General features: G+C 42.1%; 4 protein-coding genes and 1 long non-coding RNA gene across 8 annotated transcripts in view; 1 reads left to right on the forward strand and 4 right to left on the reverse strand.

Moving 5' to 3' along the window:
• nt5c2a (5'-nucleotidase, cytosolic IIa) overlaps positions 1 to 18,589 on the reverse strand; it is a 28,106-nt gene extending 9,517 nt beyond the window's left edge. The window contains exons 1-7 of one of the 2 annotated variants that reach the window (XM_038268540.1): positions 18,429 to 18,589; positions 10,937 to 11,058; positions 8,131 to 8,163; positions 5,147 to 5,220; positions 3,287 to 3,404; positions 3,109 to 3,204; positions 2,522 to 2,613 (exon numbers count right to left, since the gene is read on the reverse strand). In XM_038268540.1, the coding sequence (XP_038124468.1) occupies positions 2,522 to 2,613; positions 3,109 to 3,204; positions 3,287 to 3,404; positions 5,147 to 5,220; positions 8,131 to 8,163; positions 10,937 to 11,037 (514 nt within the window). In that variant the 5' untranslated portion in view covers positions 11,038 to 11,058; positions 18,429 to 18,589. The remainder of the gene's footprint in view (positions 1 to 2,521; positions 2,614 to 3,108; positions 3,205 to 3,286; positions 3,405 to 5,146; positions 5,221 to 8,130; positions 8,164 to 10,936; positions 11,059 to 18,428) is intronic. The other variant, XM_038268541.1, reaches the window with a different exon arrangement.
• A 1,822-nt stretch (positions 18,590 to 20,411) lies between these two features.
• Positions 20,412 to 21,320, forward strand: LOC119772202. Its single transcript, XR_005279229.1, has 3 exons — positions 20,412 to 20,538; positions 20,613 to 20,675; positions 20,922 to 21,320. It is a non-coding gene; the product is annotated as an uncharacterized LOC119772202 (long non-coding RNA).
• Positions 21,321 to 25,739: 4,419 nt separating this feature from the next.
• Positions 25,740 to 29,833, reverse strand: LOC119772203 (WW domain binding protein 1-like). 2 transcript variants are annotated; one of them, XM_038268542.1, is made up of 4 exons: positions 29,642 to 29,833; positions 28,211 to 28,316; positions 27,835 to 27,996; positions 25,740 to 26,919 (listed from the first exon to the last, which is right to left on the reverse strand). In XM_038268542.1, exons 1-4 carry the CDS (start codon positions 29,714 to 29,716, stop codon positions 26,564 to 26,566), a joined length of 699 nt encoding a protein of 232 aa, XP_038124470.1. In that variant the 5' UTR covers positions 29,717 to 29,833; the 3' UTR covers positions 25,740 to 26,563. The 2 variants fall into 2 exon arrangements, with proteins under 2 accessions (XP_038124470.1, XP_038124471.1); XM_038268543.1 differs by having other exon boundaries at positions 28,211 to 28,313; positions 29,642 to 29,831.
• Positions 29,834 to 49,544: 19,711 nt separating this feature from the next.
• On the reverse strand, positions 49,545 to 119,613 carry fbxw4 (F-box and WD repeat domain containing 4). Its single transcript, XM_038268533.1, has 9 exons — positions 119,385 to 119,613; positions 117,760 to 117,855; positions 117,462 to 117,644; positions 116,654 to 116,786; positions 116,349 to 116,434; positions 74,892 to 74,957; positions 59,914 to 60,054; positions 49,800 to 49,941; positions 49,545 to 49,726 (listed from the first exon to the last, which is right to left on the reverse strand). Exons 1-9 carry the CDS (start codon positions 119,567 to 119,569, stop codon positions 49,592 to 49,594), a joined length of 1,167 nt encoding a protein of 388 aa, XP_038124461.1. The 5' UTR covers positions 119,570 to 119,613; the 3' UTR covers positions 49,545 to 49,591.
• Positions 119,614 to 140,715: 21,102 nt separating this feature from the next.
• The window catches only part of fgf8a (fibroblast growth factor 8a), a 4,569-nt gene continuing 1,105 nt past the window's right edge, over positions 140,716 to 144,179 (reverse strand). The window contains exons 3-5 of one of the 2 annotated variants that reach the window (XM_038268537.1): positions 144,055 to 144,179; positions 142,825 to 142,931; positions 140,716 to 141,761 (exon numbers count right to left, since the gene is read on the reverse strand). The exon at positions 144,055 to 144,179 is cut by the window's right edge and continues 23 nt beyond it. In XM_038268537.1, the coding sequence (XP_038124465.1) occupies positions 141,477 to 141,761; positions 142,825 to 142,931; positions 144,055 to 144,179 (517 nt within the window). In that variant the 3' untranslated portion in view covers positions 140,716 to 141,476. The remainder of the gene's footprint in view (positions 141,762 to 142,824; positions 142,932 to 144,054) is intronic. The other variant, XM_038268536.1, reaches the window with a different exon arrangement.

The following is a 144,179-nucleotide window of genomic DNA, read 5'->3' on the forward strand; positions in this document are numbered from 1 at the left end:
GAGGTTGGATAGATTGGTTGAAAAAAACAACTAATCTAGTTGGTTAAAACTACTATGTTTAGATCAAACAATATAATAATCAGAATCTGATTATGCCACTGGTTTCAGTTGAATTATTATTCTGTAGTGTTTTCTTCCTTTTTTTTGAGTTTTTTACGGCACTAGTGGCTCATTTTTCTACAGTAGGCTGACAGGAAAGGGGGTATGGTTTATACCACATGTCGAATTGGAAACTGGGTCAGCCACGTCAAGGACTAAGGTCGCCGTACATGGGCTGTGCGTGCTAACCACTGTGCCACCTGCACACCCCGTAGTGTTCCTTTCTGAGGATGAGATAGTAGTGCAAGTAGTGTCTGCAGTAAGACATTGCCTAGCAATCCAAAGGTTGTGGCTTCGAGACTTGGTATAAGCTTTTGAAAATTGCTGTACTGCTTAACCACCATTTTGGCCAAAGTGACCATTTTTTATTTTACCAAAGGTGTAACTTTGTGGCTGATGGAGCTACAGTTATTCAAACAACGCGCTTTCATTAGGTTTTTGTATTGTCCAAAAATGAGCTCAAACATATATTTATTGAATGCTTTCCTATTGATGAAAAACACATGAGAACCACAATACACTGATATTTATACGAATAGGTAGTAAGAGAGATGCCTTTTAGGGCATTACATAGGTATGTATAAAAAATAACGAATAACAGCCGATTCCAATGCTAAAATCGATATATTATGCCTAAAGTACAATTTCAATTCCATCCAGAAAACTATGGATATGCTGCATTTTAAATATAGCATAGCCTATTTTCCTCTTGTAAACTTTCTGGTAAACATGGAGATATATTTTATTGCATGTTGCATATCCCAGTAAATCTGTTTACCCTTTAAATCTACAGCTCTCCCTACTTATATCTGCTTAAAAACATTTATGAAGCTCTTTGCTGATATTATGATGCCTGAAACTATATTTCAAGATATGCAGAAGCTCAGCAGTCTGATTCTGTCTGTACAATAAGAAAACATTTTAACCTGTAACTGGGAGTCATGGTCATCTGAGAAGCCAAGATTTTATAGTAAAGAATAACATTTAAACCATATTTTCTCAAGCTTCTTGCATTATAATACTAACTTGTATAATCTTATAATCTGTTGTTGTTTTTGCTGAAAAAGCTCTGTATGTCAAAAAAACTGATTTTTCGGTGGCATCTCTAATTTTTTAACCTCCTGTCTCCTAACTTTTGATTAAATATTGAAGTAGCTGCTCATGTAGCTTCTCTCCTTGCGCTGTGAAATGGGCCGCAAATCAGATGTCTCAAAGCGACAGATCCAATGATGTAACACCGAGAGGCGGGACACGGGAGCAGCATGAGAGAAAAAAACACTGACTCAAAACGCTCTGAACAGAGATAGCTGCACCCAACCTCTGTTACCTTTGGCTAAAGGAAATGAGCAGAAAGGGGGGAAAAGCAGAGATTATTGGTGGGGACTGAACACACCAGTCCTTCAGAAAGTTACACCTGTCATTTTTATCAACATAAATTGGGTAAAAAAGCTGCCAAATTAGATTTGCTGGTTTAGCAAAAAGATTGGTTGAACACATAACTCCCAACCAAAAACTGTGGAAAAAAATATTATTTTTGAATAGAAAAGACTAAAACCTTTCATTTTGCTCATCATTGCCTAATTTGCACAAAGACTTTCACCGTCTGCTTCAGCTCATTTAACTAAAATGGCAGAAAAACAATGATTTTTCTCTTCTAAGACGTTTTACATGTAAAAAAAACAAATAAAGAAAACAGAAGATTTTTTTATACACACCAATCATGGACAATTTCAAGGGGACTTAAATAATTATATTACTAACTGTAGTTCTGTACTCCACCAGTAGGTGGTGACATGTTCACATTAAGCTTCATGAACTGTGGGGATTGTTAAAGCAATTAGCCCAAATGGCACAATGAGGCTTCATCTCACCATCACTAGCTGTTAGAAAATTATAACTTCTGATTTTTTTTAATTTTATATACTCTAATAATCCCAGAGGGAAATTACTTCTCTGCATTTAACCCATCCCCTTGGGGAGCAGTGGGCTGCCATTGTGAGGCGCCCAGGTTAAGGGTCTTGCTCAGGGTCCCAGAGTGGCAGTCTGTGGGAGTGGGGGATCAAACTCACAATCTCAGGATTCAAAGCCCTATGCCCTAACCACTAGGCCGCCACTCCCCATTCCAAATATGTAATTTCCTGATGGGTTTTGTCAGGTGGAGTGATGGGTTTTCAATGGAACTTTCCAAGTTCTCCAATATAGGATCTATTCCAAGGACTTTCTTCCAATTTCTTCCACAACCCTGGGTGGCACTGATGCCACACTATGCTACCTTTACTGCCTTTGTGATGATTGGATTATCATTAGTACTTGGATGATTGCAGAGCTTTTCAGACTCAATAATGAATGATAGATTTAGAAATTATAAATAGATCCCAGAGTGATAATGTTTGCTTCCAGCGTCCGGGCGAAGCAAACTAACCTGGCAAGTTGAAGAGAGTGTTGAGGATGTAGAAACGGTCTGTATCTCCACGCTGGATGAACTTGTTAGGGTACATCTCTCTGATCTCTGGTCTGTTCACAGAAGGAAAAGGTCAGCTGATTCCACACACACGTTCTCTGTGAGTGTGGCTCTGAATGAGGGAGACACTCATAGTGAGAGGAACAATATTAAAGAAATGCAAAACTAGGTAATCACATTGGTCATCATGGCGCGAGGTTAACTGAAGCACAGCAATGAATGAACGAGATAGCGACAGCAAACGCAGACGGTGAGAGAATTGCCAATCAGCTGCCTCAAATAGCAGAAAACCGATTGGCCGAATTTAGGTGTTCAGGCTGAAGTATAACTAACTGGCCTGCATAAGATAACAAAAAAAAACAACACAGATTTTAAGACAGGATTTTTTTTTTAAATAGAAATTTTCTAAATTTTGGGACAATATCGTCTGATATACATTTATATCAGACGATATTGTACATTTATAAACATTTTAAGCCAGAATGATTTGACATTTAAATATGACTTCCTTAAGACTTTAAATAGGGATTTCAGAGTGTGAGGCTCACCCCCTCAGGAAATTAAAACCATGTGCGCACACCAGGATGTTCCCATAGGCGTCCACTTTGAGCAGGTTACCAAACATGGTGTCAAACACCAGACCTCTGAGATGAAGCAGAGGGCAGAGAAAACGTCAGAAAAGTCGATCATGCATCACAAGGAATCAGAAAACAGGCCAAGACCCACCTGGTGGGGAAGGAAGGATCGTAGACAAAGTTCAGCAGCTCCTGGGGATAACCAATAGAAACGAGGCGCTCCACTGTCAGGTCGAACCCCAGCGACTCGTACTCTGGAGATTTATACACTGGAACGCACAGAAAAGGAGACAGGATGACGAGAACCTCTATTCTGGTTAGTGAGAAACAGGGACTGCTAACGGCAGGCTTAACCCAAAACGGCTCTGTGTCAGCTGCTAACAATTCATACGGAGCAAAAAGGACCAATAATGTCCTTAACAAACCCTGATAATAAAAATAAATTATTCATTCTAGATCTGATATTTACTGGATAACACTGTGAGAGTTGACATTTAATTTCCTTCCAGAAACATGCCTTCTTATTAAAGTCGTAGGGAAACGGCCGTTTCAACAGTTTCTCCTTTATTCTCCCGAGTGGTGCGCGAATTTACAAGAGTGAATTAAGCGGATGTGATGGTTGATTATCAAGGGGACGGGATCGTTGTGGCGGAAGGTTTGCAAGCAAGTTTGATTGTGGCCGGTTTCTCGGAAGCATCTTAGTAACCAGTTAGCAACTTAGTGCTAGTAGGTTCCCAATGGGAAATTCCATTGGGACCAAGTAGCACTAAATTGGTGAGTTAGCAACGTCACTGTCAAGGAACGCTATGGACAGAGGAAACATGCAACAGGAGGAGAGTTTAGTGTCGGAGGTCGTGGATGAGTCTTCTCCGTCATCCATTTTTTATTTAGAGGAGGAAAACGGGGATGAAGATGTTGTGGAAGAGGACGCCAGGGCAGCAGAAGCTTGGTTTGGTGTAGAAGGCTTCCAGCCGTACATGTTTGAGCCCTTGCCTCGTAACGCTGCCAGTTCTGTTAGCTCTACGCCTGCTGAAGACACAGACGTCCATCCCTGTGAACACTGGGACAGAATTCAATAAGTTATTCTTATTTCAACCGTTGTGTATATTAGCTGCAACATATGAATCAAGATGCTATGACCAAAAAAACTTGATTGACACATGGCCGTTGATATGTGTGATTGACTGAATTCAGGTGTTCAAGCTGACGTATATCTTAAGTCCAATTTATGGTTCTGAAGCATAGCCTCTGCAACCGTCAAATCTGTCTCTGTGCATGACCACGCCCTCCGCACAGAGGTTCTGCAACTGTCATCACACACCTAAAAAAAAGCCTGACTACGCGTCGGATGGTCACAAACCCGCGCAGACGTCAAGCTGAAGTGTGCAGACTAAAAGCAGCTGTGATTGGTCCTTGGTATGCCTTTCTGGCTGCTTGTGTGGTCATCCTTCTTGATTCGGTGCCGGGGCGCGCCATTTTTAAAAACTGAGGAACAACTACAATGGACAACTACGACAAAAGGTTAATCGGTCTTTTTGCCAACTCCCTTAACAGAACCTGTTCTTCTTCGATCTCTAGCAACTCTAGATCCCTCTCCGTGACCGTGATATCTTGCAGACGCGCCATTGTTGTTTTGGAAGATAAACACTCCCGCCGATGCCGCCGAAGTTCTCTAATAGGCTCCCCCTAGTGCTTTGGTGGGAAACTGCTGTGCGTCCCAGATTTTAAGACAGGATTTTATAATAAGATAGAAATTTTCTACATTTTGGGACAATATTGTCTGATATAGAGTACATTTATATACATGTTTAAGCCAGAATGATTTGACATTTAAATATGATTTCCCTACGACTTTAAATAAAAAGAAAATATTCAAAAGCCAATTTGCATGAATAATTCTCAGCTTAAATTAATGTATTTAGATCTAATTCTACATTTCTAATAACAATCATGTTGTAGTTCTGCAGTGTTAGCGGGAATATTTCTCATTTGGAACAGTAACTGGACCTACCAGCTAGAGTGTAGTCCATATCGAACCCAAAGCACTTGATTTTCTCCATGGCAAGGCTCCGGTTAACAAACACCCTGCAAAAAAAGGAATCTGGTAACCATTACAGCCAGCAGAGCCCAGTTCGAACTGGGATTCAGGCTGAGACTCTATACTAAGGGTTTAAGGATGGTTTATACGATGCTTGATGTGTCACAGAAGAAACGTGAGTAAAAAAAGTGACATTTTTGTCAAAACTTCAAAGAGCAAAATAAAAAATACTCGCAAGGATATGAAATTACTTTCGAACATGAGTTCATCTAATGTTGCGCAGAAAAAGCCACCAGCACGAGGAACTGCAGCTTCTGGGGAGAAAATAGCTCTGCTGATTCCTAGCACACGCAGTGAGAATCTCACCACACATGTGCAAAAGCTGTTCTACTCGTGCACGGGTTTCTGTCCAGTGCCCTTACTCGCAGACGACTGCGCTCTCGAAGGTGCGGTTTTCACAGGTGGGGTGGAGATATTCCTCTTCTGTAGGCCTCTTCCTGATTGGCTCATGAAGACATGATCACAAAAAAGTAGTGTCTGGAAGGCTTGAACTGACAGCATTATCTTTGAGCGAAGACAATGGCTGAAGGTGGCACAGTGGCGAAGGTCTCTGCAATGTTCGCGGTACATAGGTTAAGTGGAATTCAGAGCAGTTCTTCCCAAAAAGGCACTAATATCCCCCAGTAAGTAGTGCTATACTTCCTGTTTCATTGTGAGCGCCTCCCTGGGTGCACATGGGAGGAACAGGTGCACCCGCGATGCTATTTTCTCCATGGAAGCTGCAGTTCCTCAAGCGTGTCAGATTATTTTTTGTGCCATGATTAAGGAACTCATGCACGAACGTAGTTTAACATATTCGTGATGTGATGCGATAGGAAAGGATTCTCCCACATCACAGAAGACATGCAGCAAACAGTCGCTTTAGGTTATTCTATCATGTGGCGACATTAGGGTGTTACTGGGATGATGAAGGGAAGCACATCAGAGGTAGTGAGAATTGTCCGCTTCGGACCTAAATGCTGCACAGTGGAAACAATGAACATAGCTGAATATGGCAAAGCGTAGCTGAACATGAGCTTAACATGGCTTTACAAACCTGAACATGACTAAGTGTAGCTGAACATGGATTAGCATAGCTGAACATGGCTTAGCATAGGTGAACATGGCTTAGCATAGCTGAACATGGCTTAGCATAGCTGAACATGGCTAAGTGTAGCTGAACATGGCTTAGCATAGCTGAATAAGGCTAAGTGTAGCTGAACATGGCTTAGCATAGCTGATATTGGCTTGCAATAGACCACAGGTGTCAAACTGGTTCCAGAAAGGGCTGTGTGACTGCAGGTTTCTTTCCAACCAAACAATAGCACAACAGACTCCATTCATATCATCAAGCCATCACATTCAGATTGGACTCCCTTTTATAAGTTGACTGGAGTCTGGTGTGCTATTGCTTGGTGGGAAAGAAAACCTGCAGTCACACGGCCCTTTCTGGAACCAGGTGGACATACCTGCCATAGATGTACATGGCTAAGCGTAGCTGAACATGGCTTAGCATAGCTGAACATGGCTTAGCATAGCTGAACATGGCTGAGTGTAGCTGTACATGGCTTAGAGTAAATGTACATGGCTTACCGTAGATGTATATGGCTAAGCATAACTGTACATGGCTAAGCATAGCTGAATATGGCTTACCATAGCTGAACATGGCTTACGATAGCTGAACATGACTAAGCATAACTGAACATAGCTAAGCGTAGCTGAACATGGCCTAGCATAGCTGAACGTGGTTTAGCATAGCTGAACATGGCTAAGCATACCTGAACATAGATTAGCGTAGCTAAACATGGCTAAGCATAGCTGAACATGGCTTAGCATAGCTGAACATGGCTAAGCGTAGCTGAACATGGCTTTGCATAGCTGAACGTGGTTTAGCATAGCTAAACATGGCTAAGCATAGCTGAACATAGATTAGCGTAGCTGAACATGGCTAAGCATAGCTAAACATGGCTAAGCATAGCTGAACATGGCTTAGTATAGCTGAACATGGCTTAGCATAGCTGAACATTGCTTAGCATAGTTGAACATGGCTTAGCATAGCCGAACATGGTTTAGTATAGCCGAACATGGCTTAGCGTAGCTGATCATGGCTTAGCATAGCCGAACATAGCTTAGTATAGCCGAACATGGTTTAGTATAGCCGAACATGGCTTAGCGTAGCTGAACATGGCTAAGCGTAGCTGAACATGGTTTAGTATAGCCGAACATGGCTTAGCGTAGCTGAACATGGCTTAGCATAGCCGAACATAGCTTAGTATAGCCGAACATGGTTTAGTATAGCCGAACATGGCTTAGCGTAGCTGAACATGGCTAAGCGTAGCTGAACATGGCTTAGCATAGCTGAACATGGCTAGGCATAGCCGAACATGGCTTAGCGTAGCCGAACATGGCTTAGCGTAGCTGAACATGGCTTAGCGTAGCTGGCATTCTGTTGTACCCTTCCTTTAAACTTTCCTTCTCTGTGTTATGGACTAAATCTGCTGCAGAGACACCAAGTCAGAACTTCTTCTCACCCAAGAACATGATGGATCTTGAAGAGCCTTTATTAGATAGACCAACACTAAGAAATATGTTCTTGAAGGGGAAGGAGGAACACAGCCTCCAGAGCCACAAGGTGCAGCTGAGATTTACCCTGATTTCAACTGCCTGAGACCCTGATTATACTGTAGGGTTAAATAATCTGTGGCAGCGGGATCATTTCCCAGCAGACTGGATGTAGATTGGTCAAATGAGAGATCATAGACATTATGGAGGAAGATTAGGAAAGCTACAGGAACAAAACACTCACATGGACCACCATCTGGAGGTCGTATCAGTACGGAAACAGGTTTATGGGAGAATGATGTAATTTCATGGAAACACTAATACCAGTTTTTTTCAACAACAGAAGGATTGCGTACCTCATTGCAGGATGAGCCAGATCCCTCGGAAAGCTTTGTAATAGAAAATAAATGGATTACGAGTGATCGCATAACTGCTGAGCCACAAATGATAACATCATACCAACATGTCCAATCTAATGTGACTAGATCTGCAGCCACAAGTGATCAATAAATAATTTCCTCAACAGACCTGGGTTAGTTTAGAGTATAACAAACATAAATACAAAATGATCACTTTAGAGGCAAACATACGGAAGCGTATTGCATTCACCAAAGAAAATAAATTCTGACGGCTTATCATAATTACGAGATCGGTATCTCGAAATTATGAGATCTTTTCTCATAATTACGAGACACGATCTCATAATTAAGAGATAAAATGTCATATGTAGGAGATCAGGAACTAGCTGTGGGTCTAGATACGGTTGAGACGGTGAGAAAGTAGGGAAGTGGGGTTTGTGAGACAACGGAGGGACATAAGGGCAAAAAAGAGCGGAGATACAGGTGGAAAAAGGGTGCCAGCATTCTAGCGCACCGCTCTCTTCTAGCTGGTCCAACTTCACCAGTCTTTTTACAGAATGGCGGTCAAACAAACAAAGCAACCCAGTAAGGTAGCAAACAGGAAATACGCATATTGTAGAGCGGATTTAGATTTGACCAATCAGAGGCCTCCTGTCTGCGATCACCTACAATTTTGGAGAGGTGCAGCAGAGTGTCTGTGGAAGGAGCGGGGACATATGTTCGTTAACTGTGACACACACGCAGACCACCTGGTCCTTAGGATTGTTTAGGCGAAAAAGCCCACTCTACTCTGACTCTGAAGTCGCACTGTTCCTGCAGGAGCAGTGAAACCAGCAGGGGATGCTTCATAAATGAATGCATCTGAAATGCATTCCAGCTGGCAGCTTCAGAAGTGTTTAAAACGACCGGGAAAAACTAAACTAAAAAAACTATGAAAAATTAAAACCAAACGGAATCTGTATTAATGGAGCTGTTGACGGATATTGGCATGTGGTAAGGCTGCATGCTTACTCCACAAGTAGTAATCCCAGGGCTATAAATGGGTACTTTATTGATGAAGTGGAAAAAAGGAGTGGAACTCCAACACGTGTCAGGTCAGACCTCGGCACAGAGAACTGTTGAGTGGAACGGATGCAGATATTCTTAAGAAGCAATAATGAAGACCAGTTTTCTGAGAGAAGTGACATTACTGGCTCAAACAATTATGACCAAATATATAGGAAAGATCTCGTGTTTATGAGATCTTTCCTCATAATTACAAGATAAGATGCCATAATTATGAGATCAGTAACTTGTAATTATGAGATCTAATCTTGGAATTATGAGATAAGCTGCTGTTTTTTTTCTTTGGTGAATGCAGTACGCTTCCGTACAAACATACAAGTTAGCTAAACATCACATACATTCAGTAACATGAGAGGTAAACAAGGACTTGGTGGTTCTGTTTAGAGAGAGGCTGCTGACTCTAATGCTACGTTCACACCTTAAGCAGCAGAGGCAGCAGGTGCAGCTAGTTTACATGCAGTCAATGGTTGACGCGCATCAAGGTGCAGCAAAAGGTCCTGCAGCGTGTTTTGAGCAGCAGGAGCAGCGTGTCATGAACTTCTGAGCATCTGATGCGCTGCAAACGCAGCAGCTGCTGGAGTTGGAAAAATTTTACTTCTACTGCTGGATGCGCCACATCAACCAATCAGAGAAGCTGATCTGGGAGCTGGCAGGGAGACAGACACAGCACTGCTGAAGCAGAGAACTATGATCACTCCTCTGAAACAGTTTATTAACGGCTAAATTAACTGAAAATGACGGGATCTGCCGGGAAAACATGTTTGATTTTATTATCCTGGTGCCTGCAGTTTGGATTACGTAGCGCAACCGCGGCAAACTGCCAAGGAACGACCGGGCTAGAGGCTGCTGTTGAATAGGATTCCTAGTGACAGCGCACCGCCGATATGTGGGGGTCTGAGCAGCTCTGACAACGAAACATTATTTGTAGGCAGGATGGTAATCTGGATGTACCAACTGCACAGATTAAGTTTTCAAGTGGACCTTCTCACTTGAAAAACATATTAAAACTACTTTTTACCCACTGATCACTGCAAATATAGCTTCCATTGTAACAGGCAAAGAAAGGATAGGGTAGCTCCGCCCACCGCCGACCATTGACTTTGCATGTAAACTAGCTGCTTCCGCTGCCTCTGCTGCTTGTGGCCTGAACGTAGCATTAGCGATCATTCACTGAGCTCAGGACTGACTGGAGGAGAAAGAAACTTTTTTTTGGTCCAACATAACCTTAGAGGCATTAATGCTGATACTGGCTCTTACATTTGTTAGTTTATAAACCTAAATATAATTGTTAACTAGGTTTATTAACTTTTAAACTTTTCAATTAGTTTTTTACCTTTTTTCTTGACTTTGTAACTTTTTTTCCAACTCAATTTACAGTAGGTAATATATCATTAAAGGGATCATCTAATCGTTGAAATGACAAAGTAAGATTTACAGCCATGTAGCAGCATCTTTGCTGAATGGCTGAATATAGATCTTGTGCTTTTAGACCTCACTGAGGGATGGGGGGTAACTTGCCCTATAAAGCAGGAGATCCCTGCTGTAGGAGCTCTATGTTCCCAGGAAGAGCTGCTCACGATCATAAGGGGCTTGAAAAAAGAGCACCCAGGGAAGCCCAACCAGGAAACAGGGAGGGAAGTTCATAAAAGAAAAATCAGGAACCTACAATAGAAACTAGCGTGGATATGATTGGTGTGCTGTCAGAGCTGGGTCTGCCAACAGACATGTGCGAATGTACCTGTGGTGAGCTTCACGCCGATATTTCTTCATAGCCATGCCGTCCATGTTAGCTGGTAGCTCAGCACAGTTCTGCAGGCGGTCACTCCATGAAGTCGTCATCTTTAACCGTTAAAAATGGTCCTGCAATGAATCAGAACCAGGCTGGTCACCTTCAGAGCAATGAAGAGACTGAGAAAGAAAGAAGGCTGTTGCACTTTTTCAGGCTGGATTCCCCTGGGAAACGTCTGAAAAATACAACAAAGGACTACTGCTCTACGGATACAATCATGTGCATTTGAACATCAAATCTAAACTTTTGTTAAAGATTCTCATGAGTCTGGTTGTTTTCTTGTCCTGTAGGTAACTATAAGATCTAAAGGATAAGAACACATGGCATACTATGCATCCTGTACCTTATTATGTCACGGTCTTGGTTCTGTTTAAGTTTTCAGTTTCACTTTGATCCATGTTTTCCTTTATTTTATTGGTTTCATTCCTATTTGGTGGTGTTTTCTGGATAGATTTGAGTTCTTAGGCATTGCTTGAATGTCTCCTTTTCCCTAGCTCCTTTCCAGAATGCTCTGTTAACACCTGCTCCCAATCAACTCATTAGATGTAGACTTAGATTTATTGTCATTTTGTATACACAAGTGTAAACAAAAAGAAATTTAGTTCAGGACGGCTCTATAGATGATCTCATTCTTCAAAGTGCAGCCTTGACAAGGCAAGCAGTAGTGATAAAAAAAACGCCAAAACATTGTGATATTAAGTCACTATATCTACAGTCATGGTCAAAAGTTTTGAGAATGATTCAAATGTTAATATTTACAAAGTCTACAGCTTCAGTTTTTATAACGGCAATTTGCATATACTCCAGAATGTTATAAAAAGTGATCAGCATAACAGCAATTAGTTGCAAAGTCAATATTTGCCTAGAAAATGAACTTTATCCCCCAAAACACATTTCAACGTCATTGCAGCCCTGCCTTAAAAGGACCAGCAAACATTGTTTCAGTGATTGCTCCATTAACACAGGTGTAGGTGGTGATGAGGACAGGGCTGGAGATCAATCTGTCATGTTTAAGTAAGAATGACACCACTGGACACTTTAAAAAGAGGCTGGTGCTTGACATCATTGTTTCTCTTCTGTGAACCATGGTTATCTCTAAAGAAACACGTGCAGTCATCATCGTAGCTAGAAAGATTGCACCTCAGTCAACAATCTATCGCATCATCAAGAACTTCAAAGAGAGAGGTTCCATTGTTGCCAAAAAGGCTCCGAGGCGCCCAAGAAAGACCAGTAAGCACCAGGACCGTCTCTTTAAAGTGTTTCAGCTGCGGGATGGGGCTACCAGCAGTGCAGAGCTTGCTCAGGAATGGTAGCAGGCGTGAGTGCATCTGCACGCACTGTGAGGCAGAGACTCTTGGAGCAAGGCCTGGTCTCAAGGAGGGCAGCAAAGAAGCCACTTCTCTCCAGGAAAAACATCAGGGACAGACTGATATTCTGCAAAAGGTAGAGGGAGGGGACTGCTGAGGACTGGGGTAATGTCATTTTCTCTGTTCAATCCCCTTTCGGATTGTTTGGGACATCTGGAAAACAGCTTATTCAGAGAAGACGAGGTGAGCGCTACCATCAGTCTTGTCTCATAACAACTGTAAAGCATCCTGAAACCATTCATCTGTGGGGTTGCTTCTCAGCCAAGGGAGTCGGCTCTCTCACAGTCTGACCTAAAAACACGGCCATGAATAAAGAATGGTAGCAGAATGTCCTCAGAGAGCAACTTCTCCCAACCGTCCAAGAGCAGTTTGGTGATGAACAATGCCTTTTCCAGCATGATGGAGCACCTTGCCATAAAGCAAAGGTGATATCTAACTGGCTCAGGGAACAAAACATAGAGATTTTGGGTCCATGGCCTGGAAACTCCCCTGATCTTAATCTCATTTAAAACTTGTGGTCAATCATCAAGAGACGGGTGAACAAACGAAAACCTAGGAATTCTGACAAAATGCAAGCATTGATTGTGCAAGAATGGACTGCTATCAGTCAGGATTTGGTCCAGAAGCTGATTGAGAGCATGCCAGGGAGAATTGCAGAGGTCCTGAAGAAGAGGGGTCAACACATCAAATATTGACTTGCTACATTAACTAATTCTAACTCATTAAACGCTTTGGTTACTCATAATATGATTGCAATTGTATTTTAGTATGTGATGACAATATCTGACATACACATGAAAACCAGAGGGCAGTAGATCATGTGAAAATATAATATTTGTGTCATTCTCAATACTTTTGGCCATGACTGTAGTTATGGAATGCACATCATTCATCTTTGCTTGGCAGCAGTGATGTCAGGTGGATATGGGTCGGATCTTAGCATTCAAATGGGATTTTTACCCTGGTGGAAGAGGACCTGATGCTGTAGCATTAGGGGCCTGTCTGCCTTTAACTGGATAATCACACAGCTGTCCGCCTTTATTACTGGATAATCAAACATCTGTCTGCCTTTATTACTGGATAATCAAACATCTGTCTGCCTTTATTACTGAATAATCAAACATCTGTCTGCCTTTATTACTGAATAATCACACAGCTGTCTGCCTTTATTACTGGATAATCAAACATCTGTCTGCCTTTATTACTGGATAATCAAACATCTGTCTGCCTTTATTACTGAATAATCACACAGCTGTTCGCCTTTATTACTGAATAATCACACAGCTGTCCACCTTTATTACTGAATAATCACGCAGCTGTCCGCCTTTATTACTGAATAATCACACAGCTGTCTGCCTTTATTACTGGATAATCAAACATCTGTCTGCCTTTATTACTGAATAATCACACAGCTGTCTGCCTTTATTACTGGATAATCAAACATCTGTCTGCCTTTATTACTGGATAATCACACAGCTGTCTGCCTTTATTACTGGATAATCAAACATCTGTCTGCCTTTATTACTGGATAATCAAACATCTGTCTGCCTTTATTACTGAATAATCACACAGCTGTCTGCCTTTATTACTGGATAATCAAACATCTGTCTGCCTTTATTACTGAATAATCACACAGCTGTCTGCCTTTATTACTGGATAATCAAACATCTGTCTGCCTTTATTACTGGATAATCAAACATCTGTCTGCCTTTATTACTGAATAATCACACAGCTGTCTGCCTTTATTACTGGATAATCAAACATCTGTCTGCCTTTATTACTGAATAATCACACAGCTGTCTGCCTTTATTACTGGATAATCAAACATCTGTCTGCCTTTATTACTGGATAATCAAACATCTGTCTGCCTTTATTACTGAATAATCACACAGCTGTCTGCCTTTATTACTGGATAATCAAACATCTGTCTGCCTTTATTACTGGATAATCAAACATCTGTCTGCCTTTATTACTGAATAATCACACAGCTGTTCGCCTTTATTACTGAATAATCACACAGCTGTCCACCTTTATTACTGAATAATCACGCAGCTGTCCGCCTTTATTACTGAATAATCACACAGCTGTCCGCCTTTATTACTGAATAATCACGCAGCTGTCCGCCGTTATTACTGAATAATCACACAGCTGTTCGCCTTTATTACTGAATAATCACGCAGCTGTCCGCCTTTATTACTGAATAATTACACAGCTGTCTGCCTTTATTACTGAATAATCACGCAGCTGTCTGCCTTTATTACTGAATAATCACACAGCTGTCCGCCTTTATTACTGAATAATCACGCAGCTGTCCGCCTTTATTACTGGATAATCACACAGCTGTCCGCCTTTATTACTAAATAATCACACAGCTGTCTGCCTTTATTACTGAATAATCACGCAGCTGTCCGCCTTTATTACTGAATAATCACGCAGCTGTCCGCCTTTATTACTGGATAATCACGCAGCTGTCCGCCTTTATTACTGGATAATCACACAGCTGTCTGCCTTTATTACTGAATAATCACGCAGCTGTCCGCCTTTATTACTGAATAATCACACAGCTGTCTGCCTTTCTTACTGAATAATCACACAGCTGTCCACCTTTATTACTGAATAATCACGCAGCTGTCCGCCTTTATTACTGAATAATCACACAGCTGTCTGCCTTTATTACTGAATAATCACGCAGCTGTCCGCCTTTATTACTGAATAATCACACAGCTGCCTGCCTTTATTACTGAATAATCACGCAGCTGTCCGCCTTTATTACTGAATAATCACTCAGCTGTCCGCCTTTATTACTGAATAATCACGCAGCTGTCCGCCTTTATTACTGAATAATCACGCAGCTGTCTGCCTTTATTACTGAATAATCACTCAGCTGTCCGCCTTTATTACTGAATAATCACGCAGCTGTCCGCCTTTATTACTGAATAATCACGCAGCTGTCCGCCTTTATTACTGAATAATCACACAGCTGTTCGCCTTTATTACTGAATAATCACGCAGCTGTCCGCCTTTATTACTGAATAATTACACAGCTGTCTGCCTTTATTACTGAATAATCACGCAGCTGTCCGCCTTTATTACTGAATAATCACGCAGCTGTCCGCCTTTATTACTGAACAATCACGCAGCTGTCCGCCTTTATTACTGAATAATCACGCAGCTGTCCGCCTTTATTACTGAATAATCACGCAGCTGTCCGCCTTTATTACTGAATAATCACGCAGCTGTCCGCCTTTATTACTGAATAATCACGCAGCTGTCTGCCTTTATTACTGAATAATCACTCAGCTGTCCGCCTTTATTACTGAATAATCACGCAGCTGTCTGCCTTTATTACTGAATAATCACGCAGCTGTCCGCCTTTATTACTGAATAATCACACAGCTGTCCGCCTTTATTACTGAATAATCACGCAGCTGTCCGCCTTTATTACTGAATAATCACACAGCTGTCTGCCTTTATTACTGAATAATCACGCAGCTGTCCGCCTTTATTACTGAATAATCACGCAGCTGTTCGCCTTTATTACTGAATAATCACGCAGCTGTCCGCCTTTATTACTGAATAATCACTCAGCTGTCCGCCTTTATTACTGAATAATCACGCAGCTGTCCGCCTTTATTACTGAATAATCACGCAGCTGTCTGCCTTTATTACTGAATAATCACTCAGCTGTCCGCCTTTATTACTGAATAATCACGCAGCTGTCCGCCTTTATTACTGAATAATCACGCAGCTGTCCGCCTTTATTACTGAATAATCACGCAGCTGTCCGCCTTTATTACTGAATAATCACGCAGCTGTCCGCCTTTATTACTGAATAATCACGCAGCTGTCCGCCTTTATTACTGAATAATCACACAGCTGTTCGCCTTTATTACTGAACAATCACGCAGCTGTCCGCCTTTATTACTGAATAATTACACAGCTGTCTGCCTTTATTACTGAATAATCACGCAGCTGTCCGCCTTTATTACTGAACAATCACGCAGCTGTCCGCCTTTATTACTGAATAATCACGCAGCTGTCCGCCTTTATTACTGAATAATCACGCAGCTGTCTGCCTTTATTACTGAATAATCACTCAGCTGTCCGCCTTTATTACTGAATAATCACGCAGCTGTCCGCCTTTATTACTGAATAATCACGCAGCTGTCTGCCTTTATTACTGAATAATCACGCAGCTGTCCGCCTTTATTACTGAATAATCACACAGCTGTTCGCCTTTATTACTGGATAATCACACAGCTGTCTGCCTTTATTACTGAATAATCACGCAGCTGTCCGCCTTTATTACTGAACAATCACGCAGCTGTCCGCCTTTATTACTGAATAATCACGCAGCTGTCCGCCTTTATTACTGAATAATCACGCAGCTGTCCGCCTTTATTACTGGATAATCACGCAGCTGTCCGCCTTTATTACTGAATAATCACGCAGCTGTCCGCCTTTATTACTGAATAATCACGCAGCTGTCTGCCTTTATTACTGAATAATCACGCAGCTGTCCGCCTTTATTACTGAATAATCACGCAGCTGTCCGCCTTTATTACTGGATAATCACACAGCTGTCCGCCTTTATTACTGAATAATCACGCAGCTGTCTGCCTTTATTACTGAATAATCACGCAGCTGTCCGCCTTTATTACTGAATAATCACGCAGCTGTCCGCCTTTATTACTGGATAATCACGCAGCTGTCCGCCTTTATTACTGAATAATCACGCAGCTGTCTGCCTTTATTACTGGATAATCACGCAGCTGTCCGCCTTTATTACTGAATAATCACGCAGCTGTCTGCCTTTATTACTGAATAATCACGCAGCTGTCCGCCTTTATTACTGAATAATCACGCAGCTGTCCGCCTTTATTACTGAATAATCACGCAGCTGTCTGCCTTTATTACTGAATAATCACGCAGCTGTATGCCTTTATTACTGAATAATCACGCAGCTGTCCGCCTTTATTACTGGATAATCAAACATATGTCTGTCTTTATTACTGAATAATCACACAGCTGTCCGCCGTTATTCCTGGATAATTACACATCTGCCTGCCATTATTACTGGATAATCAAACATCTGTCTGTCTTTATTACTGGATAATCACACATCTGCCTGCCTTTATTACTGGATAATCACACATCTGCCTGCCTTTATTACTGGATAATCAAACAACTGTCCGCCGTTATTCCTGGATAATCACACATCTGCCTGCCTTTATTACTGGATAATTACACATCTGCCTGCCATTATTACTGGATAATCAAACATCTATCTGCCATTATTACTGGATAATCACACATCTGCCTGCCTTTATTACTGGATAATCAAACAACTGTCTGCCTTTATTACTGGATAATCAAACATCTGTCTGTCTTTATTACTGGATAATCACACATCTGTCTGCCGTTATTACTGGATAATCAAACAACTGTCTGCCATTATTACTGGATAATCAAACATCTGTCTGTCTTTATTACTGGATAATCACACATCTGCCTGCCTTTATTACTGGATAATCACACAGCTGTCTGCCTTTATTACTGGATAATCAAACATCTGTCTGTCTTTATTACTGGATAATCACACATCTGCCTGCCTTTATTACTGGATAATCAAACAACTGTCTGCCATTATTACTGGATAATCAAACATCTATCTGCCGTTATTACTGGATAATCACACATCTGTCTGCCGTTATTACTGGATAGTCAAACAACTGTCTGCCTTTATTCCTAGATAATCAAGGGGCTGATCTTCAGCCCTGCAGCAGCAGGAAGGTCGCCTGCTGATCAGCAGCGGTTAATTTTACTGTGGTGTAAAACTTGACAGACAGACAGAAAGCTGCAGGAAACCCACGGACAGACAGAGAGACATCATGTTGTTTCTCAGAAATCGCAATGCGACACGGTGGTTGTAAGGCAGCTGGTTCTGGCAGAGCCAACAGAACCACACAGCAGAGATTATTAACAGACACAGGAGTTCTGACCCGAAACGACGAACATAGACTTTAAAAAACCCTCAAAACAACAAACAAATACTTTAACAGTGACACACTCACCGTCTTTACTGCCGGAGAAACTGGGTGGAGCATGCGCAGTAGGCAGCAGCTGCCAGTTAGCTTCACGGTTGGATGACCTGAAGGTCTGAGGGCGAAGAAAGAACCGATGCTGACCGCTTATTAGACTGCTGCTCCAACGGGTCTAAAGTAGGACCGACCTGCGCTTCCTGCTGCTGTCCGAGCACACTGCCCCCTGCTGGACGGGAGAGAGCACGACAGGACACTTCCAGGTGAGATTTTGAAATATCTTGGACAGGAAAGCCTGTCAGGGTTAAATGAGGATAGGTGGAGCTATAAGTTAGAATTTTTCAGAGGATTTAACTGAAACAAAATGGAAAAATCTGAAATTCTTATAGCACAGTAAATGTTACTGAGTAATAATAAGTGGTCTGTAGTTATGTGGAAAATATTTCTCACAGTATGCGTTATTTTATACATTCTGATTTGATTTTTAAGGAATTGAAGTAAAGCAGAATGGGCCCTACTAAAATATTTGAATCTTAAATATACTTTAAAGTAAGAATTTCACAACTTTGTTCATTAATTATTCTCTGCATTTCAAATAAATTAAACAATGGGGAACTAATTAGCTATTACTGTCACTGATACAGGAACCAGCACAGTCAAAACCTATGCAAACTACACTGTATAAATATTTGGTAATAGGCTAAGGATTAAAAAGGCTAAGGATTAAAAGCTTCAAGCTTAATAACTCCTAAATGCCAACAGGAGATTATTAAACTAGACTGAGCAATAATTATTTAACTTGTGAGCAAAACATGGACTAAAACAGGGACTAAAAAAAGCACCCGGTAAAGAAAAAACAAACCATTGGATGTGATCCTACACTCAGTCTCCATATCAATAATTTAAGCAAGCTGCTGTATTTTACTCATATTTACTCAAGTACTAGAATGCTTAAAATGTTTAATAGTTTACAAGAATTATCCTAGTGCAGATGAAATAAGATAAAAATTAAAATGACACACCTCATAACAACTGTGTGTAGACGCTGGTTTGATGGGTGAGTCTCACTCCCAATGGGTGAGAGGTGACAGCCCTGTTAGTGTTTTTGGAAAACAGGACAAGACCTAATTACCTTTGTAACATAAAAAATATATAGATATTTTGATGGTAAAAATGAATATCTATGTAATAACAAGAAACGCCAGCTTGCCCGAATATATAGAGAAAAATAACAAAAGTGATTCTATAAGAAATTAATGAAAAACACTCTGAGAGAGATAGAAACACATTTTTAACCTTAGAGGATTAATGCTCATACATACATTTATTAGTTTCTAAACCTGAATATAATTGTTAACTAGGCTTATTAACTTTTTAACTTTACTTTTTAACTTGTCTATTAACTTTTTACCTTTTTTCTGCTGAATGTACAGTAGGTAATATATCAATCAAGGGCTCATCTAATTGGTCTAATGCCAAAATAATATGTACATCCATGCAGCAGTATCTTTGCTTATGTAACCCAGGCAAAAACTGCCTGAATAATCACACCGCTGTCTGCCTTTATTACTGAATAATCACACCGCTGTCTGCCTTTATTACTGAATAATCACGCAGCTTTCCGACTTTATTACTGAATAATCACGCAGCAGTCTGCCTTTATTACTGAATAATCACGCAGCTGTTCGCCTTTATTACTGAATAATCACGCAGCTGTTCGCCTTTATTACTGAATAATCACGCAGCTGTCCGACTTTATTACTGAATAATCACGCAGCTGTCCGACTTTATTACTGAATAATCACGTTAATTCACTACAGTGTTTTTCATCCCTGTTCCTCAATGCACACTGACCTGAATGTTTTAGATGTTTCCAAGCTTTCACACACCTGTTATCAATTGATGGCAGATTATCAGGCTTTGCTGAACTGCAATCATCTGAATCAGGTGTGCTAAAGCTCAGAAACATCCAAAACATGCAGAGCAGTGTGCCTTGAGGACCAGGGTTGAAAAACACTGGGTTAGAGTGACAATTGATTACATGATGCATTCAGCCAATCAATGCATCTGAAGTGGTATTCAAGCCTGCTCCAGCTTTCCCAGTCAGGTGTGAAGGGGAGAGCTGGAGACAAAGGAGCTACAGGTTTGTGCTTTCAAACAAGTTATTTCTTTGTTTATTGTGCACTCTAAATACTCACAATATGAAAAAACATGTAGATCTTCATATCCAGTGAGTTTGGAGCCAAGAAGTTGTCGTTTACTGAGCCTAAAATGGAATTGGTGAGTAATGAATACAATTTTGTTTTGTTTGTTTAGCATGTTGGTGGTCTTAGCCAATGCTAATTGTTTTATCAACTGTCACACAGTTTAACATCTTAAATTTAAAAGATGTTTAAGATTATGATAAATGCTGATATCTATTTTGTCTGTACGAAAGGTGGATGTAATTGCATTTATTTTCTGAATATAAAAAATTCTAGTTAACTAGCAGCTGATAATTTACTGGTCCTGTACATTTCAATACAGGCCAGGTGATCCCTTTTTTGGGTTAAAGGATGGCGAGCTACTGAACACTGGTTGGGCCCAGGAAAACCTGAACTCCATACTGGTCTGGTAGGAGGCTGATGGTCTGTAGCGTTTCCCTTTCCATCTCATCATATTGACACACTTTTCATAATTCATCTCTTCTCCGTTGGACGCAATTTGCACTTGGACATTCCATCTCAAATAACTGGATAATCAAACTATGGACTTAAATGTGTGTCAGTCAGATGTTGTGCTGAGCCGTTGGGAAATGTAAGACTTTTGTGTGCATTCATTTGACATACTGCAGTACTGTATATATTGTTTTTGTATATCTTTTGGGTTCTTTGTATGGTTTATGTTTTGTAGTGTTTTACTTTTTTTTTCCATCTACAAAATTAAATGGCATTAAAATCAATTATTCCTTTGTGCTTATTATTAATTACTGACAACAGCTCCTGCAGACGAACTTAGCCTTTCTGATATTCTGCTTTTTTTTAGTCTTTATATAACTAAACTAGTGTTACACTTAATGGCTGGATATAGATCTTGTGCTTCTAGACCTCACTGAGGGACTGGGGGACACCATTTGTAAGGGGGATGCAAGTGATCAAAAACGCTAACTTGCCCTATAAAGGGTTAAAATACTCTACCAGTAAGAAAGGTTAAAACTTAAATTCCTCCTGATTCATTAATTCAATTTTAAACAAGTCAAAAAATAAACCTGTACCAATAATATTCACTTTATGGCTTAATAGAATATAATTCAACTTTATTATCATTACACTGTCAAAAGTATAAAGCAAACAAATTTATTAAATGTTTTAAAAAGTTTATAACCTAAATGCCTCCAATTTAACTAACTGCACCTTCTAAGAACTGATTACATTCATCCTGACAGAATCTAAGCAGTTTGATTCTTTTCTGTCCATACTGACATGACGTAGATGTTTCTGATTGGTGACCGATCTCGTACTTCACCACATCCCATCAGCTCTGATGAAGCTGCATCCGGTAGCATCTCCCAATTAACCGTTTAGAAGTGATCTGAAAAGTCAGCGGTGCGTTGCCCTGCGGATGATGGACAGGGCTCCAGGTAGACTGCGCAGAGAGCTCAGAGAGAGCCCGCAGCATGACCCCACCACCACCACCCGCCAGAACCACAGCAGCATGGATCCACAATGTTTACATGAATGAAACTTTCAGTGATGAACACTTTCTCTATTAAATGTGTTTGATGATAGAAATGATCAAAGTGAGACAAAGAAGTAAAGCGTTTTGTTTTCCAGTGCTGTCCAGTTTCCTCCTGCTGCTAGAAACTGGGAGGATTCCTGGAGTAAACTTAACAATAAAGACAAAAAAACAAGAGATCTGTACAACTTTAATCACAAAATTCAACAAAATACAAAAAAAAAGGCTCTGGATGAAGGTCTGTTCAGTTAAAGGTTTCCCAGCAACCTCCAGGCTGCAGCGTGTTGGATCTGAATAAAGGCAGCGCCTTACAGGAGGGTTGCTGATCAGTCCAAGAGGCCAGTGAGAATAGAACCAGGCAGGAAAGACCCAAAGCCTTCCCAGCTGCAGAAGGACCACGCAGACGGGTCAGCTCTGTGCTCCCTCAGCATGACACAGCCTGGGTATCTTCAGGATGCTTTCATAACAAACTTAAACGTCTCCAAACTGCTCTTTTCTGCTGCTATTAAACAGAACTTATTTTCTTATTTCAATGGATTAAAAACAAAATAAGACCACTGCGACCCAGAATGGAAGTTCTTCTGAGATGGAGACGACCATGAGAGGGACGTCTGGGTCATTCATGATGATAATTAATGTCATTAATCTGGTAAAACGGAGCATTGCTGCTGGATTACAGGAATACAGAGACAGCAGGGATCAGTTGGCTCTACTTCTCTGGATAAGGAGGATCGATGCCACCTTAAACGAGGCCGTTAATCTGACAGCAGACTGAAGTTCTGCCTTCTCCAGAGAAACCAGACCAATCAAAGCTCAGGAGGTAAAAACACGGCCTTGCTCTATAAGTAACCTTATATATCAGTATATATTGTTAAATGTGGTGGATTCTTCTACCTCCACCAAAGTTTGTGTAATTTCATCCTTCTGCAAATGCAGATCAGCTGGAGGTGGAAGCAGCCTGAAACAAACCACTTTCCCAAGAACTGAGGGGGGAATTTTATTTAAGTTTACTTTATTTTGTCACCTTAATATTCAATTAACTGTGCTAAGTTAAAGAGTTTTTTTTATTTATGTTTTAGTTTTGTATGGACTTTTTGATTGATTGCTTCTCTGTTATATTTTGCCTCCCTCATGTGGCAGGTTTAGGTTATTCCACCCCTTTTTAAGCAGCCTCTGTTCTTTATCAGTCGGTCAGTTTTTTTGTTCAAGTTTATTCCTGTTCAGTTGACCTCAGTTGAGTTGGGCCCAAATCCATGCTATTTATTATTTAAGCTATTTTGTATAGCTTTTTAGTCTTTAACTATTTTTGACACTATTAAATGAAAGCTTTTTTTCCCCCAATTTTTGAACACCTTTTGTCCTTATGTAAGTTTGGTCCCTCACAATGAACATGAGAAAATCCGAAATAAGTCGCATTAAAATAGGTTAGATTTAAATTTATTCAGTATAAAATTTTGCATAGGTTCTACTGGACCGCATGCAGACTTTTTAGAATAGGAATAATAAATAGTAATATCTGCTGGAAGTGTAAAAAAGAAACGGGTACTTTTTTTACATCCGAGTGTGCTTTGGTCAAACTATTTTGGGACAAAATACATAACTTCCTAGAGACATGGATTGACGTAACTCTCCCACAATGTCCTCGTCTATGTCTTCTTGGACACAAAACAGCAATACCCCAGCTAACAAAAGAGGTTCATTCAGTGTTGATAGTTGGGATAAACTCAGCTGCAAGAATTACACTAAGAGGCTGGAAGGCACCTGAACACCCTACATTCTAGGAATGGAAAGTTTTAATGACTGAACTGTATCATATGTAGGGGTGGAAATAATTTTTTCCCCCCTCCGGTCTATTTTTATCCATTTGCTCCAGGGCGTAATTCTGACTCCTGTGCTGCGGTGGCGCTGAACATATTTTGCCCTCCTAACTCGCTTCCTTTAGCCATTACTATCTTTCCGCTTGCAGTATTTTTTGCCTTTCAGAATCCATCCACACACAGAGGCATTATTATTTTTCAGTGAATGAGGTTTTCATAGGCCTAGGTGGAGTTAACAACTTTGCTGCTTCTGTTATTTGCTGTTTCTAAAATAAAATGCATAACAATATTACAGCTTTCATTTATTTTTTTCAAATTTGAAACATTGTCTAGCCTGTAAGGTAAAAAAAAAAAAATTAACCAATTAATCGAATTGTATTGTGGTGAATTCCTGAGTATCGAAAATAATCGTATTGTTGGGTCAGGAAATTGATGAATCGATTCGTCATGATGGGTGTGATTTACACTCCTAATCATATAAGGTCATGCTGACTAGGCTAAGAGGCAAAGGGCGGGTGTGGTTTGTTTCAAGTGAACCTGACTTCTCAGTTGTGGCTTTATTATAAAACTGACAGGAATGTGAGCATTACAGTTTTCAACCTTATTATAATATTTGTATGTTAAGATACGTGTGCATATTAGACGCATATATTTCAAATGCTGTTACATTTTTTCCCCTTCATCATCCATGAGCACCTTTTATTTTTAAATTTGTCTGACCGTGTGCTCCATGTAAGCTTTGTACCATATTTGTTTGATTGTTGAAATAAAAAAATAAAGAAAATAGGTTGGATTTATCCATGAAATCAGTAGAAACTCCACCAGAAACCAGTTCTGCTCACACTCTGAGATACAGATTTCACTGATTCATACCGGATCGTCGATCTGAGGAAACATCCGGTTCTTCACGCCGTCTGTGCAGAGGTTCCCTTTCCATGACATAAGAGTGAAAAAAGTGATTTTTTTGACAGCTGCTCATTTCAGCTGTGTGGCGCTTATTCCAACAGCTTAATCAGTTTCCATACAAATATTTAACTTTATAAGAAAAAGATGTCACAAACACTTTTAAAGCAGGACTTCAACTTTCAACCACTAGCCAAGATGTTCTTGTTACATTTTGCACCTAATCTAGAGTAATCTAATCCAGGTTTTAAGTACTGTAATTTTTAAATTTCAGGAGATTAGTGAAGCCTAAGCTGGTGAGACAACTAGCGGAATAGACCTGAAATTGTAGGACAACTTCAGCTTTGTGCATCTTTTATAGCAGAGGACTAGCGGAAGCATGCTAACCGATGCTAACGTCAGCCTTTCTGTGCTAATCAGAGGTGGATAATCCACACTAGGGCTGAACCAATTAATCAATCATTGAAATAATCCTCAACTAATTCAGTTATCGATTAGTATAGAGACTGTAAAACATGCCTTTAGCTGACAGAGCGACCCACTTAGAGCAGAAATTATACCAAGATTGTAAAAAAATATATATAAACATTTTGCATTAAAAAACAATCTTTTTTATCTGGCAATCAGTTCTATAATCCTACGACGGAGTATTGTGGCCAGGCTAGAGATTTCATTTCTTTTATTTCAAGTATAAAGTCGTAACATTACGAGAATAAAGCAGAAAAATATAAGAATAAAGTTGTAATGAGAACAGTCATACAATTATGAGAATAAAGACATTGTGAGAATAAAGTAATAAAATTACGAGAATAAAGTCGAAATAGTAAGAGAAAAAAGTCACGAGAATATTCATAAAATTACGAGAATAAAGTCATAAAATTACGAGAATAAAGTCATAACATTACGAGAATAAAGTCGCAACGAGAACAGTCATACAATTATGAGAATATACTCGTAACATTGTGAGAATAAAGTAATAAAATTAGGAGAATAAAGTCGTAATATTAAGAGGATAAAGTTCTAACATTACGAGAAACAAGTCTTTTTTTTTAAACTCCTTTCTTCCCTAAAATGAGGGATGTTGAGCATCATGTGAAGTTATACTTTGGCTCTGGTTTGACAAATAAGGAAATCTTTTAGCACCAGCATCAAATTGGGCAGGAAGTCAAGTGGACTGTGGTTGGTGGAGCTGGTCGGCCGTCATCTGCTGGTCAGAGCTCGAAGCATTCTCTCTGAAACGGGTTGTGGTGTGATGACTTCATTCTTATAATATTACCACTTTATTCTCGTAATGTCACGACTTTACTCTCAAAATAAAAAAATCTCTAACCTGGCCCTGATACTCCGTCGTAATAATCCAGAACTCTTCAAGTGAAAAGGTTTTAGTTTCACCCGGTCTGATTTCATAGAAAAGTCTTCTTTAAGGAACCTTTGGCTATCCGATTATTAATCGTAAAAAAGATGAATCTGTAAAATAATCGCTAGTGGTTTTCATACAAAGAACCGAAACAGACGTAAAGCTGACAGTCAAACCAAATGTCTCCTCCAACACATTTCAATTAGAAAAAAAAGACATTCCTTAGAAATGAACCCAGCATCTCATTAAAGGCTGCTGGTCTGGATCCACAGAATCTCTGCTAGAACCTGGGTGTTTGGGTCCCCCTCCCCCCCCCCCGGTTCCGGAGCTGTCCCTGTGAGGTAGATGTTCCTGTTACTCGCCAACCCCCGACATGGTCACCCAGGAGGCTTGGCCTGCGGACCGCCCCCCTCCTCTAACACCTCCTCTCTGTCCCACAAAGGATCCTGGCTGTCACACACTTCGATGCCAGAATCGCCCGTGAACCGCCGGTACCGGCCCGGTGTGGAGTCCTTGTCGGGGGTACTGGGGCCACTGGAGTAGATCTGCGTTGCCTCCTGGGGGTCGGCGTTATCGTCGTGCTCCGTGGAGGCACCCGAGCAGGAGCCGCAGACATCCTCTATGGGGTCAGAGCATGGTGGCGCCAACTGGAGGGGCGTGTAGGGGGGAGGGGGGGTTTGTGGTCGGTCGACTGCGTCCTCATAGGCTGGCAGCAGGTAGACTGGCAGGAACCCTGCAGAGAACAGATGGTGGGAACCGTTGGACCCAGAGAACCAAATGGAGACCGACCCTACCGGAGCAACGGGATGCTCAAACCTTCACTGCATCGTAAAACTGCGCCACCTGGCGCCTTATTGGATCAAAACATCTGTTGCTATGTGATGCACTGTTACTCTGCGGCCTGATCTACTAGTCAGTGACTTCCCTTTTGGGCTTAAAAGACTCTTTTTGCCATGAAAACACAGCAACAACCAGTCCTGACTTCATAGAGCTAACCGCTAGTTAAGCTAGCAGTTTACCCAGGTCCATATGAATTGTCCATGTAGGAATTTATGTATTGCTTCCAAACATTTACCTAAGAAGAAAGTCAAAAAAAAGTTTATGCCTTTAATAATTAAAGGACATCTATAGTTGAACCACTTTAAAGGTATAGAGGACGATCTATTATTTCATCTAAAAAAGTGGTCCTCCTAACTGTCAATCATTCTGGCGATATGTTTACATAAGGCCGTCCTACGTGCTCCCCCCGTTAGCTATCTTTTTCTGGCGTATGCTGTATCTGTGGTGAGCTATGGTTTCAGACGGTCAATGATGCTCATGTTTCTCACCGTGGTTCTTTGAAAATGGCCAAGGGTCGTAAGAGAAAAAGTGTCTACGAAGAGAAGAAAAGAAAGGCCTCAGAAGAGGCAGATATATCCCAGAATGCTTTGCGCAGAGAGCTCTCCTCAAGAAGCATTATGGGAATTGCTATCACAGCAGCATGCTGTCGCCATAGGCTGCCACTACCAGACAGCGGCGACTAATAAAGATGGCGCCACGCAGTGGAGGAGGTGTTACGTGACCAATGGAGGGAAAAGTAGTGATCAAGCTGCAGAAAACGTCAGTAAACCAAAAAACAGGCTGGAACGGAGTTCTGCAGGCGACTTACTGAGATAGAGTGGTAATTGCGAGTTGTTGTTGACCTCCCTGTAGGCGATGAGGTTGATCTCGTTCTGCCGCCGCTGCTGCTGGAAGCGCTGCTTGGCCCGCCAGTGGTGACAGATGCAAAAACCCGTCAGAATGATGATCAAAGCCCAGACCAGCCAGAACCCTGGAGACGGATCACCCACAGAACATGTTAACGCCATCAGAAACCTGACTGCTGCATGGGTCCAAAAAGCCACAGTAGAGAGAACAGGTACTCAAATTAATCCCTAAGTGTTTCTGAGGCAGTAGAACCTCGAAACATCAGCATCCAGATCCAGCTAAATGGACCAGATGTCCTGCTGCTTCCTGTTCAGGGAGGAAACAGGAAGGTAACTTACACCACAGCTCGTAGTAGTTAAGGCAGCATTCGGCGTCTCCACAGCAGCGGCCAGATGCACAGGTGTAGCTCTGGTTGTCCATCCCCACGCAAACCAGTCCGACCTGCTGACACAAAGTAGAGCCCAGTTAAACCATCAATTAATCAGATTCATCTGTTAAACAGCCTGTTTAGCAAAGTTAGTCTGCTCCTGGAGCATTTCTCTCCTGGATAAAGAGACCCAAGGGTTCCTCCTTTAGTTTAACATGGAAAGAACTCCTGGACTGGAGCTCCTATTTTCCTTCTCAGTGTTCCTTCCCATTAAAAGGAGCTTTTCCTCTCCACTGCTGCTGCAGACTCATTATGGAAAAGCAAATCCTCAGGAATCCCGTCAATCAGCCGTCATTCATGGATTGAAACCAATTTAAAAACTAAACTGAATCTGACTGGATTGGTTGACACCTGGAGTGGATTGAATGTGACTGGATGAATTACCTGTTCACATCTAAAAACTGTGAACATCCTGTTTGTTCTCATTGCTCTTTAAAGCATGTACCAATAAACAACCTTGCTGAAGCAATGAATGATTCAGGAGTCAGCTCTTTAGCTCCAACAAGTAAACACAAGGCCACCACTATAAACTACAGCAGCTAACTTTAAGAAACTAACTGCTTTAAGCATGCAAACCTTAGCTAACTGTTTTTAGCATCTAAACCAGAAGCTAACTGTTTTTAGCATCTACATCAGAAGCTACCTGTTTTTAGCATCTAAACCAGAGGCTAGCTGTTTTTAGCATCTAAACCATAGCTAACTGTTTTTAGCATCTAAACCAGAAGCTAACTGTTTTTAGCATCTAAAACATAGCTAAGTGTTTTTAACATCTAAGTCAGATGCTAACTGTTTTTAGCATCTAAACCATAGCTAACCGTTTTTAGCATTGAAGGCAGATGCTAACTGTTTTTAGCATCTAAACCAACAGAATAAATGCCTATAGCATCCAAACCAGCAGGCTAAATGCTTTTAGCATTAAAACCAGCAGGCTAACTCTTTTTAGCATCTAAATCAGCAGGCTAGCTGCTTTTAGCATCTAAATCAGTAGGCTAACTGTTTTAAGCATCTAAACCAGCAGAATAATTGCTGTTAGCATCCAACCCAGCAGGCTAAATACTTTTAGCATTTAAACCAGCAAGCTAACTGCTTTTAGCATCTAAATAAGCTGGCTAACTGGTTTAAGCATCTTAATCAGCAGGCTGACTGCTTTTAGCATCTAAATCAGCAGACTGACTGTTTTTAGCATTTTAATCAGCAAGCTAACTGCTTTTAGCATCTAAATCAGCAGGCTGACTGCCTTTAGCATCTAAATCAGCAGGCTAACTGCTTTTAGCATCTGGAGTAGCTGGATAACTGCTGTTAGCATCCAAACCAGCAGGCTAAACGTGAAGTTAGGTCTCACCTCCACAAAGGAGGTCGGCGTAGCAGAGTTTTGAAGTCCAGGATTCAACTTTGATGAAGTCATGTCCAAAATCATCCAGTTTAAAATGATTAAAAGAACATGGTTGAAGAACACAGTCACAGTACCCTAGCAAGCCACATCCCTGGGTCTGCTAAAAACATTATGCCGGAAGTACCGACTGTGACGTGATACACGCCGCTCCTCCTCCTCCTCCTCCTCCTCCTCTTCTTCTTCTTCTTTGGTTTATTGGTGGTCGGAAAGCAGCGGTTTTAAACATTACTGCCACTAAGTGGTGAAAGTTGTTAAAGATGACATTATCGTATTTAGAAACCGCAGTGGATTATGCTAACATTCTTCCGCCAAAGGTCAAAGCTAACATTTACATCAGTGAGATTTTTAGTTTCTACTGTCGTCATGTTGATCCGTTTGTCCACATAAACCAAATTAACATAAAATATATAATCATCACATGAATATAGAAACATTTAATCCCTAAATGTTTTGATGTTTTATTATTTCCACCTTTCTGTCTCTTTAAACTCTTTCTCTAGCTTAGAGAATATTGAAATATCTCATTTAATCCACTATGGTAGTGAGCAGTTTAGTGGGATATTTTCACACCAGGTCATAAACACTGAAGAATAAATGTCCTGTTACTATTTATTATCTGGAATCTGAGTTGAAATAAGGATAGCAGTCATTCTGAGGTTAGATTTATGGTGATGGCAGGTTCACTGATGATGACATCCACTTTTGGATAATCACCCCATACAGACTTGAATGAATAGGAATTTATTTCAGACAATTTGACAAACAACAATAAATCAATAATACACACAAAAGACACTAGTTAATTGATTGATTGACTTTATTGACCTCACAGTGGAACATTTTACTTGTTACATCGGCTCAATAGTGCATAGGGGGATATTAACAGTATATACGGTGCATCCACATATGACAGCTTGTTTTTAATAATAGGATTATTATACAGGGTTATTGCACAGGGTGTTTATATGGATATTTTTATATATATAGTTATTGCACAGGGTATTAAATGGTAATTGCACATCATACATTGCACAAGTTATTGCCGTTGTTGTGTCGCATTGTAAAGTCGTTGGACTACAGAGGAGCTACTCAGCTCCTCTATGGTCTGCTCAGTAGTGAACATCAGACCAAACACTAATTTCCAAACTAACTAAATTCACCTGAGCATGAATAGAAACAAACCCTCCACCAAATAAACCTGTCGCCATATAGAGCCAGAGAAATGACACTGATTAATGGAAATAGTCTGAAAAGGGGTATGAATGATAAGTTTTACTTCTTGATACCCCTTGTCAGACAATTTTCATTAATCAATGTCATTCTCTCCCTCTCACTCCTTTCAATTGCACTTAAATTAACTTAATGTCAAGTAACCTTCCTAATAAACTTGTTTTTTGTGCAATGTTCACGCACACACAAAAAAATATATACACTATATATATATATATATATATATATATATATATATATATATATATATATATGCTTTGATTACTGCTTTGCTCACTCTTTGCATTCTCTTGATGAGCTTTCAGAGGTCGTCACCTGAAATGATTTTCACTTCACAGGTGTCCCCTGTCAGATGTAATAAGTGGGAGTTCTTGCCTTATAAATGGGGTTGGGACCATCAGTTGTGTTGCATAGAAGTCAAGTGGCTGATAGCCCTACTGAATGGACTGTTACAATTTGTATTAAGGCAAGAAAAAAGCAGCTAAGTAAGAAAAACGAGTGGCCATCATTACTTTAAGAGTAATTTAGAAAAATCAAAATTAAGAGAAAGATAAAATTTAAGAGTCATGTTTTAGTTCAGCGGGAGGAAACTGGAGTTCCGGCCTGGACCGGGAATCAGACCTAGAACCTTCTTGCAGCAAGCTACAGTACAAACTGCTCCAACATGCAGCCCTACCTGCAAGTCACAGATGTTTTTTTATTCCACTGGCAGTGGTATTTGTAGAAAAGGAACATTTAAGATAAGTGTGATTTTATTTTGAACCAATGGGAGTGAAATGGAGAAACGAAGAGTCTTTAGATGCATGACTCACATAGTTAGGTTGTTCACAGCAATAGCTCTGAGCTAGTCTGAGCTCTTTTTTTTTTTTACCAACCATCTAATGAACAATACACAGTTATTAACATTGTAATTAAAAGCAAAACTGTCTGCTTTGCTATTGCTGTCATGTTTAAACTGCTCACCATCATGTTGAAATCTGCCATGTGTTGCGCTATAAATAAGGTTTGGTCAGTCAGTTCAGTGTCAGGGGGGTTTGAGAGGAATCTTTTGCACCATTTTGTCTGCAATCAGACGTCCTCATCTACAATTGCAAAGGGGTCCTACCTAGGAGCAGGGCTAGATAGCCACCCCAACCACTTATTTCCCTCTAATTAAGACAATAGCAGTAATACTCTCCAGTGGAATATTCAAAACATCTTAATTTTTCATATATTACCAATTACCTGACAACAAAAACCCTGTGGTTAATTATGCTCATCAATAAACTAACAGTAAACATGATAAATACAGAATTCATGAACTTTTATAACTAGATTTTTAGTTATATGGGGTAAAGAGAAAATAATGTGTCTCTGCAAGTCATCTAGGAGTGTTTAGTGAAATCATAAATAAATATTTTAATAAAAACATATCAAATAATCAATTCATGTAAATATTTGTACATGTAAGTATCAATTTTATGCATAATGATTATTGATAAAAGTAGGTAAGTAATGACAATGGAAAAGATTTTCACCCCAGAACTCAAACCTGAAAGAATTTTATTCACTATACCTTTAATTTAGAGACCATGGATGTTTAAATATATGCGTCTATTTGTTAGCAAAGGCTGTGGGAAAGTATAGTTAGTGTCTATTTTGAAAATATGGATGTTGTGCTCATTAATTTTCCTGTTGGAATAGTGTAGATTGACGCTGAGGTTCTGGTGCCTATCCGCTTTCGGCCACCCATCAGTGGACATTTGTTAGTGCCTGGCCACCCTTATAAAAATATTCTGGCTACGCCTCTGGGTCCCCAAGGGGGCAATAAGCAACTGCAGTCTCTGCTTACCGTATTTACACCATTGGCGCTGAGAAAGACAGAACAAAAACACTCAAGTTAAAATGAAAAAAATATTACAATTATTTCAAGCACAGGATAATTTGTGAAGACGCTAAAAAAGCTGCAGAGGAAGTTTAAAAGTTTAGGAGATGCACCACACACAAGTGACCACCAGAGGGAGACAAAGAAGGCACAGCCTTCTCAGTGCGAGCAGCTCAGTCCTGGAACACCATTCCAACTCATACAGGTGCTGGTCATAAAATTAGAATATCATGAAAAAGTTGATTGATTTCAGTAATTCCATTTAAAAAGTGAAACTTGTATATTATATTCATACATTACATACAAACTCATATATTTCAGATGTTTATTTTGTTTAATTTTGATGATTACAAATGACAACAAATGAAAATCTCAAATTCATCATATCAGAAAATTAGAATATTGTGAAAAGGTTCAAAATTGATGGCCCCTGGTGCCACACTCTAATCAGCTAATTAACTCAAACCACCTGCAAAAGCCTTTAAATGGTCTTTCAGTCTAGTTCTATAGGCTACACAATCATGGGGAAGACTGCTGACTTGACAGTTGTCCAAAAGACGACCATCGACACCCTGCACAAGGAGGGCAAGACACAAAAGGTCATCGCTAAAGAGGCTGGCTGTTCACAGAGCTCAGTGTCCAAGCACATTAATAGAGAGGCGAAGGGAAGGAAAAGATGTGGTCGAAAAAAGTGTACAAGCAAGAGAGATAACCGCACCCTGGAGAGGATTGTGAAACAAAACCCCTTCAAAAATGTGGGGGAGATTCACAAAGAGTGGACTGCAGCTGGAGTGAGTGCTTCAAGAACCACCACACACAGACGTATGAAAGACATGGGTTTCTGCTGTCGCATTCCTTGTGTCAAGCCACTCTTGAACCACAGACAGCGTCAGAAGCGTCTTGCCTGGGCTAAAGAGAAACAGGACTGGACTGCTGGTGAGTGGTCCAAAGTCATGTTCTCTGATGAAAGTAAATTTTGCATTTCCTTTGGAAATCAAGGTCCCAGAGTCTGGAGGAAAAGAAGAGAGGCACTTCATCCACGTTGCTTGAAGTCCAGTGTAAAGTTTCCACAGTCAGTGATGGTTTGGGGTGCCATGTCATCTGCTGGTGTTGGTCCATTGTGTTTTCTGAGGTCCAGGGTCAACGCAGCCACATACCAGGAAGTTTTAGAGCACTTCATGCTTCCTGCAGCTGACCAACTTTTTGGAGATGCAGATTTCATTTTCCAACAGGACTTGGCACCTGCACACAGTGCCAAAGCTACCAGTACCTGGTTGAAGGACCATGGTATCCCTGTTCTTAATTGGCCAGCAAACTCTCCTGACCTTAACCCCATAGAAAATCTATGGGGTATTGTGAAGAAGAAGATGCAATACACCAGACCCAACAATTCAGAAGAGCTAAAAGCCACTATTAGAGCAACCTGGGCTATCATAACACCTGAGCAGTGCCACAGACTGATCGACTCCATGCCACGCCGCATTGCTGCAGTAATACAGGCCAAAGGAGGCCCAACTAAATACTGAGTGCTGTACATGCTCATACTTTTCATGTTCATACTTTTCAGTTGGCCAACATTTCTATAAATCCTTTGTTTTTATTGGTCTTCAGTAATATTCTAATTTTCTGATATGATGAATTCGAGATTTTCATTTGTTGTCATTTGTAATCATCAAAATTAAACAAAATAAACATCTGAAATATATGAGTTTGTATGTAATGTATGAATATAATATACAAGTTTCACTTTTTAAATGGAATTACTGAAATCAATCTACTTTTTCATGATATTCTAATTTTATGACCAGCACCTGTATACGCAATGCAGACACATACAGAACTTTCAAAAACATGTTAGAAGCATGGTTACAGGAGAATCAAACCTGTAATCATAATCAATAACTTCTGTCTGCCTGTCTGATGCACTTTTATCAATGCTTTTTAAATCTTATATTTATAATAACGTCTTTGTTTTTTACAGATCAATGTCCAACTTTTATGTAGATTACTACCTATGTATTTTATTGTTTGCACTAATTTTTAATGTTGTTGTTTTTATTATGTTGGCATTTTAAACCTTGCCCAGGGACTACAGTTGAAAATTAGCTACTTAGCTAACACTGGCTCATTTACAGAAATGTTTATTAATGTGCACTGTCCCTGTTCAAATAAACACATAAATAAATAAAATAAATAAAACAAAGGGCATTAAAGAGAAGCTCCTCAGGCTTAAACTTGTAGGGAAATTATATTTCAATTTCAAATCATTCTGGTTTAAACATGTATATAAATATACTCTTTAACAGACCATATTGTGCCAAAAGTTGGAAAATTTTTATTAAAAAAATAATGATTTCTTAAAATCTGTGTTTTGTTTTCTTAGTTATCTTATGCAGGCCAGTTAATTATACGTCAGCTTGTACACCTACTTTCAGCCTCATATATCAGCGGTCATCTGTCAATAATTTTTTCCAGTCATAGCATCTTGATTCATATGTTGCAGCTAATATACGCAATGGTTGAAATCAGAATCATTTCCTTTCCCATTGAGTTCCGTCCCAGTGTTCACGGGGATGGACGTCTGTGTCTTCAGTAGGCGAAGAGCTAACAGAACTGGCAGCGTTGCGAGGCAAGGGCTCAAACATGTACGGCTGGAAGCCTTCTACACCAAACCAAGCTTCTGACGCCCTTTGGTTGGCTCATAAGGCCGTCCACAGTGAGTCAGAACCTGTTTCCCAGAAGCAGAAGAAAAGCTGAAGCACCAAACTGTGCTCAGCATGGGGGACATGTATGTGCATATGCGTTGCCCCAACAATTATTCAATATAGGTTCTGTTAATCATTCTGTTAAATGGGGTTGTTTTGACAAGTTTTCATGCTACAAATTGAAAACTAATTCAATATTTTCTTTGGCATCATGTTTCCTTTATTGATTGAAAACATATATGACCTAATAAAACTGTTGGGAGCTGGAGAAATACACCTTTTCTCCAGCAGAGTCCGCCCTGGATCCTCCCTGCTGAGCTGCTCTGCACACCTGCAGCTGATGATATCATCTGGAGGACCTGGATTACTTAAGCTGCCTTCAGACCTTGCCTCGACGCCGCAGTGTCTTAATCAGTTGGTTAGCACTTAAGCCATAGATCCCTAGTGAACCAGGTTTCCTTTGAGTCCAACCTGGATTCTAACCTTTTTGTCTCTGCTTCCAGGTTTCCTGTTTTTTCCTCCTGTGAAGCTCTGGAAGAGCTTAACCTGCCGAGCCAGCCCTCCGAGCCAAACCTGAAGACTCACTCTCTGGATTTCCTAGCAGCTCTGGATACCGAGCTGGAAACACAAGCCAAGGTCAAACCAGCCTTTAGAAGTAAGACGCTGAAACAGCTTAAGGACTCTGCCAAACCAAGCTTTCTCCGGACCCAACAGTTCCGCTCCCAAAGCCTCATCTACATTCATCAAGGTACAAATCTGAACACAATCAAGTCAAGTCTCTGCCAAGCCTTCGCTAACCAAACTGTCTCTCTCACAGACGCCAGTGAACCGGTCCCAGCCCAGAACCATTTATCAGTCTTTATTATATGTGTGAACTTGCAAATAAACTCTGTTAAACTTTCCATCCGTGTCGTCAGTGTTCTGCATATTGGGCCTCCCTGATGCCCATCATGACAGAACACTGCGGCCAAACACAAGGCCCAGCAGATCACCTCCTCCGTCGATTAGAGGAGCAAGAAGCTAAAATTCATGGACATGCTCTGGCTCTCCGTGAACTAAACACGCATATTGAGATGCAAAACCAGAGGCTCCAAAGCTACGCAAATTACGTGAGTAATGCTAATCCCGCTCCAGCAACCCAACCATTTCCGGGTCCAGTTCCGAATTTTCTATAAATTTCCGGGTTAAAGCAGCTGCTTCCGGATGGAACCAGGGTGCTTTAAAGAGTGCTTATTTCGAAGCATTAAACGAAAATATTAAGGATGAGTTGGCTACCCGCGATGAACCGGCTACACTCGAAGAACTAATCCAATTAACTATAAAACTGGACAACCGGATTCGGGCCAGAAACAGCCGCAAACATAAGAGTTTGGCGTTATTTTCCTCTGCCCCCGCCTCTAATAACGTGACTGTTGTTTCTGCCCCCACAGAACAGTTATCCAGACCAAAGCCAAAGAGCCAGCCTCTCCCTTTGCCTGTTCAGGCTACTCATCCTGGAGAAACTGAAATGGAGCTGATGCAGGTTGGACACACAAGGTTGTCTCCTGAGGAAAGGCAAAGGAGATTTTTGGGCAGACTTTGCATTTATTGTGGTGAGAGTGGACACTTCATTGCTTCCTGTCCAGAAAAATCAAAAGCCGGGGCCCGTCAGAGGTTTTGAGGAGTCTGACGGGCCATGAAGAAAATGAAAAACCTCCTCGTCTTTTGCTACCTGCCACGTTGTTTTTCCTCGACCAGAGCCTCTCTCTTTCAGCCTTCATTGATTCTGGATGTGAACGTAATTTAATAGACTCTGATCTCGTCCAACAGCTCCAAATTGCTACGGTTCCTTTAACCCAGCCTCTCAGAGTCTCTGCGATTGATGGGAAAAAACTTCATCAAGTCACCCACCAAACTCAACCCCTTGAACTTCTAATCTCAGGTAACCATCGAGAGTCCATAACCTTCTTTGTTTTTTCATCCGCATGTTCCCCACTGGTACTGGGTTATGAATGGCTGGAGAAGCATAATCCCCATATTAATTGGGCCGATCGTCATGTGGAGTCCTGGTCCACATTGTGTCACGAGACCTGCCTCCGTTCTGCAGCTCCCGCTGTGGGGTCCCCTAGAGGTGGGGGGGAGATGGACGTCCCTGACCTTACTCCGGTACCCCCTGATTACCATGATTTGGCTCCTGTTTTCAGTAAGGTCAGTGCTTCGTCCCTTCCACCACACAGACCATACGGCTGTGCCATCGAGTTATTACCCGGTGCTCCGTTACCCAGTAGTAGACTTTATAACATTTCCAAACCAGAACGCGAAACAATGGAAAAATACATTAACGAGTCGCTAGCTGCAGGAATAATTCGCCCTTCTTTATCCCCGTTGGGTGCAGGATTTTTCTTTGTTGGAAAAAAGGATGGTTCTTTGAGACCCTGTATAGATTATAGAGGCCTGAACCAAATCACTATCAAAAACAAATATCCTCTTCCTCTTCTCGCCTCAGCCTTTGAGCCTGTACAAGGAGCCACCGTTTTCACTAAGCTCGATTTAAGAAATGCCTATCATCTCCTTAGGATACGTGAAGGAGATGAATGGAAAACGGCATTTAAGACTCCTTTGGGCCAGTTCGAGTATTTGGTCATGCCTTTCGGCTTAACAAATGCCCCCGCATGTTTCCAGGCCCTAGTGAACGACGTCCTCAGAGACTTTCTCAATGTGTTTGTATTCGTATACATTGATGATATCCTGATCTACTCCAAGAATCTATCTGAACATAAGAGACATGTCCGCCTGGTTCTTCAGAGACTTCTAGAGAATAAACTTTTTGTAAAGGCTGAAAAATGTGAGTTTCACCAATCTTCAGTTACCTTTTTAGGGTTTGAGCTCGAGGGCGGGCAGGTTAAGCCTTCTGAAGAGAAGATAAAAGCTGTTTTAGAATGGCCCGTTCCAGAAAGCCGTAAGCAGCTACAAAGATTTTTGGGCTTCGCTAATTTCTACCGGAGGTTCATCAGAAATTACAGCCAAACCCCCCTCCCATTAACTGCATTAACTTCTTCCAAGAGAGTTTTTCGATGGTCCCCCGAGGCACAAGCAGCTTTTGACAAACTCAAAACCTTGTTTTCCAGAGCTCCAGTCCTAATCCAACCTGATCCATCTAAGCAATTTATCCTAGAGGTTGATGCTTCTGACTCCGGTGTAGGGGCAGTTTTGTCTCAGAAACTCGACTCTGATCAACGAATCCATCCCTGTGCCTTCTTTTCCCGTAAACTCACTCCCGCAGAACACAACTACGACGTTGGGGACCGAGAACTTTTGGCCATTAAGTTGGCTTTGGAAGAGTGGAGACACTGGCTCGAAGGAGCAGAGCATCCAGTCCTGGTGTGGACTGACCACAAGAATCTCGCCTACATCCAGTCCACTAAACAAGCTACTCCTCGACAGTCAAGGTGGTCTCTCTTCTTTTCACGTTTTAATCTCATTATCTCCTACAGACCTGGATCTAAGAACACCAAGCCCGATTCTCTCTCTCGTCTCTACGCTGTGGATCAACCTGAGTCACCCCAACCTGTCCTCCCTGCCTCATGTACCGTTGGAATGGTCACTTGGGAGATAACAGATTTAATCAACGCTGCCCTGGCCACAGAACCTGATCCAGGTAATGGACCACCTAACCGTACCTATGTTCCCTCGTCTGTTAGGTCTCGTCTCATTCATTGGATGCACTCGGCAAGATTCTCTGCTCATCCGGGAGTGAGCCGAACAGTTTCACTGATCTCAAGACGGTTTTGGTGGCCCACTTTGCATCGAGATGTAAAGGAATATGTGTCAGCCTGCTCCACCTGTGCACGGAACAAAGCCTCTCATCAGCCACCCTCCGGCTTGCTGCAACCGCTCCCTGTGCCCTCACGTCCTTGGTCCCATATTGCCATCGATTTCGTCACTGGTCTCCCAGAGTCTCGAGGTATGTCAACTATTTTAACCATCGTAGATCGTTTCTCCAAATCTTGTCATCTGATCCCTCTCAGAAAGCTTCCTACGGCCTATCAAACCGCCCAGTTGCTGATCAAGCACGTCTTTCGCCTCCATGGTATTCCCCAGGACATCCTCTCAGATCGTGGTCCCCAATTTGTCTCACAGGTTTGGAAGGCTTTCTGTTCTGCTCTAAATTGTAAAGTGTCACTAACTTCTGGCTATCATCCCCAGTCAAATGGTCAAACTGAGAGGATGAACCAACACCTCGAATCCACCCTCCGCTGTCTCACCTCCAATAATCCCACTGATTGGAGTCAATATCTCACCTGGATAGAATACGCCCATAACTCACTCAAGTCTGCATCTACCGGTCAGTCTCCCTTCCAAGTTAGCCTCGGCTACCAACCACCTCTCTTCCCTGCAGACGAGAGAGAGATATCGGTGAAGACTGTCAATCACCACATCCGTTGTTGCCAGCGTGTTTGGAGAGAGACCATCCAAGCACTCAACCGTTCCTCTGAGTCCTCTAAGAGGTTCACAGACCCCAAGAGACGTCCAGCCCCCGAGTACAAGGTCGGCCAGGAGGTCTGGCTGTCCACCCGGGACATCCCCCTCAAGGGGATGTCCCGCAAATTATCCTCGAGATTCATCGGCCCATACAAGATCACTCGAGTCATCAACCCCTCCGCCGTCCGTCTTAAACTTCCCCCGACACTCAGGATTCACCCTACGTTCCACGTCTCCCAGGTAAAACCAGTCATCTCTAGTCCCATTTGCCCTCCATCCGACTCCCCTCCACCCGCCCTGGAAGTCGATGGACATCCGGCCTTCACCGTTCGCCGGATCGTGGACTCCCGTCGGCGAGGTCGCGGTTGGCAGTACCTCGTCGACTGGGAGGGCTACGGTCCGGAGAACCGACAATGGGTTCCTGGTTCATACATCCTCGACCCTTCTCTCATTGAGGAGTATGAGCGTTCCCTCCCGTCTACCTCTTCCGCACCGCCAAGGGGCGGTCGTTGAGGGGGGGGTACTGTTGGGAGCTGGAGAAATACACCTTTTCTCCAGCAGAGTCCGCCCTGGATCCTCCCTGCTGAGCTGCTCTGCACACCTGCAGCTGATGATATCATCTGGAGGACCTGGACTACTTAAGCTGCCTTCAGACCTTGCCTCGACGCCTCAGTGTCTTAATCAGTTGGTTAGCACTTAAGCCGTAGATCCCTAGTGAACCAAGTTTCCTTTGAGTCCAACCTGGATTCTAACCTTTTTGTCTCTGCTTCCAGGTTTCCTGTTTTTTCCTCCTGTGAAGCTCTGGAAGAGCTTAACCTGCCGAGCCAGCCCTCCGAGCCAAACCTGAAGACTCACTCTCTGGATTTCCTAGCAGCTCTGGATACCGAGCTGGAAACACAAGCCAAGGTCAAACCAGCCTTTAGAAGTAAGACGCTGAAACAGCTTAAGGACTCTGCCAAACCAAGCTTTCTCCGGACCCAACAGTTCCGCTCCCAAAGCCTCATCTACATTCATCCAGGTACAAATCTGAACACAATCAAGTCAAGTCTCTGCCAAGCCTTCGCTAACCAAACTGTCTCTCTCACAGACGCCAGTGAACAGGAGTCGAGTGTGCAGGACTCGCAGCCAAACCCATTTACACAGAGACAGCTAAAACCTTTAGATAAGTCAAACATACCCGGCACATATCTGACTCAATAACCATTAAAACAACTATTTTCATTAATTTCAGACAGAACTGTTCACATACCTGTATTATTTTAAACTGCACTTCTAATATTAACCACTGTTTGGCGCCATTTCCCTTTTTCCTTTGAGCACGGAGCAACAGGCTTGCTTCGATACGCAATGAATTATGGGATACCTGAGGCTATGTAGGATATGGTGGACCCGTCCGTCAAATCGGGCAAAAAGAAGGCTGCCCTGTCACTACCCGATCCGTCCCGAAAGCACGATCCGTATTCATCAGTTCCGCATAACCAGGAGTCTTCCAGTCAGAACAGACCTCGGCACCGCGCTATGATGTAATCGGCCGACCAATTTGACCTTTGGAGGATGCAGCCTCTGAATTTGAACTTGGCACACATTTCCCTTTTTTATTTTTTTTTACTTAAAAAGTCACATTCTGCAATGAATTGTGGGAAATTCACTTCACTGCAGTCCACTTTGATGTGTGGATCAAGGGATCATAGGCGGCTGAGCCAGACGGCTCTGGAGGACTGGGAAACACTACGCCCCTGAATCCTCAGCGGGAATGTGCAGATGAAGAACACACCCCCTTCCACGCCGAGTGTCCAGCAGGTAGGAAACAAAACAAAAGGCAACAAAAAGTTTCTGCTGATAAAAAAAACTAATGGTCTGAACCCTCACCAGTAATGTCCAACATTTGGGCCTGCCAGGCCTGAGTGGAACCGACCAGAATGGAACAGTACCCAAGTAGAACCAACCTGAGTGTAACCGGACCAGCGTGCAACACGCCGGACTAGAACCTGGACCCGAGTGGAACCAGACCACTTTGTAACCGCCCCGATAAGAACCGCTCCAAGTGGAACCTGACCCGAGTGGAACAGGCTGGATTAGATCCGACCCAAATGGAAGTGGCCTGATTAGAGCCCGGACCCAAGTGGAACCTGATCAGAGTGGAACTGGACCACAGTAGGACAGGCCTGTTAGAACCAACTCGACTGAAACTGGCCTGGTTAGAACAGGCCCGATTACAACTGATCCTAGTGGAACCGATCCTAGTGGAACCGGACCTGGTATGAAATTATTTGTCTTTCAGAAGTAAAAATTGATTTTCTCTGCAGGTTCTGGTTTTACTGGTTCTGGTTTTTGACCCATTCCAAACCAACCCTCCTGGATTTATGACATTTATTGTGTTTTATGAAGAAATAGCTGATATTTGTAGAACTTTGGTTCAGTGTTTGTGGCTAAATTTGATCTGATCACTTTGGAGATATAACTTGGTGTAAAAACATCACGTTCACAAGGAAATGTGCCAAAGAAAACAGGAAAAACAAAAAACAAAAATGGACTTAGATTTAAATATTTTGCAGTGTGGAACCAGCAGCCACCAGCAATCACAGGTGGACGGATCAGCGGCAATAAAACAAGAAAATCAGCAGCTGAACGTGATCCAAATAAATCAACTTTATTTATAAAGCCTTTTAAAACAACCACAGCTGCTACAAAGTGCTGCACTTATCAGGTAAAATTAAATATTCTGTATAAAAACAACTTAGAAGTTTGAAGGAATAAAACAAACCTAGTAAAACAAATAGAATAATATAAAATAATAACAAAGAAACAAAGAAAACTCAAAACAGAACCAGAACCAAAACTTCAAGTAAGGAAGTTAAGAAAAATGAAACAGAACAGACTAATGACTAGCAAGAAAATACAAGAAAGTGAACTAATGTGATAAAACCAACAGCAAGGGAAACAAAAGGAAGAACATTTTAAAGTCAGATAGGAAAAGAAATAAGTCAGCAAACGATGCATCAGGAGACGTAAAAAACAAATGAAATGTTATAAAACGGATGGGTTATAAAAGCTGAGGATGGAGGAGGAGGTAATAAAGTCCTTTCTGGAAACATGTGGGGTAAAGTGTTCGAGGTTTAAAATGATTGTTTGGCAGCTTTAGCCGCCTCTGAGGAGGCGGCGTCTCCACGGTAACCCTGATGATGAATGGAGGCCTTTCACCTGTCCGTCCAGCGCCGCTGGATGGCTGTTCTCTGCAGTGCCTCTTTGAACCTTGAAAACCAGTTTGAGGGAACAAAAGCAAACAAATCACATTGTCAGCATTGTTCACTGTCTTTCATGACCTCCTATTTAGGAACCTTTTGCTTCTCCTCATTCATGGTCCTCCAAGAAAGTCAATGGTTCCTCACATCCTATCAGGGCAAATCAGGAGGATACATGCTAATCCCCTTAATCTGGCCTTTCTCCTGCGTGCAGCCAAAGGGAGAGAGGGACCACAAAGAGTAATCCTGTCAGGGAAACAATAGGATTAGGAGCCCAGCCCCACAAGTGACAATCAGGTATCCACTGACTGATCTGCCAAGCAGGAGCCCGGCCTGCAAAGCCCCGGTTCCCCCGTCTTTACTGTGACTTTATTTTTGTTTGGCAGGGCTGAGAGGGATGGGGCCGCAGCAGGAGGCCCCATCCTTTCAGGGACCGCTGGAGGTCTGACAAGGCTGAGGTCTTCAATGCATCAGGGGCTGAGGAATGACTGACATGTGGGAGGGGGACTGGGAAAGTACCAACTCTGGATGTCAGACCTTTGCTCAGGTGTTTGTGGACTATGAAATGATAGAGGCTCTATATCAGCCGAACAGAGGCTCCTGTGGAACAAAACTACCAGATTTAGTCCGTGAGGCAGACACCCTGTCTACTTTTAAAGGTCTTTAAACTTTCCTTTTTGATAAAGCTTATAGTTAGATTGGCTCAGGTTATCCTGAGTTATCTCTATAGTTATGCTGCTATAGGGTTAGACCGCTGGAGGACATAGGGACCCCTGTTTCATCATTCTGCTTCATTCTATCTCTTTTCTCCAACTATGCAATATCTGTTAGTTCAATCTCTAACGTTCTGCTCTCTCTGCTTTTTCTCATAGTAGCTTCATCTGGTCTGTTCCTGTTTGGCTGTGACTCCATCCTGGAGAGAAATATCAGCTGTGCTGCTGCCATCAACACCTTTGTTTATAGATGTTTGGAGATCAGCCTGTTTTTCAGTGTAGTCCTGTTTCTCTGACTGTGACTGGCTGGATGTGCTTTCTTCATCCTCAAACATGGAAGCTGGCTCAGAGCTTGTCTGCCTGGCTGTGTGTTTCCTGGACTGGGCCGCCTGTGGAGCTGGTTGACAGTTGCCTTTTTTTTTATCTATGCTTCTTTTTCTATGTCTGCTTCTGTCGCCTTGAACCCCAGTCGGCCTCAGCAGATGGCCGCTCACAAGGACCCTGGTTCTGCTGGAGGTTTCTTCCTGTCAAAAGGGAGTTTTTCCTCTCCACTGTCGCTACAAGCATGCTTAGTGTGAGGGATTGCTGAAGAGTCAATGAGTTGATGCAATCAGCAGGTTTTCCTTAGATAGAAAACTTTGAACTAATCTGACTGGATGATCTGGTTAAATTGTTTCTCTAAATTGACCTGAGATGACATGTGTTGTGAATTGGTGCTGAATAGCCATCCAGCCTCCTCATGTTGGCTCAGATGCTTTACGTTTTGTTTGTTCTGAGAGATTGACACTCACTAATCATCCTCTAATCCAGTGACTCCATCAAAGAACAAGAGCTCCAGCTGTGGTCTTCCTGCTCGTCAAAGACCAGGTGTACTGTATGTGGGCTTTCACCACCCGACAAAGGATCCCTCACACTAAGCATGCTTAGTCGTAGCTAAGTGAATTTGGGAGGTCAAAGACACCGATCCAACCCAGTGTGTGATCATCATGGAAGGGTCAGACCCACGTAAACACAAACGGAGTGTTTCCACAGTGATGCCAACAGTTTGCCATGAGGTCCACCTGCGTTAATCCCTTCAAAGGCTGCGTGTCAATCCAGACGACTCGTCTGAAGTGTTTTCCTGGAGGAACATGCAGGGTGGCAACACATGTGACCGTCTGTTTTTAGGTTGTGAGCTTTGGATTCACATCGCCTCAGGCTTGTGGATTTGGCCTTCGCTAGCAGGTTGCAGCATGTTTATCCTAAAATGTTCAACAATGCTTTCCTGTATATCTCCCAGATATCCATGCTGATTGGTCCATGTCAGCAGGGTGGGCTCATGTCGATGTTAGCGCTCAGGGTGTTGCAGATACTGAATTTGAGGCGTTTCCTAACATGGAATCATGGTCCAACAGCTCTACTTTTGGCCTGGTGGCGTGGCATGCCAATGAAGAATCCTTATTGTCTGAAAACAGGTACAATGTTGGTGATTCATTGGGCATGGTGGATGTGGCGCGGTTCAAACGTCTGATTTGCATCAGCTGAGTCCAAAGCGTCGGACGCCAGAGTTGTGAGATCTGAACTTTTGTAGCTTGATGTGGCGCCTTAGCCAATCAGATACCTGGATTTTCTCTCTTGTCTCTTTGACAGAAAACATATTCAGAGCTTAAAAACTTCCCAGACAGAATCTTTTTGTAACAAAGAAAGTGTTCATAGATTCTATGAACACTATTCATAGGTTCTATGTTCCTTTTCTATGTCTGCTTCTGTCTCCTTGAACCCCAGTCAGCTTCAGCAGATGGCCGCTCACACTGAGCCTGGTTCTGCTGGAGGTTCTTCTTGGTAAAAGGGTTTTTCCTCTCCACTGTCGCTACAAGCATGCTTAGTGTGAGGGATTGCTGAAGAGTCAATGAGTTGAAAACTTTAAATCAATCTGACTGGATGATCTGGTTGAGTTGTCTCTGTAAAGTGACCTGAGATCACATAATTTGAATTGGAGCTTTAGAAATAAACTGAATTGAAACTGTTAGGATTATTTTATTGATGATATGTGAGACTGTAAAAACTCTAACATTACCTGCCTGTTACTGTCAGATCTATTGTCTTCCCAAACAGTTTTTCTAATTAGGACAGTTCTTTTGTCAGAATACACAGATCAATTTGTAAATAACAGAGATTTGGGAATAAAATGATAGTATACATAGAGTGGATAACAGTGAGTTCTCTATGCTTTCATCATCACACTACATAATATTTTGATAAGGTTGGAGCCAGTGACATCTCATCTGCAAACGTGTATAGACTTTGACAGACTTTATTGTCATTTTGTACACACAGGGTTTATACAAAACTACATTTTGTTCAGTACAGCTCTTAAGACATTTCCATTTTTCAAAGTGCAGCAGTGATCAAATTTAAACATAGGACTGAGATATGATTTACAGTTTTTCCAACATTTAGCTTTTTTATTTATTTTTTTATTTTATTCAACAGTTCAGCAGTCTGATGGCAGTGGGGAAGAAACTGTTGCAGAATCTGTTGGTCTTGCAGTGAATGCTGCAAAGCCTCTTCCCAGAGGGCAGCAGTCCATGGTGGGGGGGTGGGGGGTCATTGATGATGTTACGGGCTTAGGACACGCAGCGCTGGGATGAAATGTCTTTAATGGAGGGAAGAGGAGCCCCCATGATCTTCTCTGCTGTTCTCACCACTCCTCTCACCTTCTTCCAGTCTGAGGCGCTGCAGCCTCCACACCACACAGTGAGACAGCTGGTCAGAACGCTCTCTATGGTGCTGCTGTAGAAGGTGGGGAGGATGGGTGGGGGAGGGTGGGCTCTCCTCATCCTCCATAGGAAGTACAAGCACTTCTGTGACCTTTTGACCAGTGAGGTGGTGTTTACATTCCAGGTGAGGGTGTCTGTGATGTGCACCCCCCGGGAATTTAATGCTGCTGACCACCTCTACAGCTCTTCTTCTCCACATTCAGGATCAGGCTGTTATCTTTCCACCAGTCCACCAGCTGCTCCACCTCCTCTCTGTAGTCCAGGTCATTATTGTCTCTGATGAGGCCCACCAGCGTGGGGTCGTCTCCAAACTTCACCATGTGATTGGTGGTGAACCTGTGTGTCATGATGTGATAATGCGTCAGACTGGAGCTGTGTAAAATGCTTCCTTAATTGTGATTCGTGCCACTTCATGAGATATGAACCCGGTTGGTAAGCAGCTGCCTTCTGTAACTCTAAGCAACTTCTCTGAACTGAGTAAGATTATAATTTCTATTAGAATCTGTTGTCCTGTCTCCTGGTTATTTACGGACGAGGACTAGGGCCACTGAAAAAATAAATACAAGTTAACTGATTTTTGAATTTTATTTCAGTTTAATATGGGAAGAAGTTCAGAATTCTGACTTTTTTCTCAAAATCCTGTGTTTAATCTCAAAATTCTGACTTTAATCTTAGAATTTTGGATCTTAATGTAGATGGGCACCATGAAGGAAGAGATGTGGGAGCACTCAGCTTCACTGACAAAGATGTTAGTTGTTTGGGAGGGCCAGTAACACTTTGGTGAGCAATTACAGAATTATTAGTTTTTGCGTGCCTAAGGGGTCGTGGTGATGCTATTTCATTAATAGAAGAGCAGAAGGTGATTCAAACAAGAGTACTAGTTAGTTTCTAGACAAGGCTATGGCTTGATCTTAACATGCGTGTTAGCTGTCAGAATTCAGTCAGAATTCTGTGAAAAAAAGTCAGAAATCTGACTTTTTTCCTTTATTAAACTGAAATATTAAAAAATCTGTTAACTTTTTTTATTTCTTCAGTGGCCCTAGTCCTCTTCTGCAATTATCTAATACGTAAACATTATGAAGTGTTATTTAAAGAGTTTGTCACAAATGATCATTGCTCAGGAAAAGAACCAGAGAGAGAAAGCTTCAAGATCTAAGCTCTGCCCAAAATTTTAAAGTAAAAAAAAAAAAAATTGATTAAGTTCCTTTTTTGTTTAGTTGTTTTTAAAATACAAAAATACAAGACTTTAATGTGTTTTTCAATCTGCTTTTAAATTTTGAATTTTTTTTTTAACAATGATCATTTCTTTTTACTACTAAATGTTTTTTTTTTTACCTTCTGTATAAAAATTATTTCGTTTTTGTGTTGTCTCTTTTGAAATCTTTTCGGTTTCAATTTTTTTTTCAATTTTAAGTTTAAAAAACATTTTTCAGTTTCATGTCTTTTTGTTTCCTGTTCCAAACCGACTTTTAAATATTTTCTAGGAAAGGCACAGATTTTGCTCCATACAATATTTTTTTTTCATAATTAGAAAAGAAGCAAAAAGCGACATAAAGGTAGAAAAATGAAACCCCTGATAAGAAGAGGAGCGTCACCGTCTTTAGGTGAACAGTTCTATGCTCTGCTATCAGGTTCCTGTTCTGGTCCAGATCCAGATTAGAGCCATTTATGCTAAAGCAAAACTATTTAAAGGTATAGAACATGATCTTTTATTTCCAGGTGGATCATCTAAATAAGTGATTCTCCTAACTGTCAATCATTCTGGTGATATGTTTACGTAAGGCAGTCCTACATTCTCACGCCGTTAGCAATCTTTTCTGCGCATGCTCACTTTCAGGCGTATATCTGTGGTGAGCTACGGTTTCAGACGGTCTTTGAAGGTCACCTTTCTTACAGCAGTTCTTTGAAAATGGCAGAGGGTCGTAAGAGAAAAAGTGTTTACGAAGTGCGTGAGAAAAAAAGGAAGGCCTCAGGTATATCCCCGAATTCTTGCGCTGTCAGGGTTCTGCCTTTTGTTTAAGTTTATTTTTATTTTGTATTTGCAGTTATTTTTTTAGCAATGTTTTGTTCTTGGGCTGCTCTCTGTTGCCCCCTTGTGTTTGTTTCCTTTTCCCTTGGATTTCTTCTCAATGCTTCCATCCACACCTGTTCCTTGTCATCTCATTAGTCCAGTCTTGGTTCTGTCTCCTATATAAACTCTCCCGGTGCAGTTCCTCAGTGCTGGTTCCTCGTCTTTTCCTGGCTCCTCATGTATGTTTTCCCTGATGTCTCCTAGATTCTGTTTTTTTCTGTATTCGTTATTTTGGATTTTTGGATTTCTGGCTCAGTTGCTTCATTAAATCTACAAAACTCACCTCTTCCTTCTCACCTCTGCATTTGGGTCCTCAAAAAGTTCAACCCAACAGTGACGGAGACTCTCCTCACAAAGCATTATTGGATTTACTGTTGCCACCTGACAGCGGCGACTAATAACAATCATGGCGCAGGCTCTGCGCAGAGGGGGAGGAGTTATGTGACCAATGGTGCAAAAAGTAGTGATCATCTGTCTGAACAGTCAGTTAACTTAGTTCACTATAAAGTCAACTATATAGTCCCCACTCTATAGAGTGATGGAGGGATTTAGGGGTTAGGGTTGACGTTCAGACACAGTTAGCTGGTATGAGCTATAAGAACAGAAATTTTAAACAGAGCGTGCATGAGGAGAAATGGGCTCCTGCACGCTCTCGCACACGCATTTGTTTTAAAATAAAATTTTTCACAATTTGGAGAGAATCTTCCACCATACCTTTAAACTCTGAAAGCCAAACCTTCATGAGGAAAGTTTAATTTCAGAGGTGTATTCCAGAGTTTGCAGGAAACATGAGGACCAGAGGCGTCACCATGTAGGAAATATATCTCTTTATTGGTTGAATGTCTCTGTGTGGGTCATGTGATGTGAGCCGGGTTCTGTCTGAAGTCCAAGCAGTGCAGGGCGGTGGCCAGAGCGGCGTACAGGTGGGAGCTGCTGAACCTCAGGCAGTAAACTGGGCTGCTCACAGAGTCTGAGCTTAGCTGGAAGAACTGAAAACAATGTTTCTGTTAAATTCCTCTGAAGGGGGAAGTTTTCCATCCCACTCTGAGAAGGAAGACCTACCTGCAAGCATCTAGCCTGTCGCTTGTCCCAAATCCGGACCACACCGTAGTACGAAGAGCCGCTGGCGATCATGTTATTCCCGTCGGTCTGGATGCAGTAGAGAGCGCTGTCATGAGGCTCCTCCCACTCCATCACGCACTTCCTGTTGGAGGAAAGCAGAGATTTGATTCCAGTGATACATGGAGCCGTGTTCCCCCATCAGATACTGTTCCCCCCTACATTAGACAGGGGCAACGGTATGTGAGGGGGTGTGGTCTATCTATCTCTCCCTATAGCCTAACATTTGATCGTTCAGCTTTCCCGTAAGGGGGGGTTACCATTAGGCAAAACTTGGCCCCAAGTTCCTGGGGCCCCATAAAACTCTGTTAACATGTATGGTTAATACAACTATTCCTTATTGGTGCACATTATGTTTTTGTTTTTGCTCCTAGCGTCAAATCCAGCGACTTTTTTCTGCTAGTGGAGACTTTGGAGACAACATCTAAAAGCAGCGAACTCTGCTCTCCAGAGCGAGTAGATTGGTAACCCCGCCTCCTGCTCTCCTCTATCTTGTCTGCTGTCATGATTCATGCAGCTATTATTTCATCCAAATGAAAAATGGAGAACAGAGAAGCAGATCATGGCTTGTCTACAGTGAAAAGAAGGACTGGGTTATTTGCTTTGGAAACAAAGGAAGGAGCAATCAGCTAAGTGAGCTTAGTGCTTGGAAAACATCTTTCATTCCTTTTGAGACAGCATGAAAAGTCAGCTGAGTACAAAACATAGAGAGGAAAAAAACAAGGAAATGAACAAGAAGAGAGGGACACAACCTAGAACAGATAATGGATGTCTATTCTATTAACATTTCTCTATCTGTATAAAGGGTCTAATTTATGTGTATTCTTCTCAATTTAGAGGGGCCCCTGCCTGTCTTTGCCCAGGGCCCCAAATTTCCTAAATGTGCCCCTGGTCAGCTGTTACGTGCCTTCAGCAAGCATTCCAGTTTTTTTGCCTTTTGGGCATTGCGGAGATGCAGAGGAAACCTCATCTGATGGGGGAACATGGCTCGATGTGACACCGCATCTTTCTGTGTTCAGACTTCTGACTGTTAACTGATCCATTATTGTTCCTTATAAGCTACCCAGGATTTTCCCACCCTAGTTTCCTTGGTAACGGTTTAACACACCTTATCGACATCAAAGACTTTCATTGTTCAGTAACCCTGTCCTGTTATTTGCTCATAATGTACCAGAGATCAGCACCAAGGTGTCGGTATTAACCTAAAAAGTTCCCTTCATCTGATTTTTCTCATTTTGATGTTTGTCCCAGTTTAACTGGCCCCAGTTATGTCAACTGGTTCCAATATGCTGGGAACCAGTAACTGGAGCAGGAGGGCATTTCCCTTACCAGTGTTTGATGTTTAATGTTTAAAGTCTAATAATATCTTTTCACTTTACTTTCACATCATTAAGTTATAAAATCCTGGATTTTAATCATCATGTTCTCAGTAAACTCTACATTTAATCAGCCATAGTGGAACCGACTGATACTACATACTGAAGGAAATACAACAGCATGTATTAGGAATAATACAAATGCCAGTAACTTCACCCTCATTCAATTTAATTCAGTTTATTTCTCTAAATCACATCATCTCACCTCAATGCTCTGTACAGAGACAATTCAGTCAGCCTGGTTAGAAGTTTGCGATCTAAAAAACAGTGATGGACGAAGTACTCAACAGTAGTACTTGAGTAAAAGTACTGATACTCGTAGTCAAATCTTATTCAAATTACTCTCTCAAACATCTACTGAAGTTAAAGAATTGATGTGCTCATGTTTATTGTTCTTTTTTTGAATTATTTTTTTATTTCAAAAAAAGTACTTACGTATTCAAAAGTAGATACATTTAAAAGTATTTCAGTATCCAAGAATACAAATTACATTTCCTAATATCAGAACATTTCTGTGTAATTTTCAGAGTAATTCTAAAGAAGCTGTAACTTTCAGATACCACCTGATGTATTGATGCATAGAACCACATGCTATAGATTCTGCACCACCTGGAAAGAACTTCAGCATAAAGATGAGGACAGATATTTTATTATTTCACTTTTAAAAGCAAACTGATTGTCCTCACTTTTTCTTTATAGAATAGAGGTTAAAGGTTGAATCTATGACCACAAAGAAACTATAACTCTGACCTGAGACTCATCCTACTGAACAACTTGGACACATGGCAACAACTAATAAAATTAGAAACTAATAATATCTGCTCTGAGTTCCTCACATCTGTGCAACGTCAGTAAATCTGTAAATCAGAAGGAACTAACAGCTTCTTAGAAATGGAGCGTTGTGCCACGATCATGGTTTTTGGACATTGAGAACCAGTGTCCATGTTTCATCTTGACATGATGACCGGAGAAGAAAATACAATTTTGACTCATAAACAGCTGTAAGACCTCTGCAACCGCCTCAAATCACTCTTTCATTTATTGTTCTAACACACAGTTAGTAGGGCGTGTGTTCATAAAAAATGTATAACAGCTGACATAATATCTGATTAAATAAGATATTTACCACAATAAACATCTTAAAGTATCAGAAATATAAACTCCCAGCTGGCTGGGAATTGAATATAACAGTTATTCACAACATTAATGTGGCATCCAACCTGCATGGGAATTGAATATATTAAAATCACAACAGGAGTGAAAGTTATAAGTACTCCCCAAAAAATGACTCAAGTAAAGATACTGAAAGAAAGTACTTAAGTACAGTAATCAGTACAGTTCATTTACTGTTTCTTTCACCACTGCTAAGGAAAACCAGGTGACTGCATCCAGTCATTGACTTGGAAGACATGCTCCTCCTAAATAACCTTTGCTTGCATTTTGTCATCGACTTTAAAGCAATCCCTGACACCAAGTATGCTTGTAGCGACAGTGGAGAGAAAAAACTCCCCTTTGAACAGGAAGAAACCTGCAGCAGAACTCATACAGACGTCAATACCAAAATAAACACTTTTACAGTGGAGGGTCAACAGATTTATAAACTCTTAGTAAAATAAAATGTGACATGAAAATGGCTGCATTTTTTGGGAATTCAAGTAAATTTCCTACATGTTGTTTGCTGCATTCTAATATAATGTTTGCAACCAAAAACATCCTTAAATGGCCTGACTGGGAAGCTTTCCTCATCTGACTCACGAGTTTTCCTTAAAACTATTGAGTTTTTTTTCCAGAAGGCTGAGTGGCGTGTTCTGTTGCTCTGAGGTAGGAGCAAATCAAAGGGAAATCAAAGTTTAACAAGCACTTAGTTCATGTAAAAAAGCGAGGGCAGGTTATATTGACAGCTCAGAACACAGTCGACAACAAGAGGCTAAAACTGGGAACGCATGAAAACTGGTTAAAGTTTGTCAACAGGTCAAATACAATCAGGGACTGAAAGAAAGAAACATTCAAAGTCGCTCCAAGTGACTGACGCCGAAGGTGTGTGCGCAGCAGGCAGAGAGGGAACGAGCACTTTCTCCCAGGAGACACCAATCCTCCATTAGAGCCGCTTCATCAATAAGTGATGGGGAGGCATCAGGAGCAGACAATGGGGCAGCACATGGATCCTATGCACAATGCACTCTCTAATTTTAGTTCACCTCCATGGGGGAGGTCAGCGACTGAATAGTCAGGGTAAAGGACACAAACGACACAAAACCAAACAGGGAAGCAGGTTTCAGATCGGTGAATTGTTGTGGTTGCTCCTCTCTGTGGGGTGGGGGGTGGTGGTGGGAGGATGCAGATAAAGAAAAACCATGAAGGTAGACTAAGAAGAAACTGCTGTTTCCTCCCATGAACCACACATTTATGAGATAAAGTCAAAACAGATGTCTGATAACGACTGATTTAAAGTCGTAGGGAAATTAAATTTAAATGTGAAATCATTGTGGCTTAAACATGTATATAAATATACTCTTTATAAGACAATATTGTTTCAAAATGTAGAAATTTCTGTCTTAAAATCTGTGTTTTCATTTTCGTTATCTTATGCAGGTCAGTTAGTTATACGTCATCTTGTACACCTAATTTCAGCCAATCATATGTCAAAGGTCATCTGTCAATCTAATTTTTTTATAGCATGTTGATTTATATGTCGCAGCTAATATACGCAGCGGTTGAAATAAGAATTATTTACTTTCCCATTGAGTTCCGTCCCAGTGTTCACGGGGATGGACGTCTGTGTCTTCAGCAGGCGTAGAGCTAACAGAACTGGCAGCGTTGCGAGGCAAGGGCTCAAACATGTACGGCTGGAAGCCTTCTACACCAAACCAAGCTTCTGCCGCCCTGGCGTCCTCTTCTACAACATCTTCATCCCCGCTTTCCTCCTCTAAATAAAAAATGTATGATGGAGGAGACTCATCCACGACCTCCGTCACTAAACTCTCCTCTTGCATGTTTCCTCTGTCCATAGCTTTCCTTAATAGTGTCATTTCTAAGTCACCAGTTTAGTGCTACTTGGTCCCAATATAATTTCCCATTGGGAACCTGCTAGCACTAAGTTGCTAACTGGTTAGCAAGATGCTTCCCAGAAACCGGCCACAATCAAACTTGCTTGTGAACCTTCCGCCACAACAATCGGTGGGATTGATAAACGACCAATCACATTCACTTTATTCACTTGTGTAAAGTCGTGCAGCACTTTGGAGAATTCGGGAGAAAGGTTGGAACAGCCCTTTTCCTATGACTGTGAACTAAGCTGGGCTCCGCTTTGATCCATATCAACTTTGTTTTCCATTCATATTTTAAAATGTTACAGAATTAGTTTAGAAACACCAATAAACTATTTTAAATAACTGAGATGTGAAAGATTGGATCCAAAAACACTGAAGCTCTGGGCTTTTGGTTTGGTCAAGACATTCAATCATATCACTAGCTCACTGCTACTCCAGCTGGTACTTTATGTATTTTTTATTTATTTTTTTACTGCTTGGAATGGGGGTCTTTTGGCCCCCATTCCAAAGGGGTGGACCCGTTCGTCCCCAATTTGCATGTTTTCTAAACCAAAACAAGGCTTTGTTTGGCTACTGTATAAAGCCTTCAACTCAACGCTATTTCTGACATTTTGAATTGAAAAAGCTTCCTGGATGAGAAGCGAAACTTCTTCAAACTTGGAAACAAAGTCCAGTGGATTTTTTTTTTAAACTTTGTTGGAATCTTTAAATAAAGTTTTCAACGTTTTTTTTCCTCCGCAACTACAAATCGTTAAATTCTGGGAAGAGTTGGACGCAATGGTGGAAAAAAAAACAGTCTCCATTGCTTCCAAATGCTTCCTTTTCATGTGTGGACTCAAATATTCCAAGTTATCAGGGAGCGGAGGCGGTGGCTGGCTGAGGCCAGACTCTGAGCTACAATTAAATTCAGTTTATTTCTATAGCACCAATTCACAACACATGTCATCTCAAGGCACTTTACAGTTCAACAGATCATCCAGTCAGATTGATTCAAAGTTTTCTATCTAAAGAAAACAAGTTGGTTGCATCGACTTATTGACTCAAATGCAATTCCTCACACTAAGCATGCTAGTAGCAACAGTGGAGAGGAAACACTCCCTTTGAACAGGAAGAAACCTCCAGCAGAACCAGGCTCAGTGTGAGCGGCCATCTGCTGAGGCCGACTGGGGTTTAAGGAGACAGAAGAGGACGAATGATTTAAAGGTCCTACTAAGGGCTGAAAAAAAGAGCTTTATTTAAAGCCACCAGCAAACTGCGAAGAGCCATAGCTCTATGTAAGTGCTTAGCAGGAATTACTTTATGGGTTCATCACACGTAGGGCTGAAACAATTAATGGGATTAATCGATTATTGAAATAATCATGGACTAATTTAGTAATCAAATAACCGTTAAATAGGGTATAGAGAATCTAAAACATGCCTTTAGCTGAAACAGAAACTCACTATTGAAAAAAAAAAAAAACAGGTAAATCCTTTGCATTTAAGATAAAAATATTTTTTCCTCTGTCATTCTGCTCTTTCCAGAACTCAAGAGGAAAACTTTTAGTTTCACCTGGTTTAATTCTGTAAAAAGAACTTCTTTAAATGGTAAATGGCCTGTACTTATATAGCGCTTTTTCAAGTCAGGAGACTTCAAAGCGCTTTACACTACATTCATTCACCCATTCACGCACACACTGATGGTGGCAAGTTACACTGTAGCCACAGCTGCCCTGGGGCTCACTGACAGAAGCGGGGCTGCCGTACACTGGCGCCACCGGGCCTTCTGACCAACATCAGTAGGCAATGCCGGTGAAATGTCTTGCCCAAGGACACAACGACACTGAAAGCCGGAGCCGGGGCTCGAACTGACAAGACTTCGATTTCAGGGCATTTTAAATTAATCAATTGGCAAAATAATTGCTAGTTGCAGCTCTAAGTTTAACTGAATCAGATAATCCAATGATCTGTTTCACTGCTGCTTCCAGCTTTAAAACAATATCATCAGACAGTTATACAGGCGGAGGGCTTTGATCATGGCTTATATGCTTTATGATTGTGTTTTTAGCTCTAAGCTAAATTAAAAATTAATTAAGGTTTAATATTTATTCTGATTTATTGCAGCTCTGTCACATAAGGCTCTTCATAGGAATACGTGGTTTCTTTATTCTTCTGGTTTATAGACCATTGCATATCTGTCTACTGAACAGGGGGGCTGGCCAATCGAGGGCGCTAGGGCGCCACTCCCCTCACGCAATGACCTTGATTAAGACATAAGAAACAAATAAAAATTAAATAAAAAAATAAACTATCCCAAAATATATTCATATATGTTTTAGATGTGCAAGATAAATATCTAATCTTTAATGACAAGTAAAGCTGTTTCATTTGTAGTCACAATGGTGACATATTACCGAAAATCTCCCCCTATAGACTCTGGTTAAAAGTTGTCCATAGGCAGCAGCTCCTCTTCAATGGTAAAGGTAGGAGCATCCTGCTGAAAGCAGCTTTATTTGCTCACCATCTCCCCCCACAGCGCGGATGTAACAGCCATCTGTTAGAAAGTGTGGCTGATTGACAGGTTTATAGAATTATTTAGCAACAAGGCTCGGCTAACTGCATGCAGCGAGGCTAAGGCTTTATTCTGCTTTCCCTGCCTCCTTTTTCAAACGTCTGGATCTGACCCAGCAAGGATAAATACAGCTAGGACTGATTTAAAGCACTTTGCAGAACATTTTAAAATGTTGTTTTTTGTTGTTGGCATTCATGTAAATATACTGGTGTGATACCTTAGTATTCATTTGATTGGTTTTTGGTATACGTCTATTTTGAAGTTATAGCATCCACTCTACACTATGCGTATTTCCTGTTTGGTACCTTACCGGCTTGTTTTGTTTGTATGACCGCCATTGTGGAAAACGACTTGTGAAGATTAACCAGCTAGAAGAGTGAGGTGCGCGAGAATGCTGGGACCCTTTTTCCACCTGGATCCCCGCTCTTTTTGGCCCTAATGTCCCTCCGTTGTCCCACAAACTTGCCCCCACTTCCTCACCGCCTTGGCTCTATCTAGACCCACAGCTAGTTCCTGATTGTCCCTCTTGCGTTGTGGCGTGGAATAATATAGCACAGAACACGCTTCAATATTGGGCATAAATCAAAAATATCTGCGACACTCTGCTGCGGGAGGATAACCAGGCCTTTAGGCACCTCCTATTCACCATCCCCATGCTCCCCCTGACCCAGATCTAAATAAACGACGAGTAGTTATCAACGTGGCGGACAACAGTCAGTTGTATGCTATGTCACCGGGGGACTGGGTAAAAGCAGAGAAACGCCACATCTATGAGGAGGACTCGTCAGGATGGGTCCCTGTTAGAGTGAAACTGTTGTTCAAACGCAGGACTTTAAATCTTCCAGGCCTGTTAATGCGGCTCATAACTGGAGTCTGACATGCAGCAGAAATCATGTTCTGCGTTTTTCCATTTATTTGTGGTTTATTTTCGGTTTAACCTCTAAACAGCAGCATTGTCCTGAATGACCCTGATAAGTTGTTTTTTTTGGTTGTATGAATTATTGATACCTAAAAGGGGACCCCTGTCTGCCAACCTCACCCCCCCATCCCAAGAGCGATCCGCCATTCACATCTGATTTGTTTTACTTCACTGATCCCCCAAAAAATCCTGCCTGAAACCTTTGAGCACCTGCTGTCCTAAATCAATGCTTTCTCCTGCAATATGTTGGGGCGCTGCTGAGAAATCCTGCATGTCAAGCATTTACATCGCCTCCGACACCACGGAGACGCCTGAGCGTGGAAATGAGGCAGAATGACTCACCACGACGCCGCCAGCGCTCCTTCTGGGAAATGACTGAAGCCGAGGGCACACAGTAGATTCCACTGGGTTAAATATGTAGTGTGAAAGTACATCGACCCTTTCAGAGTTATCACAACAACAACTGGAGTAGGATTTACACACTGCAAAAAATTAAAATCTACGTTTATTTTTCTGAAAATAAGAGAATTTTGTCTTGAATTAAGCAGTTATGTGATACACCTTGGCAATGGAATAAGGCAATTTACATTTAAAATAAGAAAAAAATAACTGCACTCTCTTATTTCAAGTGCATGCTATCTAATTATATTGTTTTATACTTATTTTAAGAGGCAGATCATCTTATTTACCTGCTGAAATTAAGGGTAAATAAGACATTTCTACTCATTTTAAGACTGTTTTTGCAATGCACTACGTAGAATTCTAATTTAATACTATTTCCGAGTGGGACCAAATGCACTCTTTAAGTGTTACCTTAACACTGCAAAATTTATTGTGCAGAATGGGAATTTTTCAACTTCTAAAGCAGAAAACAGTGAACATAGAAACGTAGACATGGCCAGACGTGAGGAGGAACGTTGGCTCCACCACAAAAAAATTAAGGAAAGAAATTCCTCATGAACAGAAGATAAAAACCAAATCCAATTTAAATTTGCTCCCACTGAACAACGGGAGAAACTTTAATCCAGGAAATCAGAGTTTTTGTCATAAAACATGGAAACTATGGGAGCAATATTGTTGCAGAATTATTTGCAAATCTGTGTGGAGAGTTGTGTCTCTTTTTCCCCCCTGTCTTTAGGCAGAAAACCCCCCCACATTTCATCACAAATATAGTGAATAATGAGAAGATGTGGAGATGCTTGACATCATGGCAGAAGAAGCAGCACACTGCAAAAACCATCTAGAAATGAGTAAACATTTTTTAAATTACGTGTATTTAGCCTGAGCAGGCTAATTAGACGCTCTACCAATGGAATGAGTATTTTACTCCTAAAATAAGATAATTAGATAAGATGCACGTGAAATAAGACAATGCAATTGCTTTTTCTTATTGTAAATGTAAATTGTCTTGCTCCATTGGCAACATGCCTCAAAAAAGAACTTATTTTAAGAAAGAAAAATGATTTCTTTAGCTTTCAATTTTTTGCAGTGTAGGAGGCCTCATCATGTTTTCATCATGTCACGGAGGCATGGAGGCAGAAAAAGAGCTGAAATGGTCCATCCACTGAGTGTCATGACCTGGCCTGATAGCTTCACCCTAATTGTTCATTTGACTCACCTGCCTAGTTCTGCCCGGTTCCTAATTTTCCACCTGCGTCTGTGCTTTATATTCGGTTCAGCCCGAGCGATCAGGGCCAGATCATTGTTCCTGCGACATATGAATCAAGATGCTATGACCGAAAAAATTTGATTGACAGATGACCGTTGATATATGATTGGCAGAATTTAGGTGTTCAGACTGACGTATAACTAACTGGCCTGGATAAGATAACAAAAAAAAAAAATTTATTTTATTTTTTAAATAGAAATGTTCTAAATTTTGGGACAATATCTGATAAAGATTACATTTAGATACATGTTTAAGCCAGAATGATTTGAAATTTAAATATGATTTCCCTAAGACTTTAAGGAAATGTAGTTCAATCCCTCCTTAAAGCTCAGGCTAAACCTCCAGTCGGTCATGATCTACTCTACTTTGGGAGCACAGAATAAAAACTGTCTGTGTCCGATTAAGGGGCTGCATCCTCTAAACATGGCATTCCCAGACAGGATGCAGCCCCTGTTTGTCTGAAGCTGAGAAACAGAGTGAAGAAGAGGCCTACTGTGGGCTGAGCCTGAGGTCCCACTGTCGAATGAAGGTATCGTAGCCGCAGGTGAAGAGCTGGAACGGAGACTCAAATGCAATGTCCAGAACTCCTGCACCGCGCCGGAAGTCCGAGCCCAGACTGCACACGCAGGCTAATCTGTGGAGGAAAGCAGGAAGATTATTGCTTTAGACGTTACGCACATGTCTGAGAGGTAGCCAGCTCTGACAGATAGAAATAAAACCCATGAATAGGATTTAAAAGGGCAGAATATGACGTTACACTGAAAAACATAAAAATCGAGATTAGTCATTTCTTTCTTAAAATAAGTGCATTTATTCCTGGATTGAGGACATAAAAAAGACATTTTGCCAATGGAACAAGACAATTTACATTTAATATAAGAAAACACAATTGTATTGTTTTATTTCAAGGTTATTTTATTTTTTTTATTTTATTTATATTTTACTTATTTTAAGAGTAAAAATACTCATTCCATTTGCAAACTATCTCAATTACCAACTCAAATTAAGGTAAATACAATTAATTTAAGACATTTTTGCTTATTTCTAGATCGTTTTTCCAGTGTATGGAGAAGCTCCTCCAAACGTCTAAATTGAACCTGCTCAGCTTCAGAGAGTCATGGAGGAACCAAGAGGAACCATCTGACCTTTAGCTCCACAGATCTGGACCTTCTGGAACTTTCCTGGATCCCATAAAGGTCAACATTTATATAAATCAGTTTGCTTTTCCTCAGGTCTGGTTTCCAGAGGACTGATGTTCTAAAACATTTCAGCCATTCTTCATTAAAACAAGGAGGATTGAATATTATGAAGGAAATTCCTGAAAATATGACTACGAGAGGAAGACGTTAAAATCGAGTTACACAAGGAATGAGTTTTTCATCTCTTCCACATCCTGAAAGTAGACCTGATGAGCATCAATCATCACTCTTCTCTGCTTCATGTCCTGGACAACAACTGGTCAGAGATCAGTTAATGAAACACAATTTCATACAATATATATAATTAGGGGGTCTCCGCTCCATCTCGCCATCAGCTTAGGGGTCCTTGGCCTGGAAAACGTTGAAGACCCCTGGTTTAAAGTAACAGATTAGAATTAAAATTTTACTGGTTGATGATTTTCTTTATTCGGACCCCACTGATTTTAATTGGTGATCCTACACTATAGGTTTATACCAGTAAACAGGTAAAGCCTCACTAAGATCAAATCAAGGGCAGAAATAAATTCAGAGAACAATAATGCTACTTTCACACCTAAAGCAGCAGAGGCAGCAGGAGCAGCTAGTTTACATGCAAAGTCAATGGTTGACGTTCATCAAGGTGCAACAAAAGCTCCTGCAGCACGTTTGGAGCAGCTGAAGCAGCGCGTTGTGAGCTTCTGAGTTTCTAAAGTGCTGAACACGCTGCAAACGCAGCAGCTGCTGGAGATGGAAAAATTGAACTTTTGCTGCTTGACACGCCACATCAACCAATCAAGGAGGTTATCTGGGAGCTGGCAGGGAGGCAGACACAGCACTGCTGATGCAGATCACTATGATCACTCCTCTTAAACAGTTAGTAACGCCTAAATGAACTTAAAAAAATTTAATCTGCCGGGAAAACATGTTCCCTTTTATTATCCTGGTTCCTGCAATTTGGATTACGTACATCAAAACTGCCTTCCAGCTGCAACGGCAAACCGCCAAGAGGCGACCAGGCCATAGGCTGCTGTTGAATGGGATTCCTAGTGACAGAACACCGCGGTTCAGACAGTGAAATAATACTTGAAGGTAGGATGGTAATCTGGATGAACTGACGGCACAGATTAAGTTTTCAGGTGGACTACTACTTTTTACCTGCTGATCACTGCAAAAATAGCTGCCATTGTTACAGGCAAAGAAATGATAGGGTAGCTCCGCCCACCGTGCATCAGAACTTTCCCACCGCGCAGCTAAAGCAGCAGAGATGCTTCAGCCATGCGTCAGAACTAAACTTTAAGAAGCATCAAATGAAGCAGCATGCGCGTTTTTGCTGCTCCTGCTGCTTTAGGTGTGAAAGTAGCATGATAAATGAAATCACAGACTTATCATACATGAAGAAGGGTTAGGCTAATAGATCAACCATCAGGTCATCTAGAGGAACAAACAAACACTGAATACTTTAGCCAAAGCATACCCGTGAATAAGAATGGCCTAGTCAAAGTTTACAGTCAAATATAACGAAGAATCTGAGACAGTTGAAGACTGATGTCCACCAATGTTCTCCGTCCAGTCTGCCTGACTTGGAGCCATCAGATTCTATAGACTAGGTCTTTCTTCAGCTGGACCTGCAGCCAAAGTCCTGGTTCTGTAGGATCTTAACCCAATAGGGCTGAATATAAACATTTCAGTTTTTTTGGTAAATGGTTTCTAGCCGCCTCCCTGTCTTGCCCCCCCAAATAAATGATGAGGTTTAGCTAAATGATTGCTGAACTCCCAGCAGCTTTGGTCTCTGGACCGCAGCTCTGTGAACTGAGGGTGTGGTAATGACTCCACCTCCCAGCACCACCATGCTCTCGTGATCACAGCTCCCAGTATGGACCTCTTGCTTCTCAGCACTTGATTACTGGAGAATAACCTGCCCCCAGTAGGGTAGATGATTGCAGAATAACTGTCTCTTTGTTGCCATTTAATTCCCTCCATGACCGTGACTGTGTGCTGCTCTCACGCTGGTGATACCTGCCTCGTAGCAACCATTTAAAGGAGGCTGGTGGCCTTAGTGACACAACACCACTATGCTTCAACATCAGCCCCCCCTCCCTTGCCCTGGAGCTCAATCTGCAGGTTTCAGCTGGTAATCCCCCAGCCTTGCCCCAGGGGCCTTCTTATTGGGCCCAGGCTTTGCCCACGGGGGGCCTTATTGGGTGAGAGGGCTCTCATTGCCAGAGCCAATGGGAGGCTGGGACAAAGTGCAGTTTGGATTTGTGGGAAGAGTAAGTCCTTATTTTCTCCTAATTGGTAAACCCCAAACTTTAGCAAATGTCTGAAAAAACAGAAACCGGCAGGGAACCAAACATTCTAATGCTATGTTCACATTTAGGCATTAGAAAAGCACCTGCTGCTTCATTCCTGATGCTTGTCCACATTAAGGTCAGACGTCCAGTAAAGTGTGTCCAGATGCGTCTGATGCTTCTGCTGCTTCTGTGTTCAGTGACAGAGAGCGGCTTTAATATATTTGCTGTGATCAGTGGGTAAAAAAGTATTTTGAATATATTTTAAAGTGAGAAAGTCGTCCTGAAAGCATCATCTGTTCAGTCAGTTCATCCAGATTACCATCCTGCCTTCAAATATTATTTCTCTGTTGGGGCCGCTCAGACCCCCACAGAGCATGTGCACAGAGCGGAGCGCCACGCAATTCCCGCTCCCTCAAATTTTCAGGGGAAGCAATTTTTCCTTCATGTAATTATGCCATCAGCTCATTTGCGCATGCAGAACTAGATATTCATCCGGGTCACCATCGATTATACTTTGTAAAATAGACCTAAATTCTGTCCCTTCCCTTCACACTATAATGTGTTAAAGGTTAATAATGTATTTTCTGAGAAAATAAATGCATTAAAATCCTTGCTCCAGCCTGAAACCCTCTCTGCGCTCCATCATATTTCTTTCGCTCCGCTACGATGCTCCACACTCCGCCCTGCTCACATGCTCTGGACCCCCGCATACCGGCGGTGCGCTGTCACTAGGAATCCCCAGCAGCAGCTGCCTCAGGCCTGGTCGCCTTTTTGGGGTTTTTCCCCTACTGTTGGTGGCGGCTGGAAGTAGATGTTAGCTTTTTTTAGGTATGTGGTACAAACTGCAGGCACCAGGATAATAAAAAAACATATTTTACCAGCAGGTTTCTACATGTTAAGTGAATTTAGGTGTTAAAGGTACACTATGCAACCGGTGTTGATTTTCCAGTGAGGCTCCCTCCAGAGGGCGAAAGTAAAAGTGCACTGTCGTAAATATGCTCAGCTGTTCTCCTGGTTTCTCCGTCAAGCCAGGCGCGGTTGTTTTGAGCTTAGCAGCGAATGACTAACGCTGCGTTCACACTGGACGTAGCTGGCGCGACAGAAGCAGCGAGTTTACATGCAAAGTCAATGGTTGACGCGCGTCAAGGCGCAACAAAAGGTCCCGCGGCGCGTTTTGAGCACCAGGCGCAGCACGTCGGAGCAGCTGAAGCAGCGCATCGGGCGCGTTTAACGCAGGGAGAGAGACACAGCGCTGATGATCACTCCTCTTAAACAGTTTATTGACGCCTAAATTAACTTAAAATGCAGAAATCTGTCGGCAGAATATGCAGTTTGGATTATTTAGATGAAAAACACCTACCAGCTGCCGCGGTGAACCGCTGCTGATGAAGGGATCCATACTGTCGGCGCCCCGCTGGTATGTGGGGGTCTGAGCGGCTCCGACAGAAAAAATATGGAAGGCAGGATAATAATCTGAATGAACTGACTGCACTGATTACGTTTTCAGGTGTATTTTCTCACTTAAACACATATTAAAACTACTTTATTCCCACTGATCACAGCAAATATAGCTGCAAGGCAGAGAAAGGATAGTGAAGCTCCGCCCAACGCGCGTCAGAGCCACTTTTGCATCGGGCAGCCAGAGCAGCAAAGCTGCTTCAGCCACGCGTCAGAACTAAACTGGTACAAGCAGTAAAAATTAAGCAGCAGACGCGATTTTGCTGCTTTTGCTGCGTGAACGTAGCATAACTGCACAAAGATCGCCACTGTGCTAGCAACGAGAATGCTTTTAACTGGGGCGTGTAGCAGTTCTCGCCGTAAAGCAAGACTGACTCTCACGAGACTTCTGAGCCTGTGGGTGCGGGTCGGTGCTCCTGCAGTTGCAAGTGCAGTATTTCCCCCACAGACCACCAGGGCGGCCGAGAATACCTTTGTTCAACCTGAAATGACTCATTTAGTCATCCATAACGTTATGGAACACATTAATTAACTGAAAAATGTTGCATAGTGTCCCTTTAATAAACAGTTTAAGAGGAGTGATCATAGTTCTCTGCTTCAGCAGTGCTGTGTCTGACTCCCTGCCAGCTCCCAGATCAGCTTCTCTGATTGGTTGATGTGGCGCGTCAAGCAGAAAAAATTTTTTTTTTCCAACTCCAGCAGCTGCTGCTTGTGAAGCCCGTCACACGCCTCAGATGCTGCAGGACCTTTTGTTGCGCCATGTCAACCATAGTCTTTGCATGTAAACAGGCTGCTTCTGCTGCTCAAAGCGCATGCAGTGTGAACGTCGCATAAAGGCTGGTTTATGTGAGTGTGTCTCAGTGAACGCAAATGTGCCACCCCCCTCCTTCTGCAGACACTCTGCTGCACCTCTCCAAAATTGTAGGTGACAGCAGACAGGAGGCCTCTGATTGGTCAGTTCTTGTTTTTATGTTCCTGTATTTGTATTTTTGTATTTTCATCTTTCTTTTATTTTATTTTTTTGTATTTTATGTAAAGTTACCTTGAGTGTCCAGAAAGGCGCTGTTAAATAAAATATATTATCATTATTCTACATCCACTCTATACATTTTGTTTGTGTGACCGCCATTGTTGAAAACGAATAGGGAAGTTGGAGCATGGTGTGTGAGAACGCTGGGACCCTTTTTCCACCTGCCCTCATGTCCCTCCGTTGTCACACAAACTTGCCCCCACTTCCTCACCGCCTCGGCCGTATCTAGACCCACAGCAGGTTCCTGATTGTCCCTCTTGCGTTGTAGTGTGGAATAACATAGCGCAGACCATGCTTCAATATTTGGCATAAATCAAAAATATCTGCGACAAGCTCACTGCGACACACTGCTGCAGGAGGATAACCAGCCCTTAATGGTAATGCTGCGTTCACACCGGGGGCAGCAAAAGCAGCAAAATCGCGTCTGCTGCTTCATTTTTGCTGCTTGTACCAGTAAGTTCTGACGCGCGGCTGAAGCAACTTTGCTGCTCTGCCTGCGCGGTCCAAAAGTGGCTCTGACGCGCGTTGGGCGGAGCTTCACTATCCTTTCTCTGCCTTGCAGCTATATTTGCTGTGATCAGTGGGAATAAAGTAGTTTTAATATGTTTTTAAGTGAGAAAATACACCTGAAAACTTCATCAGTGCAGTCATTTCATCCAGATTACAATCCTGCCTCCCAATATTATTTCTGTCGGAGCTGCTCAGACCCCCACATACCGGCGGTGCGCCGACAGAAGGAATCCATTCATCAGCAGCCTCTGGCGGGTCGCATCCTCGCGGTTTACCGCGGCGGCTGGTAGGTGTTTTTCATCTAAATAATCCGATCTGCAGGCACCACAATAATAAAAGCGAACATATTCTGCCGGCAGATGTATATATTTTAAGTTAATTATGCGTTAATAAACTGTTTAAGAGGAGTAATCAGAGCGGTCTGTGTCATCAGCGCTGTGTCTCTCTCCCAGCCAGCTCCCAGATCAGCTTCTCTGATTGGTTGACGCGGCGCGTCGAGCAGCAAAAATTCAATTTTTCCATCTCGAGCAGCAACGCGTTTGCGGCGCGTCACGCGCGTCAGATGCCAAAACGCGCCCGACGCGCTGCTTCAGCTGCTCAGACGCGCTGCGCTTGCTTCTCGAAACGCGCCGCGGGACTTTTTGCTGCGCCTTGACGCGCGTCAACCATTGACTTTGCATGTAAACTCGCTGCTTCTGTCGCGCCAGCTGCCCCCGGTGTGAACGCAGCATAAGAGGCAGCAAAAGACGAGAAGAAGAAAGCAGAGGAGGAAGGTCAGATGTGCACCGGGGTACAGGAAGGAGGTGAAGGCACTCATCTGGCTATAGATGGTACAGGTTTGAGGAAATGTCCCTCTGCGTGGGTCCACAACCCCCCATCAGGACTTTGGAGGCTAAGTTGAACCTGGGTGGTTATCTACTACAACATTCAGCCCCTTAATGGTAGCAGGACCTCAGACAGCGCTCCCCCCCTGTGGACAGGCTGCACTGAAACTCAGTGTTTACCCTACTGGAGTGCTGCTCCAGGCTGGGTGACAAATAAAGCTTTCCTTCTGATTCTACCAATCTTCTGCTTTCCTTGCATCGAGAGCAAAGCATCTGGAGCCAGAGTGAGGCTGGCTGTTCGCTGGTACCCTGTCAGCCTCAGGAGGCTCAGACTCAGTGATTGTTATAAGGGGCTGTCGGCTTTGTGACATACAAAGTCTAAGTCCTGGTTTAAGCCTGTCTAGCAGCACCACAGGAGCCCGATTGGCTTTAGAGGCCACACACACACCAATCTCAACAGTCCTGAAAGGAATCATTAATGAAGTGACAAAGTTTGAAACAATATAAAGCAAAGGGAATTATGCTTTGGTGTGGGGGCAGCTGAGGAAAACAGAGCGTGTGTTTTGTGACACAAGTGGTTGGAGGCTCTTGTAAAGGGTTTAAGCTCTAAAACAGCAGCCTGGGATGCACCAAGAAACAAGCCTTCTTGTCAAAAGCTGCCAGACAGGTGGAGAAAAGGATCCCTGCTGAGGTTTAGAGTCACTAAAACAAACAGAGGAGTCAGGCAATCCGCTGCACATCTTTCCTTTTTATTCCGCATCCCCGGAGCGGCTGGGAGTGGGAGCTCTGCCGGGAGGGGAAGGCAAGAATGACCACCTTCAAAATGTCACACAAATGCATGTACCGCCAAGACAATACGGCAGCAATTTGTAGGACGGGGTCTCCGTACTGCTGCAGACATTTAACCCTGTCCTTTCAGAGTCAGGAATGCGAGGAATCGTGGCCTGACCATTTGACTGTAAAAAGAATGGCTCCTTTTCTGAAAGAACAAAGGGAGATGCTGGCAGCGGGGAGCGATGGTCGGACTCCTCTACCTTTGATGCCGGCTCCCTCCTCTGTGTTTGACCATGGGGAAAACTGTGTGAAAAGTTGTTGCTCCAAGATACCACATGCGTGGCATCCCCGTCTATCTGGGTGATCAGAAGATTTCTTTGTCCCACCGAGACGGAGAGATGAGGAATGTTAAATTAAAACCAGAGCCCCCTAGAACCCATCGGGGGCCTGGGCTTTGGGCATTATTAAGGCTAACCAAAGACTTGGTTTGCCGTTAGGCTGTTATATGGTTTTTCACAGATTGGAGAATCTTCTCTGGAATGTTCTGTGGCTGCAGCGCCTGGAATGGTTTCTACATCCAAAGGTTGGAAGCAAAGGAACGCTGTGACTAAGCAAATGCACTGAGCCAAGCAGGATGCAGGTGTGGAAATAACCTGCTAGTTCACCCATTTAAGTAAGAAAGTAAAATGTATTTGTATAGCACTTTTCACAGATAAAATCACAAAGTGCTTCACAGTAAAAATGTAATACAATAAAACAATGTGGAATACAATGTATATTAACATTTTAAAAACAAATGGAAACATAGAAAGCCATAAAAACAACATGTCTGATTAAAAGCCTGCTTGAACAGCAGCGTCTTTGGTTGCTTTTTTAAAGAATCAACAGAATTCATGGAGCATAAAAAAGGAGGCAAAGCATTGCGCAGCTTGAAGGCACTGCCTGAAACGAACAATCCCCTCTGGAGTACGCAAAATCCAGAACAGTGCGGATTTATTGAATGCAAAGAAAATAAAAGATCTTCGCCGTAACCCCTTAAGCCCAGAGGGTCTTAGGAGCAAATGCCCCCTGAAATTACATATGTGAATTAAAGCAAGTAGTTTATGGGTTCTCTAGCCACCGCTGGTTTCTAGTCTCTACTTCATCTGCTCCTGCTTTCTGGATCCTTGGATGTTCCTCCAGTCTGACCCTGTTTCATCTCTACCTAAGGTTTCAGTCACTTTCCAGTATGCATCCAGTCCTCATTTTATTTCAGTTTCAACGACCTGAAGAAACACCATTCAAATCTTCCAACTCATCCTCCTGCCAAATTTTATATTTCAAATATCTATTGGGACATATATTTTCTTCTTCTTTAAGGTCCCACCTCAATCAAGGGCCCTTAGAATCTTTCTAATCCACCCCAGTAGGGCGCCCCTGCACATAAACCAGCAGCAGAACAGTAAGAAGGAAATGATAATTTAACGGTTTCGGGCAGGCGGGGCCGTGTTAAAGTCAGGCGTCCCACAGTGCAGCTCGATCATGACCAACAGGTTTCAAATTAAACGCTGCTAGCTCTGATGTCCAGTAACAGCGGCCATGTTTGCCACAGTGGAGACCAGTAACGCTCTCTCACCAGTACAGATTTAAACTGGGTTTTAGAGCTAACAGCAGGAGCTCCTGGGATGAAATGTGACTCAGGCTTTTTGCGTCTTGGGATTGCTTGGATCTGCAGTCGGACTGGAAAGTTTATATTTATTGAAATGGTGTGAAATGAGGTTTTAGCGAAAACATTTTATTCATTCTGAATGTTTCTAGCTGATATCTGACAGCAGGAAGCTGTGATTAGCGAGCTGTTAGCAGATTGAATCATTCAGAGATGAGGTTACCGTTGACCTGTTTCATTATGCAGATAACTCTGTAACCACATCAATCCCCCCCCCTTCCTGTGTGGCTGCTGCTTTATCCCCTCCTCAGGTTTCGGAGGCATTGGCGAACAGGAAGCGGCTTTCTAAGTGTGATGCGGCGCGGCCTGTTGTCACTGGCCTTTCTAAAGCTGGGAATTACCGAAGCCTTGTCAGGGATGGATCAGGTTTAAGGCTTACCTTTCCAACACAGGAATGTTCAGAGGCCCCTCGCTTTGGACTGCTTTTGGCTTAAGATTAAAGCTTCCTGGGGTGTTTTCTTTTTGGATCCACAAAGTTCCCAGGAGCCAACATCAACCACTACTAGATCCATTCCATGAAGGCCTAGAATCTCAGCCTTCGGAGTATCACTGGTCAGGAGCAGTGTGATCTCCTCGCTAAGGGCAGCGGATAGGAGCGCTTACTGCAGCCACACAGGTGGGGCCGGCAATACCTTTAAAGCAGCAATAGCTGCTGCCTGCCAGCCTGCTAAAGATTTTCAGCCTGTTTCCAAACTTTTTCAGACCCATTATTTTACAGCAGGAATCCTCAATGTCGGTCCTCGAGGGCTGCTGTCCTACAGGTTTTTTTTATAAGGTTTCCTACTCCAGCACAGCTGATTTTAATTGAAAGCTGCATAGCAGGCTTTTGCTCTACTGCAATCATCAGAATCAGCTGTGCTAAAGCAGGGAAACCTCTAAAGCAGGCATCCCCAAACTCGGTCCTCAAGGCCCGCTGTCCTGCAGGTTTTAGAGGTTTCCTTGCTCCAGCACAGCTGATTTTAATTGAAAGCTGATTAACAGGCTTTTGCTCTACTGCAATCATTATAATCAGCTGTTTTAAAGCAGGGACACCTCTAAAAACTGCAGGACAGCGGCCCTCAAGGACTGAGTTTGGGGATGCCTGTTTTACAGTAAGTAAGTATATTTCTTAACTCAGGTATATATGAATGATAACAACAAAAACCACAATAAAAACACTTTATACAAATAAAACATAATTTTAATGTACAGGTTTAGTTTTTGTACATAAATGTTGCCCTTCTGAGGCTTTTTGAAGGTAAATCTGTGTTTCTTATGGTCCAATATGGCGTCACAAACCTAAAAAAATTATGTACCAGTTTAATAATGAAGAAGCTACTGGTCAGCTTTATATTTTGTTTTTTATATAAAAACTATTTATTTTCTGAGAATGTGTTTATTTAAGAGCAACTATGCAAATTAAACATCTAGATCTAGATCTTATTGTTTTACAAGTAGAGATATAGACCTGTCTAACAGAATAAGGGCATCGACGTAAAAAAACAAATGAAATCAAATATATGAATTGGAACTGCTGTTGCGCTGATGCCATTTTTTGGCCCCGATACCTGGCTGTGCAGTATTGGCCGATACCATCTGTTTGAAATTGATGTGTGTTTATATATGAAGAACAGCATACTACTTGGATGTAAAATAATTGCCATCATGGCTTTGTCAAGCTGCTGCCTACCTTTATGAAGCTGGAAAAAGACTAAAACAAAGTGAATCCAGTAGAACGTTTTATTGCCTACCTGGAATGGGTGACAATAGTTTAAAAAATCAGGGTTTATACAGGAATGAATAACTCAAATGAAATGCTTTTTAATGCTCTTAGAAATAATTTTAATGCCACCAACAGGTACTCGTCGACAGGCTGCAGCCATGTCCCGAATTCCTCGTTTTCCAGCCACTTGTGTTGAAATTTGCTCCCCCCCATTCTCTAGCTTTTTCTCCGACTCAAGCTTCTTTTCTAAACATATAGCTTTGCGATCAACCCGAAGCAGTTCCATGCAAATTTATCGCAATATAATATGTCTGACGAAATTGTTTTTATAAGCATTTTTTTTAGCATTTTAAATACCACAGTAAACACATTTAATGAATTTTAATGCCAATTAAGGCTTTAATTTAAAAAATAATAATTTAATGACTTTTAATGATTTTTAATGACCAGCGGAAACCCTGTGAATAAACTTTTGTCTCTCAAAATGGTATCGGTGACCTATTTGTTGGTACTCGCCGATACCGATATCACCATTTAAGTGCTGGATAGGGATGTATCCTTTACCAACATCATAAAATGATCAAATCTACTGAGTGGAAGTTGCAGAGGGAGTTAGATTATACCCTTTTTCATTGTAGAATTTTGAAGAAAGTTGAATTTGTCGCTCACAGCCACTTATTTATGCAGCTGCATTCATTGGTTTGTGTTTATGTTACGGAAAAAAAAAAAGATTTTAATGCATGTGTTTGAATTTGTTCTGCACCTTTTGGTTTAGATCAACTGGAGCAAAACTGAATGGAAGACATTTTTTCATGTTGAGCTCCCAGAACACAATTGAAGTGAACTTGTAGTCAAGAATTTGAAGAAGTCTAACTTTTTTTGTAATTTTGACAGACATTTATTGTTACAAAACACAAAAGTTACAATGCACAAATACTTTTGCAAAAATAGTTTGTGTAAGAGATTTTTGATGTGCAACTTGTAGAACTCAGTTTGCAAATTTTTACTTAAAATTTGAACATAAGTTAATAAAAACAAACTACTTGTGAATTTTTTTTATTCTACAATTACAAAACTTATAACCTAACTCTCACTGCAACTTCAAATTCACACTTAAATTACGCAAAAAGTTTTTGTTTTCAAATTACTTCCTACAACAGTGGCAACAGAATCTAACAACAACTGAGAAAATGATGCTAAGTTAAGAACAGGAGAGGAATCAGTAGAAAGTGAGGGACCTCGTGGTTGGAGAACCCTAAAGCCGGGCATATGCTGTACGATATTTTCAATCGTTGTACGCAGCTACAGCTCACACTGTACGATGAAACCTCAGGGTTTAAAAGTTCCCAGCTCACAATGTTTGTTCTCACACTGTGTGACCCGACGCTCTGATGCGATCTACCTGCTCACACTGTACGCCTAAAAACCATCTCAGCTCCGCAGTGAGATGGAGCTTATTGGACTCGTCATTTCGGAAGCCAAACAAGTAGAAGAGGAATATGAAGCTCACTAGAGTGAAACACGCTGCCTTGAAAATTTGTGCGATTTTGTGCTGAAAGCCCTAAAAAGAAAAGGCAACGACGTATTTGGACAAAGACATGGCTGAGCAAACGTATTTGTTTTTCTCCCGACCGTATGATTCCTGATGGGGAGCTTGTTGTGAGAGGCTGATCGCCTTGGTGGCGCCGTGGTTAGCGCACACGACCCATGTATGGAGGCCTTAGTCCTCCACGTAGGCTCGACTGATGTCCTTTCCCGCATGTCTCTCCCCCTCTCTCATACCCCATTTCCATCAGCCTACTGTCCATAAAAACAAGCAACTAGTGACGTAAAAAAAAAAAAAAAAAAGAAAAAAAAAGAAATGTAAAATAATAGGTAATATAAAATGTTGAGACTGAAAGAGATTTGATTCTTAAGAAACAGGTGCAATACAGTTTGTCCGAGTGGAGTTTCTATAAATTGACGACATAAGAGGGGGCAGGACCCCGAGCAGATCTGGACCCTACACCAGCTTTAAAGAGAAGCACCAGAGTTTTTACCATTACCTCCATAATCACTGTTAAGGCTGATTTATACTCAGAAAGGGTTAGTGTCTGCATGTGTGTCGCCCTTTCTGCAGACACACTGCTGTACTCACCAAAACTGTAGGTGATCGCAGACAGTGCCGCAGACAGGAGGCCTCTGATTGGTCAAATCTGCCTCCGCTCTACACTATGCGTATGTCCTCTTTGGTACCCTACCGGCTTGTTTTGTTTGTATGACCGCCATTGTGGAAAACAACTGGTGAAGTTATGAAGTTCGGTGAAGCAAGGTGTGCAAGAACGCTGAGATCCTTTTTCTACCGGGATCCCCGCTCTCTTTGGCTCTCATGTCCCTCCGTTGTCACACAAACTTGCCCCCACTTCCTCACCGCCTCGGCCGTATCTAGACCCACAGCTAGTTCCTGATTGTTCCTCTGGCGTTGTGGTGTGGAATAACAAAGCGCAGACCACGCATCAATATTGGGCAGAAATCAAAAATATCTGCAACAAGCTCACTGTGACACACTGCTGCGGGGAGTATAACCAACCCTTTAACTTCCTGGATCTTCTTATAAGGACCTTAAGAGACATTCATATTGATTGTATCTTACTTTAAAAAAACCATGAAATGACAAACATACACTATATTGCCAAAAGTATTTGCTCACCTGCCTTGACTCACATATGAGCTTAAGTGACATCCCGTTCCTAATCCATAGGGTTCAATATGACGTCGGTCCACCCTTTGCAGCTAGAACAGCTTCAACTCTTCTGGGAAGGCTGTCCACAAGGTTTAGGAGTGTGTTTATGGGAATTTTTGACCATTCTTCCAGAAGCGCATTTGTGAGGTCGCACACTGATGTTGGACGAGAAGGCCTGGCTCTCAGTCTCCGCTCTAATTCATCCCAAAGGTGTTCTATCGGGTTGAGGTCAGGACTCTGTGCAGGCCAGTCAAGTTCATCCACACCAGACTCTGTCATCCATGTCTTTATGGACCTTGCTTTGTGCACTGGTGCACAGTCATGTTGGAAGAGGAAGGGGCCAGCTCCAAACTGTTCCCACAAAGTTGGGAGCATGGAATTGTCCAAAATGTCTTGGTATGCTGAAGCATTCAGAGTTCCTTTCACTGGAACTAAGGGGCCAAGCCCAGCTCCTGAAAAACAACCCCACACCATAATCCCCCCTCCACCAAACTTTACACTTGGCACAATGCAGTCAGACAAGTACCGTTCTCCTGGCAACCGCCAAACCCAGACCCGTCCATCAGATTGCCAGATGGAGAAGCGCGATTCGTCACTCCAGAGAACGCGTCTCCACTGCTCTAGAGTCCAGTGGCGGCGTGCTTTACACCACCGCATCCGACGCTTTGCATTGCACTTGGTGATGTATGGCTTGGATGCAGCTGCTCGCCCATGGAAACCCATTCCATGAAGCTCTCTGCGCACTGTTCTATAGCTAATCTGAAGGCCACATGAAGTTTGGAGGTCTGTAGTGATTGACTCTGCAGAAAGTTGGCGACCTCTTCGCACTATGCGCGTCAGCATCCGCTGACCCCGCTCCGTCAGTTTACGTGGCCTACCACTTCGTGGCTGAGTTGCTGTCGTTCCCAAACACTTCCATTTTCTTATAATACAGCTGACAGTTGACTGTGGAATATTTAGGAGCGAGGAAATTTCACGACTGGATTTGTTGCACAGGTGGCATCCTATCACAGTTCCACGCTGGAATTCACTGAGCTCCTGAGAGCGACCCATTCTTTCACAAATGTTTGTAAAAACAGTCTGCATGCCTAGGTGCTTGAATTTATACACCTGTGGCCATGGAAGTGATTGGAACACCTGATTCCAATAATTTGGATGGGTGAGCAAATACTTTTGGCAATATAGTGTATTTACAGATGTAATTATTTAAAGTCGAAATAGAACGACTAGAATTCAATTTCCTTATGAGAAGATATCAAAATATGTTCCAAACTCACCGCTCAACATCCCAGATACGAAGCGGAGAGGCGTCTTCACAGCAAGCCGTTCCTGTTACGAAGGAGCTGGACGTGAGGAAAACACACAGAGAAGGAGAATGGTAGTGAAGAACAGAACCAAACATGTTTGGGTCCAAACTAAACTCCTTACAACCCAAAAAGGAACTGAATTCTGCTTAGGAGTAGTTCGAGAGGCTCCTCAGGGCTCAGACTGTATCTCTGACTCACAAACCCGAATCCAAAGGTTTCCTTTGACAAGAGTTCAACATGAAATAATCAACCAGCTGATATTAAACTTTCCATCAAAGTCTTTAAAACCAGTTTGGTAAGAAATCCATCTGTTTATCATTTAGTCTGCTTCTGTTGCTCTGTCATTGAAATCAAATAACAAACTGACTTTATCATCGGTATGAGAAAATGAATGTTTCTAATAAAAGTGACAATAGAAGATAAATGAACAGAAACAGGGAAAATTGATGTGCGTGGAGGGGGGGGGGGGGGTGGTCTCCATCACACCCACACACACTCAGACTAGTCGCTGACTCTTTTCATTACGCATTGTTTCCCAGCAGAAGAAAAGAGACAAAAACTACAACACTTGTGATCCTTTGATTGGAGAGGCAGTGTGGAATTAGTGGCCTAGGTATGCACGCTGAATGCCCCGCATGCAGAGCAGTCGCAGCGCACTGAAAGGAGAGGGGAGGAGAGCTGTTAGCCAGGGTTGACGGGGTGTGTTTGGCTGCTAGAAGCTATGTAGAGGGTGGGGTGGAGACCAGGGGTGCTGGTGGCAGGGGGGCTACTGTTGTACTGGGACTGAATCTCAGGACTTAGTGCCCTCCCATGGGGATGACAGACAGGAGGGAGGGCCCACTTTTATGCTCAGTAAGGTGGTTACAGACGAATGCTGCTCCCTGAATTCAAATACTGATGATGAATGTGCAGACACATTTTTAGCAAACCCAACAGGAAGGTGCAGGTCAAATAAATACATGAGAATCTGTAGACCTGAAGGTTGGTCTGCTCTAATAATTCAAAGATAACCGATTCAAACGACAAACAGAGCACTGAGGTACCACATAAGGGCTGAGTCCTTCCTTAGTTAGGGCCCTGTCACACATTGCCGATTTAGCCAGCATCTGCCCGACGTCCCAGAATCTCCTAAAACGCTAGCATAGGAATTAAACGCTATTCCTGACATTTTGAATTGCAAAAGCTTCCTGGATGGGAAGCGAAACGCTCAAACTTGGAAACAGTGGATGGTTTTTAATTTTCTGTTTTTGGAATGATTATGACTGAGAATCTTCACCAGCAGCTGGCATACGCTAAGATTTCTATGTATTTTATTTTTATTTTGGGTGTATACATAGAGTACTCATAACCAGTCCAGAACTTATGTCTAACGACAGCCTAACTTATGCATAACGCATGGCAGGTAATTCTAAAGCATCAGTTAAAGCTGCTCCTCTCAGGCCCGGAGGCACCAGGTCTGCATAAAAAGATGTCTTTGATCGCCAATATTAACCTAACTCCTGTTAACTGCCTGCCCAAATAAAAAAGAACAAATATAAAGAAAAAAGTAAAAGAAATAAAGAAGGTTTGCAGTCGCAGCAGATTCAGCAACATGTCTGCTAGGAAGTTTGTTGGTGGTGGGCGTGAACGCATGGAGGATCCATCACCTTCTGGCTCAACCTATGATGGGGATGAAGTCTGGAGGAGAACTGACAGTTTCCTCCTGTGAACCCCCTTTATACCAAAACACTGCCAATACGCCATTATACAGTAGCTGGAAGTTAGAAACACGTTCAGTGGTCGTCTGGAACACGTCAGATATGTTGATATGAGTTGGAGAGAAGTTCTGGATAAGTTACAAAGAAGTTATGCACAAGTTACTCATAGGTTTTGGATAAGCTGGACGCCACGACTTGTGAGTAACATACACTTAACGTATGTCAACGATCAGATAACTCACCCGTAACTTACGGCCCACGAATGAGCATATGCTGAAATACGTGGGGAAATTTCCCGACGTACTTACCGTACGTCGACGTGTTTCAACGTACTTCAGCGTGCTCGTAACTCATACAAAACATACCCATAACTTATCCAACTTATGCCAGTGTTTTTGCCACATTTTCCGTTTGTCAGGAATACACTGGTCTCAATCATCAAGGTGTAGCGGGCTTTAGGCTGGGTGGTGTTGGTTTTGTCCTGAGGTGGTCATACTTTTTGGTTGCTGAAAATCTGAGGACAAATGATCTCCTCACTTGTGAGGATGTGCTCATGGAAGGTTTAGTCAGGTCCATATTGAAGCCTAGCTCCTATTGACTTGTCCTGACTAAGAAAAGCTGAGGGAAGGTGGGCTTCCTTGTGGAAACACCGCATCATGAATTTGTACCTCAATGTGCATTTAAGGAGATTTTTTGCTCTAAAACCCGAAACCGGTTCATCCTTAATGTCGACCTGAAATTGGAGTGGATCATCTCGGCTAATTGGAACATTCTAGTTGGTGGAAATAGTGGAAAGGATCTCAGGGTAGACCGGACAAGACAAGTCTGTAAACATCAGGGTCTCATCAGATCAAATCTTTAAGTGGACAGGGTGCTAGTTAGTTGCTCTAGTCGCAGTGATCAGGGTCCTCAACCAGAAAAAAAGGGGGCTTGCTTCTGCCAGGGTGAATGTCAGTGTCAGCATTCTAGGTGTCTTATAGATGGTTAATAATCAGATAGAGCAGGAACAGGATCCGGGCCTTGTTTGCAGCATTGGCCTGTCCCAGAGAAGATGGAGCCAAAAAACTCTTCATTTAACAGTCCGTCTATGTTTTCACCTTAAACTATGGTCTATTAAAGGTGCTGTAGGAGATCTTGGAAAAACGGTTCCATCGAGCTGTATTTTTTAAAATACACAACCATGCCTCTCCCTTCAGACCACCATGCTGTCTGCAGCGCAGAGCAGCTGAAGCGGCGCTGATCTGGGAGCTGGCAGGGAGACAGGCAGCACTCATGATGCAGAGCGCTCTGATCACTCCTCTGAAACAGTTTATTTTAATGCCTAAATCAACTTAAAATGCCGAAATCTGCTGACAAAAGAAGTTTGCCATTATTATCCTGGTGCCTGCAGTTTGGATTACGTACATGAAAAACCAGCTTGCCATAGGTTTGCTGTGTCTAAAAGTAGCTATTTCAGTTCATTCCATACATACATCTTTCCGTCCGTCCGTCCGTCCGTCCCACCGTCCGTCCGTCCGTCCATCCATCCATCCATCCATCCATCCATCCATCCATCCATCCATCCATCCATCCATCCATCCATCCATCCATCCATCCATCCATCCATCCATCCATCCATCCATGTCAGAAAAATGGATATGCTGCATTTTAAATATAGCATAGCATATTTTTTACTTGTAAACTTTCTGGTAAAGATATATTTTATTGCATGTTGCATATCCCAGTAAATCTGTTTTGCTTTTAAATCTGCAGCTCTCCCTACTTAGATTTATGAACCTCTTTACTTATTTAATGATGCCACAAACTAAATTTCAAGATCGTTAGAAGCTCTGCAGTCTGATTCTCTGTTCAATAAGAAAACATGTTAATTTTAACCTGTAACTGTGACCTAACTCATGGTCCTCTGAGAAGCCAAGATTTTTTTAAATTGTAAAGAAGAACAAATAATATTTTCTCAAGCTTCTTGCATTATAATACTAACTTGTATAAACTTACAATCTGTTGCTGCTTTTAGCTGAAAAAGCTCCGTACGTCTAACGAACAGATTTTTCTGTGGTATGATCTCTAATTATTTTAACCAACCCGTCTCCTAACTTTTACTTAAACATTGAAGTAGCTGCTGGTTAATATTCACTGAGTGCTGCTGTGTGTCTCTCCTTCAACCATGTAGCTACTTTGTACAGCAGTGAAATGTGACGGCTGATGTCTCAAAGCAACAGATCTGATCATGTTACATCGAGAGGCGGGACATGGGAGCAGTGGGAGAGAGGAAGAAAAACACCGACTCAAAACGCTCTGAACACAGTTAGCTGCACCCATCTCTGTTACCTTTGGCTAAAATAAATGAGCGGAAAGGGGAAAAAAAGCGGAATTTATTGGTGGAGACATGTCCCCACCAGGCCAAAGTCAGTGGGATATGTCCACACCAGTCCTGTGGTCCCCAAAGACTCACCACAGATGTTTTCTGGACACACGCTCTGTAACTTAGTGGGGGCCAACAGAACACACATTTCAGGAAGCCCAGTAGAAAAGCCTGGTTCCAGTTGTACCAAACGGGCCAAGCAGAGCCATTATCACGGATGGAGGTGGGATCATCATCATGGCAATGCAAGTAGGGGCGAATTGTGCTCAGGATGTGTGTATTGGGGTAAGGGGTCACCGGGAAGCGGTGGTGTTGGGGGGTGCATCTAAGCACGACTCTGAAGGAATATGTCAAGCCTGTTTGCAAGAGCAGTCCCTTGGCAGGCCCCGTTAATTAGTGTTGGGTAAACTCATTTAAGGCCCAAATGGGTCGGACAGGGCCAAGACCAGTATGTGCCATGGGCGACCTCTGACCCTGCTGACACAGGATACAATAGGGTTACCCTCACACTCACTATTGGCACCCTATTACTCTCCATTACTCACATTACTCACCCCTCAGTGGTTTGCAGCGCTGGCAGAGGACGGCTGGAGGACACCCTCCCTCCCCCGACGCAGTCCCCCCTCTGAAGTGCCAACCGGGCCTGATATTACTGATATCAGTACTGATATTATAGCTGCTAAGGTCAGAGCCTCTATCACCTAATGTGGGGCAGGTGTCCACACACACACACACACACACACCCACACACACACACACACACACACCCACACACACACACACACACACACACACACACACCCACACACACACACACACACACAGTGTAAGACCAAACCAGTGACCCCGCCAACCCCACCTCACATCATTAGCAGCATGCTGGGCCTCTGTTAGCGTTTGGCTAACCTCATCAGCTGCCTGTATTATCTAAGGGCCGGTGTGGTGGGGTAACACAAACTAAGTGGGTCTGTAGCACGAAACTAGACCAGTTCAAACAGGCAGACGGACAGGATGCCGGAGCACACGCACAGCCGCACTGGGAAAGACGTTCTTATTCACTAAGGGGACCAGATTTCTGCAATCTAATCTGGGGACATTTCAACTCAAATAGATAAAAATAAATAATTTTTATGAAAATCAAAATAGGAAACGGGCCAGAGATGTTTTCATACATTTTTACATTAACATTTAAACAAAAATCAAGTGTGAAATGCAGGAATGCGCCTCTTCCATTTCCTAGGATAAATGATGTTAATCAATCAATAGTGTTAATTAGTGCCGTCTGGTCATTCAGTTTTTCTAGCATTGTGTTCAGGAACAGGCAGGTTTGCATTAATACAGAGTCTGCGGGAATTTCCCTCTTTTTCCATCACAAGAAATAAAAATGAAACATTTTTATACATATATATGTATATATATATACATACAGATATGTATATATATATATATATATATATATATATATATATATATATATATATATATATATATATATATATATATATATATATATATATATATATATATATGTGTGTGTGTGTGTATATATATACACTCACCTGCTGACCACTCACCACCTTTGAACGTGGCATGATTGTTGGTGCCAGAAGGGCTGGTCTGAGTATTTCAGAAACTGCTGATCTACTGGGATTTTCACACACAACCATCTCTAGGGTTTACAGGGAATGGTCCGAAAAAGAAAAAACATCCAGTGAGCGGCAGTTCTGTGGGTGGAAATGCCTTGTTGATGCCAGAGGTCAGAGGAGAATGGCCAGACTGGTTCGAGCTGATAGAAGGGCAACAGTGACTCAAATAACCACCCGTTACAACCAAGGTGGGCAGAAGAGCATCTCTGAACGCACAGTACGTCGAACTTTGAGGCAGATGGGCTACAGCAGCTGAAGACCACACCGGGTGCCACTCCTTTCAGCTAAGAACAGGAAACTGAGGCTACAATTTGCACAAGCTCATCGAAATTGGACAATAGAAGATTGGAAAAACGTTGCCTGGTCTGATGAGTCTCGATTTCTGCTGCGACATTCGGATGGTAGGGTCAGAATTTGGTGTCTACAACATGAAAGCATGGATCCATCCTGCCTTGTATCAACGGTTCAGGCTGGTGGTGGTGGTGTCATGGTGTGGGGAATATTTTCTTGGCACGCTTTGGGCCCCTTGGTACCAATTGAGCATCGTTGCAACACCACAGCCTACCTGAGTGTTGTTGCTGACCATGTCCATCCCTTTATGACCACAATGTACCCAACTTCTGATGGCTACTTTCAGCAGGATAATGCGCCATGTCATAAAGCTGGAATCATCTCAGACTGGTTTCTTGAACATGACAATGAGTTCACTGTACTCAAATGGCCTCCACAGTCACCAGATCTCAATCCAATAGAGGATCTTTGGGAAGTGGTGGAACGGGAGATTCGCATCATGGATGTGCAGCCGACAAATCTGCAGCAACTGTGTGATGCCATCATGTCAATATGGACCAAACTCCCTGAGGAATGCTTCCAGCACCTTGTTGAATCTATGCCACGAAGAATTGAGGCAGTTCTGAAGGCGTTACTAGCATGGGGTACCTAATAAAGTGGCCGGTGAGTGTATATATACATATCTGTATGTATATATATACATATATATACATACAGATATGTATATATATATATATATATATAATATACATATCTGTGTATATATATGTATATATATACATATATATACATACAGATATGTATATATATACATACATATATATATATATACATATATATACATACAGATATGTATATATATACATACATATATATACATACATATATATATATATATATATATATATATATATATATATATATATATATATATATATATATATATATATATATGTATGTACACATGGCCTCCAGTTGTTCATACTGTATTCTGGACAGCTGCAGTGCATTGGGTAGCCTGCAGCAGTCAGATTAAAATCTGTGTTATTATTAAAAAAGTTACATTAGATTTTTATATTCAGATTACATAACAACCATTAAAACACATCTATAAATCTGGATCATTCTCATGAGCAGCTTGAAGCAGCCACACCATAAATACATGTTTTGTCATTATAACTATAGATGAATGAAAAATAAGCTCTCAGGGCATAAAAATAATGTGTCCTTAAATAACGTTATCGTGAAACCTAACAGGAATATATTCTTTACAATCCTTAACCTATTCTCTATTCATGTATACATAGATACAGCTGTGTGTTTTGTTTTAAATAAGCTGTTATTATTTTGATAGGATGTAAATATAAAGATTATATGATCCATTTATCCCTGAAAAATCTCCCCCCAAAAAAAGAAAATATTTGGTCAGAAACTGCTTCTATGAATTTAATAATAATACTGGGCACGTCTTCTCGAGCTCCGAGGAAGTCGGAGCGCAGCAAGACAGGAAGAAAAGTGGAGGTCGTAGGCTTTGCTTTGTGCAGGTGGTCTGGAGCGGGGCGGGGCGGTGACGGAGGATGAGAGATTTCGGGGTAACAAAGTGTAGCTGTGTCCAGCCGGCTGTGATAACGAACTTCCTCATCTGTTTTAAAACTGGTGCATTCTGCTCCTCATCTATACGTTAACAGTTGTTTCTGTGCGCAGCATGTTCGTACACTCTTACTACCATAATAACAGTTTATATGCAACATTTTCCCCCTCATTCATAAAACTGTAATATCGGGGACAATTCCGGGGGCAGCTTTAGCCGTGGATGGGTGGTAGAAAACGGGGACTGTCCCCAGAAATCTGGGATGTCTGGTCACCCTATTTTTGACAACAATGTTAGCACTGACTTTCCAGAGACGATGACTAGGACCAAAGAGTTTTTTTTGACTGGACAGAAACAGACACACAGGAGGTTCAGCTGCTTCCAGATCTATTGGTAGGAACACAGAGCCACACAGATTAGCCTTTACGGTAAGCTAGCAAAACAAGCTAACAAAAAGCAAGATGCCTTCAAAGGCATTGCTCAACAGAGAAACGTTGAGTCATTTCCATAACTCAAAATTATTTACATAAGCACTTTTTTTTATTTAACACATCGAAAGCAAATAAATTACGTTTGATATTTGTGTTTGATTAGAAAAATATATAAGGTTTTGTTGGACTGCAATATCTTTCACTGCATGAAAAGTGGGATTTTCATCAATATACGGCACTGTAGATTGTCGTGGAACTTCAGGTTAGCGGCAGTTTACGGCAATTTGCAGGCTTCGTCGAAAACTCCCGTAAATTGTCAGAAATTGACGTGGAATTTCTTAGGCAGTGTTCCCCCCATGCCTCCCCCCATGGAATTCTAGGGGAGGCTTTAACATGTAAATGAACATGCTGTGAGCTATACAAATGCAAACCAGGGTTGCAGGGGGGGTTTTACTCCAAGTGACATCTTTCTGAGGAAGAAAATCTCTGATACAAAGAGATCAGGCTTAGTATAGCCTCTCACATTTTAGCTTGAATTGATTTATTTAATTAAAGTATAGAGACCAAAACAGATCTTTAGCTGACAGAGCAATACATTTAGAGCAGTAATTATTTTTAAAAAAATTTGCATTTAAGATAAAAAATAAAATATTGTCTGTCAATATGCTCAATTCACAATTACTTAAGTGGAAAAGTTTCAAGAAATGAGTCTGAGATGATTCACTTTATAACATGGCGCATTATCCTGTTGGAAGTAGCCATCAGAAGATTGGTACACTGTGGTCATAAGGTCCGGCCAGGTCAAGATCCGCAATTGCAATCGCACCAAACAGGAAAAAGAACATCGACAAATTCCGGTTCGTCAAATTAAAATATAGCAGCAACAAATCGGTGACTAGAAATTATAGCACAATTCTTATATATATATAAAAAAAAAAAAACTAACACCGTTTATTTAAATGATTGGATCCAAACTATTGGTTATTCACCAACGAGGAAGCAGATTTCTCATCTCCATCAAAATATTTATTTTATACCGAGGGACTTAAACTTTAATCAAATCCATTCAAAAGAAACTTCTTATTACAGGAATGAAAAGAGATGCTGAGTTTGGAAGTAGTGAACAAGTTCATTAAAAAAAAGTAGTTTTGAATTATCCTTATCCCTGTTACAAAAATCTACAAAAATATATATATATATATTTGGGCAGAAACTGAACATGTGCTGGATGATGGTGGGATTTTTTTAATATGTGATATTAAATTAAGCGCTCACAGGGTTCATACAGGAATGAGTGACTCTAATTTAATGCTATTTTAATGCTATTTTTTAATTATTTTTATTGATCCGCGGACACCCTGGTTCATCTCGCGCATGCTCTGTACGATCTCCAAGAAACCCAGAGCGGCGCGGTGTGCAGCCCACGTGGAGGATGTATGCTTTGCTTTGTGCAGGCGGTCAGGAGCGGAGAATGGGGGATTTCGGGGTAGGGTGGCCATTTCTATAGCACCAAAAAGGAGGACATTGTGTGGCATATCAATAAATTACTAAAAGAGGATGCTTGTGTAGCTGAATAGAACAAAATATTAAAGAAATGTAAAAAAGAATTGGTTCCCAGCATTTGTATTTATTTAATACATTGTGGTGTTTAAAAAGTGACCATTTTTTAACACGATTAATTTGCGCAGAACTCCTGCAATTGATCATAAAGCAGTTGTTTGGAAAAGAAGCTCGAGAAAGAGCTAGAGAATAGGACGATGCAAACTGCAAAAAGTGGCTGGAAAAGAGGAATTCATGACATGGCCGCAGCCTGTCGAGAGTAAAGATGATTTCACCATGTTCTCTATCTATCCATATCTATCCATATATATATATATATATATATATATATATATATATATATATATATATATATATATATATATATATATATATATAAACTTGAGTCATGGAACTGTGCTTACAGCTCCTTATTTCATGTAAACTAATAACTTGTGTACATGATACTTGTTGATGGCATTAAAATTATTTCTAATAGCATTAAAAGAGCATTAAATTAGAGTTCCTCATTCCTGTATAAAACCTGTGAACGCTTAATTTAATCTGACATATTAAAAAAAATCCCCATCATCATCCAGCAGATGTTCAGTTTCTGCCCAAATATTTTCTTTCTGTTGTGGATTTTTGTAACAGGGATAACTAGGATCATACATAGTTTGTATGAACTCTGTTTATTCTCTGCTTCCAAACTCATCATCTCTTCATCCATTCCTGCAATAAGAATTTTCTTTTAAAGTTGTGAGATTCACTCTAGAATCTCACAACTTCTTCCTGGTCTGTTGAAGCACCAATAGTCTGCATCCGATTATTTAATTAATTGCTCTTAGTTTTTGGGAATATATACAAACTATGCTCTAATTTCTAGATACCGATCTGTTTTTACTATAATTTAATTTGACAAATCGGGTCTTCTCTACATTCTTTTTTCTGTTTGGTGCGATTGCAATAGCGGGTCTTGATCTGGACGGACCGGAGGGGAGCAAAAAATAGCTCAGCTCCGTATTTTGACGGTGAAGGACGGAGAAGACGTACGTGGGCGGTGACGAGTGGATGATGTGGAACAGCTCTCATTGATTTACATGACAGACAAGTACTCCGTACGTGAGCGGGGCGGAGCGCTGACGGAGTATGTGGAATCTGGGAGTAAAGGAGGACAAATACACGTCCGGCTGGGTGCAGCGCCGGACGCCGGACAGTGCAATGAAAATCCGGACTGTCTGCCCTAAAGCCGGACATCTGGCCACCCTAACCCCCAGATTCCACATACTCCGTCAGCGCTCCGCTCCGCTGACGTACGTCGTGCGGAGCGCTTGTCTTTCATGGAAATCAATGAGAGCTGTTCCACATCCACCGCTACTCCTCCGCACGTCTCCGTCCACGTACGTCTTCTCCGTCCGTCACCGACAAATTACGGAGCCGAGCTATTTTTTGCTCCGCTCCGGTCCGGCCAAGTCAAGATCCGCAATTGCAATCGCACCAAACAGGAAAAAGAACCTCGACAAATTCCGGTTCGTCAAATTAAAATATAGCAGCAACAGATTGGTGACTAGAAATTATAGCACAATTCTTATAAATATCTAAAAAAAAAAAAAAAAAAAAAAAACTAACACCGTTTATTTAAACGATTGGATCCAAACTATTGGTTATTCACCAACCAGGAAGCAGATTTCTCATCTCCATCAAAATATTTATTTTATACCGAGGGACTTAAAGTTTAATCAAATCCAGTTAAAAGAAACTTCTTATTACAGGAATGAAAAGAGATGCTAAGTTGTAGAGAACAAGTTCATAAAAAAAAAAAAAAGCAGTTTTGAATTATCCTTATCTCTGTTACAAAAATCTACAAAAATATATATATATACATTTGGACAGAAACTGAACATATGCTGGATGATGGTGGGATTTTTTTAATATGTCATATTAAATTAAGCGCTCACAGGGTTCATACAGGAATGAGTGACTCTAATTTAATGCTATTTTAATGCTATTAGAAATGATTTTAATGCCATCAACAAGAACCATGTACACAAGTTATTAGTGTACATGAAATATGAAGGAGCTGTAAGCACAGTTCCATGACTCCTGTATGTATGTAAACAAACACACACACACATATATACGTATATATATATACTCTAGCTTTTTCTCCGCCTCGAGCTTCCTTTCCGAACATACGGCTTTATAAACAGTTCCACGCAAATTAATAGCGATATAATATCTGACGAAATTGTTTTTAGAAGCATTTTTATTAAAGAATCATAAATGCAACGATAAACATATTTAATTAATTTTAGTGCCAATTAAGGCCTTGATTAAAAAAAGAATTATGAATTGTAATTATTTTTAATGATCCGCGGAAACCCTGGTTCATCTGGCGCATGCCCTCTACGATCTCCAAGGAACTCAGAGAGGAGGGGAGGGGACAGCGGCGGCTGTAGGCTTTGCTTTGTGCAGGCGGTCTGGAGCGCAGCGGGGCGGAGCGCAGACGGAGTATGTGGGATTTCGGGGTAAAACTCCTCTTGGACGCGATGGCGACTCTGCATCGAACAAGACGAACTCAAAGAAGAGATGCTAGCGGTAAATATATGTTCGATTACTGCCTGCTAAGCTAAAAGCGGCCTAGCCTGAGCTATGGCTAATAGCAGCCTAGCTATTAGCCTATCTAGCCTAGCCTTGCAAGAACAAGCTTTATTAAAGTGCATTTTTTGTGATTTACAGGAAGCAGTATGCCGTCTTAACAACTCGGAGACTAATTGCAGGCGCTATGAACCAGAGCAAGGGTAAGATTTAAAGAATATGCTTTCATTCTGCGGTAAAAGGTAATGGATACCGATCATAGCTTTACATTTTGTTTTCACAGACCTCCTATTTGCTCGGAGTCATATCAGCAAGTCCAGCACGATGTTGATAAAGACGACATTGTGTGTAAGTGACTTGTTTTAATGTTTTCTCCTTCCTTGTTACTGTGACTTGCGTTTGATTTTTTATTTATACCACTGTCATTTAATTGTTTTCCAGCTGCCTGTAAGACGTATTTTCAGACGGTACGCAGGAGCTTCAGATATACGCAGCCAGCCACACGCTGCGTGCGGAGGCTATCTGCTCGGAGTCGGGCCAGAAGAAAGAGGGTAAGACTTTATTTGGTGACTATTTTTCAGGTGCATTGATAGATGTGTTGTGTCCATACGCAGTGCGCTGATTCATTGTTTTTTTTTTTTCAGCTGCTGAAAGCGAGGCAGAGTGTGCTGGCAGATGAGGAAGTGGAACTCTGGAAGTCCGCCGTCGTCGGCGGTGTCTCTGGATGGATTGTACGGTCGCCGCCATTTCGTAGGCCGGATCCCTCTGAACTCTGTGTTAAGCTGCAGTCCCGGTTAGAAGCGATGCCGAAGTACAGGGCCACGCACAGTAGGCGTCTGCACATCGGACCTGCCTCGGAGGGAATGCTGCCAGTTACCTCCAACCCCGAGGAAGCAAACGGACCGTTCACGGACTTTTAATTTTTAGAAACGCATGTGTTTGGATACGCGTTGTATATAGTTGTGTGTGTTTTAATAAAGCTCTTTCTTTGCATAAACAGCTTCCTGGCAAATGTTCATTTCCTGTATAAATTCATTCATGTCCTTGATGGTAGCATAATAATTGTGTAGTAGTGTAGGATAAAATAAATACACAGCATATGAATGAATAAATATATGAATGAATAAATATATGAATGAATAAATAAATATATATATATATGAATAAATATATATATGTAAACATATATATATGCCAACCAATCACGAGCGACTTTACTTGTTTAAAAAGAAGCGGTTCCGTCCAATACTCAGTAAGAAAATTAAAGCCTGGCGTGGCCCCGTGTGGTTTTGCTGCCAATCACGAGCGATTTCATTTGTTTGAGAATAGTGGTTTCAGCCAATACTGAGAAGGTTATTCAAGCCAGACCTGGCCAGCCGCGCGGGTTTGCTGCATTCATATGCTAATTAGGGCCATTAGTACAGCAGATCGCTCTCCACATACGTCACGGTACGTTTCCGACAATTTGTGGCACGACAAACGCGGACAAGCACGGGTTGCAAATTGTCGGAAACTGACGAAAATCAGGCAGATCTGCGGGAGTTTAGGGGGACGAAAATCTCACTTTTCATGCAGTGTTTATTTGTCCTTTTAATTATTTAATTCAATTCAGTTTATTTGTATAGCGCCAATTCAGACCACATCATCTCAAGGCACTTTACAGTTAACCAGATCATCCAGTCAGATTGATTCAAAGTTTTCTATCTAAGGAAAACCAGTTGATTGCATCGACTCATTGGCTCTTCAGCAATCCCTCACACTAAGCATGCTTGTAGCGACAGTGGAGAAGAAAACTTTCTTTTAACAGGAAGAAACCTCCAGCAGAACCAGGCTCAGTGTAAGCGGCCATCTGCAGAGGCTGACTGGGGTTCAAGAAGCAGAGACACAAAAGGCAACTGACAACCAGCTCCACAGGCGGCCACGTCCAGGAAACACACAGCCAGGCAGACGAGCTCTGAGCCAGCTTCCATGTCAGAGGATGAAAGAGAGCACATCCAGTTAGTCACATTCAGAGAAACAGGACTACACTGAAAAACAGGCCGATCTCCAACATCTATAAACAAAGGTGTCGATGGCAGCAGCACAACTGATATATTTCTCCAGGATGGAGTCACAGCCAAACAGGAACAGACCGGTCCCTATGTCCTCCAGCAGTCTACACCTATAGCAGTATATCTATTGAGATAGCTCAGGAGATTATATTGAGTACGAAGAGTCAAAGCAAGATGCCTTTAAAGATAAAAAATACAACAGCCAATATAAAAAGATAGTATAAATTACAAAAGAGAATAAGAAAAGTTGTAATATCCTGGAATATGTTCATTTAGATATAAAAATAGCTGCACAGTAGAGAGCTAAGGGAGGACTACACAGTTGCTGGCATGTGTTTTTGCACAGTGAGAGAGAAGAATATTACACAAGTGACAATAGGTAATGAACTGCAGCTCTCTGCGGCTGCTTCTTGTAGTTTGCACTCATTTTTGACAAGTTTTTTTTAGCTGGATACCTGTCGCTTCTGAGCATCCAAAAAATCCATCTTTAATATAAAATTTTATATAACACAGATTGTTTGCTAAGTTGGACCAAATCAGCATGGATGTGCTTGATGTCACCTCTGCTTAACGGCTCAGGAACTTCTGAACTAAAGATGACTCATGGAAAATAGGCCTCAGACTTATAGATGCATCGGCTCTTAAGTGTTGTTGGTGTACTTATTAAACTATGTACTAGTCGTAAAGAGTCAAAAAAGGCTACTGCTAAGATATTTTTTTGTATTTCAGCAGGCTGGACTGTTAGTCTTTTCTGGGGCCATCATCATTCTCTACCTTTTCACAGCTGTGAAACCAGTTTTAATCCCAGTATTCCCAGCCTGTGATGAGCCTGACAAAGTAATGAATGAAATTCTGGCCTCTCATGGCAGCCGTCTTGACTTTAGTTAGAGTTAGCTGGTTTTGTGTTAGGGGACCCAGTCCAAACAAACGTTAGCCAGTATTTATCCTAGCCTCTGGCCCCTGGACCAATTACAGATAAATGGAGGAGAACAACCCATGTCTCTAGTCTGGGAATAAGAAAGCTTTTGGTGCTGGACTCCAGGGGCGGTTTGGCTTTGCCCCGATGCCCTGGACCCCCTCCACCTCTCCGCTAGAAAGAGGGTTGTTAATTTGTTGCGCTTGACCCCGGGCTTTGTGCCTGATGTGTATCTAGTTTGTAAAAAGTGCTTTTATCTGGTTTCTAAATAAGTCTGGTCTCACAGGGTTATGATGCTTTTATATCAGTAAGGGAGGGATACAATGGTCAAAGGGGACAAGTGCTGACCCCAACACCCCCACCCCCACTCCCTCCCTCTCTGTTTCACCTCTCTCCTGCTCTCCTCCGCTCCATCAGCCCTTTACACTGATATGCATGATCAAACATCAGCATGCACACAAACATGCTCTCTCTCACAGATTCACACACACATATGCTAGGATGCCGTTGTTCCATCTTCGCCCCCTGTGGTCCTTTTGGCTTCTGTTCGTGTCTTCTATGTGTAGGGTCACCGGGACATTCCTCAGCCAGCCCCTTGGCTCTGTTCACCCAGCTGGAACCAACCGGGACCCAACACGAGCATCAACAACTCAAATCATCTGAAACTCCAATGCTTTTTCTACATTTCTAACAGAAGTAACTATATTACAGGCATTATTTAAGACTCGCTGTTCTACTGTGTGAACATTTATGATTACCATGTTAGGAATTTTATATCGTTGTCAAAAAATCTGTTATGTCGAGTAAGGTTGCTCAGGAGAGAACCACCACTGGCTTGTTTTGACTGTTTATTTTTACCTGAATAAGGTTTAGGTTAAAGCTATTAGCTTAAGTGGATTTTAGTTAAAACCTTGCCTGTCTGCGTTTGCACAGAAAGCAAACAACGCAAACTTTTGTCGTTACGGTTTTCGTGCTGTTGCTGGCCTTACATTTACCCAACAAATCCACATGGACAACGCAGTGAAACTCTGCCAGCTCACTTCACAGTGTCATCATAGAGGAGGAGCGTCTATCGTCTTGACAGGTCAGTGCACTATGGCTGACCTCAGTTTTACCGATTTAATCACGCTGTCTCACTCAATATGAAAACCAGAACAACTGCATCTGCATTGAACCTCTCCCAGTTTGGCCAGTACCAGCACCTGCTCCAGGGTAAAAGAAAACCATACCCACCGTGAGCAGCACGAAGCTCTGGGGTGACTTTTCCAGCATCACTTGGTTCAAGCCACTGATCTCCATTTATTCAATGGATTGCTGATTGGCTGAAAAAAGTGAAGCCACTGTCCGCCGTACCCCACTCCTACGGAGACACTCAGTAAAAATGCCTTCATGATGCGTTGCATTTGAATGCAAAAACAAGCCCTTTGCCGGCTATGGGAGGACATTCCACAGGTAAATTCACAGTCAATGGATGTAATAACCAAGAAAATCGATGTATCCTATAGTATAGTACACAGGTCGCGGATTAGCGGACCGCGGTCCGGATCTAGACCCACCTGCTAGATAATCTGGACCCAACCTAATTTAAAACATTCATAATATACCACATGTTGTCCGACAGCAGTGTCTGACTTCACTTGCGCTGCTTCACCTGTGAATATGGTAAAGATCTCCAAAGATTTCGGGATCAGGCTACACATGATACAATGAGCTGCTGTCAGTCTGGGTCACTGCGGGGAGCCACTTTTAGACACAGCAGGCAAACCTGTGGCAAGCCGGGCGATGGGAAAGAAGGAGAAGATGATGAGGAAAAGAGAGCAGAGAAAGTGTTGACTGCTGGAAGAACTGTGGTGAACTGGTGAAAGTAAAGTGAAATGGTGTTCAAAGATGACCCTGAACATTTAGAGGATGTTTGGCTCAACCTGCTGCTGTGAAGCAGGATTCTCCACCATGAACAGAATAAAAAATAAATACAGATCCAGGCTCAGAATGAGCTCCTTGATATGTGCTTTAGAATGGCTTTGTCTCCATTCAAACCAGGTTTAAAGCCTTGCAGGGCAGCCTAAAGCCCACTGCCAACATTAAGACATAAGAAAGAAAAAAAAAAGGTCAGTTCAGGTGTTTAATAAAATATGTGAATCAGGAAATTGTCTATATACTAAACTGAATGATTTTCGTTTTCTACTTTAAAAAACGCTTTAGATTTTAAAATGGAAAAATTTATATGTATAACACTCCTGGTATACTATGTAGCGTAGCATCAGTCTGGCTATCTTGGACTGACTCAAAGTTATTGACTAAATTAGCCATTGAAATGGTGTCTAACTTCAAAATATAAAGTAGAGTAAATACAAAGTAAATCACTAAGAAATGTGAATGTAGTAATTCTTTATTAAGTGGGTGTATTTCTCATTTAAAAGAAGTCATGTGCTGAAAAAGTAACTCAAACATTTGCCCCATATATGTGTGTGTATATATATATATATATATATATATATATATATATATATATATATATATATATATATATATATACACACACACACTCACCGGCCACTTTATTAGGTACACCTGCCCAATTGCTCGTTAACACTTAATCTCTAAGCAGCCAATCACATGGCGGCAACTGCATTTAGGCATGTAGATATGGTCAAGACAATCTCCTGCAGTTCAAACCGAGCATCAGTATGGGGAAGAAAGGTGATTTGAGTGACTTTGAACGTGGCATGATTGTTGGTGCCAGAAGGGCTGGTCTGAGTATTTCAGAAACTGCTGATCTACTGGGATTTTCACACACAATCATCTCTAGGGTTTACAGAGAATGGTCCGAAAAAGAAAAAACATCCAGTGAGCGGCAGTTCTGTGGGTGGAAATGCCTTGTTGATGCGAGAGGTCAGAGGAGAATGGCCAGGCTGGTTCGAGCTGATAGAAGGGCAACAGTGACTCAAATAACCACCCGTTACAACCAAGGTGGGCAGAAGAGCATCTCTGAACGCACAGTACGTCAAACTTTGAGGCAGATGGGCTACAGCAGCAGAAGACCAAACCGGGTGCCACTCCTTTCAGCTAAGAACAGGAAACTGAGGCCACAATTTGCACAAGCTCATCGAAATTGGACAATAGAAGATTGGAAAAATGTTGCCTGGTCTGATGAGTCTCGATTTCTGCTGCGACATTCGGATGGTAGGGTCAGAATTTGGCGTCTACAACATGAAAGCATGGATCCATCCTGCCTTGTATCAACGGTTCAGGCTGGTGGTCGTGGTGTCATGGTGTGGGGAATATTTTCTTGGCACTCTTTGGGCCCCTTGGTACCAAATGAGCATTGTTGCAACGCCACACCCTACCTGAGTATTTTTGCTGACCATGTCCATCCCTTTATGACCACAATGTACCCAACTTCTGATGGCTACTTTCAGCAGGATAATGCGCCATGTCATAAAGCTGGAATCATCTCAGACTGGTTTCTTGAACATGACAATGAGTTCACTGTACTCAAATGGCCTCCACAGTCGCCAGATCTTAATCCAATAGAGGATCTTTGGGATGTGGTGGAACGGGAGATTCGCATCATGGATGTGCAGCCGACAAATCTGCGGCAACTTTGTGATGCCATCATGTCAATATGGACCAAACTCCCTGAGGAATGCTTCCAGCACCTTGTTGAATCTATGCCACAAAGAATTGAGGCAGTTCTGAAGGCAAAAGGGGGTCCAACCCGTTACTAGCATGGGGTACCTAATAAAGTGGCCGGTGAGTGTATATATATATATATATATATATATATATATGTATATATATATATATATATATATATATATATATATATATATATATGTATATATATATATATATATATATATATATATATATATATATATACACTATATTGCCAAAAGTATTTGCTCACCCATCCAAATTATTGGAATCAGGTGTTCCAATCACTTCCATGGCCACAGGTGTATAAATTCAAGCACCTAGGCATGCAGACTGTTTTTACAAACATTTGTGAAAGAATGGGTCGCTCTCAGGAGCTCAGTGAATTCCAGCGTGGAACTGTGATAGGATGCCACCTGTGCAACAAATCCAGTCGTGAAATTTCCTCGCTCCTAAATATTCCACAGTCAACTGTCAGCTGTATTATAAGAAAATGGAAGTGTTTGGGAACGACAGCAACTCAGCCACGAAGTGGTAGGCCACGTAAACTGACGGAGCGGGGTCAGCAGATGCTGAAGCGCATAGTGCGAAGAGGTCGCCAACTTTCTGCAGAGTAAATCACTACAGACCTCCAAACTTCATGTGGCCTTCAGATTAGCTCAAGAACAGTGCGCAGAGAGCTTCATGGAATGGGTTTCCATGGTCGAGCAGCTGCATCCAAGCCATACATCACCAAGTGCAATGCAAAGCGTCGGATGCGGTGGTGTAAAGCACGCCGCCACTGGACTCTAGAGCAGTGGAGACGCGTTCTCTGGAGTGATGAATCGCGCTTCTCCATCTGGCAATCTGATGGACGGGTCTGGGTTTGGCGGTTGCCAGGAGAACGGTACTTGTCTGACTGCATTGTGCCAAGTGTAAAGTTTGGTGGAGGGGGGATTATGGTGTGGGGTTGTTTTTCAGGAGCTGGGCTTGGCCCCTTAGTTCCAGTGAAAGGAACTCTGAATGCTTCAGCATCCCAAGACATTTTGGACAATTCCATGCTCCCAACTTTGTGGGAACAGTTTGGAGCTGGCCCCTTCCTCTTCCAACATGACTGTGCACCAGTGCACAAAGCAAGGTCCATAAAGACATGGATGACAGAGTCTGGTGTGGATGAACTTGACTGGCCTGCACAGAGTCCTGACCTCAACCCGATAGAACACCTTTGGGATGAATTAGAGCGGAGACTGAGAGCCAGGCCTTCTCGTCCAACATCAGTGTGCGACCTCACAAATGCGCTTCTGGAAGAATGGTCAAAAATTCCCATAAACACACTCCTAAACCTTGTGGACAGCCTTCCCAGAAGAGTTGAAGCTGTTCTAGCTGCAAAGGGTGGACCGACGTCATATTGAACCCTATGGATTAGGAACGGGATGTCACTTAAGCTCATATGTGAGTCAAGGCAGGTGAGCAAATAATTTTGGCAATATAGTGTATATACATATTAGGGGTGGAACGGTTCACAAAATCCACGGTTCGGTTCGATTCACGGTTTCTGGTCACGGTTTTCGGTTCGATTCGATACATGTTGCTTGTTACACCGAAATTCCATAAAAAATTATGAAATTAATGAAAAAATCCCCCCAAAAATAATGGATTGTAATTATTTTAAATGATCCGCGGAAACCCTGGATAATTTCCGTATGTTTTGCTGCTTTGAATTTAATCATCTGGCGCATGCACTCTAACCTGACAACAGCCAGATGCATGTCTCGCTCATGTCTCGCTCCACCTAGCGAGACATGCATCTGGCTGTTGTCAGGTTACATGCTCTCTACCATCTCCAAGAAACTCAGAGGGGAGCAGACGAAGCCACAGTGGGGGCTGTAGGCTTTGCTTTGAGCAGCCGGTCTGGAGCGCAGCGGGGTTGAGCGGGGGTTGCTGACGGAGTATGAGGGATTTCGGGGTTAGCATGACATGTTGCTGTTAGCATAAACAAAACGTGTTGCACTTTTATCCACAACTTTCTTTCCGCTGTCATCGTAGGTCACTCTAAATGCAAAGCGCTCCCATACAGCAGACCTATAAAGTGCTGCTGGCGCGTCTTCCAACCCCAGTTCTTTCCCACTCGCCAGTCCGACACAATTCTCCACAACAACTGATTTTTTTCCCTGCTACACCCTGCTAAGCTGCTTCGCTTCTTCTTCTTCTTGTTTACTACTGGAGGTTGGCTTTGGTCGCAGTACCGCCACCTTCTGCTCTGGAGTGTAATCGCTTCCTCTATAAGAAAAAGGAGCAGCGCATGAACCCAACGAAACACACGCGAACCGAACCGAGACAGTCGAACCGAACGATTCTGACGGTTTTCATAAATCGTCCCATCCCTAATATATATATATGTATATATATATGTATAATTTTTTTTCTTTTTTTGCAGGCATTACCAGGCATGTAAGATGTAATTACCATAACAATGTACAATGTAATAAATACAGGCACTTTACAATTAAACCAGATCCTACAGTCAGATTGATTCAAAGTTTTCTATCTAAGGAAAACCTTCACAAAGCCCAGTTTTTAAATACGAATACAACACAATGCTGCATGTGGACAGATTCCTTACAAAGAGGACTGAATGTCAAAACAAATACAACATTGCAGCTGTATCAAAGAGTCATCATCATTATACCTGCAATTCTAGCCGATTCCTGACTCTATATCCATTGGTTAGAGTGTTGAGGCAGGGCAATGAGCCGCTGTGCATTTCTGTCCGGCCTGGCTACTGATTGAGTGGCTGCACTCAGCTTGAGGCCAGCTATGCCTCTCTGTGGTACAACTTGACCGAAGGTGTGAGAATACCTCCTTGGTGTGCTTAGCACAGAGGGTGGTGTAGAGGGGTTTAAGCATCGGTGTATATATAACGTAATAGAATTGGTGGCAACTGCTGGATACCTCCTGTTGCATGCAATCCTGCCTGGTCCAGAAATTCTCTGGGTTCTGGCATCTGTGGGGTTGTTTCTCTAGGCTCAAGGGTTACCTCAAACTGCTCCCACTCGAGGGGAGTGACTGCTCTGTAAGGCCTCCTTAAATACCTCTTTGGGGAGCCCTATGGGTTCCCTAGCATGGGTTTTCTTTGGACGGCTGTGGAGACCAGCTGGGGGCTGTTCTCAAAAGGTGATTCATGCTGATATTTCAGTGACCACCCTCTCATCCCTCACATATTTAAAGTTACACAACGCTAGGTTCTCATGTTTGGCACTTCCCCACTGAAAATATCAGGTTAACCATATGTTTTTCCAACATGGGTCGACCCAACCAATCGCTATTTGGCTCCCTTCCCATTGGCAAAAAAAGCTTGCTGGCAGCTGCATGGCCTCCTCTGTCAAGCCGTGGCTGTGTGTCTTGTGACATCATCACGGTGAGTTAGCGTTGATGCTGTCACCATGGCAAAAGAAATCAGGATAATAAACAATGGAGAGCTACTTGTAAGGAAGCCATAGCATGGTAAGGGTGCTTCATCGGTTCGCTCTTATCTGCCTGAATCCGTCCCACCAGTGCTTCTCCATGTTTATCAAATGTAAACAGAGTTGTTTTGCAAAGTGCCTACCCCATGCCTAAGACACATGATTAATACTCCTTTCCCATTGGCCGAAAATCCCATTAAAACCCAGGAACAATCGACTTTTTGTGGCAGTGGGAACAGTTCACTGTCCCAGTCTACCTGGGTCAGCGACCCGCAATAAAATCGCCTCTGTTCTGATCGGCATGCTGTAGGAACACCAGGGTCCAGTTGACAGACTACTTTACGTGATACCATTGAACACAACATATGGAAGTCAATATACCGCACCACTCGTGTCCGATCAAACAAGCAGAAACAACTGTTTACATTCAATAAACATGGAGCAGCTCTGGTGAGAGCCCTCCATTGTTTACTACCCTGATTTATGTTGCCATGGTGACATCATCAACGTTAACCCAGCATGATGATTAGTGGGTGGAGGCTTTAGTGATGGTATATGCCATCCCAAGAGGCAGAGATTACGCATTTAGAACGCAGGCAGTTGATCAGCAATGTAAGGCAAATTTCGTCTATTTAGAATTCCTTTCTGAAATAATGCAACAGATTAGTGGAAAAATGCATTTATTGCATTAATAGCAAAAGTCAAAAGGTTTTTAGAGTAGCATGTTGGTTAAATTTAGATAGTAGATTCTAATTATGCTGTTTCCATTGTGCTCTTCTAAAGTGATACATCAAAATGGGAATTTGCAAACACTTATGGAAACATGTCTACTGACTCAATCAGTTTTCTTAGATAGAAACTGTTAGTTTAAATGTTTCTGACTGAACCATCACTGTAAGGAGCCTCTAGATAACATTTTGTACATGTTGGTTCAATATAAACTAACCTTTAGAAGATCAAACAGATTAGAAGATGGACAAAAGGTAAACCTTTCAATACCAGACTCCATCTTCCGTATGTGTGGTTTCTAGGAACATTTAAATACTTAAAAAAGGTGGAAATTATTCCTCAGAACTGATTGGCTCCCTTTTCCTCTTGTATTTTTCTGATGATTTCGCTGCCTATATTAATGAAAGTTTGGAGCTGGTGGAGGAGAAGATCTCTGTGCTGGGATCCCACCAACTGCTTGTTTGAAACAAGTTGAAACGGCACGGCAGCTGCTCATCAACCTGTTTATTTCTTCCGTGCTGAACGGACCCAAACGGCCCTCTGGCGGACCAAAGACCAGGGAACACCTGTATGAGGCCGAGATGTAATGAAAGGTGTTTTTGTGCTGGTTTGTGGTGTGATTGTGCACGAGGGTTCATGTGAGCTAGATGCCCCCCCCCCCCCCCCCCCCCGTGTTTATGTGTGCAGTAAGTATGGGGCATCTGCAAGGTGTGTCTCTAGGAGAACATGATGCATGTCTGCATGAAGCTGTCCGTGTGTGTGAGGAATGTAAGTGTGTGTGAGAATGTGGGTGTAATGAGGGGGTTCGGAGGGAGCTGTGATTATTCTCGCCTCCTGTGGTGCAGGTCCTCTGGCTCTGTGGGCCCCAGGGAAAGCGCCCTGTATTTAGCGTGTGGGAACACACATTCTGCCCCCTTATCGTTGTATTGTTGCTCCCTGGCTCTTTTCTTCTCTTTTCTTAACTAATTGAATTCTTGACTCCTGAGCCACAGGGACTGCTCAGGAAAGACCAAAGAGAGAGACATGAATTTGGGTCTTTTTTCTTGCGGTTGAGTGGGGCAGAGCGGTGGGGGCCGAGCTGGAGTGTGTGAGGTTGAGCGGTGGGAGTGCAGTCGAAGAAGGACGGATCAGGCTGGCTGGGTGGCTACAGTGGCGTCACCCTATACTTACAGGAGGTCAAAGGTCCTTCCCCCCTGGTGGTGGTGAGAAAGTACTGAATTGTGGACGGTTAATTCAACAATCATGTCCTGCTTTTGGAAACGTTTAAAGGCACTTTTGGCCCATGTCAAATTTTTTTTAGATGTACTCAAGTAATTCTGGACAAAACAAGGAGAACCCCTTTGATTGATCTCTCCTCTCTCTGCTGCCTTCTGCCCCATAAACCCTCCCTTTCTTACACTCATCAGAGATGCTGTACCACTAAAGGTCATGCCAGCTCTTTACCATGGTGCCAACCTTGCCTTGTAGGACAAGTATCAAAGAGAATGTGGAGTTAATAGCTGCTCTAGCCTCTGACAATGACATTTTGCTTCTTTTGGACACAGAAGGCAGCATTTAATGATAGTGGCGGCTGGTGGAGTTTTCTCCAGGGGGAGGGGCTATAAATTTGAAATAGACGTACACCAAAAACCAATCAAATGTATACTAAGGTATCACACTAATATAGACTGCTCAAAAAATTAAAGGAACTCTTTGAAAACACATCAGATCTCAATGGGGGGGAAAAAATTGAATTTCCATCAAATGAAAATTATCAACCTACAGAGGGCTGAATTCAAAGACACCCCAAAAATTACAGTGAAAAAATAATGCGGCAGGCTAGTCCATTTTGCTGAAATTTCATTGCAGCAACTCAAAATGGTATTCAGTCATTTGTGTGGCCCCAACGTGCATGTATGCATGCCTGACAACGTCGGGGCATGCTCCTAATGAAACGACGGATGGCGTCCTGGGGTATCTCCTCCCATATCTGGAGCAGGGCATCACTGAGCTCCTGGACAGTCTGAGGTGCGTCGGATGGATCGAAGCATAATGTCCCAGAGGTGTTCTATTGGATTTAGGTCAGGCGAGCATGGGGGCCTATCAATGGTATCAATTCCTTCATCCTCCAGGTACTGCCTGCATACTCTCGCCACCTTCCATGCACCAGGAGGAACCCAGGACCCACTGCACCAGCATAGGGTCTGACAATAGGTGCAAGGATTTCATCCCAATACCCAATGGCAGTCAGGGTGCCGTTGTCTAGCCTGTATCGGTCTGTGCATCCGTCCATGGATATGCCTCCCCAGACCACCACTGACCCACTACCAGACCGGTTAATGCTGAACAATGTTACAGGCCGCATAACGTTCTCCACTGTTTCTCCAGACCCTTTCACGTCTGTCACATGTGCTCAGGGTGAACCTGCTCTCATCTGTGAAAAGCACAGGGCGCCAGTGGCAGACTTGTTAATTCCAGTGTTCTGTGGCAAATGCCAATTGAGCTCCATGGTGCCGGGCAATGAGCACAGGGCCCTTTAGAGGACGTCGGGCCCTCAGGCCACCCTCGTATAGTCTGTTTCTGATTGTTTGGTCAGAGACATTCACACCAGTGGCCTGCTGCAGGTCATTTTGTAGGGATCTGGCAGTTCTCCTCCTGCTCCTCCTTAAACAAATGAGCAGATATGGGTCCTGCTGATGGGTTGTAGACCTTCTACGGCCCTGTCCAGCTCTCCTGGAGTAACTGCCTGTCTCCTGGAATCTCCTCCATCCTCTTGAGATTGTGCTGGGAGACACAGCAAACCTTCTGGCAGTGACACATATTGATGTGCCATCCTGGAGGAGTTGGACTGCCTGTGCAGCCTCTGTAGGGTCCAGGTAGCGCCTCATGCTAACAATAGTGACAGTGACCCTAGCCAAATGTGTAACTGGTGAAAAAGAGTAAAAAAAAGATGAGGAGGGGAAAAAATGTCATTGGCCTCCACCTGTAAACCCATTACTGTTTTGATGGTCGTCTCGTTGTTGCCCCTCTAGTGCACCTGTTGTTCATTTCATTAACACCAAAGCAGCTGAAACTGATTAACAACCCCCTCTGCTACTTACCTGACCAAATCAATATCCCAGAAGTTTAATTAACTCAATGCTATACTCTAATTACAAAGTGTTCCTTTAATTTTTTGAGTAGTGTATATACATGAATGCCAACAACAACAAAATTTTTTTTTAAATGTTCTGCAAAGTGCTTTAAATCAGTCCTAGCTATCTTTATCAATGCTGGGTCAGATCCTGACATTTGAAAAAGGAGGCAGGGAATGCAGAATAAAGCATTAGCCTTGCTGCACGCAGTTAGACTAGCTTTATTGCTAAATAATTCTATAAACCTGTCAATCAGTCGCACTTTCTAACAACGACTGTGACATCAGCACTGTGGTGGGAGGTGGTGAGCAAATAAAGTTCCTTTCAACCTGCTCCCCAGGATGGTTCTATATTTAGCACTGTAGAGGAGCTGCTGCGCATGGACAACTTTTAACCTTTTAGTGTATGGGTGAAGATTTTTGGAAATATGTCACCGATCCGACAACAAACGAAGCAGCTTTACTCATCATTAAAGATTATATATTTATGTTGCACATCTAAAAAATATATTAATATATTTGGAAATATTTAAATTTTTGAATTTATTTTTATCAGTTTTTTTATGTCTTACTCAAGGTCAATGGGTGAGTGGGGCGGTGCCCTGGCGCCCTCTATTGGTCAGCCACCACTGGATAGTGCTACATATATGGCTAAGTTATCATTGTTATGATGGTGAGTTCACACAGAGTGACATTCTAGCAAATTTTGAGTGCTTTTTTTCGCTTAATATTCTACAAGAAATAGTTTTGTATGAAAGGAGGAGCATCATCTACTGCTCACCGGTGAACTGTGGTGCTTTATTCATTACGGAACACCAAACAGTTGTGCCTGTATCCTGATGCTCTCAGGAGGAAGGGTTCATGAGCCTTGGCTGGATCATGGTAGCATCCCACGGTTCTTCTTTGTGTCCAGCACCAAAAACTTTCCCACGTCAGGGGACGGATCACAGCAGAGACAAGATGAAACCCTGACAGGATGAGCAGCAGATCAGACAGAGAGTGGTAGAGAAGGACCAACTCTGGGCTACAAGAGGACGGATGATTTATGTCCTTTGAAAGACTTAATTAAAATGGCTTGGTTTTTTAAAACACCCAAAAATATCTACAGAGCATTCCCAACCTTAAAATATTTTAACATTTGTTTTCTTTAGCTCTTCTCTGCTATGTTCCTCTGTCCTACTGCACTGCCACACCCAGTCCGATTGACATTTTGATTTTCTTATAACTTATTATGCATTCAGTCTTTCACCTTAATATTATGCCTAATTTTTACTCCATTCACCTTATTTGCTGCATTCGCATCACTAGAAGCTAATCCTGAACGCACCCCTAAAAAGGGATACCATGGAAATCACTTGTCCGTATCACAGGCAGTTCTTTGAATGCACCATCAGGAACAACCACTGCTTAAGAAATGCTATGTCCTTTTTAACGACATCATGGACATTGTAAGTCATCCAGTACTAAAGCTTGCTCGTAGCTTTGCTTTATGCAGCTTCGGGACAGAACCTCATAAGGGGAAACAAAATTTTTAAGGCAATCGATCGAGACACGAGGAGCAATGGATTGTTGATCTAATGAATATTTAGCATATTAAGATGAGATTAGCAGCCCCTCACAATCTGATAGTGAAAACAAGATCCGGACCAGATAAAGATGGTTAAAGGAGAAGAGTTATCACTCAGATTTGAAAAAGATCAAATGACAATATACTACCAGTGGTGGCTGGCCAATAGAGGGCACTAGGGCGCTGCCACACTGATGCATTGACCTTGATTAAGACAGAAAAAAACAAATAATCATTGAGTTTTAATTAGTGTTACAGCCACAGAAATTATATTTTTCAACACATCTACCTCCTTATTTACACATGTGAGCAAAGCACTGGTAGAGATGAAAACCCTGTAGCATTGAGGCTGTCATCAGGCTCAACCAGAGCAAGCTTTAAACCAACACTAAAGTCAGACAAGGCCAGACTGACCACAGGAAACCAAAAGATGAGAGACAGGTCGACCAGCATGGGAAGGTGAAGGATTGGCAGGAAGCTGGTTCAAACCGTTCCCCCCCACGCAGGTCAGTGTGGAGGGAACTTGTAATGGAGGAGGGGTTGGGGGGTTGGGGGGTTGCGTGGTCAGATAAAAATGTTGGGCTGTGGTCACAGACCTATAGACTGACCCAGCAACCCAAAACCGTATAATTTCAGAACTGACCGTGGTGCTTAAAGCCACTGCTCTGTCCTTTCTCTCCTTATCAACCCTTATTCCTCCTGTTATCCTTCCTTATTCCGCTACGTATTAACAATTTCTAAATGATTTCAGGATTAAACTTTGAGACAGGCCTGGACAAAAGCTAAGGTAACTTTAAACTCGTAGGGAAATTATATTTATAAATTATAAATGTCAAATCCTTCTGGCTTAAACATGTATATAAAGGTACTCTTTATCAGATGATATTGTCCCAAAATTTAAAAGAATTTCTATTTAAAAAAAATCTGTGTTTATTTTATTTGTTATCTTATGCAGCCTGGTTGAAATCAGAATAATTTCCTTTCCTATTGAGTTCCGTCCCAGTGTTCACGGGGATGGACGTCTGTGTCTTCAGCAGGCGTAGAGCTAACAGAACTGGCAGCGTTGCGAAGCAAGGGCTCAAACATGTACGGCTGGAAGCCTTCTACACCAAACCAAGCTTCTGCCGCCCTGGCGTCCTCTTCCACAACATCTTCGTCACCGCTTTCCTCCTCTAAATAAAAAATGGATGACGGAGGAGACTCATCCACGACCTCCGACACTAAACTCTCCTCCTCTTGCATGTTTCCTCTGTCCATAGCGTTCCTTGACAGTGTCGTTTCTGAGTCACCAATTTAGTGCTACTTGGTCCCGATGGAATTTCCCATTGGGAACCTACTACGTTGGCAACCACTAAGTTATAAAACTGGTTAGCAACGATGCTTCCGAGAAACCGGCCATAACCAAACTTGCTTGCGAACCTTCCACTGCAACAATCCCTCCCTCTTGATAAAGGACCAATCCCATTCACTTTATTCACCCGTGTAACATCGTGCACCACTATGAAGCATTCAGAAATGCAACGGTTGGAACAGCCATTTCCCTACGACTTTAAGCTGATATTCTCTTGCTTTACCTTTAGAGTCAATCTAAGTAACCAATCGGTTCCTGTTACTGTCAGTCAGACCTCTGCTCCTCTCAGCCGGTATTCTTCTCCACTCCTCAGCAGCAAACTGCTCCAGGTGTCTTTGATTTTCCAGATAGCTCCTTACAGAGATGCTCACTAGGATTTAGGTCAGGGCTCATAGGGGCCACTTCAGAACATTCCGATGTTTTCCTCTATGCCGTTCTTGGTTGTTTCTAGATCTGTGTTTGGCATTATGCTGTTGAAGACCCATGACCTACGACTGAGACCAAGCTTGACCCTGCAGAGATTAAGACAGCCTGTTCCAGATGAAGCAAAACAGCCCAGAGCATAACAGAGCCTCCACCGTGTTTCACAGCAGGGACAGCCTTCTTTTCTGGATCTGTTTCATTTTTCCATTAAGCATTTTTCCAAGATGAGGTTTGGCAGATTCAAGTCTATTTCTATCAGTGCTTCCTCCTTGATTGTCTCCCATTAAGTCAATTTTGGCTCAAACAACGACATCTGATCTGACACTGATGTTCCTTGAGCTTGAAGTTCCCTTCTAATCGCTATAGGAGGTTTTCAGGCATCTGTTCCCACTCCTGTTATCCATCTCTTTGGTTTGTCATCAGTTTTCCTCCTGCAGCATTTAGGGAGGTTGGCTACAGTCCATGGATCCTAATTTCTTAATTTGTGCAGCTGAAGTCAGAGGAGCATCAGCTAATTTTCTTTTAAAACTCCTAAGACGATTCTTTCCTTGTGTTGGGATTTATATTGCCACAATAAGCCCAAATCAGTTGGATGAACCATCTGAAACTATCCCCCTTTCCTTTTTCACAAAGAGAACAAAAGATTCTCTGGAAAAGCACTGTAGCTTCCCACTGTAAAAGGCGGTCAGCTCAAGCACGGACCAATTGCACAACACTTGCTTCCTCTAGTCCATGATGAGTGCGGTACACAACACAGCTGTGTCCGAAGGTCTGCCCCAACCCCCAATAATCATACAGAGCAGGGAATATATACTGGACTTTATAGTGCCCTCGGTTAACTGACAGGCTCCTGTGCCATCTTTATTCTCTCACCCCCAAAACAAATCTCAAGATGAATGCTCTGGCAAAGCATTCTGGTAAATATCTGCTTGTCTAGTGACCATCAATGATGATTATTTTTTAAGGTGCATTGCGGGAAATTTTTGACCCCACAACTTTTCATCCATTAGATGTTCGGGCACTTAGTGTTGCCAGTAAAAAAAAAATAGCAAAGTCATTGCAGGCCTTTTTAGTGTGAAGTGCATCAGCCACTGTGCTAGAGACCTACAGTACATAGAATAATGTCTGTATGGGTTAGAGAATGTCCGCTCTAACCCCTACAATGCAATGCCTGCAATGACTTTGCTATTTTTTTTTTTAACTGGAAAAATACAAGATATTATATCTTTGATATAAAAGCAGTCTGAACATCAAAACCAACTACAGTACCAATGCTGTTGCTTGTTAACTCAATTGTATTAGAGCATCTAGAAAATTGGGTGAGCTTCTCTGGTACATGACTGGACTGGTTTAAATCCTATATTAAGGACAGGGACTTCTTAGTGTCAGTAGGGAACTTTTAATCAGAGACCACAAAAATCACATGTAGGGTTCCTCAAAGCTCCATTCTGGGGTCCCTCAAATTGAATAGCTGCATGCTCCCCTTAGCTCAGATTAGGGTTAGGGTTAGGAAATGGCGTAAAATTGTGTAGTCATTACGTAGTGCTCTACGTCGGGGTAAGGGTGGGATAAGCATGGTTGAAAAGCAATCTCTGATTCTCATTTGTTCGTTATCATCACAGTTTTATTCATTTTTGCTTTTATCAGATTCAAGTTCTTTTTGCGACCATTGTGTTTTTTTCTCTCATTCAAAAAGGAGCACCAACATCTCTGTGGTGCTCCTCTTTTCAGTTATCTGAAAAAAAATATTCCAAAAATATTTTCAGTTTGAATTCTTTATCTTTATCGACCAAACACCTTCTTTTCCAAATCTTATTTTTTATTTTGATAACGTTTAAGTACATTTGAGTGATTTCTCAATAAAAAACTTTAATAAAAGCAAATTTTTTGGAACATTGACCCAAATAACCTCCATAAAGAATCCTTTCACTATCCAAACCCTCGAGTCGTACATTTTCTTGTTTTGAGTAGGGGTGATTACTGTCATGGAAAATATAAATGCTACTGTTTAAAAGCCCTTTTGAGAGAATTTAGAGGATCAACTTCATCTTTTTACTCAAGTAAAAGTTTAAAAATACAATTTTCAAAACTACCTTAAGTATAAAACTAAAATTAATGCAGGAAAAAAAGGTTAAGGAAAGAAGCTTTACTGTATTACCCTATTAAAGGAACATTTATCTACAATTCTGAATGATAAATTCCTTATACTTAATTCTATTAGTTTTCTAACTAATGGTCTAACGGTAACAGTGCTATATTTAACTTTGCTTCATCTTGAAAAACAATTTATTTTGATAAGTGATGAATAACAAGTTGAGGCAGCCAAGAGTCAAACCATAAAAAAATTGTTTGGATGAAACTAATTATTTTGATGGTTTTCATTTTAATATCAACCTGCATGTTAGCATGTTTTAGCATTAGAAGCATAAATTATGATCAATACCGAGATGATGGACGAAAGATCAAAGGTATTTTAATTTAATCTCTGCATGATCTTTAAGAAAGCTACATGCAGACAGATAGATATGCATGGTCCAAGGCCACTGGGGGGGGGGGGGGGGGGGGGTTGCCGCAGCCTTGGCATTTAAAGGCCCCACTGACGATCTGGTTGACCTTGAGATAATATCGAGTGGAAAGTGTGATTATGGGCTGGAAGGGGACGTGGGATGCTCAGCAGATGGGATGCTCCACTGTTTAGCTTATCAGCTCTTACCAGGCTGTGCTCTCTGGTCTATGAGGGTTCACATATGAACCAGAGAACCAATAGGGTAAGATCATCCTGTTGTCTTAATCACAAAACATCTGAACATTTCTTATTTTTCCTTAGCCTCTATAATTAAGAGACTTATGATTTATTTTCATTCTACAATTGAGCAAAAATACCTTAAAATAGAAAATGCATTAAGTTCAGAAAGAATTTCTAGTCTAGTATAATGATTTGACATTACCTTAAAGTCACAAGTCATAAAAAACATTCCTTTTTTGATTTCTCAAAAGTAACTGGTCAGAAATAAAATTGAAGAACCAGCATGGAGGATGAGGAGGTCGGCAGAGAGCAGCCGTCTGATTTAAGCTGCTGCCGTCAGCTTCTCCTAGAGCTCAAATCAGGAGCTCATGGAGCCAAAATGAGGCCCAAAAATTTGATAAAAAAGCATGAAAAAAATGAAACAGGAAATGATTTAAAAACTAAAGCGTATTTTTAGCAACTATAAAATAAAAACACAAAAAATTTAAAACAGCTTAAAGCCATTAATCCTTCAAAACCAGCCACCTAAACAGAATATCAAAGATCTTTTAAAGACATTTCCATTTTCCTGGGTTGCTGAATGCATCAGCCTTAGGTTTCAGTCATCATTCCACAACCCATGATACCTATGGAGGATGATTACTCTTCTGTTCTTAGAGTTCAGGCTGTCCCCAGAGGAAGTAGTGGAATCCAGCCAAATGGCTGCCAAGAGCATGCGGCGAACACCGCCCAGAGAGTTCCAGGGGCAGAAGCCTTGAAGAACACTGAACTAGATGACGAGCAGATCCAAGCGGACAAAGGAAGGCAGGACATTCCAGAAGACAAAGCCAAAGTTGGTGTCGATGAGGTTCACAGGAGTCCAGGCCAGAAGATTAGAGATCCGAAGAGGTACTGAAGGGAAACCCAGGTCTAAGTCAGGAGGAAGCTCCAGGTTCAGTCCACAGGTAGAATCCAGCAGGAGTCCGAAGACAGGTCAGGCAAACAGATAAGAACAGGAGCAGGCAGACTCAAAGTTCCCAAGAAACAATGGGTCAGGAAGAGGCAATCAGAACAGAAACAGGTATGTTAGAGAACTTTCCCAGAAGGCTAGAAAAATCTGGCGGTGATGACTGGGAGGAAGCAGTTTAAATAGAGAAGAGAGCAGGTGACACAGAAGAACGGTGATGAGAAATTGGGCGGAGCTAAACAGGTGAATGGAAAGGACCATTAAGCCAGTCAGCAGTGTCCTTCAGAGCAACACAACTACTTGTGTAACAAATCAGCTTATGTTTACAAAATGTACTAAGAAAAATTAAAAGGTGACGATCAAGTTTCAGGTCAGTTTCAGTTTCAACTGTATTCTGAACAGAGTACAGTAGCAGCCATTCAAAATGGCCCTTCCCAGTCAAACGCCAGCCGCATGGCAGTCCACTTCCCTCCGACTCCCAGCAATATCCCCTCCAACTTCCAGCCACTGGAGTGAACCCCTCCTTCGCCTGGGCGTGCATATTTTTTTACTCTGACTGCACCCTTTCAGTATATTACAGGGTTTGACCAAGAGATCATGCCTCTCTTTAGATCTTAATGTCCACAAATCATTACAGAAAGAATATTTTAGATGTTTTAAAAGGAATTGTAGGGGACCAGCCAAGGACCAGACAAGGACTAGCTAAGGGCCAGCCAAGGACTAGCCAAGGACTAGCCAAGGACCAGCCAAGGACTAGCCAAGGACTACCCAAGGACCAGCCAAGGACTAGCCAAGAACCAGCCAAGGACTAGCCAAGGACTAGCCAAGGACCAGCCAAGGACCAGCCAAGGACCAACCAAGGACTAGCCAAGGACCAGCCAAGGACCAGCCAAGGACTAGCCAAGGACCAGCCAAGGACCAGCCAAGGACCAGCCAAGGACTAGCCAAGGACCCATCAAGGAAAGTGGGGAAATTTTGAATGGCTACTGCAGATCCACAGAAATCAAAGCAGTCCTGGCTGCACTTTCCCCTCTGTTGGTTTGCTGATTGTCTTGTAGTAATTGTCGACTGTTTTTCAGTTTGTCATTGTTCAACTTCTTGAATAGGTAGAGTCTAAATTTCAAAATTTTCCAGGATAGGATACCCCCTGACCCCCCTACAATGCGGCACAAAGCGTAAAGATGTGAACAAAGGTGTGCACCCTATAAACTATTCTTAACTAAAAGCTTGATCCAATAGAATCACTGAAATGACAACAAAGGGTAAACTTTTATAATTCTAAACATCTATTCATTTTATTTCTTCTGTTTGTAATTCACGCCACCTGCCTGGTATAACACAGAAAATCCTTTATATTGACGTTATAATAGCTGTACTCAACAACGCATCGCCTGGGAGGGGGGATTATCCTTCTTAAACTCAAGTCATGGCCCTAATCTTTAATCCCAGAGGGTTAATTATTGGTGACATAACGAGATATTTGAATAAAAAGGTGAAGAACACCTGGTGTTGTTTAATGAACCAGTTGGATGGATAGGTTGGGTGTAAGGTAAGCACCAGAGGATTTAATGAGTTAATCAGTGAGTTGGCTCTTGGTTTCCCAAAGGGTTTTCATTAACCGGACTGCAGGGCAAAAGCAGGTAGTTTTTCCATCAGGAAACAAGCAGTGGGCTGAGCTCTGCCATTCAGCCATTAAATAAGCTAATTAATGATGTGGATAATCTTAGCGTTTCTATAAAAGCTAAGCAGACATTTGGGCTGAAACACTACATCTTTGGTTTAGGGCTGAAGATGTAACAAACAACTAATCATCAGTAATTACAGGACAAAAAATAAACATAATAAAAAAAGAAAAATAATTTGATCCAAAATCAGTCTATGAAAACTATTAATGGAGCAATATAGGCTGTTAATCATCATCAACCAACACAACAACATTCTGCTAAATCTCCTTTTAACACATCCTATAGGGCTGAAGCATTTTTTATCAAAAATGAAACGCACGATTATTTTAAACCAATACTACAATTCTATTTCTATTTTCCTGTGCAATAACTAAAATTGTGTAAATGTTTCACTACAGGGTTTCAGTTTTTTCATGACCTGGAAAGCTTGCCTGTCTAGACTCCTTTGTTGCAAGATTTTACTGTAACCTTTTGTCAGGAAGTGATAAATTCTACTTGCATGCATGAATTTGCTAACCTTACTCCACCAGATGGATTTGCTCCGCATATCCATCTGGAAACCTTCGGTTGAAGTAATTTTGGGAAGGGGCGAAAATACTGGTTAGCTGATTGGCCTATGTTGGTGATAGACGGGCCAAATAAACCAATCAGATCAACGAAGCATATGATGTACTAACAGCCAGGCTACTCTTGCCGAAACCAGTCGGGAGAAGAGTAAAAACATCTTTTCCTCTGAGAAAAGCCTCCAGAGCAGTGTTTTGCTCTTCTTTCAGTGAAGAAATACTCTGTAATTCCGATAAAACTTGCTCGATAGCCATGCTAACGCTAGTTTCATCGGTTGAAGCCGCCATGTTCTTTAGATTGAACTGTAGCGCTTCTCGTTGCGTCACACCTCAACCCGCCTCAAAGCCAATGCTGATTGGACGTTCGTTTGGTGAACGGCTCCAAATTTTCTTCAACAGAGAGTCTCCAGACTGATTAGCGAGTGAAATCTTGAAAGCTCGTGAGATCAGGATGGTCTCACGATGCTATGAATTTGCATGCTAGCTGCACCTCTCTCTACCCGTCTGTGTGGTTGCAAACCTATTTCAAGCATATTACCGCCTGCTAAAGGGCTGGAGGGATAAATTTAGTGACTTACTCTTTAAAGGAAAAGTCCAGTCATATTCGGAATTCAAACTTATAAAAGTGTTTTAAATATGAAATTATTACGTACTGTTCAATAAATGTTAACAATAATACCGATAACAATTTTTGGCCGAGCTGCTGCCTAGCTTTGTGAAGCAGGAAAAAGACTAATACAAAGTGAATCCAGTAGAACTTTTTATTGCCTTCCTGGAATGGTTGATAATAGTTGAATAAACTTTTGGCTCTCAAAATGGTATCAGTGCCCTGTTTGTTGGTACTCGCCAATACCGATACTACCATTTTAGTGCTGGATCGGGGCCCCGCCTAGTAACAGAACCACTACGTTATTTTCTTTTTCTTATATGAAGTACATTAAAGTGTACAGATAACAAACTGTTTTGTAAGACAGTTATTATGTCATTGGTAATATTATTTCAAATCTCCACCTGTTAAAAATGATGTTGGGTATTAAAATGATGGTTCTTTTGGTGTGGAGAAAATGTCTTAATAAAAAGGGGCGTGTGCATCCCTGCGTGTCGGCACTGACAGATCTGCGCAGTGGGAGTTTTTGTTTGGTTGTATGTTAGAAACAAGTTAACCATAAAAGAAGAAAGTTTAAATGGCAATCAAAGTTTGTCCCTGCGCCACAAAACAGGCATCAAGAGAACTGATCGGAGTTAGCACCCAGAGTACACCGCCCGGTGCAAAAAGACACCGCCCAGGGGAAAGTAGTACGCTCCCGGTGAGATCTGGACCTTCCTTTAAAGGAATAGTACACCCAAAACATGATTAGCCTTCATTTTCTACTCACCCCCATGCTGAACAACACTCTGGAGTACTTTTTTGATATCTCAAATGCATCTGGAGATCTGGGAGGCTTCTTGCTGTCTGCTGACATTCAAATAATGGAGGTCTATTGTGCCCGAGACAGAAAGGTCCATAAAAGTCCACAAAAAACGTGTCAATATTCCTCCATACTGCTCGTCCAATGTATTCCAAGTGTCCTGAGTGGGTAGCATCCAGAATTTACTCGAAACGAAGTCATTTAGAATGTTTTTAGAGCATAAACAGTAGTGTATAGGATTTCCTGAAAGCGCGCGCCTGCGCGTTCACAACGCTACGGAAACCGCGGCAGACCAAACCAGATGAAAGTGCACATTCAGCATCTGCTCTGCCGATAATGCAAGCGTAGAAGAAGAAATGTGCTGTTTACCTGTGCAAAGAAAGAAACAACGAAAGAAAAATGTCTGAGGACTTCAGTGTTGAGGAAGAGCATGAGTTCTTTGCCGAGCTGAATGCGCACTTTCATCTGGTTTGGTCTGCCGCGGTTTCCGTAGCGTCGTGAACTCGCATGTGCGCGCTTTCAGGAAATCCTATATACTACTGTTTATGCTCTAAAAACATTCTAAATGACTTCGTTTCGAGTAAATTCTGGATGCTACCCACTCAGGACACTTGGAATACATTGGACGAGCAGTATGGAGGAATATTGACACGTTTTTTGTGGACTTTTATGGACCTTTCTGTCTCGGGCACCACAGACCTCCATTATTTGAATGTCAGCATACAGCAAGAAGCCTCCCAGATCTCCAGATGCATTTGAGATATCAAAAAAGTACTCCAGAGTGTTGTTCAGCATGGGGGTGAGTAGAAAATGAAGGCTAATCATGTTTTGGGTGTACTATTCCTTTAATTTTACTTTTGGTGGTAATCTTTTTTTGGGGGGGTTGTCATTTGGATTTTTCATTTTGGAACGGACTTTGGACTTAAACACTTCCAGGACTTTGCTTTGAGTTTGGAGGCTATGGAACTCCTTTTTGGACATTATTATTAAAAATAAAAAGATCAGGCAGTTTTTGACTTTCATTTATTAGGGTCTTTTTTTTTGCAGATATAAATTGAGAGTTTGAGTTTACTTATAAATTGGTTATCAAGGATTTTTGGTTATTGATCTATTTATTCTGAATTATTATTGAATGAAACTTGATTCTTGGTAGTATTGTCATTTTTTTTTTTATAAATCTTTGTTGCTAAAAATCAACATAAACTTACTAAGTGGTTGGATATTTTTTCTTTCGTATCCAATTTATAATGTAGAATATTTTACTTGTTTTTCTGTGACAGAATCCCCATTGAGTATTTGTGAGTTCTGCTTTTAATCAAGCTGAATTTTACAGCCTGATATTGGTATCGGTGCAACACTAATAAATTACAAATGTTTTTAATTAAGAGTAATCTTCATTTGAATGTGCTTTACTGGAGGCATCCATGTTTGTCAAAGAACACTACTGCCACCTACTGGTTTGTGACGTCACGGTGCGGTATCGGTTGTTGATCAAGTCCCAGTGCTGTATCTGGTGTTTGTCACAACGCGCTATGATCCAAGTCATCTTGAAAACATTCTTCTTCCAAATGTTGGCTACATATTACGTGTTTTTTCTCTGGCCAGAAGTTCGATGGCAAATCCTCCCTCTTCACGTTGGCGATCCAACAACGAACCCGGAATCGGAAAGGTGAAATAACTTTTTCTTCACTTTTACCCGATGTATTCCAACATCCAGCTGCCATGCATGTGGGCATTGTCAGTTTCACTATAGCTCTGGTGAATTTTAAATGGTGAAGTCCTCTGGAAATCTTCAATAATTGTTGTTGAAGATTTTGTTATTATTTTGTTTAACTGATTAATTCATTAAATGACAGTGAACATATTAATTTTAGGTATATTAATGCATTGATTATTCCTTGCTGACCTGACTTCTCTTTTAAATGTAATATGACCAAAATCAGTGCCTCTGGGATTTGAAAAATGCGTTGTTTTAATTAATTACCCCTCCCCAACACAGACAAACCTGTACTATTCATCTCCAGATGCGTCTGTCGTCCATCATCTTTCCATCTCTCTTTCCATGAACAATTGCTTCTAAGTAACGAGAAATGTGGTTTAGTGTGGTATTTAGTGATAAACTGGGTTCGGAGAACAGCAGTGGTGGTGCTAGACTTTTAAACAGGGGTGGCAAAGGTATTATTTGGGGAGGTCAATATATATAGGGTTCAGTTAGGCTACAAACAATAATTTTTTAACGCAAAATTTATAATAATTAAATAAAAAATGTTTGTCCAAAATGTATACAATTATGTACTGTACAATTAGGTATGCAGCAGAAATAGAAATAAACAAGTACTCAATGCGCTCCTTGGACTAATCAAATCCAGTAGAAAACAAAAACTTGAGGTACATTTGGACGTGTCAAAACAAGGCAGGACAAGCAGCGGTGCACATTTAAATGTGTACCAGAAGAAGAAGAAGAATAGAACAACAAAACAAAAAACATACAACCCTTTAAAGCTGACTATAGTTGACCACTGCCCAGTGATATGACATCACCAAGTTCACAAAAACAATCAGAACAGCTAAATTCTGCCGTTCTGGCGAGATAAAGTAAAATGTTTAACAAAGTCCTCCATATTTAGGGAATATGCCCTCCTTGACTCAACACTGCATCTATCATCTGCCATTGTTGTCCTAAGGTGGGTTTTCATTCATTTAAGGGCAGAGAAACTTCTTTCACAGGGAGCAGTTCTAACTGGAATCACAAGGCAAGTTTTACTCAGCCTGAAAAGTTCATGAAAAACCTCTTTGTAAGGTTCTAAAAACACAACAAACTCAAGTAGAGAAGCTGGTCTCTCTCCACTTTTCTCCCTTCTTAACAGAAGCCGTCTGGTTTGATGAAGCTCATGCTTTCAAGTCTGACTCAAATGTTTTCCCCAAAGCAAGCAGATGCTCCTCTTTTAGGAATTATGGCCCCCAATTCCTACACAAGGAATAAGCTGCATTACACAGCCCATTATGAATATATCTACCTCTTTTCTGTGATTGTTGTTGAACATTTTGCTAACAACAGGTCCTTTACGTGTCTTCATGTCAGTGTGACGGTATTTTTCCATTTCATTAGACTAATGACTAAGAACTAACGACCCATTCATCGGTTTCCATTGCATGTTTCCAAGCGATACAAGGCGTTGTCTATATAAGACTCAAACTCACTGCGGATCCAGACATTTGAATTGAGAAAGCTTCCTGGAGAGGTGGCGAAACGTCTTCAAATCTTGAAAACCAAGTCCAGTGGATATTTTTTGAATTTTTACGGAATTAGACTAATAATTGAAGTAATAATACTCATAGATAATATCAGCACAAGCACTGCGGTCCAACTTCTCCCTTACTCCCCGTTAAAAAAGCCCTTTGTTTAATTTAGTACCAATAATAATATATACCAGGAAAGTAAAAATGCTTTTCATTGATCCTGTGTGCTGCTGCTGCATTGTTTTGTAGCCGTTTGGAGCACGAATGAACGGCATGTTAGCTTAACCAATGAAAAGTGTAGCCCACATACGTGAGGATGCATTCAAGTCTGCTGGGAAATTTGACTGTTTCTTCGCAAATGTTCGTAAAATTCAAACAGTGTTAATATTTTGAGCGGGATGGCGACAGGGGTAGCAATTGCCAGCCCAACTACCCCGCTGGCTCCGTTACTGGAGAACAGGTGATTGAATGAACAGTCTGGAGCAGTCTGGAGAATGGGGATGCTCCAAATTCTGTCTTTGGGTATAAACTCTTTTAGTATGGCATGCTGATTCAGATTATGTGCATAAGGACAAAACGCTTTCAAAGCTTTCAGTCAGGGGTCCCTCTCGGCTGCCATGGCCATGCTGCTGTCATACACGGCTTTATGGTGTTCTTCCATAGATGATAAAGGTTTTACCCTGTGAGGTTGAAATAGTAGCAAAGCACAATACCATCTTCTTTTTTATACCTAACATGACTCCATGCAGTGACGTACGGCTCCTCTTTGGTACCAAACTTTCAGCTGTGTCAGCTTCTGTTTGGTCTGAGGCCAGCGTTCAACAGGCTCAGCGCAAATGAGCATCCATTTCTCTCCCTCCGTGCTCTTTGCTCCAGAGTCGCTTGACCAGTCAAATCCCCGCCTTTGTGGTTAGATAATCCCCTTATATCATATCGCCATGTTATTGCAAAGGCAATTAATCATTAGGTCCTAGTTAATAGAACTACAGTAATGAGTAAAGTATTTAGACCTTCAGTAATTAAAAAATTAATAAAACTGGAATGTAAATGGAAAAGCACTACTTAATAACACAAGCAATGTCTGATAGGTTTACAAACTCAAACAAATTGAGGGAAAAACAGTCTCAAAATGGTAGAAATCTGGTAACATATTCAGGTTTACGGTGTAGATGATACGATTTGAAGCTAACTTCAAAAGGAAAGGCTAATATTTTTACCTGGTCATTAACACATCAATTTTAAGCAGAGATGCCCAGACTTCCTAATCCATCTTGGGATCAAAACGTACAAATGCAAACAGACGAATCCTGTGGCTGCATAGACGTGGTAGTAAGGGGTTAATAAGTGCCGCTCAACGGGGCATAAATCAGCCGGTACTGGGTGATTCCCAGTGGCTAATCTGAGCCCAGTAAATGATCAGAAATCAGTTCTTACCTTTGTGTCGGACTAATAGCAACAGACCAGACCCTGTCAATCATGGAAATTGTTGCTAAGGGGGAGCTGGAGGTCAAAGTCCACATCTAAAGAAACAAAGTCACCAGACACAACATTTTAATCTATGTTGAGATAAAATACAGTGGTGATAAAAAGAAGGAAGAACAGGACTGTTGGTCTGAAGCTTAAAATGAAAATTTTAACCAAACTCGATCTTTTCCAGTAAAACAATGAAGCTGATCAAAACTCTTAACTTATCAGATGAAGAGTAACTCTGTCGAATATAACTTTGTAGATGTTCTTACTCGAGCCGTTCGGTCTCTGGATCCACTGATGATGAGTCCATCTTTAGTGTCCAGGCAGTTCACCTCCTGGCTGTGACCAATTAACTGCAGAGACATTCGATTCCTCCTGTTGTGGACCACGATCGTCCCATCACTGAAAAAACCAGACAAACCACGGTTCAGGCCTCTAGCTGATTATCTTAAGGGTTTCTAACACACTCTGATGTTATACCAGGAGATCCATCATCCAAACAAACAGTTACTAAGAGGGAACTTTTATGGAAAACCATGAGTGTCCTCCTTATCAGACTGATGAACAACAACAGAGGCTACCAGTTTACCATTTACCACATATTGACCCCCCCAGTTTACCATTTTAGCCACTCTGTTTCCACAACTCCCAGAAGGTTCCATAATGGGACCAAGCCCGTTTAGCTTCTATGTTAATGATTTTCCCAAAGTTTGCAAAACTGTAACAAGCAACTATATGCAGATGATACTGCATTGCATATCAAAAAACAAAAAGAGCATTTCAGTTATGATTCAAATTGGTCTGTCAGACTTTAATCATTTAAGACCTTCTCACATGACAGAAACAGCAAAGGCTTCTGTGTGCTGAGTAATTTTGGTCCCCTCCCTGATCTGACCAGTGATCCATGCCATGTAACGGTTGGCTGTTGAATGGCAACAGATTTCCTATAGCAGATATCTCACAAAGATAACAGGCTGCATTTATTAAAAAGTCATGTAATATTTTGTAGCTCGTATAAACTTTTAATTCGCCAAACTCAGGGCAAAAGGTTGCAGAGCTCTAAGGTGTCAGAGTTACCTTCCTCCACTGATCAGGTGAGAATCTGTGAGGACAAAACGACAAACGTCACCCTGGTGGCCCCTAAACACCTCCTGGGGATTCGTCTGGAGCCTCCTGGACGGGTGCAGAGGGTAAGCTCCAACCTTAGCTGCCTGAGACAAGTATAGCATGTCCTTATCGAGCTGTAACCATGGTAACAGCCTGAAAACAGCAAGGAGAAAGGGGGACATTAGAGAATGAGCAGAACATGGCTGTGTTCCTGTCAGCATCCAGCTAATCGGGAAGAGGTGTCGAATGAGATTGAGTCAAAGCTTACTTTGTTTTCCATTTTAGAAGAATCCACCTCTTGCAGACTCCGTTGTACCAGTTCTGGGCCGTCTTCACCCTCTGCTTCAGCGGGATTCCAGGATATCTGCAATGAGAGAACCAGCTCCACATTATCCAGTCAGTCTATTCATCCATCCATGATGTCCTTTTATTAATCGACCAAAGGTCCCTTTCAGTTTCAAGCAGCGGGTGAAATAAAAATCATCTGCTGATTTTCAGATCATTAAATATGACATCAGGAATCCAGAACAGATCCCTCATTGGTGGAATTAAACCCAAATAAACCCTGCCTTCTCAGGATGGAAGTATGCACCGCTGATGGTGATGATGAGGGATCAACTCTTCATGCCTCTTTCCCACCAGCAAGGTCCTGACCCATTTAGGCCCATCTAGACCCTACTAGGCAGATGCCTCGGGCCCCAAGTTCCTTGGGGCCCCATAAAACTCCTTTTACATGTATGGTTAATGCAGCTATTCCTTATTTGTGCACATTATGTTTTTGATAAAAATCCTTTCGCTAAAATACCATCAGAACGCTTATAATGTTCAGTGTGTCTCAGCCCCCTTTCAGTGTCCACCATATTGGATCAGTCCATTTGCTGCTCATGTTCAGAAAGGTCCAAACAGACAGCAGCAAACCATTTGAAAACAAATGATGTGAAGAGCAGTGTTTCCAACTTAGCGCTTTGGTCGTTATATTTAGCAACTTTTCAGACCCCTCTAGCACTTTGATTTTAAAAAATCGCCTAGGACCAAATCTAGCAATTTTTTTCTGCTACTGGAGACTTTGGAGACAACATTTAAAAGCAGTGAACTCTGCTCTCCAGAGCCAGTAGATTGGTAACCCCGCCTCCTGCTCTCCTCTATCTTGTCTGCTGTCATGATTCATGCAGCTATTATTTCATCCAAATGAAAAATGGAGAACAGAGAAGCAGATCATGGCTTGTCTACAGTGAAAAGAAGGACTGGGTTATTTACTTTGGCCTTTTGGGAAACACAGGAAGGAGCAATCAGCTAAGTGAGCTTAGTGCTTGGAAAAAATCTTTAATTCCTTTAGAGACAGCATGAAAAGTCAGCTGAGTACAAAACATAGAGAGGAAAACAAGAAGAAAAGGGACAAGAAGAGAGGGACACAACCTAGAACAAATAATGGATGTCTATTCTATTAACATTTCTCTATCTGTATAATGTGTCTGTTTTATGTGTTTTCTTCTCAGTTCAGAGGGCCACCTGCCTGTCTTTGCCTAGGGCCCCAGATTTTCTAAATGTGCCCCTGCAGACAGCTGGGGGAACAGGAGCCTGTATCTCCAATTGATGAAGATGCGTCTGCTCTGATAATGAGAAGATGGGATGTGGAAGTGGTGCTGATGCAGAGAGGACACTGGAAGTCTGGGGATTAAATAGCCTTTCTAAGCTGTTTAGAGGTAAAATGATAAAGTCACCGCGGGTTCTAACTGCATGAATGATCTCTCTGGTGTAAAACTATCATCCCGTATGTCTGATGATGTGTGCCTGCAGTCTGAACTCAGGGAGGGAACCGCTGACCGGCCCATCTGCTTAAAGCTGAAAGGAGGGGGGAACTGAAATCAGCTGATTCCTCATCTGGTTCCTTACATGTCTGTCCCGTTCCAGGTTATCCCGCTGTTTAAACAGCCTTTAGCTGCCTTCCTCCACACAGCGTCCCGGTTTACAAAAACATTCAGACTTTTACAAACTTGACTCAGGCGGCTGAGGGATCTGTGATCCAGATGAGACAGGATGTGGAAGAGCACATCGTCAGGGAGCTGGGTGAACATCATGGCTGCCGGGACATGTTCCACAGAGAAACAGGAAGAGGTTTCCGGGACTGCGCGGTGACGTCATGGCGCAGGGGGGCGGGTCAGGTAGGATTTTTATTTTATTTTTTTATTATAGCCATCATATACAACAGACAATGTTACGGGAGAGGATTAGGCCCACTGGAAAAAAAGAAGAAAAAAGTTAACTTATTTTAAATCAGGTGGCCTCCTCCCTCCACTGGAAAAAGAAAGCCGTCGTTGCTATGGCAACGCAGTGACGCCACCATGAGCGTTGCTGTAGCTCTGAAACCCAGGTTGACATTAAATCAAACATTTGCCCCTCTCTTATATTTACATTTTAACAGCCAAATCTAACTATTTCATAGAGGACATTAATTTTTTGTTAGTGTGATGCAAATGTAGGACATCCTTTAATAGCAGCTTCCATGCATTAGGAAATAATGCAGAATGATGAGGAAAGCTAGAGTTACGGCCCTGCATGGATTTTTTTCATCAACAGACTAGAAGCTTTCTATTAATGCTTTCGTTGAGACATGTGGCCGGGTGTAGCATCCACACAACCATGACGATTGAGCCGGCTGAGTAGCCGCCCTCCGTTTATCCAGATTAGTATGTGGTGTCATTTGTAAGCATATATTTCTCTAGGTGACATGGCTGTCTGCAGACATAAGGCTGAACAATTCATTTTCTTTTTTTATGTTAAGAGCATCTATCTATCTATCTATCTATCTATCTATCTATCTATCTATCTATCTATCTATCTATCTATCTATCTATCTATCTATCTATCTATCTATCTATCTATCTATCTATCTATCTATCTATCTATCTATCTATCTATCTATCTATCTATCTATCTATCTATCTATCTATCTATCTATCTATCTATCTATCTAATAGGAACCTATTGACTTTCCTGAATTATGCTTGGGAGCTATACCTTCTTTGTGTGACAGTGACGTAAAGGCACAGCCCAAAGAGTTCAAAATAAAAAAGTCATTATTACCTTTTTTTTTACAGAACTAGTGGCTTGTTTTTTGTTGTTGTTTTTTTTGGCAGTAGGCTGACAGGAAAGGGGTTATGAGAGAGGGAGGACAGACATGCGGCAAAGGACCACAGGTCGGATTTGAACCTGGGTGGAACATGGGTTGTGCGCGCTAACCACCACCAAATCCTTTTTGTGTATCCTTTTCTCTGGTTTTATAAGGGAGAGCTTCAGCAGTTCCCTACATTTGGAGAGCTTTGGTTTCTTGTGGTTCTTTTCCTGAAGGCTGTAGTCCCATTCTGACAATCATCATTCATTCATGTTGCTGTTGCTTAATGGGGCTGCAATCATAATGCAATACACTGGAAAAATATCTATAAATAAGTAAAACATGTCTTAAATAAAGAGTATGTATCCTTAATTTGAGTAAGTATTTTTACTGTTAAACTAAGAAAATTAGATAACATGAATTGAAATAAGACAATTCAATTCTTATTTTGAAAATAAATTATCTTGTTCGATTGGCAAAATGTCCCTTTTATGTCCTCAATCCAAGAACAAATGCACTTATTTGAAGAAAAAATTACCTAGAACAATTTAAATTGTTTTTTTGTTTTTTTCCAGTGTAGGCTATCTGCAGCAGCCCAGAGCTCTTTTCCTAACCTGGATAGAGTTCTACTTTGACCTCATGAAAGGAGAATTTACATGAGCTCTAGGAACAGGATTCCAAAAAAGTAAAAAAAAACAACAACAAACCACTGGACTTTTTTTTTCAAGTTTGAGGACATTTTGCTTCCCGTCCAGGGAGCATCCTTAATTCAAAATTTCTGGAGTAGCGTTGAGTTCCAGGCTTATAAAATGGCCCAAACCAAAACCTTGTTATGACTTAGAAAACATAGGAACAGCTCCAAGGAACAGGAGTTCCAGGAGGAGGAGCTACATTATGCCCAGTTTGGAATCAGCCTTTGTGTCCTTGGAGTCTTTCAGCTCCTCTCGTATGAAAATCTCTCTTATATGGTGGCCGAGCAGTGCAAATGTTCTAGAAATACATGAATGTACAGAAAATCCAAAAAGCACTGCAAAGAAAAAAACCAGGCTAACATAAATAAAAAAGAGCTGCAAACAACAAGTGCTGCATTCCCATTGGAACGGTTGGCTAGGTCAAGCGATAAGTCGCACAGTTTGCACAAAGGAGACCCCCGGTTCGCATCCCCACCTTAGGCAAGATCCATCACGCTAATGCCTACCTCATTGTACCAATGTGTCTACTTTCGAAGTCACTTTGGATAAAAGGGTTTGCTAAACGCATATACATAAACACAATATATAAACAAAATTTAGCTGCCGAAACATAAATGATGCTAACACATAAAAATATGACGAGAATTTAAAATTATTTTCGTTCACTAGACTAAGACCAGACAAAATTTACAAGCCATTGACGAATGGACATTGGACATTAAAAAATGTAATTGTTTGTAATTAATTTGTAATTTGTATTTGTTAATATAAGTGTTTCTTGAACTTCTTAGAAGATTACGCATTGTTGCCCTGTTTGTCCGTAGACGGCGCCTGTCCCACAGTGCCTCGCGCCGCTCAGTCAGTAGTAGCAGAGGGCTTATACTCCTAGAATCACTGGTAGTAGTTAATCGTGGCTAGCTTAACTTCGCAGTCATGGCGTCGGGCTCGCATACCGCTGTACAGTTTGTTGGAGGAGCTGGGCGAAAACAACACCTGGGTGTATGGAGCCATTTTGTTTACCACGCGAAGGACAACGAAACAACCTGCATGATAATGGTTGATCATGCTGCCGATGCCGGCGGTGGCCAAGACTAAAATGACTAAAAATCAGACAAAGACTAAAATTGTAAAAGTAAAGCTCTCAAACTATATTGGAAATAAAGTTGTTTGTATTTGTGTGACAGAAAGGCATTGAGGAATATTTTGCAGGTGGGACCACTATATAAATGTCACCATGTCTGATTTATAGGTTATTAAACAAAGAAAAAATAGAAATATTTAACCTCTTTAAATTTTTTTTCTTCAAAACAAACATTGCAAAACACGATCAAACACCATGAAGCATACTGTATTTGTGCCTGTTACATCACCTAAAATGTTCACATAATTATCTCTAACACGTCCTTGAAAAGGTCTGAGCCTCCACTGCAAAAACGATCTGAAATTAAGTAAAAATTAGTTATATCAAGTGTATTTACCCTTAATTTGAGCAGGTAAATAAGATGGTTTGCCAATGGAATGAGTATTTTTACACTTAAAATAAGATAATTAGATAATATGCAATAAGACAATGCAATTTATTTTTCTTATTTCAAATGTAAATTGTCTTGTTCCTTTGGCAAAGTGTCTCATTTACCTCCTCAATTCAAGAAATAATGCATTTATTTTAAGAAAAAATGTCTTATCTAGATTTACATTTTTTTCAGTGTAGTTTCCAATGATGCCGGCAAAGAGGGAGTGTGGCAAAAAATGTATACCTGCTGTTGCATTACTCCCACAGAGTCACACGTCAGGTGGAATTTGAAATCCAATTGTATTTATTTACACAGCTATAAAACAGAAAGTATTTGTGAAAAAATAATTTGAAACATGTTTTAGACATTTTAAAGCCCCATTTTAAAGGTGTGTGGATGAAACACCATGTGACTGTGTTTTGGCCAGTTCTATAATAATAGATAAACATGAGCAGGTGTCAGTTGGGAACTGTACCAGGCCCGCCAGGCTTAAGGGGTTGAGTAAAGCTGTGAGTGGGCTCTGTAGAGTGGAAGTGTTCCAGGCCACTAGGAGGAGCAATTTTCTCTATATGTGTTTTGTGTGTTAGCATCATTTATGTATTTGCAGTCTGTTTGAACTGTACTGCTACCTATTTTCTGTGATTCTGGCATTTCTCTTCAGCAGCATTTTGTTTTATTTGCATTTGTTGGTATTTCTAACATTTGGAGACAATTTTCCATAAATTAAAACACACCACAGGGATCAACTACAACCAATGGCTGATTCCCATGAGTACAGTTCCAATTTAAGGGTTTGGTTTCGACTAAGGTGTGAATTGAGTTTAGGTTGGGGATTGGGTTAGAATTGTGTAAGAAATGGGGTAGAAATGAATGGATGTCAAAGCAAAGTCCTAACAACAATGGAGAAACACGATTGAGTGCCTGTGTTTGTGTGCTCATCTCAATGTTGTGTTTACAGTACTTTTGTATGCTGTGCAAATGCACCCTCCAGCCACTGTACTCCGAAGTTTAAAGGAATAGTACACCCAAAACATGATTAGCCTTCATTTTCTACTCACCCCCATGCTGAACAACACTCTGGAGTACTTTTTTGATATCTCAAATGCATCTGGAGATCTGGGAGGCTTCTTGCTGTCTGTTGACATTCAAATAATGGAGGTCTATGGCGCCCGAGGCAGAAAGGTCCATAAAAGTCCACAAAAAACGTTTCAATATTCCTCCATACTGGTCGTCCAATGTATTCCAAGTTTCCTGAGTGGGTAGCATCCAGAATTTACTCGAAACGAAGTCATTTAGAATGTTTTTAGAGCATAAACAGTAGTGTATAGGATTTCCTGAAGGCGCGTTCACGGCGCTACGGAAACCGCGGCAGACCAAACCAGATGAAAGTGCGCATTCAGCTCAGCAAAGAACTCATGCTCTTCCTCAACACTGAAGTCCTCAGACATTTTTCTTTCGTTGTTTCTTTCTTTGCACAGGTAAACAGCACATTTCTTCTTCTACGCTTGCATTATTGGCAGAGCAGACGCTGAATGCGCACTTTCATCTGGTTTGGTCTGCCGGCTTCCGTAGCGTCATGAACGCGCAGTTGCGCGCTTTCAGGAAATCCTATACACTACTGTTTATGCTCTAAAAACATTCTAAATGACTTCGTTTCGAGTAAATTCTGGATGCTACCCACTCAGGACACTTGGAATACATTGGACGACCAGTATGGAGGAATATTGACACGTTTTTTGTGGACTTTTATGGACCTTTCTGTCTCGGGTGCCATAGACCTCCATTATTTGAATGTCAGCAGACAGCAAGAAGCCTCCCAGATCTCCAGATGCATTTGAGATATCAAAAAAGTACTCCAGAGTGTTGCTCAGCATGGGGGTGAGTAGAAAATGAAGGCTAATCATGTTTTGGGTGTACTATTCCTTTAAACTCTTAAAGGAAGGTTTAGGCTAAGATAGCAGCTAGCAGCTCTATTAGGATTTCTCGGGACATGAACCTCATGTGTTTGGATCCTAATCACCATCGATGCAAACCTACTAACCTGGAGCCACTGAACAGTCTCAATTATTTATCTTATAATTTCGCTCTTTGGGCAAGTGACTTTCACATTTCATTTGCCCAGAAACAATATTTACTTGCCCAGTATAATGTTTGATAAATATAGTTCCTAATATTCATTTTTCTATATATAGCAATGTTTTTTGTAATTCAGTATTTTTTAAGTTTCCAGGTTCCTGGTGTGTATGTGCATGCGTCGAGCAGAACCAGACTCAGTGTGAGCGGCCATCTGCCGAGGCCGACTGGGGTTCAAGGATATATGTATGTATATATATATATATATATATATATATATATATATATATATATATATGTGTATATATATATATATATATATATATATATATATATGGGTCCATCGAAAAGTCGAATCTCGGAATCAGGGGGAGCAGTGTGGTTTTTGTCCTGGCCACAGAACAATGGATCAGAGCTACACGCTCAGCAGGATCCTGGAGTATGGAGTATGGAGTACCAGGCCCTTTAATAAGGGCTGTTAGGTCTCTGTATGACCGGTGTCAGAGCCTGGTTCGCATTGCCGGCAGTAAGTCGGACTCGTTTCCGGTGTGGGTTGGACTTTGTCACTGATTCGGTTCATAACTTTAATGGACAGAGTTTCGGGGCGCAGCCAAGGTGTTGAGGGGATCTGTTTTGGTGGCCTTAGGATCGCGCCTCTGTTACACGCAGATGATGTGGTTCTATTGGCTTCATCAGGGCCTGATCTACAGCTCTCACTGGAGCGGTTTGCAGCCGAGTGTGAAGCGGCCGGGATGAGGATCAGTGCCTCCAAATCCGAGACCATGGTCTTGAGCCGGAAAATGGTAGAGTGTCTTCTCCGGGCTGGGGAGGATGTACTGCCCCTAGTGGAGGAGTTTAAGTATGTTGGGGTCTTGTTCAGGAATGAAGGGAAGATGGAGCGGGAGATCGATAGGCGGATTGGTGCGGCATCTGCTGTGAAGCGTGTGCTGTACTGGTCTGTTGTGGTGAAGAAAGAAGAAAAGCAAAGCTCTCGATTTAGCGGCCGATCTACGTTCCTACTCTCATCTATGTATCTCGTTCTTTCGGCCATGACCCAATGCTCATGACCAAAAGAACGAGATCCCGGATACAAGCTGCTGAAATTAGTCTTCTGCGTAGTGTTTCTGGGCTCTCCCTTAGAGATAGGGGGAGGAGCTCAGTCATCCGGGGATGACTCAGAGTAGAGCTGCTGCTCCTCCATGTAGAGAGGAGCCAGTTGAGGTGGCTCGGGCATCTGGTTAGGATGCACGCAGGACACGCTGGAGGGACTGTGTTTCTCAGCTGGCCTGGGGGCGCTCTTGGGATTTCCCCGGAGAAGCTGGCCAAAGTGGCTGGGGAGAGGGACGTCTGGGTCTCCCTATTGAAGCTGCTACCCTCGGGACCCGACCCTCGACAAGCGGAAGAACATATATATATGTGTGTGTATAAATATATATATATATAGAGATATATATATATCTCTATATATATATACATATATATGTATACGTATATGTATATATATATATCTGACAATTAGGAGGACCACTTATTGAGATGATCCACCCAGAAATAAAAGATGTTCATATATTAAGAATGTTCATATATTAAAAAAACATAATGAGATCTACATTTAAAGAAAAGAAAAACATATAAATAAACGCTGTGGGATGGTTTCTATGCTGACTGAGGCAGAGAGGTGATTCTCAAAGAGAGACCTGGGAAATTTATCCAAGTTTTTCTTTCTTTTTTCATAAAGAGGCGAGAGAGATACGCTGCATTTACCTGCTCTGTCTGACCCTCCTTATTTTGGTTTCTGTGAGGCTCAAAAGAGGATCACTACTTCATCCGTTTCTGTCCTCCTGAACTCCTATCATGGGGAAAGTTTTATATTTCTTAATATTTCATGAATTTTTTTTTGCACCAGTCTGTCCTGCTTACTATATGCAAGATGCTTGACTCCAAACTGACTCTTTCCCTGTGAGATTAACAGATTTAATTTTGTATTTTCCCCCAAAGCAGATGTGTTTTTCTTTGTAACTGCGTCTCTCTTCTTGTCGGACCCATGAAATTGCTGCTGAATTGCTGCGTAGTCCGACTAAAATAGACCTGGGCTCTCTCTCAGTGGGAGCTACACTGCCCCCTGCAGGAAATCGTGTCTGGTGTGATCATCACCATTGACTATCAATAAGTGCTAAACGCCACGACCTCGTCCGACATGATTTTCTGTCAGATTGGAGGCAAAATCCGTTTCAGCATGTTCTGGCTTTAAGTGGATGCATATTTACACATAAGTCAAATTCTTCTGTTTACATAGAATTAGGTTTATCTATGATTACATTTAAAAACAATTTTCAAAGGATTTGTCATGTAAAATACTAGGTTAGCACATCTTTAAACTTAAAAAATTAAGCATGTAATGCTGGTAGGTTTGTGATTTAAAAGAGAATAAGGTTTATATTATTGCAATATTTAATTTAAAAAGTCCACCTTTTATTTTTCAACTCATGAGGGAGTTGGTACCAATTGCTTAAAACCAAATAGTTTTGGTCTTGTGGTTTAAAAAACAAAAAGGTAGGGAGCCTCCTGCTTAAATTTATAGCATTTACTTTTTTCCAACATCAAAAACAGGCCGTGATAATATCTTACTGGTGTGTTTATCTTTTTTGTTTATTATAAATTATCTGAAAGAAATAAGCATCATTCTGGTATTCTATTAGTTAAGCCAGAAAAACAAATACAAATTCCTTATTAAAATGTCACCCCTACACACACAGCAGTGCCCTTCTCCCAGTTCTCCCAGTTGCAACATAGTGGTTCTGCAGACACCACGCCGCCCCGAGGCCTGTTTATCCACTAAAACTGCCAAGGTTGTGTCACGGTCAAATGACTACGAAAAGTTGATTGACCTCGTGACATTTTTTAGGCGCTTAACCGCTTAGCATCAGTAGCAGCAATTTGTGCTCATTGACATGATGAGGGTCCTCATCGGAGCATCTCTTTGATCAGCTGAGCATGGCTTAGCATGGCTGCGATATGCAGATCGTTTCGCTCTCGTTCTTTCATTCTCTCCAGTCTCCAGTGAAAGACGTCTCTGCCGATTCAAAGCTGTGCATGTTCCAAACACTGGGCCGTCGAGGAAAATCATTTCTGCTTGGCTTTCCAGTTCATCTGTCAGGACTCAAAGAAACCAGGAGGAGGAATACAGGGGGTGGGTGGGGGTGCTGTCGAGGTGGAGGGGTGTTGAAATGGGGTCTTTTGATCTTTTTAGGGCAGCAAAAGAGTGAGGGGGCCTCTGCCTGAGCTGGCAAACACATTTAGCTGGTAATTGTTCAGATCAGGCTGAAATGCTCGGACAAACAAAAGTTTACAGCTCCAATTGGAAAAGTCAACAGGTTCCGCATCAGGACGGGCCGGACACAAACAATGAGACCCGGCTTTGATCAGCTGCTTGCATTTCGGTTATCTGACCGATTGCTTCTCCTAGTGCCGCCGAGCTGTTTCTAGGATTTAATGAGCTCTCGCTCATCCATCTGTCTTTCTAGTTGTCCTAACTGTCAGCTTCTGTCATACAAGATAGAAAAATAGGATTTTGATTAAGATGAAGGTTTTTATAGTGATTGTTGGTTCTGGTTTAAATTTTCAAGATGTTTTAAATTTTCTTTTTATTTTCAAAGCTAGATAAAAAAAAAAGAAAATTTATAAAGAATTTATGATTTTAAGGCTTAATATAAGGCTTAAGAAAAGTAGACAGTTTAGGGTCAAAAACATTCTGTCACGGTTGAGTTGATGTTTTTGAGGACCCAAATGCAGAGATCAGGAGGCAAAAGTGAGTCTTATGGATTAACACAGCAACAGACAAAATACAAAAATACAAAATACAAGCAGCCAAAAAAACTGAAAACAAAAGGGAAAACTCACATGGGGAGCCAGAAATGAGGAAGCAACAGAACAACAACAAACCAGCACTGAGTTACTGCAGAGGTGGTGTATATATGGGGAGACTGAACCAAGACAGTCTAATCAGCAGATTGGGAGCAGGTGTGGGCAAGACCAAATAGGAGGAAGCCAAGGGGAAAGGGGACAACAGAGAGTAACTAAAGAACTCAGAACTGGTAGAAAAAAAACTACAAAGACACAACACAAACAAACTAGAAAAAACCAAAACAGAGGGCAGAACCCTTTCTTTACCCCCCTTAAGGGCGGATACCAGACGCCTTAGAGTAAAAGGGCCTTAAGTCCAGAAATAAACCACAAATAAACACAAAACATAAGTCCATAAATAAACACAAAACAGAACTAAGCAAAACTCAGAATCCAACTAACAAAAAACAACCCAACCAAGGTGGGCGAGGACAAAGCACAGACTGTGGAGGTGGGCCATGAGGTCGGAGGCGAAGCACAGTCTCTGGAGGCCAGCCAAGAGGCCAGTGGCTAAGCAGAGTCCCAGGAGGACAGCCATGAGGATGGCAAAGAAGGAGGACCTCTGGAGGACGACCATGAGGATGGCAATGAAGGAGGACCTCTGGAGGACGACCATGAGGATAGCAACGAAGGAGGACCTCTGGAGTACGACCATGAGGATGGCAACGAAGGAGGACCTCTGGAGCAGGAACCTTAAAGGCCGGCGTCTCTCCAGCAGGAACCTTGTAGGCCAGCGACTGTGTCACAGGAGCCCACGAAGAGGCAGCACAGCTATGGACTTACGAAGAGGCAAGGGGCGCCTGCTGTGGAGCCCTGCAGGTGAGGAGTGCCCCCTGAGGGGCGTTGGAAGTGAGGAGTGCCCACTAAGGGCCCGCGGAGGCAAGGAGCTCCCACTAAAAGGCCTTGGAGGCGAGGAGTACCTGCAGAGGGGTCACAACCTTGGAGCTCTCACAGTTCTCAGTTTCACTTCTTTATCCATCCTGGGTTTCAGGGGTCTATGGAAACAGAGCGTGCTGAGGGGGTCTCTGGACAGCACGGAGCGTGCTCAAGGGTCTCTGGATGGCACAAAGCATGCTCAAAAAGAAGAATTAACAGCAGTGAAACACAAAAGGGATCTGAGTGTGGAGAAGCGCTAAGTGTATCTGTCTGAGGGGACTCGCTGGATGAATCTGCTGGAGGAGATGCGCTAGGTAAATCTGCCCGAGGGGAACCGCTGAGTGAATCTGCCTTAGAAGAAGCGCAACGCGAATCTGCCTGAGGAGAAGCGCTAAGTGAATCTGCCTGTTCTGACTCTTTAACCTGTGGGAGATCTGAGCTTATTATTTGAGAACATCTAAGACTATGTAGGAAACTGAACTGGCTTGGCGGTGACATAAGGCTAGCAGCAGGCTGACCCAAAGGAATTAGACCGACCAGCTGGAGAGTGAGTGGCGGAGTCAGGCTGACCCGCTGGAGATGAAGTGGTTGTGTCAGACTGAACTGCTTTAAGACCTTAGCATTTTTCCACCGGCAGCGGGGCCTGCGCTTGGAGGAAGCAGTTGGCAGGGAAAGACCAGCTGCTGGAGAAGGTAGAGGAACAGAGACGGAGAAGATAGACTGAGGAGCAGGAATGTGAAGGGGTGATGGCTTGAGTGGCGAAGGCCTATTAAAAAGTTGGGCAAAGGCGGCTTGACAGTTCCACTCGAAGTCTTCAAATAATGACAGTTCTAGGGAAGAAATGAGTAAGAAGTTAGGGAAAATAATGCTTCTTGTTGACCAACCACACCCTCCCTCTTCCAAGGCGGGCAGAGAATGGCAATAGTGTCCAGAGTATTCCTTAGATTAAGGAAAAAGTTTTTCTGGGTGTCCTCCAGGCTGTGTTCTACTGGGTCCATGATGACTGGTTGGTACTGTCACGGTTGAGTGGAGGTTTTTGAGGACCCAGATGCGGAGATCAGGAGGCAGAAGTCAGTCTTTTAGATTTAATAAGGCAATTAAATAAAAAAATGCAAAGTAAAAAAATACAAAGAATCAACAGAAATCATCAGAGAAAACTCAGAAGGGGAGCAAGAGATGAGGAACCAACAGAACAACAACAAACAAGCACTAAATGACTGCAGAGGTGGTGTATATGTGGGGAGATTGAACCAAGAGAGGATAATCAGCAGATTGTAAGCAGGTGTGGGCTAGACCAACTAGGTCACAGGGGTGTCTAACTGGTTCCAGAAAGGGTGGTGTGGTTGCTTGTTTTCTTTCCACCCAAGCAGTTGCACACAGGATTCCAGTCATCACATCAACTGAGTTCAGTATTAAGCTGATGACTTGATGTTTGACAGTTTCACTCCAACTCTTCAAATACTTCCAACAGTTCTAGGGAAGAAAGGAGTGAGGAGTTAGGGAGACCATCATACAGTACCTTTGGGCTCATATCCAGGGAACTGGGTCACCCTTTGTCCACACTGGTGGTCACACATCCTCAGGTCTGGTTGGCACAACCACTGATCTGTGATGACAGTAGCTGTACATTGTGGCTACAGGCACTATTCAGAGCTGCTGTTCCTGTGTCAAAGTGGGCAGAACAGAGGGCAAATCCTTTCCAAACACAGGCTGTCACATTGGGTTTTAGATGCCCATTGAGAGGTGGGTGAGTACTGTGTTCCTCGTGACATTGCTGGCATAAGTAATCCACTTTGTTTATTGCTACTGGCAGTGTGGAAGGAATGAAACAGAATGGAAGTCAGATTGTAAATATGGTTCTGTGAGTTCCTGACTGCCAGTCACACTGATCACTTGGAGCTTCTCCCAAAGTGAGAAGATCTCAGGAGACCAAACGTAGCCCTCTATGTGCTTTGGCATAGATGCACCTACAGGTAGGCTACGTTTCATGTCCGTGACTTTAGCTGCACGGAGAGACTTTGTTTACTGGCAGTAAATAAGTATTCACAGAACGCATAGTTACAATGTAGCGTCTGGGCGTATTGGCCAACGCTCTGACCAATCAGCGCAACTGACTGTGACGGAGTAAGCACGACAGATAGCCGGTGGGGGAGTGTAAACAGACAGCCTGTCTGTAAAACTGTGAATACATCCTTCTTAAAAATGAATGAGATGCTAGTACATCTCATTCATGAATGAGATGAGATGCCGCAGAGCATGCTACTGTTGGCCAACTGTTGGCGTTGGCTACTGTTGTTGCCAACTTCCTTTTTGTGCTTTCTCCAGCACTGCGCAGCTTTTTTTGTCAGGCCCTCGAAAACCCCGCCTGCTTTGCATCCAAAGATTTAAAAGACATCTCTGCGTCTGCCAGTTCTAGGGCCTGGGGCATTGATTGAGGCTAGACCACTCGCAGGCAAAAAGGATTTTGGCCACTGGCGGGTGGGGCTAGTTTACCAGGCTAGTGGGGTCACTCTTCTTTTAAAGGGGCCACATAATAAAATGAAACTAAAAACAGGGTAACAGTTCGTTGTCTTATATGTTACGTGAGAATCAGAACCAATCAGAATCTTCTGACTGAAAATAACAGGACTTCATTTTTAATCATTGTTAAAATCAAACTAAAAAGATAAAACTAAAAAAGAACGGGGCCAGGTCTGGTTCTGCAGGGGCATTGGCCCCATCTAGAGCTGCTAATGTTTAGACCAGTCAAAGTAACTTTAACTTTAAGGGAAATAAATGTACTGGAACCCGACTTTGTACAAATGACACATGCCGTGGTTTTTGGAGGTTCCTTTCTTATTGTGCCATGTGTATGGAACTTTGTTTTTCAGGTTTGCACAACTGAAAAAGGTTTTGGTTTTGTTACCAAGAATCTTCCTCCTCCTTACAACGTCTTTGATTCCCTGGAAGAAGGTTTCCAGCGTGTCATCAGTCTGAGCATTAACTGGGTGCTGTGACCACACATGTCGTTCCTGAACACCTGACAGGAGTGCTGGGTTCATTCTGCCTTCTCCTTGCTTTTGCAAAGAGATAAATGAACCCTTTCTTCCTGCTGCTCTGATGAGGCCATGGCAGAAGGATAATGAAGAGATGTATCATTAGAAAGACTTTAAAGGATTAGTTTTACAAAGTGCTGCTCCCTTTAAAATAAATAGGTGGTTTTAGTGTTACCTAGTAAAGTAATTATAAGTCTTCTTCCCTGGATAAAACTCGATGGAATAAATGGCTAATATATGGATTAAGTATATGGTAAATGGTAAATGGCATGTACTTATATAAAGCCTTTATTCAAGTTAGGAGACTTGACCAAAGCGCTTTACACTACATTCATTCACCCATTCACTCACACACTGATGGTGGCAAGCTACATTGTAGCCACAGCTGCCCTGGGGCTCACTGACAGAAGCGATGACATTAACATGGAATTTTAACCTGTTATATTTTTTTGTATGATAAGTAATCTGCATTTTAATTGCTCTCTGCATAGATAGCTGATTACTGGGCCTGCATGGATGCAGGTAGCGCTGGCAGAAATGGTTGTCTGAGGTTTTATTTGTAGCACATATTGGAAAAAAAGGCATTTTATTTTATTTCTTGCTATTTATCTGAGTTTAAATAAACCAAAAATCATCCTCAACACCTCCACCAAAGATGCTGAATAATCCAGTAAAAGTCTTCTCCTACCAAGCAGAGGAACCTCCTTGTGTTCCTAAGTCTCTGATAGCGAACACAAGCTGCTAAAAGCTCCTGTCTGATGAGGGCAGGACTTTTCAGGGAGCCAGGGTCGTGTTCTCTGCTCCCTCTGCAGCCTCCACAGGGGAGGTCGAGGTGGGGTAAATTGCTCCGTACACAAATGAGGAAGGTCGCCCTGTTTGTTTATCTGGGGTTAAGTACGACTACTGGGGAACAATAAAATGGATGAAAGCTGGTTTATACCCAGTTTTCTTCCCCAGAATTGCTCCACATTTGCATGGCAGCATTGGCGACACAGAAGGTGTGATTTTTCCCACAACTAGGGTCCTCTGTGAGGCCGAGGCTCACTTTACTGACTGCAGGCTGTTGTTGGGGCTGTAACAGTTTAGTACCACCCTCCCTCTGCTGAAGCCACCTTTAAACAGCGGGCTCAGGCGGATGGTGTCAAACTGCTTGTTGTTTCTCTATTTTCCCTCACTTGTCAGCGCTCATTAGATCCTTAAGTGCTGGTGTGGATCTGATCACTGAGTGTTCTATAGGAAATCCTGAGGGAAAAATCCCCTGGTTAATCCAATGTGGAAGGATTTAAGTGGATTAATGTCAAGACTGTTTAATTTAGTGCTTTAGCTTCAGAGGCCTGTGATAGCTGACAGATTTCCTTCATTCTTCTCTGGAAATTAAGTTTGGAAATAAAGCAGTACTGCCAATGTTTTCAGACAGATTTTATTTCCTTAACATCTTCATCAAATGTTGCTGTATTTTAAAAGACCATGATTATTTTTCTCTTGAATACAATTTCAATACTAAAATGTTCTGATGATGTAAATTGCAGCTGAAGCCAAATTCACTCACTCATAGAAATAGACTCAAACTGTGCACAGATTTAATGGATTCAATATTCAGCACAGACATTTATGTCTTAAATAGTCTTAATTTTATCACTCTCCACAGAAGATTACCTTCTGCCGTGTACTGAGGTCAAGATAAACAAGAAACTGGCAGAAATAAATAATGAAGAAATTAAAGAGCAGAATGACAACATGAAAACATGCAGAGAGCAACTGAAGGAACCAGCAATAAAAAGACAGCAGGAGGCCTGAATACATTTCAAGGAGTGAGATACAGTTGGTGAAGGAGAGGGCTAAGCTGACTGCTATGCACAGGATGAACACAGGCAAGGTAAACCGAAACCCTGTGGGCCGAAGTTACAATGAACCCCAATGAGGAGAGATAAACTGCATGAAAAGGAAAAAACTACACATGCATTAATCTACAAAAACAGGACATGCAAAACTGTCTGAAAATAAAACAGTTGGACCACAACCTTAAACAAATGTTTGAGTCAAATCTTTCACATTAAAGAACTCAGGCTTTCAGCACTTTTACAGCCTTTTGGTAGTTTTTTCCAGAGACGTGGAGCATAGGAACTAAATGCTGCTTCTCCAGGTTTGGTTCTAGTTCTACATGTTATATATGCAGTCCAAGTTGAACAATGGCATTGTCAATTCACAAGGTAGTTGGAGGCTGTTATGGACCCAAATACAGAGTAGAAGAGGCAGGGAGGATTTCTTGCTAAATTTAATGAAAAGGTTAAAGTATGGAATCAAAAGTCCAGAACCGATCGACAAGAAACTTAAGAACCAAAAACTAGGACACATTAGGAAGAAATAAACCTGAAAAGAATGACGTCGATCCAGCAATGAGTAACTGAATGGGAGGTGTACATACGGGAAACAGAAACAATAGGGGGATTAAATTGGCTAATAGGGTGCAGGTGTGGACAGAAGTAACTAGAAGGAGATAAGGGGAAAAGAAAGACACTAGGGGGCAGCAAAGAATAACCAGGGAGAAACAACAGGATCTAAAATTAACTAGAAAGGAACTTAAATAAGGCTAAAGGGAATTTAACTAATGACTAAAAAATAAGGACTGATCATCCGTGAAAAACTAAAGGATAAGAGATGGAACTGCAGATAAATGAAGCCATGGAAAATATAGCCTAAAGATAAGAGAAAGAATAACTCTAATTAAAGCTACACCAAGGAATACTTGATACCAAATATGTTGAAGAAAACAGATAACTAGGAAGAGCAAAACTAAGAATACAAAAAAACCTGAGAACCCATAAATGAAAATAAACAGAAACAAAAGGGCCAAAATGTTGGAAAGATCATGAGAGATGTAATGAGTGATGCTTTGGGTACTTAAAGGTGCTGTAGGAGATCTTGGAAAAACGGTTCCAGCATGCTACATTTTTGAACATAGTACAACCATGCCTCCCCCTTCATACCACCCTTCGAAACCAGACCTTTAAAACACATGAACGCGCATGCTGTAGGCAGCGGGAGCAGCAGGAGCAGTGCGTCTGAGCAGTTTAAAGAGCACGTTGCTGATCTGGGAGTTGGCAGGCAGACAGGCAGCACTGATGATACAGAGTGCTATGATCACTCCTCTGAAACAGTTTATTAACGCCTAAATTAACTCAAAATGCAGAAATCTGCCGGCAAAGCATGTTTCGCTATTATTATCCTGGTGCCTGCAGTTTGGATTACGTACATCAAAAACGCCTTCCAGCCGCCGCGGCGAACTGCGAGGAGGTGACTGGGCCATAGGCTGCTGTTGAATGGGATTCCTAGTGACAGCGCAAAGCCGGTGTACGGGGGTCTGAGCGGCTCTGACAGAAATAATATTTGAAGGCAGGATGGTGATCTGGATGAACTAACTGCACTGATGAAGTTTTCAGGTGGACCCACTGATCACAGCAAATATAGCTGTCATTGTTAAAGGCAAAGAAAGGTTAGGGTAGCTCCGCCCAACGCGCATCAGAACCACTCCATTTCAGAAACCCAAATCTGGTCAAGCTGGCAAAGATGCTTCAGCTGCGCATCAGAACTAAACTGTTACAAGCATCAGAAATGAAGCAGCACGCATGTTTTGCTGCTCTTGCTGCTTTAGGTGTGAACGTAGCATAACAGTGGCTAGCTTCCAGCCATGGTGTCCTGCACGTCCTGCATTGGGGGGTCGATTAGTTCATTTGTCAGGGTACGCGCACAGGAGGGAGGGATAAACAGATGACCATGACTGACGTGTCAGGAACCAATCATGTACAACGGACCGTCTTTTGTGATTGGTTGAGGTTATTCATTGATTTCTCACTGTAGCGGGGACCATTGATTTTAGTTTCACTTTCAGAACTTCTACTTCACTGCTTGCTAAGCAGCTACCAAGCCACATGGTAAAAATACGTCTCCTACTGCACCTTTAATATCTGAAAGTCTCTTAGGCCAAAGGTGGCCATGACATATTACAAGTAAGCCAGCAGTTAGTATATATGAATGTGGGGCTCGGACCAACTCAGGCCCAGAAATGGTTCTCCACCTTCTGTGAAACAAGGTATTTCATGTGTATGAAAATGGAGGATGATGATGATCTATTTTTCATTGATTATGGTGATGATGATGGTCAGTATTGTCGGTTTTCAATAATCGGAATAAGAATATTAATGATATCCATCCATCCATTTCCTCCCTTGTCAGGGTCGTGGTGGGGCCGGTGCTCCTGCAGTCTATGGGCAGGAGACGACGGGGCACCCTGGACAGGTTGCCAGTCTGTTGCAGGGAAACTCAGAGACACAACAATTCACAGACGCTCACACCTATCAATAATTTAGAGAAGCCAATGAACCTAACAGTCATGTTTTTGGACTGTGAGAAGAAGTCAGAATACCTGGAGAAAGACTGCAGGCCAGAAATTGAACCCAAAACCTTGCTGCAGGGCAACAGCGCTACCCACAGCCCCACCATGCAGCCCCCATATGAAAGGTAGTAGTATTGTATTGATAAGATCTTCTGCCCTCTGATAATTGGATCTCAATGCTTCCCTCTGACCTACAATTAGTGCCTTGACCTTTGAATGTTTGTTGCATCCACCACCCTGCCTTTAATGTCCCAAATAACCAAGTCAAGTCTAAAGCCCGGGTCACACTAGCTGTATCCAGATTTTTTCATTTCTGATCTGACTTTCAAGGTCAGTGTGACATGGAACATGTGCACACAAGTATAGAGAGGCTCATACTTCATGACCAGCCTGCGCAGCCATGCTCTTAAACCAGAAGAGATAGGAGGATTGTAAATATGTAAAAAAATATAATGGGAATGAAATTTTTAATAAAAGGAAAATGCAGCAATAAAAACTGTGAGACAGTTTATATATGCTATTTACTGGGTAAGGCAGGGAGAGGTGATTCTCAGAGAGCAGTTTGAACTTTTATTTTATAAATATAAAGAGGGAAGAGTGATAAGCTGAACTTTCCTGTGCTGTTCCTTGTTTTAATTTTTGCCTCTTTGGCTCAAAGAGGATCACTATTTTACCAAAACTGTTGTCTGTTCTCCTGAACTCCTTTCATAGGTATTCTGTTTAGTAAAATGTTTAATTGATTGTTTATGCCCAGTGTGGCCAGCCTGTGTTGTGCAACTCTAAACCTGACTGGTTTCTCTTGCGATTGACAGATTTGACTTTCTATTTCCCCCAAAGTGGATGTGTTTTACTTTGCAACCCCATATCTCTTCATGTTAGACCCATGAAATTACTAATGAACTGCTGCATATTGTGATTATAACAGGCCTGGTTCCTTGCAGAAAATGGCGTGGGGTCTGTTCATACCTATTCATTGTCAATGAGCAAGAAACAACATGACCTCTTACAACCCAATTTTCTGTCAGATTTGATGCAAAATCATAAGTTCCCCCCTTCTTCATCTACTCTGATGTCCCCGAACTCTCTGCTGTTCAGCTCACCTTAAAGCAGTTTGATGGGTGGATTGAATATTTTGCACATTCTGCTGCTCCTACCAACCACAGTCACCAGCCTGCTCTGTCATCCGACAGAGTTACAAAACTATTCCTGAGTTTCCATCCATTGTTGTTATTGTATTGCTCACCAATATATTGTGTTTGGATTTTGGGGTCTTCACTGTGACTCATCCCAAGCCTACATCTGACAGACTAGAATGTATGCAACCAATTAAGCATCTGTACACCTACCCTTGGTAAGAGCTCAGAATCACAAAAAAGTGAAATGGCAAGCTTTTTAAGCTACAGTGGTCTTCATTTTATTATTTTTGAACCAGGGCAAACAAGAAATCGGATTAGAGTGAGGGGTAAGACATGCGGCAAAGGTCAAAAAGACGGGACTCAAACCTGCGGCAGCAAAGTCAAGGACCAAAGCCTCCAATCCTCCAAAGCCTCCAATCTATTCATGGAGCCTCTAGCCAGAGCATGTGTATTTTAAAAACATTTTTATTAGAACTTGTAAAGTCAGACGCAAGCACTGTATTTTTGCCAATGAAAGGAAATATTGTTTGTGGAGCCTATGGTAGTATAGTTGTACTCCATACCAACCCAAAAGCCATATGCTGCCTACAAGGAAAACCATCCCAATACCTATGACTTACTGACGTGCACTGTTTTACATTTTAGGGAAAAACTGATGTTGTCAAGTTGTGAGTTTCAGATTTTCCATTCAGAAAAGGTAACAGTAAACTAGTGAAAATCCAGTTAGTCACAGTAAAAGCTCAGTCCATAGCCATGTTTAAGATAGAAACATGACTAAACACTGAAAAACAGGCCAGGCTCCAACATCTATAAAAAAAGGTGTTGAAGACAGCAGCCCAGTTGATATTTTTCTCCAGGATGAAGTCACAGCTAAAAATGAACAGACCAGATGAAGATACTATGAAAAAAAGCAGAGAGAGCAGAACGTTAGAGATTGAACAGATTCTGCAGAGTGGAAGAATAGAGATAGAATGAGGCAGTCCCTATAGGCTGGTTTATACTCAGAAACCAGGTGGTGTGTGTGTGTAGCAGTGAACACTAATATCACTAACACTCTGGTGCACCTCTCCAAAATTGTAGGCAATCGCAGACAGTAATGCAGACAGGAGGCCTCTGATTGGTCAAATCTACATCCGCTCTACACTGTATTTCCTGTTTGGTACCTTATCGGCTTTTTTTGTTTGTATGACCACCATTGTTGAAAACAAGTCGTGAAAAGGAAAGTTTTAAGTCTAGCCTTAAAAGTAGACAGGGTGTCTGCCTCACGGACTAAAACTGGTAGTTGGTTCCACAGGAGAGGAGCCTGATAACTAAAAGATCTGCCTCCCATTCTAATTTTAGACATTCTAGGAACCACTAGTAAACCTGCAGATTGAGAGCGAAGTGCTCTGTTAGGAACATAAGGAACAATCAGATCTCTGATATCAGATGGAGCTTGGCCATTTAAGGCTTTATATGTGAGAAGGAGGATTTTAAATTCTATTCTGGATTTAACAGGAAGCCAATGAAGAGAAGCCAGGATAGGAAAGATATGATCTCTCTTTTTAATTTTCATCAGAACTCTGGCTGCAGCATTTTGGATCAGCTGAAGGCTTTTATCTATAGTTTGTGGACTTCCTGATAGTAAAGAATTACAATAGTCCAGCCTTGAAGTAACAAATGCATGGACTAGTTTCTCAGCATCACCCCTGGACAGGATGTTTCTAATTTTTGCAATATTCTGCAGATGAAACTCTGATATGGGATTTAAATGACAGCTCCTGAAAGGAGAAGGTTGCCATGTCATGTAAGAAGCTATTCTGAAATACTCAAAGTTCTGCTGAGTGGATGTTCATCATCAGCTTCAGCCTAAACATAATTTTTAGATACATCTGCAGCAGATGCAATGATGGACATGTAAAGAACTAGGTGGGGGTCTGCAGAAAAAAATGCTGCATGTCTTAAAGCTTCTGCATTTCCCAATGCAGTAAAGGAAAACCATCTGTTTCTTAGTTTATCAAGAGGAGTTGAGAAAAAGCAGCCTTTATTATCCCCAGTTCTACCCTGACTCCTCTGATGACCGCTGCAGCTTAGATGAATGCTACACCACAGAGCAGATGCACACCTTGGATGGAAAGCATGTTATTAAATATTTAGAAAACAAAAAAAGTTAATGTCATTAAAGTCTGAGAGGCAATTTCCACATCAGATGCATCATCAGGCTTTACATGCAACTATAATCCTTAACCTGTGCATACTCTCAGCAGCAGTGTGTGAATTAATGGTGAAAAACAGTGTGTTAAAATCATTGCTTAAGATAAATAACAGGCATGTTGGATGTAAGGGTGATACTGCAGAGTAAAGTTGTGTTCCTGAAGCAAAAATGGAGCAACATATAACTGCCGAACCTTTATTTTCGAGGTCAGTTTTTCCCCTCTCAGCACCTGCTCTCATCTCTGGGACAGAAGAAGGTTTTTCTGTATTTTACTGAGGTTCTGTTGGAATTGTGGGTCGGCTGCAACAAGATGAGTCCAAAGCAAGCAGGTATGAAACAGGGATTTAATATCACAGTTCTAATGTACATTTATTACACATCTTAAATAAATATTTCATCTTTGAAATTATTATGCACATCCTCAAATAAAAATATATCTATATATGTATTAAAAAAGACATTAAGGAAGAAACCAGAACCCTTGAAGTGAGGGGCACAAGGAGCTCGTGTTGGACAGGAGTCGCTACAATCAGCTCAGGAAGTATAAATATAGCTGCCATGCAAACTCTGTTTGCTCCGCCCGGTCCGAGGTGTCTGGCCAACAGCCCAAACACTGCAGAGCTCCCACCGAGTCGTTGCTTCCCGCGTCTCACAGTGTGTCCGTAAACTCGGCCGTGCCCTGGCAGTGCGCTCATGCAGGCTCCTTCAAGTCTCCTTCAGCAGCAGACCAGAGTCCAAGTAAAGACTTCTTTCGTCAAAACTATGCAATGAACCCAACGACCCAGCATTCTACCAAGATGCTGACGAACAACGGATCATATGTGTTTAAAAAAAAAGAAATGCTCTGTACTAAACAGTTTGAAGTAAAAAAATAGAACGTACGTGGATTCATTCCTTTATGTCCATGAATTTCCTACGTACGCTTCAGAACATTTTCAAATAAGCTACACATTAGGATAGCATTTGAAAAAAAAATCTAGCTGGTTGTCCAGTTGAGACGGGGGCAGAATTTCAGTGTGTCCTTTCTCCCCCCTTTGTCCTTTTCAGAGCTTCCTCCTCAGTGCGGTGAGGAGTAGTATGTGCGTTTAGTCCGTGGACTGAACGGGTAGTGGATGAAGTCAAAATGCCGATGCTGGCCCGGGTGGCTGGGCTGCTGCCCCTTTGGCAACCTCTTCATAAAATGCACTTCTCTCTGGTGCTGCCGCGTCCTGGAGCCGCGGCGTGGGTGCCCGCGGCGGGTGAAGGCCATGTACCAACTGTCATAGCGGGCGTTCCTCAGGGCCGTGTAGTTGTTTTCCAGGACGATCTCTGTGAAGATACAGTCCCGTCCCTGGCCATTTTCCTGCAGGGAAAAACATTTAAAACATCCTTGAGTGAGAGATACAGATGGGAATATCAGGCTAACCCCCCCGAACACACCAACACACACGCACACTCAAAGAGCATATGCTACAGTCATTACAGATCAGAGAGCGGCCGAACGTCAGCCAGCCGTGACTCTTTCTAGCTTCTACTCCCAGTTTGACCTTCTGGGTGCTTGTGAGCCCATCACTAAAATCCAGCATATCTCATGCATGCTGTGGTGTTTCTCCTCTCTCCATTAGACTGTCCTGTGTAGACATCCATCCACATCAGAGGCTGGTGGACCACAGCCTTCATAAAGAGCCTTCATACAGTAAGGTGATGTAAACCTGCTCCATCCTGGCTTACTGTAGCCACCATGCAGCTTTACAGGCAAAGGCTGCGTTAAAAATAGCAGAGAGGAACCAACGTACACACAGCGACCCAACAGACCTGCTGCATGCTCATTCCTTGTGCCTTTTGCTCATGTGCGTGTGCACACACACCGAGGATGGAGGCTCGGGGCAGATGGTGTTCGAGGCGGGGTGCTGGGTGGGTTGGGGTGGGAAGAGGTGGAGGGATCTGCTTATTAGCAATCACAGTGAGGGAAGGGTGGTGGCATAAGCCTGGGCTTCTGACACGCACCAGCAGACCCGTATTAGAGCATCATGTCCAGATCAGAGCTGGATTCCAATATGGACGCTTCCTCTCCTCCCCGCTGCCTCAATGGCAGCAGGAGCCGCCGCGTTAGAGCGCAGGGTGGACTCACTGTTTCGGCTTTTCCCTGATCATATTTCCTCTAATTGAAAGGTGACCTCAGGAGGCCAGGGGTGGACACAAACAAATAAGGGGTGACCCCTGCTACAGAGAGGTCAATGCAGAAAACATGCAGCTCACTACTGTCTGCAGCCATCTTTGACTGCTTCACATCTCTGCACTCTGAACTTTTCCATAACTCCCCAAAATGTCCACTTCTTTATCTTCCTCTCTTTGTTTTACAAGGGGAGCTACTAAGAACCCTAACCCTCCCCCACCCCTTCCCCCGTTCAGCCTTTGGTCCTCACCTTGCCAATGAGCTTCCCCTTCTTGTTCATGCAGATGTAGAGGCCCGTCTCAGCTCCCTTGATCCGAACCCGGCTGCCAAACGTGTCGGTCTCTACGATGAGCTTTGCTGAGGGAGGAAGGAAGACGGGTTCGGTCAGAAAAGTTCTGTCGATCTTCTCTATGTGTTCATTCACACAAATCAACATCGGTGAAAAAATAAAAGTCTGAGAGCATTTCAAAGACATACTCCCCCCAGTACACAAACATCCAGTAGAACCTATGGGACCATTCCTGGGGATTTATGCCGGCTGAAATTCCCACACAATGATAAAACCACGTGTCTGCTGGTTCTTTGAAAGCTGAAGGACGATCCGGGCTGCGCTGCTGGGAATTCCTGCTATCAACCCCCGTAAACCTCCACATTTATCTCCAGAACCAAATGGCTTACAGCAAAGAACCCGTGAATTTCTCTTTAATAAGCATCAAAGACAACTATTAAATGTTTTAGTTTTCACCTTTAGCTGTTGGACTATGAACCCAAACAAAGTTTAATCCAAAATGTTTTGAATTTGTTTCATGTACAGATTCTAAGACTAAATTCACCTCTGGATGGGGGGGGAACCATGTGGCCAAAACTTCAGTTTAACTTTTATTTCTCAATTTTGGTCAATACTATATAATTTTTATATCAATATAAACGTATAAATGTATATTGCCTCAGAAAGACTAATAAAAGCCCACAACTGACTTCTGAATGATTTGATAAATTTATAAAACTCTGACTGCAGCCCGATCTTTATCGAAATTTCAGAAACAGTTATTGGTTAAACTTATATTTCGAAAAACATGTTCATTTCAAATTACTTTCCACCTAAACATATTTTAACTTCTGACTTATTTTAGCAAATATTGAATCAATATTTATGTATTCTAATCTAAATTTAGAAAATTTGCCTTCAGTCGTTAAAAAAAAGACAATCAGATTTTAAAATGTGGCAAAAAAAGCCTTTGAATTAAAATATTAGGAACAATAAATACATTTCAGGATTTGCCTGAAGAGTATTCAAAAGGGATAAATAAAGCTGAGTCCAAGACTAGGAAAAATTAAAAAAGATTTAGGATTTTAAATGAAAGAAACTCAATGATGAGAATTTAATCAATAAAAATAAAATTCTATTCTATTCTATTCTGTTTTATTCTATTCTAAATGTTTTTTTGTTTTTTGTTCTGGGGCAGGCGGGCGGTCTTACCGTGCGCGTCCCCGTCCTCAGCCATGGCGTTGATCTTCTTGTTGGGCAGGACCTGGACGTGCTTTCCGCTGGTTCGGCTGTAGAGCTGGTAGATCCGGATCAGCCTGCGGCTCACCCGGTCCGTC

This window comes from Cyprinodon tularosa, unplaced genomic scaffold (assembly GCF_016077235.1).
Source record: "Cyprinodon tularosa strain WSP-4 unplaced genomic scaffold, ASM1607723v1 ctg701, whole genome shotgun sequence".
Lineage (NCBI taxonomy): Eukaryota > Metazoa > Chordata > Actinopteri > Cyprinodontiformes > Cyprinodontidae > Cyprinodon > Cyprinodon tularosa.

Bases quoted from the DNA above. Each gene is read 5' to 3' on its own strand.
- LOC119772203 (XM_038268542.1), bottom strand. From the start codon at position 29,716: ATGATTTTGGACATGACTTCATCAAAGTTGAATCCTGGACTTCAAAAC. The intron at 28,317-29,641 runs GTGAGACCTAAC...ACTTTGTGTCAG, and splicing joins CGCCGACCTCCTTTGTGGAG to CAGGTCGGACTGGTTTGCGT. The intron at 26,920-27,834 runs GTAAGTCGCCTG...TGTTCTCTGCAG, and splicing joins GCAATTACCACTCTATCTCA to GGTTCCTGCCAGTCTACCTG.
- fbxw4 (XM_038268533.1), bottom strand. From the start codon at position 119,569: ATGATGTTCACCCAGCTCCCTGACGATGTGCTCTTCCACATCCTGTCT. The intron at 117,645-117,759 runs GTAAGCTTTGAC...TGCTGTTTTCAG, and splicing joins CTTCTAAAATGGAAAACAAA to GCTGTTACCATGGTTACAGC. The intron at 116,787-117,461 runs GTAACTCTGACA...TGGTTTTTTCAG, and splicing joins CACCTGATCAGTGGAGGAAG to TGATGGGACGATCGTGGTCC.